Source organism: Pogoniulus pusillus, chromosome Z (assembly GCF_015220805.1).
Source record: "Pogoniulus pusillus isolate bPogPus1 chromosome Z, bPogPus1.pri, whole genome shotgun sequence".
Taxonomy (NCBI): Eukaryota; Metazoa; Chordata; class Aves; order Piciformes; family Lybiidae; genus Pogoniulus; species Pogoniulus pusillus.
This window is the reverse complement of record NC_087309.1, coordinates 83764910-83909088: the sequence shown is the minus strand read 5'-3', so window position 1 is coordinate 83909088 and position 144179 is coordinate 83764910. Positions and strand designations below refer to the sequence as shown.

The 144179-nt window shown below is 41.7% G+C and overlaps 1 protein-coding gene across 1 annotated transcript; it reads left to right on the top strand.

Annotated features, from left to right (window-relative positions):
- Positions 1 to 51275: 51275 nt before the first annotated feature.
- Positions 51276 to 91416, top strand: SPTLC1 (serine palmitoyltransferase long chain base subunit 1). The gene is made up of 15 exons (XM_064176597.1): positions 51276 to 51360; positions 52544 to 52651; positions 59854 to 59948; positions 73077 to 73170; positions 74544 to 74616; positions 78153 to 78285; positions 79947 to 80076; positions 81882 to 81971; positions 82706 to 82813; positions 84046 to 84141; positions 84458 to 84554; positions 85450 to 85504; positions 88283 to 88400; positions 89471 to 89544; positions 90017 to 91416. The coding sequence occupies exons 1-15, from the start codon at positions 51298 to 51300 to the stop codon at positions 90108 to 90110; spliced, it is 1428 nt and encodes a 475-aa protein (XP_064032667.1). The 5' UTR covers positions 51276 to 51297; the 3' UTR covers positions 90111 to 91416.
- Positions 91417 to 144179: the final 52763 nt, after the last annotated feature.

Genomic DNA, 144179 nt, shown 5'->3' with positions numbered 1-144179 from the left:
ACAGAGCCATTTTGTGGCTAAACTTTTCCGATTTTCTGATTCTCCTAAATGAATGAATTGCCCATGAGCATCCTTGTGAACATTTTCCTGACTGAATTAGAACCCAAATGTAACTGATTTACACAGATTTTGTGGGAGGGCCTTTCTTGAAAATAAAATAACCATGTGTTTTATAATTCCTGCCTCATTAATTGCCACAACCAATTCATGTCCACGCTTTCAGCTCCGTGCAGACTGATGCAGTGATGACAAGGGCTTTAACACAAAAATCCTAAAGGTGGAGCTCAAAAACACCTGGCTGCCAGGTTCAGCATAAACAGGAGGAGTTTAACACCTAGAGCTGCACTTGCGCTTGCGAATGGGACTCGCCATGGTTGCTCAGTTGGTTTGTCCTTGAGACAAATGGTGGAATTCACACACTGACTAGACAGACTTTGTTTAATTATACTTGCAGTAGACTCAACTGCAGCCACAAAAGCAGCTCCTGTCCCCCACAGTCAATACAGTTCCCTTCCCTCATGCTGGCTATGACCATAGAGAGGTTTCCTGGCAAAAACAATGAAGCAATCCCTGCCTCCTTGTCCTCAGGCTTCTTCCCCCTACCATGTTCTCCCCTGGATTTGTCGTTGCAAAGCTTGTGAGACTGCCTCTAAAGCCACAAGTTAACCAAACTATGGAACTGTCTGTAGTTAAAAAAAACTATTAAATAAGCAAACAAAAAGCTCCAGCTTTGCTCTGGGTCAACGGACCCACAGCTTCTATACCAAGGATGGCACATTATTTACAGCCCTACTGTTGCTTCCAGCTTGACATGCATAGATTGCTGTTGACCTTAACTCGTATTCTGAATTCAGGAATAAAAGGAGCAGATACAAGTCCTTGCTGACTGCTCCTAAAGTGCTGAGGACAACAGCCTCTGGCAAAGGCTGGGGAGAGGAAGAGAGAAATCAATCGCTAGAGCTGAAGTTCTTGTGACAGTGAGTCAGCATTCTGAGGCTTTAAGTAGCAGTGTGCATCTGGTTCAGTTTCTCACATACTTATTTTTCCTTTTCAGAAAAAGCAGTATTAAAATGAAAGTTCAAATCTTGAAGTGCAGTTCTGTGGTAAGAACTTATACAGAAAGCCACAGAGATTTTCTCAGTAAATTGGGTAGGAGTCTGTGGTTGTTTGCTTCTGCAAAGGTTTTACTTTCTATCATTTTAGAATAATTCTGGCTTGTTACTGCATGGCTGTCATCAGACTTTTTATTCCTTTAGAACAAGAGACTAAATTGATCTTAAGATTCACAGCAGTGGTGATTTATGCTCTGGTTCCACTACTACTACTGCTGCTACTACTACTAATAATAATGATGACATTATTCTTCCTTGCTGTTATGACTAATCTTGAATTTCTCATTTCCATATGGTTACTTTTGTTGTAGAGTTCAGTCATTTAAACATTGCCCAGGCATCTGGAGTTCCTGTCACTGACCAATAAATGTAAGTCAGCAGAACCCCCTTACATAGATACTATTGCATTAGTCTTTCTTGCCTCTGCAGAAGATGAACAATGAGGGGAAAAAAGGCTTCTACATAATCATTACCATTTATAGTTTTGCCAGTATGGCTGTGTCTATGCTGCAGTCATTTTCCTGGCACCGTTCCACTTATTACTGTAATGGACAAAACTTTCTGTTAAGCATCAGAAGAGTTTGCTTTGAGTAGCTTACATAGTTTTCAATAAATTCTGATGCTTTTAATATATTAAAACATGCCTTCTGTGTTTTTGTGAAGGTCTGTCAGCTACTTTTGACACACATAAAATATGTAAATAATAAGAAGAAAAAATCCAAATAGTATTATCTTACCTCTATCCAGATCTTGAAAGCTTACATAACTTATCAAACCTAACAGTTCTTACAGAAAAATAAGTATGTATTTGATGCCTCAGATCTTATTCTTGGGAGTACAGTTTAAAATCACATCTGTCATAACGCATACTAAGCAGTAATATCAGTCGATCATTGTCTGTAGCCTCATAGTTAAAAAGAAAGTCCTTCCTAAGTAATTCCTATATATTTATGACACCAAGCTGGTTTTATTTCTGTAAAACTAGGTCTGCTTTGACAACGTCTCCAGATTTCCCTCTGCTGGGTTAATGGGAACATTACTCACCAGAAACAAACCACTGCAATCTGTTTGTAGCTGTGTATTAAACACTGGGTTTAAGTTTGCAGACGCAAAGGAAGATGATCAGGTATTACAGTCTTGTCTCTGATGACATCTTAGCTGGTCACTTTAATCTTCGAGGTTGCACCTGGCTGTTTAGGGCTTGACAGCAGATGCAGCAGGGCAGGTGCTGGGAGTTATACCTCATGTTGCTATCTCTTTAGGAATTTTGGCTTTACGTTTTCATACAGGTGCAAGCTGCGTTCATACTACTTGGGGACTATTTCGATATTCAATGCACATGGCCCATATTATGTTCATACAACTAGACATTATTTTGCTTCAGATATCAGATATCATAAATTATTTAACATTTCTTTAGTTACTTACTGCTACAAATTTTTCTTCACGTTCTTGCAGTTACTCCTGAGTAACAGAGCTTGCCCGGTTAGAGTGTTTAATTCCAGGATACAGATCAACTTGTTCTTACCCGCGCTGCAGCCTGCTGCAAAACTGTACTACTCCAAGTAATTAATATAGGAACCATTATCTTCAGTTAATTCTTGTGATGGTTTGGGTGTTCTCTGCCCCCCTCACACCCCCACTCCCCCCACCTTCCCCTCGCCACACACATACACACTTAGGAAATCACTCATACTAGACTTAGCTGAGCTGGAAATTTGAATGGAGCTTATTATTTACAGCTTAGCTCAATATACAAGCAGATATTTACAGTATATACAGTTATATACAGAAATAGACAAGGTAAAAGGTAATAGAGAAACACAACTCCCCTCCCAGAAACCTGAGTCCCCAGGAGGGGCTTCCAACTGCCTTTCCACCTTCCCCCTACCCCTCTCAACTTTACCCCAGTCCCAAGGAAGAATGGAGGTTCGGCCAGGGGATTAGGAAGCAAAGTGGATTAATCAGAGAAATGGCAGAGAGGCTAGAGAGAGAAAAAATGCAGCTCTGAGCTCCCCAGCAGAAGAATAAGTGCCTTATCTGTGTTTGGATTCTTGTTCTTATACCTCTCAGCAAGCCTATGAGTGAAGTAGACATAATCCTGTTTCCCTTTCACAGCCTGTGATCTAATTCTTCTCACCAAAACATTTTAGCTAGCTTCAAACTAGCACAGTTCTTTATGTTAGTTTCCACACCATCTCCCTTACTTTTTCTTTAAACATGCATGAATTTTATGGGCTGAGATTAATTTTTGGGTTGTTCAAGAACAGAGTTTGGCTCAACTGTCTGGCAGAACTCATCTTTTACAGAACCAGGAGAGTGAAAATGAAAACAAAACTTATTAAAAAAAAAAAAACACAAAACAAACAACTTCCACAAACAAGTAAAAAAACCTCTCACCATCAACTCAGTACTGTATCATGCACAGCCATATACTGGGTCTGGCAGGGATTGAATCTGTCTGCCCTGTCTCTGGGCATCGCTGAAGAGTCTGGTCCCATCCCCTTGACACCTGCCTTTTGGAAACTCATAATCTTTGATAAGATCCCATCTCAGTCTTCTCCAGGCTAAACAGCCCCAGGTCTCTCAGCCTCTCCTAGTGAGAAAGACACTCCAGTCCCCTGATCACCTTTGTAACCCTCTGTTGGATCCTCTCCAGTAGTTCCCTGTCTTTCTTGACCTGGGGAGCCTAGAACTGGTCACATGACTCCAGATCTGGCCTTACCAAGGCAGAGCAGAGGGACAGGAGAACCTCTCTTGACCTGATGATCACAGTCTACTTAATGCACCCCAGGATACCACCGGCCTTCCTGGACACAAGAGCACACTGCTGGCTCATGCTGAGCTTGCTGTCTAACAGCACTACCAGGTCTTTCTCTGCACAGCTGCTCTCCTGAAGGTCAACCTCTAATCTGTACTCAGTGAATAACATCCCCAGGTGCAGAACTCTATGCTTACCTTTGTTGAACTTCATTAGGTTTCTCCCTGCCCAACTCTCCAGCCTGTCCAGGTCTCACTGAATGGTAGCACAGCCTTCTCATGTGGCAGTTCTTTGTCTTGAGTGCAGCCAAGAGGTTAGGGAGCAAGGTTAGTGGGAGCAAGGTTAATGAGACGTGACTAGGTCTGAAGACAAAGGCAGAAGGAAAGACAAAATGGAGAATGTTTACTTCTTCCCAGAGGTCTCACCATGACTGTGAGTGAAGAGACACAATTGTTTTTCATTTCACTGCCCACTATCTAGTTCTTTTACCAAAACATTCTAGCTTGCTTCAAACTAGCACACCATCTTTTTTATGACATCTCACCTCAGATCTCCAGATTTATCCTGTGAGATATATGTGGGTTGATCAGGTTATTTCTGAAGGGAGGGAAAGAGGGAGAGGGATTGGGGTTTGGGTCGGGAGCCCTCCTGGAGACTCTGATTGTTTCTGGAAGGGGAATTGTGTTTCTGTGTTGCCTTTAATTTGTATATAACTGTATATATGCTTGTATATTGTGCTAAGCAGTAAAAAATAGCTTAACAATTAATTTCCAGCCATCTGAGTCTAGTCTGGGTGATTTTCTTAAGTGTGGGGAGGGCAGGTAACTCCCAAGCCATTACAATCACCTTTCCAGGGATGAAGGTGAGGCTGACTGGCCTGTAATTTCCTAGGTTTTCCTTTTTGCCCCGTTTGAAGGCTGAAGTGACACTGGTGACACTCCAATCTCCAGGCATATCTCCCATTCTCCATGACCTTTCAAAAATTATGGAAAGTGTCTTAGCAATAATCTTAGCCAGTTTCCTCAGCACTTGTGGATACTTCCCATCACAGCCCATGAATTTCTGAGTGTCCAGATTGCCTAGGTGATCTTTAACCCAGTCCTCCTTGACTACGTGGGAGTCTTCCTTCATCTATACTTTCTTTTTTATGTCCAGGGACTGGGGTTCCTGAGGGCTGATCTTAGCAGTGAAGACTGAAGTAAAGAAGGCAATCAGTATCTCCACCTTCTCTGTATTCTCTGTCACCAGGGCACCCACCTCATTCAGCAGTAGGCCCACATTTTCCCTTGTCTTACTTTTCCTACAAATGCACTCAAAAAAGCCCTTCTTGTTGTCACTTTCTTTCCTAGATTTATTTCCAAGAGGCCCTTAACTCTCCTTGTTGCATCCCTACATACTCTGGTAACATTTCTATATTCCTCCTAGGCGCCCAGTCCCTTTTTCTACATACTGTAAAGTTCCTTCTTCTGTTCTGGACTTTTCTTGCTCATCATTGCAGGTCTCCTGCCTCTTTTTCTTGATTTATTGTTACAGGGATACACCCATCTTGAGCTTGGAGAAAATGGAGCTTGAATATTCATCAGCTTTCTTGGGCCATCCTACCTTCTAGAGTCCTAACCCACGTGCTTCCTCCAAGTAGGTCTCTTAAGAGTTCAAAGTTAACTACCCTGATGTCTAGTGTTGCAGTCCTACCTACTGCCCTCCTACTTTCTTGCATGATTCTGATTTCCACTTATTTACTCCCACTCTGCCCTGCTGAAGAAAGGAAACTGACAGAGCAGTTTTGTGGGCACATGGTGGCCACTCAAGATCAACCCACCACAACTGGTCAAAACCACATTTATTTCACATTTTATTATTGAGCTTGCATTGACTTTCAAGGCTTACCCAACCTTTCATCATTCTGCTCAGATCATTTGGAATGTAATGCCACCTGATTGTGGCTCAGAAATCTTGTTCAGGAGAACTGAACAAGATATTCAACTCGCATTGGTTCAAGGGTGATACCAAAAGTCAACACCTACCCGCCTAACCTCAGTTCATAGCAGTTTCTGATAAAGCAGTCAGATAACATCCATAAAATTCTCTGAACCGGCAATACATGCTTTGCTCTGGATGTAATTTGATCACCTTATCTAGGGCTGCTCCTTAAGATGAAATGCTATTGCTAAATATTTGCAGATAAGTTTGCTTGTACCTGCCTTGATTGTGGATTTTACAGTCCATTGTCCAAAAACACAGTATGCACAATGGCAGTGTGAAAAGAGCTAGCATCGTAATCACACTGTTAAAGAAACTGATTAAGGGAAGTAGAATCAAAGGCATGACCAAACATCATGCCATGTACTCAGAGATTTTTTATTCTCCTACAGCTGAAGGTTGAAGCATATTCACATGTCTCACATGTCTTTGGTTGGATTTTTCTGTAGCAACCTTTAATTAACAGTAATGTTTATAACAGTAAGTAAAAACAGCACTTGATTAAGCTTTTCATTGGCACCTTGCATACAACTCCAGACAGATTATATAGACCCTTACAGTGTATATGCCATGGTTTTAAAGAAGTTAAACATCTTAAATGAGCAATTAGGTTGCAGAATGATTCCACTATCAGACTGTAGTCTTCAGAGCTGCTTCCTGCCCAGTGGTACGTTATTAGCAGTTAGGGTGAAGTATGGCAACCTGTAACAGCACAGTGTGAGCTTGCATTCCAGCACCTGCTCTCACACAAATTGGAAAAAAACAGGTCTCATTTGGCTTCCTATTTAAAGCTATTGGTTAGAATATTGATTTTTTTTGTTACATCATGTTTTAGACACTGCCATGTGAAAAGGAGAAAATTATTCCTCCCACACATGGCTCGATAAAAGCAAAATAAACCTATAAATATCTGAGATGCTTAATTAAGCTTTTTCTCAAAACCACTCACACTTTCTGGGAAGAAATTTTCTCTGACATCCAACCTGAACCTCCCTAGGCTCAAGTGGATCCCATTTGCTCTTGACCTGTGATTAATAGTTTCCTCCAAACAGAAGTGTCTCAGGTCAGGCTTTAGAATCATAGAATCAACCAGGTTGGAAGAGACCTCCAAGATCATCCAGTCCAACCTAGCACCCAGCCCTGTCCAGTCCACTAGACCATGGCACTAAGTGCCTCATCCAGGCTTTTTTTGAACACCTCCAGGGACAGTGCCTCCACCACCTCCCTGGGAAGCCCATTCCAATGGCAAATCACTCTCTCTGTGAAAAACTTCCTCCTAACATTCAGCCTATACTTTCCCCGGCACAACTTGAGACTGTGTCCCCTTGTTCTCTTGCTGGTTGCCTGGGAGAAGAGACCAACCCCCACCTGGCTACAACCTCCCTTCAGGTAGTTGTAGACAGCAATGAGGTCATCCCCGAGCCTCCTCTTCTCCAGGCTTATTTCCATGAAAGTAGCTATGACTTGAGCGCCTCTCTCTCCTAAATTTTATATGTATATTTTTTAGATTTTGTCCACTAAAAGTAGTAATAATAATAGGAACATGTAAATAGATAGCTTGTATGTATAACCAGAAATACACAAGCCAACTTTCTGAACGAAACAGCCATTTTATGCTTTCCAATCTTATTTTAAGAAGGTTATTTTCTATGTATCCTTGGTTTTTTGTATTTATCCTACAATTTTTTAAAAGTGTTTTTAATTAAAGTAATACAGAAAAGGCAAAGGTATCAACATTGCATGTGGGGAAATGTTATGGACTAGGATTTATGTATGATGTTCAGTAAAAAAATCACATTTTCCTGTTTAGGGCAGATGTTGCCATATAAAATAACACTATATGGTGTTGTTTTAGAATGTCTAAAGATAGATTTTGTTGGATATAGTAATATTAAATGTAGTGATTTTACAGAATTGTCTGACTGTGGTACATCTGTTGGAAATTGAAGTAGTGGAACATAAGCCTTGGACAGGTGAGAGTGCACGAGCTCAGAGGTACTGATAGAAGGTTGGAATGACCTTAGAGAATGGTGCAACAAATGTAAACAAATGTAAGGCTGGAGTCTGTGGTTTACGCCTATCTCTGCTGACAGAATGCTGAGACACAATGTAGGTGTTGCTGAGAGAATATGAAGAATGTCTACGCCAATTAGTATGTAATTTAAGCCAATTAGTAGGCGATTTCCAGCGCAAGTACATGTAGCCAATTGCAGTTTAGTACAGTTTGTAGCCTTCAGATGAAAGGCATAAAAACACATGTTTGGAATGCAATAAATGGATTTGGATTTGGATTTGGATTTGGATTTGGATTTGGATTTGGATTTGGATTGGCTTGCATCAAGCTTCCTTCTCCCCATCTCTCCTTTTGATACCCATGGTATTGAGGCCTGTGTCGAGACTATTTTTTTTTTTTTTCATTTTAAGACAAGGAGTAGCCCCACTCTATTACAAATGAGACATTTAGCCTCATTTGAAGATGAAAAAATTGATTATTTTTTCAATTGTCTGTGCTTCAGGTTTCTAACCAAACCGAAACAGCAGTTTAGTTTTAAAAGCCAGCTCCCTGGCTTTGAAAATACAGTGAAGTATGCAGACTCAAGTCCTCAATTTGCAAGAACAAGCAGGCGTAAGGTCAGTAGTTGCACACAAATAGTAAGGTTCTTTAAAAAGTTATAACAATGGCTTGGACAAATTCACTCTGATATGGGTCAAGAACTGGCTGGAAGGCCGGGGCCAGAGAATGGTGGTGAATGGTGCCACATCCAGTTGGCAGCCAGTGACTAGTGGTGTTCCTCAAGGATCAGTGCTGGGCCCAGTCCTGTTCAATATCTTTACTGATGATCTGGAAGAGAGGATTAAGTCCAGCATCAGTAATTCTACAGATGACACTAAGCTAGGAACAAGTGTCAATCTGTTTTAGGGTAGGAGAGTACTGCAGAAGGACCTTGACAAGCTGTGCCCAGGTGGCCAAGAGAGCCAGTGGCATCCTGGCCTGCATCAGGAATGGTGTGGTCAGCAGGAGCAGGGAGGTCATTCTGCCCCTGTATGCTGCACTGGTTAGACCACACCTTGAGTACTGCGTTCAGTTCTGGGCCCCCCAGTTTAGGAGGGACATAGAAATGCTTGAGCGTGTCCAGAGAAGGGCGACGAGGCTGGTGAGAGGCATTGAGCACAAGCCCTATGAGAAGAGGCTGAGGGAGCTGGGATTGTTTAGCCTGGAGAAGAGGAGGCTCAGGGGGGACCTTACTGCTGTCTACAACTACCTGAAGGGTGGTTGTGGCCAGGGGGAGGTTGCTCTCTTCTCTCAGGTGGCCAGCACCAGAACGAGAGGACACAGCCTCAGGCTGCGCCAGGGGAAATTTAGGCTCAAGGTGAGCAGAAAGTTCTTCACTGAGAGAGTCATTGGCTACTGGAATGGGCTGCCTGGGGAGGTGGTGGAGTCGCTGTCCCTGGGGTTGTTCAAGGCAAGGTTGGACGTGGCACTTGGTGCCATGGTCTAGCCTTGGGCACTGTGGTAAAGGGTTGGACTTGATGATCTGTGAGGTCTCTTCCAATCCTGATAATACTGTGATACTGTGAATGGGTGGACAGAGGCCAGTGGGATGAGTTTTAACAAGGTCAAGTGCAGGGTTCTACACTTTGGCCACAACAACCCCAAGCAGCACTACAGGCTAGGGATAGAGTGGCTGGAGAGCAACCAGGAAGAAAGCAACCTGGGGGTACTGGTAGATAGTACCTGAAGATGAGGCAGCAGTGTGCCCAGGTGGCCAAGAGAGCCAATGGCATCCTGGCCTGTATCATGAACAGTGTGGCCAGTAGGACAAGGGAAGTTATTCTTCCCCTGTACTCAGCACTGGTCAGGCCACCTGGAACATGTCCAGAAAAGGCCAATGAAGCTGGTGAAGGGCCTGGAACACGAACTCTATAAAGACATGCTGAGGGAGCTGGGATTGTTTAGCCTGGAGAAGAGGAGGCTAACGGGAGACCTCACTGCTGTCTACAACTACCAGAAGGGAGGCTGTAGCCAGATGAGGTTCTGTCTCTTCTCCCAGGCAACCAGCAATAGAACAAGGGGACACAGTCTCAAGTTGTGCTGGGGAAGGCATAGGCTGGATGTTAGGAGGAAGTTCTTGCCAGAGAGAGTGATTTGCCATTGGAATGAGCTGCCCAGGGAGGTGGTGGAGTCACCATCCCTCGAGGTGTTCAAAAAAGCTTGGATGAGGCACTTAGTGCCATGGTGTAGTTGATTGGGCAGGCCTGGGTGGTAGGGTGGATGGGGTAATCTTGGAAGTCTCTTCCAATCTGGTTGATTCTATGATTCTATCAATGTACCACAAAAAGCCTGGGCCGGAGGTATGGGGCTGCAGGAGGTGGGGAAATCTAGGCAGGGGTGTGAGGGAAAAATGTATTTCAGTTTTCAAACAACCTTTGAATTTCAATGTTCTATTGTTTAAATCAGAGAAGATTCTTTATGTATTTTCTTTAGGAAAAATTAACAATTGTGGATTAAAATTACCCCCAAAAGTAAAATTAACAGACTAGTTCAGAAAGTTTGGAAGTAAGACAAAGCTATATATTTATGGCAAGCTAATGTCTCAAAGCATATAATACAATACATATGTACAAAACATATTTGCACGTATTTACAATTATTTACATTTGAGAAATAACAGAGAGATCCCTCCCTGGACAAACCCAGAAGGGGCTGATAGCCACCTTCTTCTCTCTCCAGAGAGAAAACCAGACCCCACTGTTGTCTACTCAGCCAAGGTTAGTGTAGCCATGCAAGATCCACCAGCACCGGGAGAAGAGGAGGAAGAGGCAGGAAGTGACAGAGCAAAGAACAGCCTTTTTCTTTAGGGCTACTTCTCAACCCACACTACACCCAGTCTGCATTTGTGCCTGGGTCTGGCCCAACCAAGATGGGGAACCTTGAACTTTAATGTATTGTACTCACCACTGGTGAGGCTGCACCTCAAATACTGTGCTCAGTTTGGGATCCTTCACTATAAGGGAAGTTGTCCAGAGAAGGCCACCAAATCTGGCTAAGGGTACAGAGAACAAGTCTTATGACTAGCAGCTGAAGAAGCTGGGTTGTGTCTGGAAGTCCTTTCCAATCTCTGAAGTTCTGTGATTCTGTTATAGTATGGAGAACAGGTGGGTGTGGTGAGACCTCAGGATGAAGAAATTGCTTGAAACTGGCCAGAGGAGGTTTAGGTTGGATGTTAGGAAAAATTTCTCCTGGAACAGGCTTCCCAAGGAGGTGGTGAATTGTCCCTGGAGATGTTCCAGAAAAGTGTGGACATGGCACTTTGGAATATGTTTTAATGGTCATGGTGGTCTTAGGTTGACAGTTGAACTCAATGATCTTAGAAGTGTTTTCCAACCAAAATAATTCCATAATTCTGTAAGCAGAGATATATTATTTTCAAGGCCAAATTGTCAAGACAAGGAAAGCATATCCAGATTCTTCATGACATATAATGCAAACTTAAAGCTGCCTGGTTTTTCTCTCACAATGTTAATGGCCAGAGCATTTTTCTGTATATGTTGTCTTGTGGGAGCCTGAAAAGACACTAACCCAGACTGCTCTTCATCTGCCTAAAGCTTACTCTGGTCCCATGCTGCTTTGGTGACTACGTGGAGTCCATGTGGGAACAGTGAGGTTGTGATACTGGGCCTATGTGAAGGATATCTGCCAACAAAACAATCTTTTGCTTTACCTTTGTCTCACCTCATGAAAAAAGCTACATTCATCAGCTCTTTCGTGTATCAAGAAGCAGCTACCAAGAAGGCAATTTTGGGCTCTTTTGAGTTAGAAATGAAACTCCAGCACTTTTGCACATGCACATGCTTTTTAGTGTTTAAAAATATCTAGTACCTATTTTGGAATTAAATCCCATTCAGTCACCAGTAAACTTGCTGATTCACAAGTTGGAGTAACACCTTACTCTGGAACAGAGGGGAGATGTTACAGATACTTGACTAGGAGATTTCTAGGAGATTTAACCAAGCCAGAAGTGCAACTCATATGTGCAGCTCATGTGTGCATTTGTCAGAGTTAAAGTAATAAATAAGAATGAATGAATAATAAGAAAATGCATTTGTACCTGTTGAAAGTCTATTTTCTTGGTCCTGAATTGAAACCAAGTCATTCATCAATATTTTTCAAGTCAGTAGTATTTTTCTCACCACTTCAAGTGAAGTACAATAGTTCTCTTTTGCATTTGCTTTCCAGTGTTTCTCCTTTTTTTTTTTTAACTACATCTTTTCAGACAGACAGTTCACAGACCACTTGCTTGGTTTGTTTTCTACCAATTTGATTATTACAGCTGCCACTTGAGCAGAGTATTCATCTATCAGACTCAGCCTTTTGACATATAGGAATTTCTTTGCAATTTCACAGTTCTGTTCTCCAACACTCTGAAGAAGTATATTCCCATTTCCCCCAAAACTCCTCTTTCAAATTGTGTCAAAGTGTTTATTGAAAGTAACCCACATTCCAGCAATAGGCAGTTTATTTCTGATTGCAAGGCCTAAGCTCATTCAAGGGGAATCCAAAGCCCTGTGCTCCATCACACTAAGTGGAAGAACTTCGCTGAGAGTGGAAATGTTTTAGATTTTTGTCATTGTATACCACATACAGTGTGAGAAACAAAATCCCTGGTCCAATGCCCACTCATACTGCTCAAATGTCAATACAAGCACAAAGTGCAGAGTTTTTTTATTTAGGGAAGATCTATTTTTTTTCCTTTTCAAAATGTACAACCAAAGCAACCACCTCTCCTGTTTCATCATTCACATGAGACTACCCAGTTTCTAAACTAGTGCTTGTGAGAGTTTGTAGTAACAAATCACTTCTTGTAAGGGATCTTTTTTATCCCACTCCTGATCGAACTGAGGAAGGTTTTGTTTTTTCCCCATTCCATGCTAAGTGATTTTCTTCTTTAGTAGAACACCACTCCTGAGAACTACATCTAAAATAAGTACTCTTGGCCAGAACTATAAAAAAAGATAGCATTAAGTTTCTTCTTGAAAGGGCCCTGCAATGGATGAGAAACTGCCTTTATTGTAAAATGAAAAGGGGGAATTGTGAGAATGCAATGTAAAAAGGAATGATATTGGGCAGTGTGAGCATTTGACTTTCACTTCCACAGCTTCAGGATGCCTCCCACAGAGGAGGAAAGATAGTGAGAAAAAACAAGGTGTGATGTATGTAAAAGACTGGGTTGTATTTGCCTAGATTATGCTAATGTGTAGGTGTGTGCTGTATGCTCTGGACTATGTAATGGACTCATAATGAACAATAAAGGTCTTCAGTGGGATTCACATTGAATTGTGTGGAGTCTGTGTATTGACCATCACTAACAATGGTTGGCATTAAAGATAACATGAAAGAGATGAAGGAGGAACTTAAAACCTCCATATCCAATCTGGCAAAGGGCACCATCCCTTCATCATCTGAATGAGTGAATGTTTCTTCCATCAGGAACAGATGCCCACCTCCTGCAAGGCAATTCCAGCCCAGAAAACAAATTCGTGAGAACACAAACAAGTGGGATGGTCAACCTACTTCAGTTCTTTTGAAGAGAGTCAGGGAACTGCATCCTATCAGAGGGAGTGAGAACAGCCTGTACCCCCACTCCTGACACCCAGCCCTCAGATATTTAAAATCATAGAGTCAGTCAGGGTTGGAAGGGACCACGAAGATCATCTAGTTCCAAACCCCCTGCCATGGCCAGGGACACCCTACCCTGAATCAGGCTGACCAGAGCCTCATCCAGCCTGGCCTTAAACACCTCCAGGGACGGGATCTCAACCACCTCCCTGGACAACCCATTCTAGGCTCTCACCACTCTCATGATGAAGAACTTCCTCCTCATGTCCAGCCTGAACTTACCCACCTAGTCCTGTCACTACCTGGTAGCCTGAAAAATTCTTCCCCAGCTTTTTTGTAGATCTCCTTCAGATGCTGAAAGGCCACAATAAGGTCGCTTTGAAGCCTTCTCTTCTCCAGACTGAACAGCCCCAACTCTTTCAGTCTGTCCTCGTAGCAGAGGTGCTCCAGCCCTTTGATCATCCCAGTGGCCCTTCTCTGGACATGCTGCAGCACATCCACATCCTTCTTGTAATGGGGGCTCCAGAACTGGATAAAGTACTCCACGTAGGGTCTCAGCAGAGCAGAGTAGAGGGAGAGAATCACCTCTCTGGTGATGGCCACACTTCTCCTGATGCAGCCCAGGATCTGGTTGGCCCTCCAGGCTGCAAGTGCACACTGCTGGATGACATTTATTAAATGCTCTCTCAGTCTTCTCTTCTCTGGACTAAAAAGCCCCAAGTCCCTCAGCTTCTCCTCATAAGGCAGTCCTCCAGTCCCCTAATCATCTTTGTAGTCCTCCACTGGACCTTCTCCAGCAGATCCCTGTCCCTCTTAAACTGGGGAGCCCAAAACTAAACACAGTACTCAAGGCAAGGTCTCACCAGGGCAGAGTAGAGGGGGAGGAACCTCCCTTAATTTACTGGACATACTCTTCTTAACACACCCCAGGATCCCATTGGCCTTCTTGGCCACAAGGGCACATTGCTGTGCCATGGGTAACTTGTTATCCACCAGCACTCCCAGGTCCCTCTCTGCAGGGCTGCTCTCCAGCAGATCTCCTTCCAGCCTGTACTGGTGCAGTTTATTATTCCTTCCCAGGTGCAGAACTCTGCAATTGTCCTTGTTGAACCTCATCTGGTTCCTGTGTGCCCAGTTCTCCAGTCTGTCCAGGTCTCACTGGATGGCCTCACAGCATTCAGCTGTATCAGCCAAGCCTCCCAGCTTGGTGTCACCAGCAAACTTGCTGAGCAGACACTCTGTGCCCTCATCAATGTCATTGACAGAGATGTTGAACAGCAGCAGAGCCAGCATGAATCCCTGGGGAACTCCACTGGTTACAGCTCTCCAGCTGGACCTAGCACCACTGATCACCACTCTTTGAACTCTATCTTATAACCAATTCCTAATCCACCTCACTGTCTGCTCTTCCATCTCACACTTCCTGAGCTTGCTCACTAGGATATCATGGGAGATGCTCTCAAGGGCCTTGCTAAGGTCAAGGCAGACTACATCCACTGGTCTCCCTGAATCTACCCATTTGCTTGTGGCATCATAGAATGCTATCAGGTTAGTCAAGCATGACTTCCCCTTGGTAAATCCATGCTGGCTACTCTTGATAACTTTTTTCTCTTCCAAGTGCCTTGAGATGCCCTCCAGAAGGAGCCTCTCCATCATTATTCCAGGCATGGAGGTGAGGCTGGCTGGTCTATAGTTCCCTGGAACCTCTTTCTTGCCCTTTTTGAAGACTGCAGTGCCATTTGCTCTCCTCCAGTCCTCAGGCACCTCTCCTGCCTGCCACGATTTGGCAAAAATGATGGCAAGTGGCGGAGTGATAACCTCAGTCGGTTCTCTCAGCACCCTTGGGTGCATCTCATCAGGGCCCATGGACTTGTGAATGTTCAATTTGTGTAACTGATCCCTAACCCAGTCTGCACTGACCAGTGAGGAGCATTCCCTCCTCTGGGCTTCCTCTCCTTCATGCAGGGTCTGGAGTACATAGGAGAGTTCAGCCTTAGGTGTAAGGACCGAAGCAAAGAAGGCATTCAGCAACCTCACCCCATTATCATCTTAGAGTTGCTTGCAGTAAGCCTTGCCTTCTCCTTCTCCCTCTTCCAAAGTAATTTAAAGCACAAGTAATGAGCCCAGCCAGCTCTTCCTATATAAACCTTCTTCCACTTTGAGAGAGCTGCAACCCATCTGCTGTCATTTGTAGTCAAAAAAGTCAAAGTCCTGCTGGAGGCATCAGGCTTGAAGCCAAGAGTTGAGCAGGTGAGTCCTCTTCATTCTTCCCGGGTTAGTCCCTTCAACAGGGACGATAGAAGAGAATACTACCCATGCTCCCACTCCCTTGACAAGCTGACACAAGGTCCTGAAGGAGACTTCAGACTTGATAACCTTCAATTTTCTTCTTCCAAGGTCATCATTGCCTGTCTGAAAGGTTAACAATGGATAATAATCTGTTGGCTATGCCAGGGAGGGAAGCCTTCTTATCACATCCTTGGCCTGGGCCCCGCATAGACAGTAGATCTCCCTTTGGAGGGGTCAGGTCTGCATATTGGGCCTTCTGTTCCCTTCAAAAGAGAGTCACCTTTAACAACGACTCCTCTCTTCATTTTGATGTAAGATGTTTGTATGGTGGGCTTCAGCTTCCTGAATTTTGGGAATACCTCCAAGCCAGATGATTTACTTTCCTCACTGGCCAGTTGTACCTGCAGGACATTGAACCTGTTCTGCAAGGGCACCTAGGAGACACTGTTAATGACTGAAAAAACACTCCCACCATGGTGGGTGGGAACTTGTTGACACAGCCCCACGTTGAGGGGCTAGGAGTCTGGGGAGTGGGAGATGGACAAGGCAGGAGTTTGTTTACTGCCTTGATATTGGGAAGAAGTTCTTTACAGTGAGGGTGTTGAAACACTGGAACAGGTCACCCAGGGAGGCTGTGGATGCTCCCTCCCTGGAGGTGTTCAAGGCTGGGTTGGATGAGGCCTTGAGTGACGTGTTCTAGTGGGAGGTGTCCCTGCCTGTGGTGGGGGGTGGGAGCGAGATCATTGTGGGAGAATTCTCCTGCTCGCAGGACATAAGCTGGTAAACCTGAGAACCTGTGCTTGGAGGTGTCCTTGAGCCCACTTCTGGCTCAGGAAGCTAAGCTATAAACAATGAGCAACCCACACACAGCTACAAGGGGCTGAGCCTGCCAGCACCCTGGGGTGGACACTGTAGGTTGTTTTGATACAGGGCAACCTATCTGTACCTTGCACATAACTCTGAGCCAATCTGTACTGTCAACTTGTGCCAGCCCCAAACTGATTGTGCACGCCTTTCCTGAGTAATATATAAGCTTTGCACTGCCCTGATAAAACATACTGTGTTGCTAGCAGCTGAGTCGAATCGTCAGTACCCCAATCTCACCTCCACCAGCTTGCTGCAGACAGCAGATGATCTTTGAGGTCACTTTCAACCTAAACCATTCCATGAGTCTATGATTCTATACGAAAATTAGACAAAATAAATCAGAGAGTAGTATGAAAACAACATTTCTTTAAGTGCTGTTTCTTGGTGAAAGTGGACAAATGAAAACATGTAACAGTTAAATAATCATATATTGAAAATTAAGATTTTTTTTAAAGGAACAAAGAACTATAAAGATCAAAATTCATTATAAATACAGTAATTCCAGATATAACAAAGGGGTGGGGAAAAAATCTATAAAGTGGCCAGCACCAGAACGAGAGGACACAGCCTCAACCTACACCAGGGGAAATTTAGGCTCGAGGTGAGCAGAAAGTTCTTCACTGAGAGAGTCATTGGCTACTGGAATGGGCTGCCTGGGGAGGTGGTGGAGTCGCCGTCCCTGGGGCTGTTCAAGGCAAGATTGGACGTGGCACTTGGTGCCATGGTCTAGCCTTGAGCTCTGTGGTAAAGGGTTGGACTTGATGATCTGTGAGGTCTCTTCCAACCCTGATGATACTGTGATACTGTGGTGCATGGGTGGAAGAAAGGATAGGGTGATATCCTTCAACTTCCAGTAGAGGCTTTTAATTGCTGTGTAATATTGTAAAGTAGTTATAAGGGGTGGGATTGTGTTTATCTTATGGGTTTTTTGTTGTTATTGTTTTTCTCAGTTTGGTTTGTTTTTTAAATCATGTATATAATTGTACTATTTGTACTTCAATGCTGGATTCAGGCTGACAGCATCATAGTTGTGATTTGTGTGGAAAATGACAACAGGACTCTACATATAAACCGGACATGTGCACAGAATGTACATAAATATTAAGCACTGAAGGTGAGCACCAGCAGTTCCTACACCATATTCTAGCAGTAGCTCCAGTTTCGTGCGAGGTATTTTCAGTGAACCTGCAGAAGTACTTTTAAGTCATTGCCTGAACAAATTATGCAGCTAACATGCTGCTAGATCAAGGAGATTTAGAGTGAAGATCTCCATTGCCCTTAAATGGAGAATTAGCTGACTTTGTAATAATGACTGATTCAGAAGACCTTTGTGGATATGTAATCTGATAGCTTTCTTAACCACAGGACATTAAACAACCTAGCATTTGGTTCTGCATTGAAAAAAACCTACTTTTGTATACTATGTTTTTAAAAAGGAAACACACAATCTTATTGTCACTTTCTGTTTCCACTTTCCACAAACACTAAAATAAAAAAAAATAATGCAGTATATAGGCTAGAGTCCCATTTTTAAAATATAATTTATCTGGAATAGCTGTGGCTGACAGAAACCTTCTCTGTTCATATACTTGTAACCAAGCTCAGCAGTTGGCTGTTGGCCTTAGAAATTTTGAGAAGACGGAGTCTGAGCTCACTGCAGTCAGTTTTGCATGCTAGCAAGTGAAATATCATTTTACCTAATAGAAGCATATTGGGAGATGGGGGAAAAACAAACTACACAAAAAAAACAAAACAAAACAAAAAAAAAAACCACCAAAACCAAGCCCACAAAAACCAGCAAACAAAACCAAACACACATACACACACAAAATAAATAAAATAAAAAACCCCAAAACAAACAAACAAAACCCCTAAACCAACAAAACTAACCCACACAAAGAAAAAGAGAAATATTTGGATGATGAGTGGTTGCACCACTCCTCTTTCCTCCTGCCTCTCATTGTAATTTTTGGGTAACCTATATCACTGCCTACAGCCAAATTACAATTTAGGAAATCATTCCACCATTAAAAATGCTGAGTCGTCTTTGCTGAAACAAGGCTATAATACAATAGCAACACAATCTGGGAATAACTTGATGTAGCATTTAACCCTACATTTTATGTGGCTTGTCTAGGATAAAAAGGCATAGACAAGCTAGTCTTCACAGTGTTTTAGGCTGTGGATTGAGTGTTAAACAGTTCTTACAATGCTGTGCATTGCCTAGTGGGAAAGGACATGTGTGGTTTAGCTAATAATCTTGACTTCACTGTGTGTAGGTGTGATGGTTTGGGTGTTACCTGCCTCCCCACACTTTGGAAATCACCTAGACTAGACTCAGTTGGCTCTGGAAATTGGATGAAGCTTATTATTTACAGCTTAACACAATACACAAGCAGATATTTACAGTATATACAGTTATATACAGAAATAGACAAGGTAAAAGGTAATAGAGAAACACAACAGCCCTCCCAGAAACATGAGTTTCCAGGAGGGGCTCCCAACCACCCCTTCACCTTCCCCCTACCCCTCTCACCCTTACCCCAGTCCCAAGGAAGAATGGATGTTCAGCCAGAGGGGTTAGGAAGCAAAGTGGGTTAATCAGAAAAATGGCAGAGAAACGGAGGGTGAGGTTAGAGAGAGAGAGATGCAGCTCAGAGGTCCCCAGCAGGAGAAGCTGAGTGCCTTTATGTTTTGATGATTCTTCTTGTATCTCTCAGTAACCCTATGAGTGAAGTAGACATCACCATTGGTTTCCTTTCACAGCCTGCAATCTAGTTCTTCTCACCAAAACATTCCAGCTAGCTTCAAACTAGCACAGTAGGAAAAAAGCGATTCATCAGTATGAGTTGACTGCAAGATGCTTTAAGAATGAGTTGTTATGGTTGTTTTATTAGTTACTGTCCCTGTAGACTCGCTAGGAATAATGAGTTTCTCATCAATTTCTATCAACATTCACAGTATTTTGATGGAGATTTCTTTTTCATTTCCAGGTAGGAACTGCTCAAGATAGATAACAAACTGAGACGCATAGGAGACTGAGAAAGAGAACAGACTTACTGACACAGTGTTTAATCTGTGTTTAACTGTGAAAGAATCTAAGTGAAGTCACTTTTTCACTTACACAACATTCAGAAGGAAGTGGTTCTAGATTTCAGTTATAACTATGTTTAAGTCTTACTTTAAATGCAATACAACATACAGTCACGGACTCAAAACTAAAACTGTTCAGTTTTCTGGGTCAGGTATGTTCAATGCTAAAAAAAATAAAGAGGTTTCTCTTTTTTTGCCAGTTTTCTGTAAATTAACAGTGACCATAAATCATTCACACTGCGTAGGTGCAGACCATTTCATTAGTAAAGAATGCTAACACTCATAAAGACCTTTTTAAAACCTTATTTACAGGCCTAGGCACAATTTTACAATGACTTTTCCAGAATTGTGTAGGAATTTGCCCTTTCTTGAAGGGCTCTTCAGGAACAATTGACTAAGGCAAGATAAAGCAGAACTGACCTTGTGACATGAGGAGAGATGTCTGGAAGAATCATTTTAAAAAAGAATTAAGACTTCTAAAGCTATGAATGAACCCAGTGGGCAGAAAGATTTTTTTTTTAAATTATTTCATGTAATTGTTCTCTTACTATGCTTTTAAAAAATCTAATGCATTATTTCAAAAGCACCATTATACAACACTAAACACTGTAAATCATAGAATCACAGAAAGGTTTGAGTTGGAAATGACTTTAAAGGTCATCTAGTCCAACCCCTCTGCAGTTGGCAGTTACATCCTCAACTAGATCAGGCTGCCCAGAGTCCTGTTGAGCCTCACTTTGAATATCTCCAGACATGGGTCCCCAGCCACCTCTCTGGGCAACCTGTTCCAGTGTTCCACCACCCTCAAGGGAAAAAAAGACTTGTTCCTAACATCCAATCTAAATCTACTCTTCTGTAGTTTGAAGCCATTGCTTCTCCTCCTATTGCTACAGGCCTTTGTAAACAGTCTCTCTCCATCCTTCTTGTAGCCCCTCTTCAGGTACTGGAAGGCCACTGTTAGGTCTTCTTGGAGCCTGCTCTTCTCCAGGCTGAACAATTCCAGCTTCTTTGTAGCAGAGGTGCCCTAATCCCCTGATCATTTTTTGTGGCACTCCTCTGGACCTACTCCAACATCTTTGTGTTCTTCTTATATTTAAGGCTCTAGAGCTGGATGCAGAACTCCAGGTAAGGTCTCACCAAAGTAGAACAAAGTTGCAGAACCACTTCTCTAAAGTCATGTGTGTTTAACAAGTGATAGGTTACACAGGCAAATTAAACTGGAATTGTTTGAAAGGAAGTTCACAGCATTTAGAAAGTATTTTGGTGGTTTAAAAATAATTCATTCATTAGCTTCAAAGGAAAAAGGCCATGACAGCTGAGAAAAATGTTAGCTCAACACAAAGCTTCAATACTATGCAGTTCTTTAAGTCTAAAGTACAGAACAAAACAATGGCCTAGATTTTATTTCTAGGGGGAAAAAAGGCTATGTAAGTTTAAGCTCATGCAAATCCAGTATATGGTAAAGTGAATGAATGAGTGCTAGGAATGTGACTGTTGGTAGTGGCAGATAACAGTACTCAGTTTAGCTGAAATTGGCCAGGGATGGAAATATTTTATAAATATTGCCCAGGAACCCTGATGTTCATCTTTGAAAAATGCTGTGAAAATATACTTGTATGTTAAATAAACAGCACTACAATTTTCTTTTTGCATGCTACTGAACACTAAGAAAATTTGCAGGAAAGATGTCATCTGTGAGGATTTTTCCTTTTACACTTAATATAGGAGGATTATTTCAATGCATTTAAACATGCACAAGGCAAAGAGAAGATAATGATCTTCCCCCTGCTAGCATTTTTGTGCAGAAATTTGAAGTGTGTTGTCAGTGTTAAATAGCTTTGCTGCTTCTTTAGTGAGTTCCCTAAAGTCATATGATGTATTTCCCTAGAGAAGTAAAATAATCTGCACTTCTCTGAGACTGAAATGAGATTGAGACACTTGCAAGTGTGCAGCTGAGATGCAGTATATTTGCAGTTTGGTGTTTCTGCAGTAGAAATATGTATAGGGTTAACACTCCTGGGGGAGTAACTCTGAACCTGAACCTAGGGGTCTTGGCCCCTCCCCAGGGGTGGGCCACACTCCAGGTGATGGTTAGCCCACTCCCCCCACTTCCTGTGGTATAAAAAAAGGATGGGTTTTGTCTTGTGCTGAGTCGACTTCTCCCCGGGGGGCACCTCGCCCAACCCGGGACATCAATTCTTGGTGCTTTTTTCATCAATTCTTGGTGCTTTTTTCCAAACGGAGACTTCTCTCCTTCTTGCCTCAGTGGTAGAATTCTCACCTGCCATGCAGGAGACTCAGGTTCAAATCCCGACCAATGCACCTAAGAAGAGGGAGCGAAGTGAGAGAGTGAGAGAAAAAAAGACCCAGAAGCAGGAAAGTGCCTGTCTCTTTTATACCACAGGAAGTGGGGGGAGTGGGCTAACCATCACCTGGAGTGTGGCCCACCCCTGGGGAGGGGCCAAGACCCCTAGGGTCAGGTTCAGGGTTACTCCCTCAGGAGTGTTAACCCTATACAAAATACTTCAAGATGTCTTGGGTTTAGTATCTTAGTATTAGTTACTGTTTGAATATACTCTTGAAGATGCCTACCCCCTGAAGAATGGCAGGGTTATATTTTTTAATTGCTGTTATTAGGAGGCCTCTAACACACTGTTTCACTTTGTGTAACTGCATGTGCTAAGACACAGAAGCACAAAGTCAATGTTATGACACGTTCCTAAAAAAATTCTTGTGTGTAATGAAAGTTGGGGTATTTATAATAATAAAAAATCCTTCTCCTCAGCTGGAACTAGGTCACTAGATGATAGCTCTTGGCTGGCATTCACAAGCTCAAAATAGCCTCTGCTATTTTTTCCCCCTGAATCTCAAAGATTATTCCCTACGATGAGTTGGAGCTTCTGACTAGTTACAGATCTATTTTTCAAAACTCTGTGGGTGGCTGAGCTCATAATTTCCATTCTAAGCCCTGCAGAAAAGGACTTTGGGGTACATGTGGATGAGAAACTGGGCATGAGCCAACAGTGTACGCTTGAAGCCCAGAAGGCAAGTTGCCTTCTAGGCTGCATCAGAAGATGTGTTGCCTGCATATCCAGAGTAGTGGTTCTGACACTTTGCTCTGGTGAGATCTCACCTGAAGTACTGTGTCCAGGTTTGAAGCCCTCAACACAGACAGGACATGGACCTGAGGGACTGGGCCCAGAGAAGGGCCAAAAAATGATCAGAAGGATAGAATACCTCTGCTACAATGACAAGCTGAGAAAGCTGAAGATATGCAACTGGAGAAAAGAAGGCTCACAGACTCCTAATATCTTCAGTCCAACACCTGAAGGAAACCTACAAGAAGCCTGGAGAGGGACTGTTCACAAAGGCCTGAAGTGATTGGAGAAGGGGCAATGGCTTCAAACTACAGAAAAGTAGATTCAGATTGGATGTTAGGAATAAGTTCTTTACCATGAGGGTAGTGGAACACTGGAACAGGTTTTTCAGAAAGTTAGCTGGGGTCCCATCCTTGGAGATACTCAAGGTGAGGCTGAACAACAGTCTGAGCAACCTGATCTAGTTGGTGATGCCCTTGCTCACAGCAGGGGGATGGGCATAATGACTTTTGGAGGTCCCTTCCAGCCCAAGCCATTCTTTAATTTTTGTGATGGTTTGGGTGTTACCCACCCCCCCTACTTTGAAAATCATCCAGACTAGACTCAGCAGCTCTGGAAATTGAATGAAGCTTATTATTTACAGCTTGGCACAATATACAAGCAGATATTTACAGTATATACAGAAATATACAAGTTAAAAGGTAATACAGAAACAACTCCCCTCCCAGAAACCCAAGTCCCCAGGACAGGCTCACAACTGCCTTTCCACCTTCTCCCACCCTGTCACAGAGGTGAGAAATTGATTTGAGGTGATATAAATTTTATATAAAAATATAATTTATTAAAAGTTAATATTCTGAACTCTCGCCACCCCCAACCACTGTGTTTCAAAACTTAGTTCTGTGCAAGATTATGAAAACAATTTAGGATAGGATATATACAGGGATTTGGTTAATAACTAGCAAAACACTCAAACTATACACAGAGAGGAATTTCCCTTTGGCTTAGTGCTGCTTGGTAGCTCATGCTATTTGCCCAGCAGAGGGGCTGAAACTCTTTCTGCTCTAAGGCAGAGACAACTTATATTACAGAGGTATTAAATCTTTACTTATAAGTGTTGCTATTAATTATTAATCACCCTCCCAGGGTTGTGTCACAGCCTGTGCCCAATGTCCAGACTTCAGAGGATCTTTGCCTGTGGACCCTTGGATGCTGGAATCTTCCCAGCTTGAGGGCAAATAGGTGAATTTTCCCAGTCTCTGGGGTCTTAGGCTTTCTAACCTTTTCTCCTGGTGTGGAATGATCTCTGCCTCGATGCTGCTGTCTTCCTCTGGATGCCATGTCCAGGGATTATCAGATTGGCAGGATTACAGGAACAGGAGAAGAATGTCCGTGCTGGCTCCGGCACGGTTCTCTTCACAGGTTCAGGCTGTGTGTGTGCAGACAATACAGATGTCTGCTTCCTGGTTATCTCAGCTGCAATGGCTATTACCAGGCAATAAGCAGCGGGCATGCAAAGTATGCTAAGCTGCTGGGACTTTGCGCTCCATAGACAAAGCAAGACAGCTTGCAAATGTGCACAGCTGATACTGGTTTAGGAGGCTATAGGCTCCTTATATATATATTATGTGCAGGCTTAAATGAGCTCTGCATCTAAGGTACGCAGACAGGTTAGCTGCGAATGAATCAAAGCATGAGGCATTGAAGCAATGCAATGGCATCCAAGCGTGTGGGTCAGGGCAGCAGGGCGCTGCAACGAGGGCGGAGCTGCGCTGCAGGCAGGGTCAGAGAGCTGAGCTGAACTGAGCTGAAATAAACAGAACACGTAGTTCTCCTGTGCACCCACCTTTATAGACTATGGGCTGAGATGAATGGACCCTTTGGCCACCAGAGTGACCAATCAGGTTGGCAGTAAGCCAAACCTTACCATAATAGGTAGAGGCTGTTTGCCTGGACTCTCCCAAATATGGGGATCATGTGGACTAGCCCCAGGGATACACGAGCTGGGTGTGTGTGAGATACACAACTTGTTTACAATCAGGGGTCCTGGCAGAAAAACATGTCCAGGCATGTAGGCATAAAGAAGCCTCTGTTCAGGCCTACAGGCCCTCCACGACACACCCTTCTCTACCTTACCCCAGAAGTTGCCTTCTGCCCAAGAAGAATTGTAGGGTCGGCTAGGGGGGGTTAGGATACAGGTGGGTTTAGTTGCAAAGACAGGAGGTTAGGTTAGAGAGAGAAGTGCAGCCCACAAAGCCCAGACAGCATCTGTTATCTATATTTGTGTTCTTGTTCTTACACATCTCAGCAAACCTATGAGTGAAGTAGAATTCACCACTGTTTCCCTTTCACAGCCTGTAATCTAGTTCTTCTCACCAAAACATTCCAGCTAGCTTCAAACTAGCACAATTTTATAAGCTCATCTTGAGACAAAACCTGCACAGACAGAAGTGGCAAATTCTAGCTTTCTTCAATAGTAACTGCACATGCTGGCTCACTTTCCATGAAACACTCCATCTTAGTTCCCAGCATTAATCTGTGAAACAGTGTCCTGGAGTCCTGTACCCCTAAATTCCTCTCCTGCCCGGACTTCGTGGGGAAAGGGGGAAAGCTGCCTGGTTTCCCTCCTCCCTCGCCTGCCCTGCAGCCGTGAAGGGGGGAGGACTGCCCTGTGAGTTCCCGCGCTGTAGCCAGGCTGGGATTGGCCGTGCGCTTTCGCGCCTAAGGTGTGGTAACTCTGCCCTTTGTCTAGTGAAGGTTATAACTATTGGGGGTCTTCCCGCCTTTGGGGTTCCCGCATTGGAGTTTGCCTGTGCCTGGACGTATGTGTCTGCCTGAGCTCACACACTCCCCTGTGCCTGGACTGCAGAGAGACCTTCAGGGATTTGCTTTCCTATTGACACCTTTGTGTGCCTAAGGACCCTTAACGACCTCTTAACGATTCACCTGCAGCCGCTGGAAAAGAAGAGGAAGACAGACCGCACGAGCCAGCCTGAGTGAGTTATTTGGCTTAGCTTAAGTTAGTAAGAAACCGCTATTAATTAATAGCTAAAGCCTTTTCCAACTTCTGACTTCCGAAATAGTCAGATTATTGATGGTATCCTTGTAGGTTAATTCTCATGCAACTGAATCTGCTTATTAAACTAAATTAACCTTTGTATATATAGTTCCGGGGGCGGGTTTTGGGAAAAATAAAAAATAACTATTTTTGATAAATTCCCGACTCGGCCACATATTAATTCCTGCTCTCCGCAACAAACAGTTTCCTTCATCAAAATTGTTAAGGTGAATACGTAAATAGTCAATCAATTTAAGACAACATTGCTCTATCAAATGGTCAAAGATATATTTCAACTTCTACCAGGCTTTCAAAAATTGCTGTATTATCATAGAATCATAGAATCACGAAATCAACCAGGTTGGAAGAGACCTCCAAGATCATCCAGTCCAACCTAGCACCCAGCCCTAGCCAGTCAACTAGACCATGGCACTAAGTGCCTCATCCAGGCTTTTCTTGAACAACTTCAGGGACAGTGACTCCACTACCTCCCTGGGCAGCCCATTCCAATGGCAAATCACTCTCTCTGGCAAGAACTTCCTCCTAACATCCAGCCTAGACTTCCCCCAGCACAACTTGAGACTGTGTCCCCTTGTTCTCTTGCTGGTTGCCTGGGAGAAGAGGCCACCCCCCACCTGGCTATAACGTCCCTTCAGGTAGTTGTAGACAGCAATGAGGTCAGCCCTGAGCCTCCTCTTCTCCAGGCTAAACAACCCCAGCTCCCTCAGCCTCTCCTCATAGGGTTTGTGTTCCAGGCCCCACAGCAGCTTTGTCACCCTTCTCTGGACACCTTCCAGCACCTCAATGTCTCTCCTGAATCGAGGAGCCCAGAACTGGACACAGTACTCAAGGTGTGGCCTGACCAGTGCTGAGTACAGGGGAAGAATAACCTCCATTGTCCTACTGGCCACACTGTTCATGATACAAGTCAGGATGCCATTGGCTCTCTTGGCCACCTGGGCACACTGCTGCCTCATCTTCAGCTACTATCTAGCAGTACCCCCAGGTCCCTTTCTTCCTGGCTGCTCTCCAGCCACTCTGTCCCCAGCCTGTAGTGCTGCTTGGGGTTGTTGTGGCCAAAGTGTAGAACCTTGCACTTGGCCTTGTTAAATCTCATCCCACTGGCCTCTGCCCACCCATCCAGCCTGTGCAGGTCCCTCTGCAGGACTCTCCTACCCTAAAACAATTCGACATTTGTTCCTAGCTTGGTGTCATCTGTAAACTCACTGATGCTGGACTCAATCCCTTTGTCCAGATCATTAATAAAGATATTGAACAGGACTGGGCCGAGCACTGATCCAGAAGTAGAAGATAAGGTTTAGCAAATTAGTACTTGCAAAGTCGCAAACATTGGAAAACTCAGCTGGCCAGTGTAAGACAGGAGGAAGATGTGCTTTGTTTCCTTTTCCTGTTGTAATACGAGAAATCAGAATTTCCCACTGTGCTGATGGCTGCAAATAGAATTACAATTATAGAGCTTCTATGAGAATGCTGCCCATCTTGGTCTCACTTGCTAATTAAACACGTTCATATAGTGCCTAATCATCACCATAGACCTGTTTGTATTGGTGCACATACAAACATTAATTTATTAAAGACTCATTTTGACCTAGACCAAGCATGCTTTCTAATGCACATACAAAGTATTTCATGGTAACAGTTGTTTTCTGAAGACTTGACTGTACTTAGGACAAGCCTGCTCAGCTGTGGCAGAACATTAATCCAAATTACTGGTCCCTTCTGCTATCCTCATATAAAGGGATGTGTACACAGTGAGTAACTGAAGTGATGATGATTCAACCCATCACCTACATCCAACTGAGAGTCCTAATATGGTTAAGTTACACATAATGAGCATAGTTTTTGCTGAAGCTTGTCTACTTCCTTTCTTAATGCTAACAATGACATAGTTGCCTCACAAGAATAAGAGCCACAACCATGCTGTATGAATCCTGCCACCAGCTGTTGAGCACACCAGTTCTCCCCTCGGTGAAGCCTAGCTGACATCAGCAAAGGTAATTGTTATGAGAGGCCACTGCTGGTTATAGAATAATCAGATCTCAGTCACAGATGGAGAAACTGCTAGAGAAGGACAGTGAGATAAGGTAGTCTATTTAAAACTCTAAGGTGTTTTACAAAGGGATGCAGTCCACAGGGACAAAGTTGATGGGTTAGGAAAAAGCAAATGAGATACCATCTCATTGCACCTCATCTGTCAAGAATGAGCCATATCTGATAAGCCTTTCTTGCTGCCTTTCTGAACTGTCAAAGAGAACTGCATCTCTCACCAGTCTGCTCTGTTCCTTAGCTCTGCTAAAATGCTCTTAAGATATCATGTAAACCATGATATTTAAACAGCTTTGATCTAATTGCTATTTATTGTACAGCAGCCAATAAACTGTACCTTCCTAGGCAGTAGAGGGATATACTCAGTCTTCTTGTTCTCCAGTAGCAAGTGGATATTCCAAAAGCAAGAATAGTGATGGTATGCCTGGGAATATGCACAAGGTGCAGCAGCACATTAGAGTACTGCATCCAATTATGGAGTCCTCAGCACAAGAAAGGCATGAATCAGTTAGAAGTGGGTCTAGAGGAGGGTCAGAAAATCATAGAATCATAGAATCATAGAATCAACCAGGTTGGAAGAGACCTCAAAGATCATCCAGTCCAACCTATCACCCAGCCCTAGCCAGTCAACTAGACCATGGCACTGAGTGCCTCATCCAGTCTTTTCTTGAAGACCCCCAGGGACGGTGCCTCCACCACCTCCCTGGGCAGCCCATTCCAATGGGAAATCACTCTCTCTGTGAAAAACTTCTTCCTAACATCCAGCCTATACCTACCCTGGCACAACTTGAGACTGTGTCCCCTTGTTCTATTGCTGGTTAACTGGGAGAAGAGGCCAACCCCCACCTGGCTACAATGCCCCTTCAGGTAGTTGTAGACAGTAATAAGATCACCCCTGAGCCTCCTCTTCTCCAGGCTAAACAGGCCCAGTTCTCTCAACCTCTCCTCATAGGATTTGTGTTCCAGGCCCCTCACCAGCTTTGTTGCCCTTCTCTGGACATGTTCCAGTACCTCAACATCTTTCTTGAATTGAGGGGCCCAGAACTGGACACAGTACTCAAGGTGTGGCCTGACCAGTGCTGAGTACAGGGGAAGAATAACCTCCCTTGTCCTGCTGGCCACACTGTTCCTGATGCAGGCCAGGATGCCATTGGCTCTCTTGGCCACCTGGGCACACTGCTGGCTCATCTTCAGCTTACTATCTATCAGTACCCCCAGGTCCCTTTCCTCCTGGCTGCTCTCCAGCCACTCAGTCCCCAGCCTATAGCGCTGCTTGGGGTTATTGTGGCCAAAGTGCAGAACCCTGCACTTGGCCTTGTTAAATCTCATCTCATTGGCCTCTGCCCACCCATCCAGCCTGTCCAGGTCCCTCTGCAGGGCTCTCCTACCTTCCAACAGATCAACACCTGCTCCTAGCTTGGTGTCATCTGCAAACTTACTGATGCTGGACTCAATGCCCTCGTCCAGATCATCAATAAAGATATTGAACAGGACTGGGCCCAGCACTGATCCTTGGGGAACACCACTTGTGACTGGCTGCCAACTGGACGTGGCACCATTCACCACCACTCTCTGAGCTCTGCCATCCAGCCAGTTCTTGATCCAGCACAGAGTGAATCTGTCCAAACCATGAGCTGCCAGCTTGGCTAGGAGCTTCTTGTGGCAGACAGTGTCAAAGGCTTTGCTGAAGTCCAAGTAGACTACATCCATAGCCTTCCCCACATTCACCAGGCGGGTAACCTGATCATAAAAGGAGATCAGGTTGGTGAGGCAGGACCTGCCCTTCCTAAACCCATGCTGGCTGGTTAGAGTCATTCTCTTATTAAGAAAGGCTGGGAGAGCTGGGGTTGTTCAGCATGGAAGAGGCTCTGGGAAGACATTGTTTCAGCCTCCCAGTTTATAAGGGGAGATTATAAGAAAGATAGGGAGAGTCTTTTTAGCAGGGCCTATTGTGACAGAACAAGGCATGATGATTTTAAACTAAAACAGAGTTGATTTAGGCTTGATATAAGGAGGAAATAGTTTACAATTAGGGTCGTGAAACAGTGGAACAGGTTTTCCAGAGAGGTCATACATGCTTCATTCCAGGAAACATTCATGGTCAGGTCAGACAGGGCTCAGAACAATCTGACTTAATTATGCTGCTGCTCACTGCAAGGGGTTTGGAATAGATGACCTTTAAAGGTCCCTTCCAACCCAAGCATTCTATGAGTCTATGATTTTATCACCACCTCTGGAGGCATTTAGAAGATGTGTAAATGTAGTGGTTAGGGACACAGATAAGTGTTGACATAGCAGTGTGTGCTAGTTAGAGGCAAACTGGAATACTTTAATGAGAGAGATTATAGGCTGTGAAAAGGAAACAATGGTGATGTCTACTTCACTGATGGGCTTGCTGAGATGTATAAAAACAAGGTCACAAAACACAGATAAGACAGTGTGTGTGTGTCTCTGTCTCTCAGAGTGTGTATTTCCCTTCTCCTTGGATCTGTGTAACTAATCTTTCTGCTTCTAACCTCCTCTTGTCGATTCTCCAAACTCACCTTGCATGTAAGGCATACTCTGGGATAAGGTAGAGAGGTGGAAAGAAGGTGGAAGTGTGGTTGGGAGCCTTTCCTGGGGACTCTGATTTCTGAGAGGGATATTGTGTTTCTGTATTACTTTTAACTTGCATATTTCTGTATAGAGATGTAAATATTGTAAATATCTGCTGTAAATATAAAGTTTCATTCCTTAATTTCCAGCCAGATGAGTCTAGTCTGGGTGATGTCATAAGAGTGGGGAGGTGGGAAACTCTCAAACCATCATACAGTGCTAGGCTAACAGTTGGACTTGATGATCTTATGTCTTCTTCAACCTAAATAACTCTATGTTTCTATGAATATCTGAGTAAACATAAGCTCTTATGGTTAAAGTTTTCTGAGGACATGCATATAAATTGTTTTTCTTAGTCATGTTTTACACAACTTCATGGAATGTCCAAACAGTGACACAGCAGTGAAACGTTTCACAGGAGTGACATATTTAAGAATTAGACATACATTCATACGAGCTGATCAGTTTCCATCACTTCATACAACATTTACCAGGGTAGTCTACTTAAATCTATGTTTGGTTCTTTCCTGAATTTTGGGTTAACATGAAGAAAATTTTAGAGCTTCAGTGATGTCCTTAAACAGAAGTTTTAACAGTTGCAGTTTCTGAAAGAAGTAATTTCTAATAATCAGGGAAGAGACTAAGGTTCATTTGAGAAGCAGGCAGTCATAGATTCACATAACCAGGTGATTCCATTAGGAAGTTTTATTTACAGAGTGCTGTTCTCAGCCGTTTGATATCTCTGGTGAAAATACGCTAGCATTTATGGTGAAAACCTGCTCTCTAGTGGCAAATAGTTACCACACCAACAGAAAAATGATGTAATGCAGTCAATTTGTCGTCGTTTTGGACGAGTGGGTGATAAGAAAAAGAATGAATAACAAAATAAAAATGTGAGTGATTGAAACTAAGAGTATGTAATTCTGATAATTCTAGTTCATTTCTCTGGCAGTACCAGATCAGTCTTGGGCAACATAGACTTGAAGTATATCTAAGGTAGGCTAGGAGATTAGAAGAAAGTTGTTTTGGTTTGGGTTGGGTTGGGGTTTTTTTGAGTTTTGGTGGGTTTTTTTTGGTTGTTGCTGGTTGGTTTGTTTGTTTGTTTGTTTTTCTGTGTGTGTGTATGTGTGTGTGCTTTTTTGGAGGTTGGTTGTTTGTTTTTGAAGAAAGAGCTAACTTACTGCCAGTGTCAACTGTGCAGCACTTTATCAGGTTTGAAACAGCAAGCTTGAAAGTTTGTAAGATTGGAAAGCCAGCTCTCAATGCAGATGCACGTTATTACTTGTCAGCAGTATTCATCTCCCTTTAAGCTAGGGAGGTAACCATGGAAACAGAGTCATAAAATCAGTCAGGGTTGCAAGGGACCACAAGGATCATCTAGTTACAATACTCCTGCCATGGGGAGGGACATCTCACACTAGATCAGGCTCTCTAGAGACTCATCCAGCCTGGCCTTAAACACCTAAAGGGATGGGGCCTCGACCATCTTCCTGAGCAACCAGTTCTAGGGTCTCACCACCCTCATGCTGAAGAATTTCCTCCAACATTCAGTCTGAATGTACCCATTTCTAGCTTTGTTCCATCCCCCCTAGTCCTATCACTGTCTAATGTCCCAAAACACCCCCTCCCAGATTTCTTGTAGGACCCCTTCAGATACTGAAAGGCCACAATAAGTTCACCTGGGAGCCTTCTCCTCTCCAGACTGAACAGCCCCAATTCCCTCAGTCTGTCCTCATAGGAGAGGTGCTCCAGACCTCTGATCATCCTTGTGGCCTTTATCTGGACACGTTTCAGCACATCCATGTCCCTCTTGTAATAGGAGCTCCAGAATTGGATGCAGTACTCCAGGTGGGGTCTCACCAGTGCAGAGGAGAGGGAAAGGATCACTTCCCTTGATCTGCTGGCCACAACTGCCTTGATGCAGCCCGAGATCTGGTTGGTTTTCTGGGTTGCAAGACTACATTGATGGCTCATATTAAGCTTCTTGTCCACCAGCACCACCAAGTCCCTCTCCTGAGAGCTTCTCTCTGGCTGGTCACTGCCCAGTCTATATTTGCTTGGGATTGCCTCGACCCAGATGCAGGACCTTGCACTTGGCTTTGTTGAAGTCCATGAGGTTGGCTTGTGCCTACCTCTCCAGTCTGTCAAGGTATCTCCATGTGGATCCCTACCCTTCAGCATGTCTGCTGTACGACACAGCTTGGTATTGTTGGCAAACTTGCTGAGAGTGCACTCAATGGTCCATGTCACCAACAAAGATGTTAAACAAGAGTGGTCCCAGGATTGATGCCTGAGAGACTCCACTTGTCACTGGCCTCCACTGGGACATGAAGCCATTCAGAGCCGCTCTTCAGGCGCAGCCATCAAGCCAGTTCTTTATCCTTCTAGTGGTCCATCCATTAAACTCATATAGAGGATAGCAATGTCATTTGATAATTTTAATAATTTCCCAGTTACATCTTTCCTTGCACAACTTTTCAAGAGAGACTTCAAGAAAGACAGAGTTGGATTTAGAGTCTACTCATCTAACTGTGGATACTTGTAAGCTTTATTATTAGCTCCTGAAATGATGACTGTGTTTAGATTAGGCTGAGTAACACAAACCTTTATAGTTTTTCAGAGTTCTTTGTGTTCATTATTCTCATGCAAATGGCTGTTCACTTATGAACACTAGTACATGAAACTATAGTAGACAGCTGAATTTGCCATGACTCCCACATGTTGGTACTCAGCTGAAATGCATACATAGGTTGAAGAATGAAATGCAAGTTTGCAGCTGAGGAATCATAGAATCATAGTATCAACCAGGTTGGAAGAGACTTCCAAGATCATCCAGTCCAACCTAGCACCCAGCCCTGTCCAGTCCACTAGACCATGGCACTAAGTGCCTCATCCAGTCTTTTCTTGAACACCTCCAGGGATGGCAACTCCACCACCTACCTGGGCAACCCATTCCAATGGCAAATCACTCTCTCTGTGAAAAACTTCCTCCTAACATCCAGCCTATACTTCCCCCGGCACAACTTGAGACTGTGTCCCCTTGTTCTGTTGCTGTTTGCCTGGGAGAAGAGATCAAGAAGTAAAAGCTACGCAGAATTGATCATTTTAATACAGAGAAGTCCAGCAGCAGCTAGGTGCATGTTTTCAACTGAGGGCACAGAGATGAAGATGATGATGGGTTCTGTAACAGCCTCTAAAATATCTGATAATTGAAAGCAAGTTGGCAGAATGAAATGTAAATTCTGTTAAGAACTAAGAAGACTTCAGTGACTTCAGAATTATTTAGAGTTCTCCTTATATCAATGTATTTATACAGTATTTAGTGGATTTCTCAGATGTTCAGCAAAAGAAAGATTAAGAAGTTAAGTGAAAAAAAAGTAAGTTAACAAACAAAATTGGGCTGCATTTCATGAAATCTGGAGCCTTCTCAGAGTACACCAACTTTCTTAATTGCCAGCCATTAAACCTAGGAAGATAAGGCAGACCAACAGCTTTCAGAAATGCTCTTCTTAGGCACTGCAGTGAAAGATTTATACCAATTGATGTCCCTAATGGATTTTTAAGACAGAAACTCATTCAGATGTGCAAATCCACAGGTTTCATAACCTTTTCACCTGCTGGTCAAACAGCTAATCCCTTAGAACTTTTCTCTGCTATGTTTTGCACTGCAGTGGCACACAACAGTTCCTTCTTGTGCATTGGCTCTTCTTATACTGTAGCTAGGCAACAATCCTATCTAAAAAACAGCTGATCCTTGACCCAAACAGCTAGCAATGTAAGGGACCAATGTGACAACAGCTGAATGTAATTAACAGTGTGGTAGACTGGCAGACTGTTCTGCATAATAGAAGCTGTCACAGGGTAGCAGATGCCTAACCAGCAAAAATGCTCTTTGCTGGCAGAGAAGGATCTGCTTGAGGATACAAAGAAGGCAACAAGATTGGTTTATGTTAGCAGGAAGCAAATTCCTGTCTGTACTTGCAGATTTCTGTAATGACCAGGCTGCTGTACAAAGTCAGTCAAAGTTCTGTGTGAAGCAGACACAGGTATTTTGGTTCATGTATACAAAAAAAAAGTACAAAAAAAAAAAAAAAAGTAGTTATAGGAAACTAGTGCCTTGGGGAAGTAAGATGTTCATTTCTGTAAGAACAGGACACCTTGTTGTTCTGTCCTAGACAAGCTTCTCTCAATATTTCTCCCCACAGCATTGTTCAACTGCATGAAAAGAAATCTGCAGTATAAATTCAAACCTAGCCTGTCTCAAAGTTATTCTACAATACCAGTGGGTACCTATCCAACTTAATTCAGCTTAAACCCTGAAATATTTATATCAGGACTGATGTCAAATTCAATGGCACAAGTATTTAGGAAAATGTGTGTAACAATTTTTTAAGAAAGAGTGAAGATCATTTGCTATGGAGTAAGTACTGCACACAGTTGAGACTAGTTACCTGAATTTTCCAACTGGGACTAGCCAGGGCAGTTAAAGTGGTAAGGAAACAGATGCACTCACTGATCCCTGGCTGATCTGTGAACATGCACACAATAAGTGTACACAGATATCTCATACTCTGCCCTCACAGGGCCACAATCTAGGTCAGTTCCAAATCACACACTTTTTTTTTCAAATAAGAATTGCCACTTCTGCTCACAGTGGGATGTTACCATTTTACATTATCCCTTTTACATGATGATGTTTACAAGCACTGCCATAAATCTAAAAGATTTGCATAAACATGATAGACTGCCCCTAGCTAAGCTAGCCCAAAGTGAATACATTTTTTTAAGTCACTGCTTCACAGACGTAGTTTCCAGTGATTTTTATATCAGTATTGCTATAATCTGAAGCTTTTAGGAAGCACTGGGTCATATATACTTGCATCACTTCTAAACAGAGAAAACAGAAGCAGATCAGTGTTGCTCACAGCATGACAAACCGCAGAAACTGCTTAAAACATCCATGGGTAGTGCTTTGCAGGAGGTCAAAGAGGAAAGTAATTAGGATGATGGAAGACACAGATTTGCAACCTAAGCTTTTATCTGGGCAGCATGCTGTCACAAGATATTGGTATTAAAACCAGGAGGGTGAGAGGTGATTGTCAAAAAGCAGAAACACCAAATACTGGAAAAGGGAGGGAAGGTCTCATAGTTAAGATAACAGCAGGACAGTAGGGAACTAATTACTAACCACAAGAAGAACGTAGGGCAGTATGTCAGTGTCCTGGAGGGCACATAGGCCCAAAAGAGGCTTATATATGCCTTGTTTTGCCTGGACATGTTTTTCTGCCCACATCAGGGGTAAGCACATTAAAGGGACACCATAGGCCTGGTGCCATAAAGTCTGGCCTGCCCAGGGCCCACGTTGTGCAAGGCGGTTGGGTAAGTGGTTGTATGAGCCCACACGCCCAGCTTACGGCTTCCTGGGTGCAAGGCCCGTGTGATTCCCACAGCTGGGGATCCAGGCCTGTGGCTCTTGCCTATTATGGTAAGGTTTGGCTAACTGCCAAGCTGATTGGTCATTTTGGCAGCCAAGGGGCCACTAATCTCGGCCCACATTTGATAAATAGGGGTAGACAGGTAAACAACCTGCTCTTCCTTTTGCTTCTGCCCACTTCTGCCTGCTTGCCTGCCAGCCTGCTCACCCGCAGTGCTCACCCTAATGCCTGCCTTTATCTACAGAGACAGAATCTCCTGTGAGCTCCCAGCCAGCCGTGCACACTTGCACACCACTGCGGTGAGTTACCAGGGCTAGAACCTGTATTGCCTGCCTCTACAGAGCTCAGTCTCCTGCGCAGCTGTGCACATTACTACATGACCGCTGCCTTATCACTGCCTGGTAAGCTCCACTGCCGCGAGTCACCAGGACTAGACTCTGGATGTCTGCACGCGATCAGCCCATACGGTCAGTGTGACACTGTGCTGGGAGCGTACAGCATCCTGCCTCTGCACCTGAAGGTCCTGCCTAAGAATCCCTGGACGTACAGATCACCCAGAAGAAGGCAGAAGAACAAGGTCAGAGACTGTCCTTCCCCTGGAAGCCGGGAAGATTCTCCTTTCACCCTGAAGCCAGGAGGATTCCAGCCTCAACATCTGAGGGCAGAGTTCCCCTGAAGATTGGGCATTTATATCACAGTATCACAGCATCATCAGGGTTGGAAGAGACCTTATAGATCATCAAGTCCAACCCTTTACCACAGAGCTCAAGGCTAGACCATGGCACCAAGTGCCACGTCCAATCTTGCCTTGAACAGCTCCAGGGACGGCGACTCCACCACCTCCCTGGGCAGCCCATTCCAGTGTCCAATGACTCTCTCAGTGAAGAACTTTCTGCTCACCTCCAGCCTAAATCTCCCCTGGCGTAGCCTGAGGCTGTGTCTTCTCGTTCTGGTGCTGGCCACCTGAGAGAAGAGAGCAACCTCCTCCTGGCCACAACCACCCCTCAGGTAGTTGTAGACAGCAATAAGGTCACCCCTGAGCCTCCTCTTCTCCAGGCTAAACAATCCCAGCTCCCTCAGCCTCTCCTCATATACAGGCTGTGACATAGCCCCAGAGGGTGATCGATAATTACCAAGAATTTGTGAGTAAATGCTTTAATGCCTCTGTAATTCTCTACTACCTTCTGCCGTAGAGCAGAAAGAGCTTGAGCCTATCTCCTGGGAAAGCAGCATATTGACCCCAAGTGGCATTTGGTCATGGGGAAATTCCTCTCTCTGTTTATAGTTTGAATGTTTGTCAGTTATTAACAAGTTACTGTTTGATGTTATTCCTAGAATGTCTTCCGTAACCGTGTAAGATCCAAAATAATATTAAAATTCAGTGGTTGGGGGTGGTGAGAGTTCAGAACATTGAAATTAAATTATGTGTTTTTATAGAATATCATCTCACACAAATTAATTTCTCACCTCCACCACAACTGGCATAGGCAGCAGAATACCCTCTGCAACAGTCAGATACAGGAATGATATTTCCCAGTGAAATGGCTTGATCTTCCTCCTTCAATTAGGTTGTTGTTTTTTTGTTTTGTTTTTTTTTCATTTTTAAAGTTTCACAAAAAAAATTGTTCTTGGCAATATAATATAATTGGTAGTTTGATCAATAATAAAAGATGATGGTTTAGGGCCATTCTTTGCTTTAGGACATTTGTGTTTACTGTCGTATAAGAAATGATAAAGCACAATTCATAAGAATGGAAAACTGTCCTGACACTGTAAAGCAAAAAACTGGGCCTGCAATTAGATAATATCTTGGTTTTCAGTCTGTTTCCTGCTCATTACCAACTGCTGTTATTTGAATAATTAAAAAACAAACAAACAAACATGCAGATGATACCAAAAACAGTGCAGATGTTGAAACTCCTCCTTGTCTTCACCTTCCAGGATGACTGAATGAGTGAGACAGCAAGAACCTTATGAAGTTCATTAGAGACTAATGCTAAGGTCATGCACCTGGGAACACATAATCAAGCACTGCAGCTCAGACTGTGATCTGCCTGGATGGAGAGCAGCCCTGTGGAAAGGGACCTTGGGATCTGGGTGAGTAACAAGCTCAGCATGAGTGAACAGTGTGCTGCAGCAGCAAAAAAAGCCTACAGGATGCTGGGTTGCATCAACAAAGAAATTACAGCAGTGGTAAAGAAGTCGTTGTCCCACTCTACTCAGCACTTCTCAGGCCACACTTGCAGAACTGAGTGCACTTTTTGTCCCTCCTCTATAAAAGAGAAGATGTGGACAGAGTGGAAAGAGTCTAGAGAAGGGCCACAAGAATAATCAGAGGACTAGAGGCCCTGCTGTATGAGGAAAGGCTGAGAGAACTGGGCTTGTTCAGGCTTGAGAAGGCTTGGACAAGACCTTACTTCTGGTTTGGGCAGAAAAACATGTTTGGGCAGAAAAACATGTCCAGGCAAGGCATATGTAAGCCTATTTGGGCCCATGTGGTGCTCCACTACAACCTCATGGGTAGGTGACAGTCTTATCTCCACCCTCAAGAGTGTCAGAGATCAGTCCCAAATAACCTGAGTTTCATGTGGAAATCAAGAGACTCACAACTATATCTATTTTTTCCTTTTTTTTTTTTTTTTAAATTTAATTACATATAGTTGGTGCAAGGCACCATGCAGCAACATAGAATAGAACAGAATCATATGAGCAGGATTAGGATTAAGATCTATGTATACTATTTATTATAGTATCATTTGATGGTGTATGAAACTTCTGTCATTAATGATGCCTCTTACTTTAAACAGGAAATACACTTGATGACATCTCCCATCTAATGAGATGAACATTCAGCAAAAAGGAGGTGTGTGGTGTTCTGATCCTTCTACACAGTTTTGTGCTTTGGGGGTTTTCTGGGGGGTTTTCTGATTTTAGTTTCGTTTTGTTTTAGGCTGGGGGAAGAGAGGTGTTAATTGGTCTTGCTTTTTGGTGTTTTTTTCTGTTTGGTTGGCTTTTTGTTCATTTTAAAACAACAACAAAACAGATCCAGACAACATAGTTCAGGCCATTCATATAATTTTAATTTCCATATTTTTTCTGATCTCAGTGATTATTTCATTTAGCTATCTCTGAAACAGCTTTTACTAGCTAAGCTTTAACTGCCACAATATTTAACTCACTAAGGCATATGAAATGTTATTACAATTATGACAGTGAATGACAGTGGCAACATGTTGCACTGAGAAGCCAAAAGATACCTGAAAATCCTCTAAGGCAGACATGACCAACAAGATTTTGTCACAAGCCTTAGTTTTGTCTTTCCAGTTTTTTTTTTTTTTTTTTTTTTTTGTCTCTTGACTTTTATGTTAAATCTCCTTATAAATAGAAATGCACTTATTGATAGGGGATGCACTTTCTTAGGTCCCTCAGATGTGGGAATTAAAAAAGGGAGTCAGCTAAATGTGATAAATGATGTCTCTCTGGAGCGCATCCCTGTGTAGCCTCGGTGCGGTAAGACTCAGGTTAGAAACATAGCAAACTGCCATTCTCACCTTGTGTAACTTCTGCATGGAAGCGACGTAACTTAGAACAAAGAACTGAAAGTAGTCTGTGTCAAGATAGCCAACACCTCACTACTACCTCACTGTTATCCAATAAGAACGTTAAAAACAATATTTTACCCAATCACTGTATTCCATAACTTGTAGAATTACCTCAACTTGTAGCATGGCATGTAAAAAGGCTGCTGTTACAGTAACAAACAGCTACAGCTTCAGCTTCAACTATCGTGTTTACATATTCTTGTGTCTGTTGGGAAGGGGTTCGTCTGGGTTTTGGGGGAATGAAATATGAGGCTGAATTTTAAAAGGGTTTAAATAATTTAATATTATATACACTAGGAATTCCCCCCTTCCCCAAACTTATTTACAGTTACCCCACACAAGTTCTTTGCATATGTTTCCGAGATTATGTTACAGAATGTCTATATACAGCAAATTGAGAATTTAGCAGAGGTTTGAAAGGATTTAGGGAGAGAGTCTATGGCATGAAAGTGCCACTGGTAAGTTATTGAGAGTTTATGCTGTCTTAGATCGAGTTTGCTCAGTTACTCACTGGCTGGAGTCAGTTTCGATGGTCCCAGATATCATGGGTTTGAATAGATTAGCTCAGGGGTTATTGGGGTGCGCTCTCTGGAGCTTCCATGGGCACAGACAAGCTGGGAACGGTGGGCTGGGGTGATGGCTGGCCAGGAGCGCCTTGGTCACTTTGCCTGGGCTGGCACCGTGGGCTGGAGTCATGCAGCTGTGGTGGTCCCCAAAAGCAGCTAGAGGCAGTAGGTGGAGGAGGGTGGCAGGAGCGGTGCAAGGAGCAAGGAGCAAGGTGGCAGAAGAACTGAATTGCCCCTTTTATAAGGTCTGATCCCGATTGATGGCCCTTAGACACAATTCTGTCCAACAGGGACCTGGCAACAGGCCAAAACATACCAAATAAGGTGAAGTCCAGGGGTCTGGTACCCCCAAATATGGAGAGGGCTCAGGTGGGTTCCCCACCCTAGGCGCATGAGCTTACACAACTTGTTTACTTCAACCTTCGAGGAGGCAACCCAGACTCGAAAGCACCAGTTCTATTGTCCCTCTGTCCCCCTTAACTTGTTTACCCCAAGTTTTGGCAGGGCAACACCCTTTGGGGGGACAACATGTCCGGGCATGAATAGATTTGTCATTTGAGGCCTGTGCAACCCTCCACCACAGTGTCACTGCTATTTTGTCCATCACTAATTAATATACACAGTGAAACTCAGAGAATAAACACTATTAAAAAATAGAACCTCATGTCTGAAAGAACTCACAGTAGCTGTCTGAAGATGGACACCATGCTACAGATTTTCCAAGTGGAAAACGAATAGAACTGTGCCACTGGAAAATTACATAATCACAAATAGATGAGCTGCCAGGAATAAATGGCAGATAATTTTTCCAGTGAAATGTCAGTGTGTCTCGATCTCAAATCCCCTTTGACGATTGCTCTGACAATGCCTTTTCCATGCAGAACAGATTTAAGACAAGTTTCTCAGTATTACTGCTACCTTTCACACACTGAGATGTTCCAGTGATAGAGACTGGCTCAAAACTGGTAAGCAATCCTTTGCAGGTTACATGCAACTAAAAAATAATTTAATTGTGTCAGGATCATTGTCAGGTCAGTCTTAAACTGGTAACTTCCTGGTCCTACTGTTCACTTACAGGTCACTGCTGTTCACTTACAGGTCTCAAGTGTTCCATGAGGAGCCTTCTGTGGTTAGGCTAGCACCTTGTTCGGCTGAATGAAAGAGCTTCAGGATTTTTACAGACTTCAAAACCATCACTTCAAACAGTTGCTGAAGTACCTGGGTGAGCAAGCCCTTCTTACAGCTCTGGATTAACCAAATTAACCAAACCTGGTTTTCCAGCCACCCCATCTTGCCTTCTTGCTACTTTTCTGACACACATAAACACCTACTGGTCTTTCCTGGAGTCTGGCATAAGTATGTAAGGTAGAGCATACTGATCTGTCCCATTTTTATTTTCCTACATTGCTATTATTGCATGAACTCAAGCATCGAGTGGCTTCGGTGCATTGCCTCTCACTGGCAGCAGATGTCCCCTTGTGCCTGTCATTTTGCATTTGTACAAAAGGCTGGAAGTTGCAAAATTACGTGAATACTTTTCATCTGCTGAACAGCACAACTTCTTAACTTATTTCCACAAAGGTCTGGGAATATGCAAAATAATGTTGCTTCTAAGTTTTTTGTAGATGCAGGACTGAGGATCAAGAGAAAATATCAAAATTTTGTGAATCTCAATTTGGATTATCCTTTATGCTTTTGAACACAGAAAATGAGGCTGATTATTCATAGTTAACATGGACAGTTTACAATAAAAATAACGAGTGAACACATAAAAAACACTCAATGAGATTTCTTGACTGGGATTTAGCTGTATTCTCCCCCCCTCCCCCCCCCCCCATTTTTTCCCCCTTTTTTAAAAATCCATTATCCATTGTCAAATCCTGGGTTTGTCAGAATAGAGATCTAGATCAGGACGCAAGTAAAGTAACTGGAAAATGTTGGATTTGATGTCTTACGCTTGACCCTGCATTTCTCAGGGTACCAGATTTAATTTCTGAGTAAATACCAAGCAAGCACAAGTTCACAGCTTTGGATCTTAAAACAGTATAGCTTTACTAATTTAGTGGGAGAGAACATAATCCTCTGAAGTCAGTTACAGTAGGTAGCCACTGTTAGCTGTCTGAGCTGCTTCAGTGCAGTTAATTACTTCACTCAGCAAGACTTGCTTTTGTGGCAGTCTCAGGATCTAGCCAATAATGATGTTCACTGCAACCCTGCCATGTACTTTTGCACTTTTACAGACGAAAAAAAAACCTGGTGCAGAAGTTTTGAACAGGCTTTGCTATGAGGCAATGGAAGTCTGGTTAAGAGGGAAAGAAAGGCCTTGTTTCTGTAGTTAGCCACACATGTCCATTTTTGGTTAAAACATTTAAAAGAAAAATCACTTGGAAAATGTACTGTAATTCTGCAAATGTTTTTTATACATGTTTTTCTCCATATGGAATAAAAAAATGTGTCTGGGAATGCTGGTACCACAACTCAAAATTCTTATTGTCTCACTCACTTCCTGATGAGATCCATACAGAAAAAGCCTTGAAATAAGAATTGACTGTAAAAACCTCCCATTTCATGACAGTTTAAGAATGCATGATTCTCATCTCACCAGCTGCACTTGGAGCAGAAGGAAATATAGGCAATATTACAGCATCACAAAACTGAACATAGAAATCCAAAGTACTACTGAAGGGAAAAAAATGCCACCAAATCTATCTAATGGCTTCCTTTTCTTTCGACATAAATACAGACACAGCTCAAAGAATTAGTCTTGAGACTTTTTACCTTCGTTTTATGGAAGGAACTAAGATCTGCTCAAAAGTACCTCTCAATATTCTCAAGGCTCTGGTTTTGATGCACAATAGATGTGTTATGATAAAACAAACAAATAAACAAAACCCCCAAAACTTATTAAACCTACCAAGATAGGAAGTGGTCAGATTACTTTGCTTTCTCATTTTGATTGCGACTTTTAGAGCTGATAATGTTGATCAGCTTCTTTGTCTAGAAGTATAGAAAAATATCTTTTTTTTTTTTTCAAGATGAAGAATTTATCAGACTTTTGTCCAGATTTCTTACTCTTCCTCAAAGAATCAAGTATTTGCATTTGCACCAATCAGTGGTTCCTGTTATTGACACTACTTGGAGAAAGTAAGCTATCATCTCACATTCTTCGCTGCTTGATAACTACCCAGATAATGAACATGTTTGCCCTTTCCTGTCCCCCTAGAAAAACAAATCAGAGTCTTTGGAATTGTTCCATTTCAGTATTATCTATAAACAGAGACCAAGCAATTTTAAGCTGCTTTATCATTTTACATTAAGACTAGTGTAATCTTTTAAAATAATCAATCAGAATATAAGCCAGGAGTACAGAAATAAAAGTTGTAAAGGAGAAACAGCAGCTGAAAACTGTCTTGCTTGGTTTCCAAACCAAAATGGCACAAGCTAGATAAGCTCCAGTCCGCTGAATTTCTCAGATGACTGTTCTAAGATATCATCTGCCCTATTTTTAATATGAATTCTAAAGTGAAACAATGGTATAGTTGGGAATTTGTATTTGAAATATCACAGTATCACAGCATCATCAGGGTTGGAAGAGACCTCACAGATCATCAAGTCCAACCCTTTACCACAGAGCTCAAGGCTAGACCATGGCACCAAGTGCCACGTCCAATCTTGCCTTGAACAGCTCCAGGGACGGCAACTCCACCACCTCCCCGGGCAGCCCATTCCAGTGTCCAATGACTCTCTCAGTGAAGAACTTTCTCCTCACCTCGAGCCTAAATTTCCCCTGGTGTAGGTTGAGGCTGTGTCCTCTCGTTCTGGTGCTGGCCACCTGAGAGAAGACAGCAACCTCCTCCTGGCCACAACCACCCTTCAGGTAGTTGTATGATTATAGAGACAAAATTGCTAATATTTTCTATTAAGAGAAGGGAAAAAAATATCAGGATATCCAGGAATAATTAGGAGAATATTCATATGGAGCAAAATCTGCGTTGTGCCAGGTTTTTCATTTGAACCTACACCCTAGCTTCAGCAGCTAACACAAATAATTGTGTGCACCAGGTTTATTGCAAACATCTTAGAGAAGCAAAACTACACTGTTTGCCACTCCTGAAGAGTGGACTGGAAAATTCTGTAAAACTTCAAAGAACAAATTTCTTTAATTCCAAGAGACTTTTATTTAGATTTTCAGGAGTGTTAAATCAGTATCTGCCTCATAAAGCCACCAACATCTACCCATCAAAAAGTACTGCATTGTCTCAGTTCCCTGTTCAACCCTACTGTTCAGGTCCTGCTGCAGGAAACATTTAAACAACTATTTTGAGTGAGAAAAGTGTGTGAAGGGGTTCTCAGTTACATTATCCCCTGACATTATAATTTTATTTTTCAGATGTCAACTGCTTACAGTTATTTATTTTGTGAAACATCTAGGGAGATAAAGGATGCTTGATGATGGAGAACACAGTTTGTATTCCATTGTTTATGACACAGCAGCTGAATGGGGAACTATGCTCTTACTCAGGTAAAATCACATGGTTTAAAAGCCATGTAAGAATTTCAGAGCTTGAAAGAGCATTGCTCTATCAATTAAAAAATGTTTTCAGCCACATCTGTTTCGAATTCATAGCAGTTAACAATGCACCTCTCTGGGTAGCAAGCATAGGCAAGGTGTTGCTTATCAGACTTGACGAGCTCTGCCAACACGTGAGCACATGTTTTACCTATAAACCTCAAAGAATTTCAGCTTGAGTTCTGGTAAGCATTACACGAATCTTTGGAAACACTTACAAGGCCTTTCTGTATTTCAGTAGATTGGCAAGAACAATGAATTGGCAAAGGATTGGTGTATGTTTTCCTAGCTGAAGTTCAATTGCTTCTTTTACATGCAATTTTACAAATATATCTGCAAGGGAGCAAACTGCGTGGTGAAAACTGTGTATTACAATGACAAAGTTACCACAACTTTTAAAACTCCTCTTTACTCTGATAACACTGTCTAAAGTCTCTTGCTCCTAAACCAAAGTATGCTAGTAAGGGTCTTAAAGTCACAAACTGAAGAGTACATGGTTAGAATTAAAATGCAGAACCACCAGAACTGCAAAGGAGTTGGACTGAAGAAAAAAACCCAAAGCTCCACCAGCATCTGCAGAAGGTGTTACAGAGGCAGGTATGCACAGAAAAGCACAGTGGAACTGCTGAAAGCACTGACTATTCTGGAGACCTAGTTAAAGAAATCCAGTCATTAAGAGAAAACAAAGATTATATTCTCATAGACAGCTCAGTCTGCCCTGAAAACTCCTGGAAATGGTTTGTGGAGATTTACAGCTTGCTTAAAACTTGAAATAAACATTCAACCTAAGGGTGTTAAGACAGCATGGGATATTAAAATACAATTTTATCTCAGTTTTGATCTGAGTTCTGCAATATTTCAGGCCTGAAAATGTTCGGTAGTTCTTTTACACTTTTAATCAGAAGTATTTGTTGGCACTTAGCTGCAGAAGATTAAGGAGTATAAATCTGCTGTTAATCTTTAAATATAACCTGCTGCCTACCTGGGTTTAATATGCATTCAAATTTAACACTAGGAACTGGGTTTGTAGTACTTGATTGAAAGCCAGTTCGTTAAGGCTGGTGCTGGAAGATAGGTATTTACTGCATTTCTTTGTGTCAATAGGACAAAAATGCAATCTTAAAAATGAAGCTTTAAATGCAGTATACACTGTTCCTATAAGGTTCACTGAACCTAGACCACACTCTATACCTGAACTTTTGGAGAACACAGTCACAGTTCAATGCATGAAAGAGTTTATCTCTGATATGGACACAGCCTTCCATAGGCTCTGCATAAGATGTCTATCAAAACTGAGTAGGGCACAGCCATCTACCTATAACATCATGACAATGTGATTGCCTATTCATCTATCTATTCATTGTAGGCAAATTAAATCCATAGTACTTACAACTCCATTTTCAAAAAATAGAATGAACTTTCACACTTCAAAATATTTTATACTTCAAAATATTCCAATATCTGCCTAGAATAAACAACCTCTGTCTAGGACTCAAAGAATACCAGTTCCATCAGAATTTTACATGGACAGCTTTATGCCCATTTACTTTTTCAATGGATCTTTTTTTTGAGGCTCCTAGGTTCAACTACATGAAATGAAGGCTGGGTATGCTAAACTTTTGCACTTCTCAGTAATGCCATGGTTAAAGCTCTGTGCATCAGAATAGCCTACAAATTATTATTCCATTGTTCTCATAAAAGCACTCATTAGAGACCCCATTTTTATGTAAGACAGCCAGTGGAAAACATTACTGTAAAAGTAGAGGGGTTTGTACAATTGGGGTGACCTTTATGTAACCCCAGAGAGGTTAAAGGGCTACTCAGGCAGGCTGCATTGGAAGACAGCCTTTTACCTAGTCAGAGCATCAGAAAATTAAGTTCTCCTATAAAACTTCTGCAGCAAAATAGCAATGTAAAACACTGCTGACACGAAAGTTTCTTAGACTTATTGTTTCAGGCTGAACTCCAGATCTTCAGGCAGATAAGGTGAACTGACTCAGGGATAGTATTCCTTTGCTCCTCTTCTGGTTTCATCCTTAAGAGAAGAGACCTCTATGATGGTTGTTAAAGAATATGTGGAATGTGAACCTTCCGAATTAAACCTCATGAGCTTTTAGTGGCCTTTTTACCAATGGGTGGAATTCATGACAACTGTGTTGATCTTTCTCATCTTATAGGTCACAAGCTCTGCCTTTCATTCAGTGCATACTATGTGTGTTACTCAAAATGCACGTCAGACTAGCCCATTAGAAAACCATTTAAAAATAACATATGAAACTTATGTTTCAGCCTTGAAAAATTCAATCTGATGCAGATAAATACCTCTACAGCATATCATTCTGCACACCCACTTGAATCTACTTAGTTTGGACAATTTGCATGTGAAGACAATACATCACAATATGATGTATTATTGTCAGACAACACTGTATTATTTATTTTGTTTGAAATTCTTCCTGAAGAGATCTTGACGTTATTGTGGTCAGCCTGCTTTAAGTTCATCAGAATGATTTTGGGTACAGGCCTGCAAATTGTGTTTCTAATCCAAATATGCTGGGAGAAAAAGCAATTAGTTAATTCTGTGTGAGCAAAAAGTGTGTCAGGAAGAAAAGAACACCTATTTCAAGCTGTCCCATTTAATACAGTGCTTGTGTTTCTTGAAGAAATTAAACAGAAATAATTTGGATTAAAGTTTTGAAGTAAAAGGTGGACATCAATCCAGCAGCACACTGAGGATGGGGAGAGAAACAGGTGAGCCACCCATGTACTTCCTTCTGCAATATGGCAGCCAGCTCATCAGAAATTCTAGGCTGTAAATCATCAACCTGAAAACATCTGAAGTCTTGAATCAGAGATAGGCAGTATTCAATTGCATAGGATACAAAATCCAGCTCTGCAACTGCAATCTTGCAACACTGCGTATGAGTAACTGTCTCTCTGCAAAGTGAACCTTCCCATTTAAACAGGCCTGCTCTTTTACCAGTCCCAGCAACCTGGCCGAGCAGCTCTTTAAAGTTTCTAATACAAGTTTTTATTAAACATCACAGAAATGGGCATATCTGTTGTCAATCTCATTTGAAGACACTTAGTTCTGTCTCATACTGGAAACCTAGGGTCTTAGCCCTGTGCTGCCAATCCCACCTGGGGAACAGACACTGAAAAGAAGTTAAGCAGGAGACAGACTGCTGTGCCTACCCTTTTTATTTCAAAGGACTATTTTATTCCAAAGGTCCACCTTTGGCTGAATATGCCTTAGAAAAAAGGACTCTAACCACTCCTACACAATTACAGTAGTCATCATCTTCAAGTAGTTAAGGTCAAATTTGTCCTCATTTTACACAGGAAAATACCATGACATTTCCACTTTACATTGCTTTGCCACTAACACGTATTCAGGCTTCCATGGTACAGTTTGAGATAGAATACACCAGTGCTCTGACCAGTAGGTATCCTTCCTCATACATGAACTTTGTGCCAAAGATTGTGATCTCCAGATGTTTTCCAAGCACATCTAAGACAGGTTTCTGCTGGTGATGTTAGGTCAGAATTAAGTTAATACATAACTAAAGCCAAGCACATTTCGAAGAGGCAATGGTGCATAGCTTGAGATAACAAGAAATTTATCCCATTCTCCCCTTACCCTGTGAACAATTACTCCTCTGCATATCAGGTAAAATACAGAACTTGATATTCAAGTTCCTCTTAGCACTTGCACAGTATTCTCACAACATCCTTCTACTTCCCACTAGGAGCTGGAACATGATTTTGGGGCTTATTACTTAATACTGAGTTTCCAAATGACTTTGGACATTTTCTGAGCTTGCTGCCAGCATCATCTTGGTTGAGAATCAGGTTTCAAGACAATAAAACATACAAAAGGACTAATTCATGCTATCCTGCTGTTCTCCTTACCAGAATTGGTCTCTCAGAAAGAGACTCTTTTCATCTCTTTTTTTAACAATCATACACTGCCATTGCAAAAGATTTCTCTCTTCAATTTCCCCTCCTTTTGGTGTCAGAAATATATCAGCCTTAATCATCAATTAGCAGCAGTTGTCTTGTGTTGAAACAATGAAACTGATGAACAATAAGCATAGAGTCATAGAGAGCTAGCCCTATAATCCAGAACAGGAACTTTGAGTTCACTGCCAGAAGGATCAATGGTTTGTATATCACTAGCTTCACCATATTTCAAGCTGGAAACAATTCATTCAGTGTTCCAAGAAATCAATTTCTTAGTCTCCCAATCACACACATATATGTCAAATGCTGAAAGGCAGAATCCAGTGCTAAGAGCAGGGATCTAACTTACTCTGAAGCCCAGCAAGACAACTAATGTGTCCCACTCTTCTGGGGGCAGTCTGGTACTGGGATGAACACCAGGCAGAGTCTTTGAGACGAGTAACAGCAGCCATCTCCTAAGAACCCAAGACTCCTCCTCCAGCATGATGCAAAGGACACAAAAATACCTAACAGTAAATAGAAAAATCTTCTTGCATCTAAAAACCAAAAGAGACATTATCAGATAGCTTGAAACCACATTTTTTTTCTCCATCGTTTAGAGCCAGGAATCTCACAAGTGCATTATTAAGTGCAGAAACTCGGGAAGAAGTTTAAATATTACCCAATTCACTTAGCATGAAAGTGAATTTAATCATCCACTCTTGTAACACTGTAGCCTACAGTTTGCTTGTAGTTAGCCACAGCACTCAAGGTTTTCACAATCATCTCTTTAATCAGCTGCTGCCTCAGCTTCCTCTCCTCTAACCATGGTGAAGAATAGTGAGTGCAGCCCCATAGAGTGCAGTTCCACAGTGCTCTCCCAAAAGACCACAGCTATTCATCTTCAGCTAAGTGTCCTCCTACCATCTCCTTTAGAAGTAATGTCCTTTGTTTCTTTTCCAAACGCTATCTCATTTCTTTTGATCTCTTTTTCCTCTCCAGTGCTGGGTTAGGCAGTTGCTCATGTCCTGTGCAACGATGCACAGAGACTGTTACCCCCTCAGACTCAGCTGCACCCGTGCTAGCTCTTCACCATTCATCTTCTTTTCTTTTTTAATATCTTCCCAGTAATGTCCATCTTTTATGGCTGTTTCACTTTAGAAAGACTCATAAGCCTGCAGTTTCTTGTTTTGTTCAAATTTACTGTTTATTTCCACCAAGATCTGGACAGAATCAAGAGCTAGGAAAGGGGAACCTAATGATGCACCTCGGTGGGGTGGAACAACACCATGCACCAGTACAGATTAAGGGTTGACCTGCTGGAAAGCAACTCCATGGAGAAGGACATGGAAGTCCTGATGGACAGTAAGTTATCCATGGGAAAGCAGTGTTTGCTTGTGGCCAAGACGACCAATGGTATTCTAGAGTGCATCAAGAAAATTGTGGCTAGCAGGTCAAGACATTCTATTTCCCATATGCTGTGCCCTAGTGAGACCATATCTGGGCTACTGTGTCCAGTTCTGGGCTCCCCAATATTAGAGGAACAAGAAAATGCTTGAAAGTGTCCAATGGAGGGCTATGACGATGCTTAAGGGATTGGAATTTCTGTTTTATGAGGGAAGGCGGAGAGACCTGGGGCTATTTAGTCCAGAAAAGAGAAGATGGAGAGATCTTATTAATGCTCAAGAAGAATATGTCTGTCTCTTCAATGCTGTCCTGTGATAGGACAAGGGACAATGGACACAAGGAACACAGGAAATTTCACTTCAACATGAAGAAAAATGTATTTACTGTAAGGATGACAGATCACTGGAACAGTGCTCAAAGAGGTTGTGAAGTCTCCTTCTCCAGAGACTTTCAAGACTGGCATGGACACATTCCTGTGTGATCTGCCCCAGGTGATTCTGCTTTCATGGGAGAGTTGGACTTCATCTCTGGAGGTCCCTTCCAAACCCTGTCATTCTATGATTCTATACTCTGGGTTTGATTTTCCTGTACCGCTCAAGTACCTAAACAACTAGTTGTTACCGCAGTAACGGCAGAGCCTACAGGCACAGAGGCAGCACGCGTAACTTGTGTTAAGGAGGCACCAAAGCCCTTTGACTGGTCCAACCTGGGACCATGTGGTGCCAAAGAACCCACAGGTGTGAAGGAAGTGACACCGAGATTACACCAACATGTTCAGCAGCCAAGACCAGGTTTGAAACGTAGCGAGAAAGCGCACACCAGGGCATCCACGGCCACCTTCCTCGGCAAGTTCCGCTCACAGGTGCCAAGGCACTGAGCACCGAAGCGCGCACCCTCGGTCCCGGGCTCGCTCCCGAGTCAGAGGTGACAGGGAACGGCAAGGCTGTCACGTACCCACGTCGGGGCGCGGGCGACCCCCCAGGCTTCCAGAAAAGAACTCTTTCTGTAAGCCACCATCGCCGAACGTAACGAAAGCGGCCCCAAACGCGCGACTCTCCCCGCGCTCCCCCGAGGGCTGCGAAGCCGCCCGCGGAGACCCTGCCCGCGGTAGGACCCGCTCCCGCCAGGCCGGAGGGGGCGCCCTCTGCCGCGGCCGTGGGCTGAGCCCTCCGCCTCTGACGTCAGAGCAGGGCGGTGGCGCTGGCGCCCTGTAAGGCGGAAGCGGGCAGGCACGGCTATGGCGGCGGCAGGCGTGGGGCAGCAGTGGGTGCTGGTGGAGATGGTGCAGGCCTTCTATGAGGTGCGATCGGGGGCGCGGGTCCTGGGTGCGCTCCGGCAGTCGGAGCAGGGTAGCTGGCACCTACTGCCAGTGGTGGGGGATGGTTGTGCCGAAGTGATCCCAGTACCGATTCTCCCCGAGCCAGACGGGGTTCCCGTGGTTTTCTGAGCGTATGTGATGTGTGTGAGGGGCTCCTTTCCCTAGACCGCTGGCTGCGAGTGCCGGGAGCAGGACAGTAGAGTGGGGCCTGTCCGGAGCTGGTAACTCGTGAGCCTGGCTCGGTGGCGGACTGGGGGCGGTGTCTGGGCGGGTGCTGTGTCTTGCCTGCTTGGAGCCGGGAGCTGGGTGTGGGTCAGTGTGAGACGGCACTCGCGGAATTGCAGGTGTGTGTATGTGCACCGTGTTTGTGTATTGAGTAATAGGTGCGCACGCTTTGCGGTTTTTTTTTTTTTTTTGTGTGTGTTTGTTTTTTGTTTGTTTGTTTGTTTGTTTTTAAGTTTAAAAAGCTAATTCCAATATGTGTAAAACAACATTAGTCTGTGATAACATTCACAGTGTTCTTTGACAATAAAGTCAGAGTTTGTAGGAGCAACTTCTGAATGCTTATGCTTGAGTTCTTTCCTGAAGGGGACCACCATGGCATGTTTGTATCCAGGATTTCTTTCAGAATACTAATAAAAGATGTCCTGATATTAGATGGTGATCTTGTCTCGAAGTCTGATTCCCTTTTGGACAAAGGCTGGTAACTTTTTAAGCATTTGCATCGGAATTTTCAGTACGTGCTTAGCTACTGAAGCTGGTAGCACAGTCTAGTGCACTGGATTCAGGATAATTGTAGACCCTGAAAAGCATGGGGAAGTAGTTTGTGTGGACCTGTATTTTTACTAGACTTCATGTTCTTTGGATGTCATGGTTTCTATATGTATTCTTAATGTGTTTGGTGAAATGAAAAGCACTCTCCAAAGGCTAAATTGTTATTTGCAGTTTGATAGGCCGTGGGACTCCTTACTGGTTTTAAGAATTTGTGCTGTTTCCTTTGCTTTCTCAATATGATATATTCCACTTCTGTTGTTGGGAGACATGAATCATATGATCAGCTTAGCAATTTTTTTTCTAAGTCTAGTAGTAAAGAGGCAGAAGGGTACAATGTCACATTGATTCAAATAGAATTCCACGTAGATTTATTTTTATGCTTTTATTTCAGGCTCCTACTTACCATCTAATTTTAGAAGGAATTCTAATTCTGTGGATAATCAGACTTCTTTTCTCCAAGACATACAAACTTCAAGAACGATCTGATCTAACACCTAAGGTATGGTGATAAAATACTTTTCTTTAAAGACATAGTTTATATTTGTTGATACATTTGGCTGTGGAACCACTGCTGCATCGCAGCTGTTGCTGTTTTTCTTACAGATTCAAAAGGTAAGCTTACTTTGGGCTTATAAACTGCTTTTTGCATAAGCACTTTGATTTGTGCTTTTAAAGCTGCAGAGTCTGAGAAATGTAAAAGACCTGATGTGGCTGTAACTGCTCAACTATGACAAGCCAGCATGCTGAAAAAAAACACCTAACAAAATTAATTATAAGAGTGTAGGAAAATGATTGGTCGGTACATGTGATACCCATAAGTAATAGAGGAGAGTTTATGGTCTTAAATGGCAGTTTTCTTCTTTTGCAATGCAGTTGTGTCGAGGAAAAAAAAAGCTGTAGTTGTTTGTGAACACTTGAATTTCTCCTAGACTTCTGGAATGCGTACTTTGTTTTGGAAATGGCCCTGAACTAGCTTGTCTGAGACATCGTCTCACTGTACTTCCTGTATAATATCAAATGATGGCTTTGGATGCATTCAAATAAGAATTGGGTACACTCTGTGTAAATGTTGAGGTGAGCAAGGCTGAATTATGGCAATGTATTGTAGTGCATTATGTAGTGAATTATGGCAATGTATTGTAGTGTATCTTGAACATTACTGTCCAGTTATAGGTCATCTCCTTCATTCACCAATAGATCATTTTGATGAGGCTCAGGTGCTTAAGGAAGTGCTTAGCCAAATCTGGAACAACAGTATGCAGGGAAGAAATTTATTCTGTGTCTTATCTGGAGCAGTGAGTAACTGGGAGCTGGCCTGTTGCAGCTCAGAGGAAAATGAGGTTTAGCTAGGAGTCAGAAGTGGGGAAGACAAATTAAAATGGCTCGTGCTTAATAACAGTCCCACTTCTGCAGGATGACAGCAGTGAAGTTCACTGGCAGGACAGCATTAACTAAAAAGATATCCACAGATAGTTGACACAGATCTGTGTAGTGGGTTAACTCCAGTAGGCAGCTAAGCATCATGCAGCTTCTTGCTCACTTTCTTCCTCACTCTTGTTGGTACAAGAGTAGAGAAAAGGAATGTTAAAAGCAAGAAAATTTGTGAGTGAAGATAAAATTGCTTTATGTGTGATGAAGTGAAAGAGGAGACTAATAGAACAAAGTTGGCAAGGCTGTCACCACCTTCCATGAGTGGACCAGTACCCAGGCAGTTCCCAAGCAAAAGAGGGCTGACTTCCATGAACACCCTCTTCTCTGTTTCACCGCCTACCATCATGATACCTGATATGGAATGATCTGCCTGGTTGCGTTCCTTCCAAACTTGTTTTGTGCCTCCTAATCTACTTACTATTGTGGCAGAGTGAGAAACAGAAGATCTCAGTACTGTGCAAACACTGTTCATTAATAGCTACATTAGTGTGCTGTTGGCCTTGTTTTGGTCGCAGATCTAAACCACAGTACTATGCAAGCTGCTATGAAGAAAATTAACACTATCCGTGGTCTGTTTCATACTATAAAGGATCTGACACAGACAGGCTTCTACAAGTTGAGCTGCATGTAGTAACATGCCAGCTGTTCAGCAAGGAGATTGCTGAGTTGCCTTTTGATTTTTTTTTTTTTTCTCCCTAGTTTGGTTAATGCTGTGATGTCCAGTCTTTACCACACCAGAAAGAAATACTGGGTTCCTTAAGTACAGGTGTTGGAGATAGGCCATCTTAGGCAGAGGAGCTCAGGCAACTTTTGTGTCAGCCACTCATGTAGTGATGCTGGAGTTTCTCTGTGAGTTACTGCTGGGCATGCTTCCAGAGCAGAGCTGGCTTTGCAATAAGGAGTATTACTGAGGAATATCACTATTGCACAAGCATCTTGATGTGATCTGTCAGGACCAGTCTGTCCTGGGAAACCAGAGGTGGATGGTGGATTGTGCAACCTAGTGCATTTAGGAGTCACACATCTAAAAGCAGTGAAGAAATCTACCCTGGAGATGGCTTCTGGGTTTAGTCAAATGTGTAGCAAGAGTACTAAGAAATCCAGTGCAAGAACCAGCTTTCAACTGGCTGTCATGCTTTAATAATAGTGTTTGTAGGATTTCTTACTGTTCTATTCCAAAATAATGAAAGTTCCCAAATCATTGACCAGAAAGGTGGAGTACTTCTCTGTGACTAGAAGTTCCTTATGGCTTGAGTTGTTTTGTTTGTTGTTGTTGGGTTTTTTTTGAGAGGTTGTTTTGTTTAGTTTTGGGGTTTTGATTGTTTATTTGGTGGTTTGTTTTTTGTTTTGTGGGGTTTGGGTTTGTTTGGTTTTGTGTTGGGTTTGGGTTTGTTTTTTTTGCGGTTTGGGTTTTGGTTGTTTTGGGTTTTTTTTTTTATTTTGTTTTGTTGATTGGTTGGTTTTTGCTGCTTGTAGCTAAATGATGCCATGGAATCTCCCCCCGCCCACTTCAGTGGCATATTGCCTCTTTTCAGTAAATTTTATGTGAAATGCTCACAAGAATCTCTTAAGTCTACCATTCTGTCTGGCCACAGACTACTTTGTTTCTCAGCCAAAAGCCATCGTGTGGAAGGAAGGTGCCATCCAGATATATGCACTTTAACTCTGCATTAAATGGTAAAGAGTTTTTCTTTCAAAATCTCTGAAGCCCTGCTAGGACCCATGTCTTAGCATTTAAGAGCAGAAGAATAGCTATTTTCCTTGGTTTTAGAATTTTCACTGCTGTAGTAGCATAGGAGTAGTTCTTTTACAGTGATAGTAGTCAGGAGGCTGGAAAGTTTTTATCAGAGGTAGATATTTAATGCATGGTTGAGAAATAGACCAGAAGAGCTCCTTCTTGCAAGTGCAACATGTGGAGATTTATCAGGTAATCTATAGGGAAGAGGGTTTGGATTTTTTTCTTGCAAAGACCACCAGTCACTATGCAGATAGAGATTCTGCTGAATACTAGCATAGTTTGAAAGGGAAATTTCTAACTATCATGCCTGGTTGTTTGTCCCAATTTATACTACGATGATACATGGTTCTATAAATACTGAGAAATTAAAGATCTGTTATTTGAGGACTATAAAGTGAAACATTACTAAACTTTGGACATTGATACAGATGCATGTATGACACTATTTCAGAGCACATGTGCTAGGTACAAACTGTCTTCATGAATGTAATTGATACATTTTCTTAAAAAACAGGGTCAACAGGGCAGCTTGCTTAAATAATTTGGGTTGGATGTATTTACACCAAGGTGTTTTTCTCACCCAAATTGTCTGGTGCTTAAAAAGTAAAACCCACAATCAGCAAAATATAGCCACCCCAAAGCATTATATGTCTGTGTATATAAACATGGGTGTATATTTAGATAAGTATGCAAAATATTTCTATATGTGCACATATGTGTAATTGTGTATATTGTAATTTGTAAAACACAAATAAATTTAATGTATATTATTAATAAAAAACATGTTTTTCTAACAATATATCTAGTTTATTTAATATTTATACAAATGAAAAATCATTACAGAAGAGGAAGAACTGGGAGATGAGCCTCAAAATTGGAAAGTCTTTTGATGCCAACTATTGTAGGAGCAGAGTGAAGGCTTCATGAGCGTACATCCTGCTTTTTGATTTTTCAGAAAAGATGTAAGATTCTAATGGGCAACTGTAATTCATTATATGATTTCCCTGTAGCATCACCCAGTCTGCTGTTTGATCTAGTTCAACTATATATTATCACAGAATTGTTTTGATTGTAAAAGACTTTGGAGATCATCCAGTTCAACTGTTACCTAACTGTCCCATGTCCCATCTGTGTGTCTTTTAAACCACCTTCTTGGAAAGCCTGTTCCAGTGTTTGACAACCTTTCAGTGAAGAATTTTCTTCTAATACTCATTCTAAACCTCTGCTGGTGCAACTTGAAGCCATTTCTTCTTATCCAATTGCTTCTTAATAGAGAAAGAGATCAACGTCCACCTTACTACAGTGTTCTTTCAGATAGAGTGTTAAGGTCTCCTTAAGCCTCCTTTTTCTCCAGATTAAACAACCCTGGTTCCCTCAGCCAGTCCTCAGAAGGCGCTTTCTCCAGACTCTCAACTGGCTTTGTTGCCTTTCGATGGATGCACTCCAGGTCCTCAGCATCTTTCTTGCCGTGCCTGCTCCAAAATTGAACTTGGTACACAAGGTGTGACCTCAGCAGTACTGAACATAGGGGCATGATAACTTTCCTACTCCTGTGCCCACACTGTTCTTGATGCAGGCCAGGATGCTGTTGGCCTTCTTGGTCACTGAGCACACTGCTGGCTCATGTTCAGCTGACTGTCAGCCAGTATCCTCATGTGCTTTTCTGCCAGGCAGAATCTTTCCAGCTGCTCTGCCCCAAACCTGTAGAAATGCATGGGGTTGTTGTGACTGAAGTGCAGGACACAGCATATGGCCTTGTTGGTTCTCATACAGTCGGCCAAAACCATTCAGTCCAGCCTATTCAGCTCCCTCTGCAGAACCTTCCTACCTCAAGCAGACGATCACTCCCTCCCATCTCAGTGTCTTCTGTCAACTTAGTGAGCACTCAATTCCTTCAGCCATATAGATATTAAAGAGAACTGGCCCCGAGACTGTCCCCTCAGAAATACAACTAGTGACTGGCAGCCAAATTGATTTAACTGCATTCAGTCTTTGAGCCTAGACATCTAGACATTTTTTTACTCAGCAAAGCTTCCACTCATCTAAGCCATGCACATCCAGTTTCTCCAGGAGGATGCTGTGGGAGACAGTGTCAGATGCTTTGAAGTGCAAGTAAACAACATCCATTCATCTTCTGGGCAAGTCATCTTCTTGTAGGAGATCAGGTTTGTCAAGCAGAACCTGCCTTTCATGAACCCATACTGACTGAGCCTGATCATCTAGATGCTCTGTGCGTGCTGCAATATGGCACTCAAATGATCTGCTCCGTGACCTTCCCTGGTGCTGTAGTCAGACTGAGAGGTCTGTAGTTTTCTCAGTCCTCCTTCCAATTGCTCTGTAGATGGGCATCGCGTTTGCTAATCTTTAGTCCTGGGTAGACAGGACTGCTGGTTTATGATGGAAAGTAGCTTGGTGAGCACTTCTACCAGCTCACTTGGTACCCTGGGGTTTATATATCCATCTTGCTTTTGCTGAATTTTTCATCAGAGTCACATTTCTGAACAAGGTTGTCTTGTTTTGTAACTGCCTACACCAAGACAAGGAACAGGTGTGTGCTGTGCCCAGGAGAGGACTGTGCAGAAGCAGCTACTGGCTTGCAGTTGTGTGGGTCAGCACATTCAGTGATGAATTAAGTAATTGGTATTTTTTTTTCAGGTAGCAATGTGACATGGAGGTGCACACTAGTACCTGTTCTGAGACAAGGTTGGAAATGCCACTGTATCGTGGATCAGTGCATGTTTCCATACAAGTTTATAGGGTTGTGGTTCATGCTGACGTTAAACTGAATTTGGGTACTGCTTTTTCACTATTTTAGCTATCTGTTGCATGTTAACCTTTATAGAGTGTGTCATATGGTGGTCTTCTGTAGAAATCTTGGAGTATTTTCTGAGTCATATCAAACATGAGGTTTGGTAACAGAAAGTGGTAACAAGGAGTAGTCAATAGTGTTTACACAAAGATTAATATATCATTTTTCTGTTAGCTGGTGCTTAATTGGATGTTTCTGATTGAAATACTTAAATTGCTATTTGATATGCTGTGAATGGCACCTAGTACAGCATGAATTGATAACCCCCTACTTTAATTCTTTCCTCACTATGTGTAACAGCATTTCAGTACATGCCAACTCTAGCTAGAGTCTTTCCTATGATTACTGAAGATACTAAGCACTTTTTTAAATGTAAGTGTAGCCACCTCAAAGTACTGAATATATTTGCTTTTGTTACATATATTAATGTCACTTTATTTCCTTTAAAATATATGCCATATAAGTTAAATTCCTTTTAGGAATCTAGCATGACAGAGTTAAATAGAATGGTATTTGAAGTACATCTGCAGTACTGTAGAAACACAACTGACTATGTTTACATAAACTGGGGGTCTTTTATGAAATGTAGGGCTATTGAAATTTGCATTTGTGCTTTGAAGTAGATGTCTGTAGGGCTCCTGGAATAATAATTAATACTCTGGAAATAATGAGGAGTGAAGTTACTTGTTATCTCATTAAAAGGAAAGTGATGAAAATGCCAGAGACTAATTGTATTGTTGCGTGTAGTTTTCATTTAGTTGTTTCATATCTGAATTTGGTTCCGTGCTTTGAAAAGTGTGTTTTATTTGGAGAAAATTAAAATGGAAAAAGATATTGCTGTAGCATTTTCAAAAATTGCTTGCAGAATTTGTATTTTTGTATTGGAATAAGTAGCCTTAGATATTTTAGGACTTTTTAAAATGATGGAAAAATATAAACCTGCTATAGTCACAACGCTCAAAGTTACTGTGTTAACAAATAAATGATTGGATGTGTTTTACTGTACTAGTAGATAGTTTCTTTCTCTGAGAAAGTTCTGCTTTTGTACTGTGAAGGATGATTTGGGTGTTTTCCTGGGTGAGGCACCTGCTGCCTGTCCTTGGGCAGATCATCTATCTGAGGTTTTCTAAATAGGTTAAAGCACTTTGAAAGTGAGTGTGTGTACAGTATTCCTACATGGGTGGGTAGATGTTACATGTTTAATAGTTGTTTTTAATGTTTCTTGAGCATTTGATGATGTTTTCCCATTATGTCTTCCTCATGCATGTGTTGCTTTCCTAAATATTTTGATGCCAGAGTTGCTCAAACAACATTGCTGAGGACTAGAGAGTGCAAAGTGAGACAATTTATTTTCAATATGTATGTGTAATGTGTGTGTTCAGTTATGTAAAACATAGAGGAGGACTTCCATAATAAATAGATTGAATGAAACAGTATTGATTAAAATTTGGCAGACTCACAAGTTAATATTTCTTCTCTCAATTATCGTAGCATGAGATCTTTAATGCATGGGCACAATTGGGCTCTTTTCTTTACATCTTCCATTTAAATAATTCAGAGCCTCTCAGTGGAACACACTGAGTTTGTATTAATTCTGAGCTCTTAGAAAGCATACATTTGAGCATACCTCATTTCACATACATTTGTTAGCAACAGTTCATTAGCAACATAGTGTCTTTTCTAATGGAAATCTTTGAGCAGTATTTCTTTTTCTCCTGTTCAGGAAAAAGAAGAGTTGATTGAAGAATGGCAGCCAGAGCCCCTTGTACCTCCTGTGCCAAAAGATCACCCAGCTCTCAACTACAACATTGTTTCAGGGTAAATGTAACCAAAACATTCTGTGTTTTTTTATTTCAACCCAGGTACTTCATGTCTGTACTTTAAGCATGTTTCTTACTAAGTGTCTTGGGTTCAAATGCAAGTTCCCAGAGACTCTTATAAATTTGGTAGACCCAATGACAATTTATAGGATTTATAGAGTTTATAGAGTGCCCTCCCCTCCTCCCCCTCCTTTCCCCAAAAGACAGGGAGAGAGATAAAAGGTAGGGACACCCCAATAAATCAATCTCACTCGATTTGGAAGTTAAAAAGGAAAAGTTTAACAATAACTTAGAAAAAGGGATTGGAGGTAGGGGAGTTTACAAAGGATAAGGAAGGGAAAACAGCAAAATACAAAACAGGGATGGATACAACCCGAGTAGTGTGATGGTGTCTCTGCCTCGTGGCTGGTATGCAGTATCAGTGTGTGTGTGTGCGGTCATGAACGCAGGTAGGGAGAAAGAGGGCGAAAAGAGCCAGAGACAGGAGAACTCCTGTCTTTTATACCACAGGAAAGTGGGGGAGTGGGCTAACCATCACCTGGAGTGTGGCCCACCCCTGAGGAGGGGCCAAGACCCCTAGGGTCAGGTTCAGGGTCACTCCCCCAGGAGTGTTAACCCTATACATTCCACCCCTTGGTTAGACCACTTCCACCTTCCTAAGAACAGTCTTCTTCTCCAAAGATGGGAAAAAGTGTCCATGGGTTAAGAGTTCGTGAAGTCCTTCTTGGTCCCCGGCTGTATCCCAAGGCGATGTGTTCCTCTGGTCCGGTGCAGGTTGCTGAGATGTGAGCAGGACAGGAACGGAAGAAAAGTCAGTGAATCAGGAACAGTTCTTGTTGGAACTCAGGAAAGTCTTTTCCCTCTGTGAAGAAAAAACATCAGGAACAGTCTCTTCATGTCTGGCATCAGGGGAACAGGTGTGGATGAGATGGCTGTAGACATCCTCTGGAGGGAAATCAGGAACAGTCTCTCACTGCAGGGCATCAGTGACGAATCAGATGCAGGGTTCTGGTTGGACGCCGTGGTGTGATGCGATGTTGTAGGACTCTGGATAGCTGCTGCTGTCATGTAGGTTCTGTTGGACGCCGTGTAGTGGTGAGGGTATAACTACAAAAACAACTTGTAACCCCTTATGAACTATAATACAAGTATTGCACAACTATGATACAAGTATTGCACAACTATGATACAACTATAATACAAGATAACCTGAAAGTATCTGGAACACATGGAATCAACTCTGAGATTTCAAAACCTTTTCAGCTAAAGAGAGGTTTCTCTGAGGGACACACTCGATAACACCAGTTTCCATCATCACCCAGTATGTGTGACCAGGACCCTCTGCAGATACCACCCCTTTGATAGGTTTTCCCCCACCAGAGGCAGGAGCCACCCACACGGTCTTTCCCAGTAGATTCCTTTCACAGACTACAGGAACTCCATCTCCCTCAACTATGGGCAGTAGGGCAGACTGAGCAGGACCAGCTCTGTTAACTGATCCCCTGCTGTTCACCAGCCAAGTGGCTTCTGCAAGGTGCTTCTCCCAGTTTCTGAGAGTTCCACCTCCCATAGCCTTCAGGGTGGTTTTCAGCAGGCCATTGTGTCGCTCAATCTTTCCTGCAGCCTGTGGGTAGTATGGGATGTGATAAACCCATTCTATCCCATGCTCTTTTGCCCAGTTGCTTACAAGGTGGTTCTTGAAATGGGTCCCATTGTCTGACTCTATTCTCTCTGGGGTACCGTGTCTCCACAGGATGTGGCTCTGCAGGCCCAGAATGGTGTTACGGGCAGTAGCATGAGGTACTGGGTAGGTTTCCAGCCACCCCGTGCTTCCCTCCACCATGGTTAACACATACTGCTTGCCACTACGAGACCGAGGCAGAGTGATGTAATCAATCTGCCAGGCCTCCCCATACCTGTACTTTGACCACCTTCCCCCGTACCACAAAGGCTTCATGCGCTTGGCTTGCTTTATGGTGGCACAGATGTCACATTCATGGATAACCTGAGTTATGGCCTCCATGGATATGTCCACGGACCTGTCTCGGGCCCATTGGTATGTGGCATCTCTTCCTTGGTGACCAGAAGAGTCATGTGCCCACCGAGCTAAGAACAGTTCACCTTTGTGCTTCCAGTCCAGGTCAATCTGGCAGATGTGGGCAGCCTGGTCAGCTTGGTGGTTATGCTGCTGTTCTTCAGTGGCTCTGCTCTTTGGGATGTGAGCACTGATGTGTCGGATTTTAACTGGCAGTTTGTCCAGGCGTGCAGAAATGTCTTGCCAGAGATCAGCAGCCCAAATAGGCTTCCCTTTTCTCTGCCAATCATTTCTCTTCCACTCCTTCAGCCACCCCCATAAGGCATTTGCTACCATCCATGAGTCGGTGTAGATGTATAGCATTGGCCACTGCTCTCGTTCTGCAATGTCCAGGGCCAGCTGGATGGCTTTCACCTCAGCATACTGGCTGGATTCACCTTCTCCATCTCTTGCCTCTGCAACCCTGCGTGTGGGGTTCCAGACGGCAGCCTTCCATCTCCGCTTGCTGCCTACCAGGCGGCAGGATCCATCTGTGAAGAGAGCATATGCCTTTCCCTCCTCAGGGAGGTCACTGTATGGAGGGGCTTCCTCGGCACGGGTCACTGCCTTCTCTTCTGCTGGCTTTCCAAAGTCAGTGCCCTCTGGCCAGTTGGTGATGACCTCTACAATGCCTGGACGCTCGAGAGTCCCCATCCTAGCCCTCTGAGTTATCAGAGCCATCCACTTACTCCAAGTGGCATCTGTGGCATGGTGCGGAGTCGAACCCTTCCCTTTAAACATCCAAGTCAGGACCGGAAGCCTTGGAGCTAAAAGGAGTGGTGACTCCGTCCCAATCACCTCAGAGGCAGCTCTGACTCCCTCATAGGCAGCTAGGATTTCTTTCTCTGTGGGGGTATACTTGGTCTCTGAGCCTTTGTACGCCTTGCTCCAGAACCCGAGTGGGCGGCCTCTTGTCTCATCAGGAGCTTTCTGCCATAGGCTCCAGCTAGGGCCATTCTCACCGGCTGCTGTGTAGAGAATGTTCTTAATCTCTGGGCCGGTTCGAACTGGTCCCAAGGCCATGGCATGGACCACCTCTCGTTTGATCTGGTCAAATGCCACCTGCTGCTCAGGTCCCCACTCAAAGTTATTTCTCTTTCTTGTAACGTCAAAGAGGGGTTTCACAATTTGACTGTACCCGGGAATGTGCATCTTCCAAAAGCCCACAAACCCCAGGAAGGATTGTGTCTCCTTCCGGTTAGTGGGTTCCACCATAGTGGCCACTTTATTCACCACATCCATAGGGATGTGGCGTCGGCCATCCTGCCATCGAACTCCCAGGAACTGGATCTCTCTGGCAGGCCCTTTCACTTTGCTTCTCTTAATGGCAAAACCAGCATCCAACAGGATATTAATGATCTTCTCACCCTTCTGGGAGACCTCCTCTGCTGTCTCACCCCATACAATGATGTCATCGATGTACTGTAGATGTTCCGGAGCTCCACCCTTCTCCAGTGCAGTCTGGATGATGCTGTGGCAGATTGTAGGGCTGTGCTTCCACCCTTGAGGCAGTCTGTTCCAGTGGTACTGGACTCCTCTCCAGGTGAAGGCAAACTGCGGCCTACATTCTTCTGCAATGGGGATGGAGAAGAAAGCATTAGCAATGTCAATTGTGGCATACCATTTGGCCTCCTTCGTTTCCAGTTCATACTGCAGCTCCAACATATCAGGCACGGCTGCGCTGATTGGAGGAGTCACTTCATTCAGGCCTCGGAAATCCACCGTGAGTCTCCACTCCCCTGTCTCCTTTCGCACTGGCCATATCGGGCTGTTGAAGGGCGAGTGGCTCTTGCTGATGACAAGCTGCTGCTCCAGGCGGCGAATCAGCTGCTGTATGGGTAGCAGGGAGTCTCTGTTGGTGCGGTATTGCCTGCGATGAACTACACGAGAAGCAATAGGTAACTTAACATCTTCCACCTTATGGGTACCAACCACGGAAGGGTCATCTGACAAGCCAGGCATGATAGACAGCTGCTCTTTGTCTGCAGTCTCTACAGCTGCTATGCCAAAAGCCCACTTGTTTCCCTTCGGATCTTTAAAGTACCCTTCCCGGAGAAAGTCGATCCCCAGGATGCAAGGTGCATCAGGGCCAGTTACTATGGAGTGCTTCTCCCACACATTCCCGGTGAGGCTTATCTCAGCCTGCAGCACAGTCAACTCCCGAGACCCCCCTGTGACTCCTGCAATTGTAACAGTATCTGTCCCCCTGTGGCTGGAGGGGATCAGAGTGCATTGGGCACCGGTGTCTACCAACGCTCTGTACTTCTCGGCTTCAGAAGTGCCAGGCCATTTCACAAACACGTCCCAATATACTCTGTTATCCCTGGCCTCCGCCTGGCTGGAGACAGGGCACCTCTAATTCTGAGCAGTGTGACTGCATGAGGCACATGGACCTGAGTTACTGGCTTCACCACCCCTTGAGCGAGAGCGCTGCCTGCGGGACACTGGGGCAACCCCTCTTCTGGAGGAGTTATTCCCTGTGTTTGTCCCCTGCAGTTCCCTTACCCTGGCCGATAGAGCTGAGGTGGGCTGGCCATGCCATCTATCCATGTTTTCCCCATGGTCACACAGTGTTCTCCAGAGTGACCCCCTGTGTGTACCCTGTCTGCTCTGGGCTGGTCTCCTGCGGGGAGGAGGAGGAGCACGGCGGCGTGTGTTCCTTATAGCTGAGACTTGCACCCATTCTGAAGGTGAAGAGCAGTTATCCTCTGCCTTCTGCATTTCAGAGAAAGAGGCTTTTAGCTCGTTCATTTCTTGGGTGAGGGTCTCTACAGTGGCAATTAAGGTTTTCCTCGACAAACTGTCTTCAAACTGTCTTAGGTCATTCACAAACTCCCTGATTGTGGGAAGGTTGTTGGGGTCTCTGCCCAGCAGCAGTGCTCCCAATGTGGGGGCATATGTGGAAGGGGCACACTGAGTCAGTTTCTTTAAGAGGGCTGGCTTCATGCGGACATCATCAGGGTCCGAGGGCCTCTGGTCGGCTCCATAAATTATCTCTTGAACCGCCATTTGCCTCAGGTATGAGATCCCCTGTTCCATATCTGTCCATCTAAGGGGATGGAAAATCATGTCATCCTTAGTCGGGTACCTGTACCTCACAGCTATCAGAAGCCTGGCCCAAAGTGAGTGGGTACCATCGAGCCTTCCCAGCTCCTTATCCACACCTCCATCCCTCGACAAGGATCCCAGCTGCTTCGCCTCCCTGTGATCTAGGTCCACTGTTTCTGCTCCTGCATCCCAGCATTTCAAAAGCCAGGCTAAAAGGGACTGTCCGTTTGCCCTTGCATACTCCTGCCTTATGTGCCTGATTTCCTTTCTGGGCGTGGAGCTGATAAGGATCACTCCATTATCAGGTCCATTTCCAGCTGGTTGCTGTTGCTGGGGGGTGCTGGTTCCCGAAGAGGTCCCTTGCCCTGGATCGGCATCTGCGGGAGGGTTTTGATTTGATCTTGCTGGCCGCGTCGTAATTGGCGCTAGGTGAAGGGGGCTGGGCTGAGGGGGCAGGGTCCGGGGGGCTGCCCTGGGCGGGACCGGAGGCGGAGTTCGGGGCGGAGCCGCGCTAGGGGCGGTGCCTGCGCTGGGGGCGGCCGGAACGGCCTGACCTGTCGCCCAACCCCCGCAACTGCAGCTCGGGCAGTGAGGACCACCCCTCCCCCTAAGCACCCTAATGGCGGCGCCCACTCGATATTTCCACGTGTCCCAGTTCACCGCTATCTTATTAATTCCCAAACCCAAATTTACACACAGTGAAATAACAGCTATCCAGTACCATTTCTCGCCCAAAATATCTGGAGCTTCTGTGCTCCAATGCATATACTCAGATTGATTCCATGTTCCAGAAACATTTCTAAACACAGTGATATTACTAACAGAATTCAGGAAATAGGCATAGACTCGGGCAGGCAAATGCTTAGAATATTCCCAGAGCATATCAATGACAATCCAGAAGACATGGTAACTTATAAACTTTAACAGCCAGCCCCAAAACAGACATCCAAAAGCGTTAATGATTAAGACTGTCAGAATATCCATTTTTTTAACTTCCAAATCTTCTCTGAAAGAATTCTTTCTACCTAGCCCCACGTTGAGACGCCAAATAAATTGTCTTGGGTTCAAATGCAGGTTCCCAGAGACTCTTATAAATTTGGTAGACCCAATGACAATTTATAGGATTTATAGAGTTTATAGAGTGCCCTCCCCTCCTCCCCCTCCTTTCCCCAAAAGACAGGGAGAGAGATAAAAGGTAGGGACACCCCAATAAATCAATCTCACTCGATTTGGAAGTTAAAAAGGAAAAGTTTAACAATAACTTAGAAAAAGGGATTGGAGGTAGGGGAGTTTACAAAGGATAAGGAAGGGAAAACAGCAAAATACAAAACAGGGATGGATACAACCCGAGTAGTGTGATGGTGTCTCTGCCTCGTGGCTGGTATGCAGTATCAGTGTGTGTGTGTGCGGTCATGAACGCAGGTAGGGAGAAAGAGGGCGAAAAGAGCCAGAGACAGGAGAACTCCTGTCTTTTATACCACAGGAAAGTGGGGGAGTGGGCTAACCATCACCTGGAGTGTGGCCCACCCCTGAGGAGGGGCCAAGACCCCTAGGGTCAGGTTCAGGGTCACTCCCCCAGGAGTGTTAACCCTATACACTAAGATTTTCATATCCTGAAAACCTTTCATAAAGGAGTTACATTTTTAGATAACAAGACTGAATTTTCCACTGAAGACAGGTTCTTGGTTTTGCAACGTTGTCAAGACTATCTTTCTAAGAAAACCTTTCTTAGGTTTCTTAAATACTGCAGTTATTTTTCTTTCAGGAAGGCGTTATTGGTGCTAATGAAGTAGACTTCTTTTAATGATTCTCATGTGTTAGTGTGTACCATGAATAGTGATTTATGTAAACCTTGATTATCTTAGTATGTGGTAGTTTAATACTGCATATTTACAGTACTGTGTAGATAGGGCTTTTATAGGCTGTGCTAGTTTGAGTCAAAGTGGAATATTTTAGTGAGAGAAATTAGATTGTAGGCTGTGAAAAGGAAACAGTGGTGATGACTACTTAACTCATAGGCTTGCTGAGATGTATGAAAACAAGAACACAAAACATATATAAAACAGGGTGGGAGAGTCAGTGTGCATGTGTCTCTGTTGAAGTTGATTCCCTGGGCTGCTTCTGTGTAATCCTTCTGCTTTCTGACCTGCCCCCGGCAATCCTCCAAACTCACCTTGCACATGAGGCGAACTCTGGGATAAGGTAGAGGGGTGGAAGGGTGGTTGGGAGCCCCTTCTGGGGACTGATTTCTGGGAGGGGTGTTTTGTTTCTTTTAACTCGTATGTTACTTTTAACTTGTATATTTCTGTATATAGCTGTAAATATTATAAGTATCTATTTGTATATTGTGCTAAGCTGTAAGTATAAAGCTTCTTTCTGTAGCTTCCAGCTGGCTCAGTCTAGTCTGGGTGATTTCACAAGAGTGAGAGGGCAGGTAACTCCAAAACCATCACAGCAGGCTCATAACCACTGTAAATATGAACAGTAAAATTTTGACCCACAGTATGGAGGAGGCAAATTTCTTCCTGAGTTAGTGGGAAAGGCAGCTTGTGCTTTATTTTAGTGTGCTTCTTCCAATTGAATGCTTGCATAATCCCAGTAAAGCTGCTAAATAAGCAAAGTCAGTAATGCAAGAGTCCAAACTAAAAAGTGACCAGTCTTGAATTAGTGACAGCTTGGTCACAGGCTAGAAATTATGTACTTCCTGTGGTAGGCTTTCTGTGAACTGATCTATGCAAGTTATACAAGATGTCATTTAGAAAATGTAAATCTACTTCCTAAAATGGGATGTCTGCAAAACTGAGAGAGCTGGCAGCTGAGCTAGCCAAGCCAGTGTCCATCATTTATCAACAGTCCTGGTTCACTGGAGAGGTTCCTGAAGACTGGAAGCTGGCCAATGTGATACCCATCCCCAAGAAGGTTCGTAAGGAGGAGCCAGAAAACTACAGACCTGTCAGCCTGACCTCAGTGCCAGGCAAGGTGATGTTTCAGGTCATCTTGAGTGCCATCACAAAGCACCTAGAGGATGGCCAAGGGATCAGGCTCAGCCAGCATGGGTTTAGGAAGGGCAGGTCCTGTCTCACTAACCTGATCTCCTTTTATGATCAGGTTACCTGCCTGGGGAATATGGGGAAGGCTGTGGATGTAGTCTACTTGGACTTCAGCAAAGCCTTTGACACTGGCAGTCACAACAAGCTTCTAGCAAGGTGGCAGCTCATGGCTTGGACAGAATCACTCTGCGCCGGATCAAGAACTGGCTGGATGGCAGAGCAAAGAGAGTAGTGGTGAATGGTGTCACATCCAGTTGGCAACTGTCACTAGTGGTGTTCCCCAAGGATCAGTGCTGGACCCAGTCCTGTTCAATTTCGTTATTGATGATCTGGATGAGGGGATTGAGTCCAGCAGCAGTAAGTTTGCAGATGACACCAAGCTAGGAGCAGGTGTTGATCTGTTAGAAGGTAGGAGAGCCCTGCAGAGGGACCTGGACAGGCTGGATAGGTGGGCAGAGGCCAGCGGGATGAGATATAACAAGGCCAAGTGCAGGGTTCTGCATTTTGGCCACAACAACCCCAAGCAGTGCTACAGACTGGGGACAAAGTGGCTGGAAAGCAGCCAGGAAGAAAGGGACCTGAGGGGTACTGCTAGATAGTAGCTGAAGATGAGGCAGCAGTGTGGCCAGGTGGCCAAGAGAGCCAATGGCATCCTGGCCTGCATCAGGAACAGTGTGGCCAGTAGGACAAGGGAGGTTATTCTTCCCCTGTACTCAACACTGATCAGGCCACACCTTGAGTACTGTGTCCAGTTCTGGGCCCCTCAATTCAAGAGAGACGTTGAGGTGCTGGAACGTGCCCAGAGAAGGGTGACAAAGCTGGTGAGGGGCCTGGAACACAAACCCTATGAGGAGAGGCTAAGGGAGCTGGGGTTGTTTAGCCTGGAGAAGAGGAGGCCCAGGGGTGACCTCATTGCTGTCTGCAACTACCTGAAAGGAGGTTGTAGTGAGGTGGGGCTGTCCTTTTTTCCCAAGTAACCACCAATAGAAAAAGGGGGGACAATCTCAAGTTGTGCTGGGGGAAGTATAGGTTAGGAGGAAGTTCTTCCCAGAGAGAGTGATTTGCCATTGGAATGGGCTGCCCAGGGAGGTGGTGGAGGCACCGTCCCTGAAGGTGTTCAAGAAAAGACTGGATGAGGCACTTAGTGCCATGGTCTAGTTGACTGGCTAGGGCTGGGTGCTAGGTTGGACTGGATAATCTTGGAGTTCTCTTTCAACCTGGTTGATTCTATGATTCTCTTTTTGCTTTAAAGTATAAGAAGGCACTAATAGATGGCTTTCAAGTTTTATCATCTTTAGTGACTGATTTTGCAAAGTGTGTCACCACTCAAGAAATAATTAGAGTGGCTAAATAAAAATTGAGTGTTTTCAGTCTATTAAAGAAACAATTTCTGGACAACTTGTTTGAAAGTTCTTTCAATATAGCTTTAAATTATATGTATTTACAGTTTCAGGTGGGTCATTCAGTGTCATAGAATCAACCATGTTGGAAGAGAGCTCCAAGATCATCACTGAGTTAGACTGTTGCCTTTAGTCATGATAGCCACTAGAGGATGGAATATAGGTGAAGCTGTAGAGGATGAAATACAGGTGAAACTCTAAAGAATTTTAATGTTCACTTCTTTTAATTTTGTGAAGCCTTGTCAATTTTGGTATTGCAAGGAAGGTTTTATGATGCTCATAGCATCCAGATTTTGGATATAATTGTTCATGGAACTAAGTTGTTTTTTTTGTTTGTTTGTTTTTTTTTTTACATTAGTGTTTCCTATCTAACCATGGGCATTTCCTTAGCAAGTTGGGTAAAATTGTGATAGCCAAGTGAAGCAATATTTCATGAGGACGGCAGGTTTGTTGGGGCAGTTTGCTGGTGAATGTTCTTGCATTTTCTAGGATTTTGAGTGATGAAGCTGTATGGGTACATTTGTTGTAAGTTTACCAGGTTTAACAACATCCTGGGAATATAATGAATTGTTAGTGCCAAAATGCATAGGTATAGGTCTGTTTTTATGAATAGCTGCAAACCTGAGTAGTTGTTTAATTTCACAGGACTTCCAGCATTTGGTACAGCTTGCTGATGAGCAAGAGAGAGGAACAGATCTAGGTACCTTTTGAGGGCAGTCAAGTCCCCAGGACTGTTTGTTCCACATCTGTATGTACTGCATTAATGCAGAACTGTTCTTTAATAGGATCAGGGTGAGGTTCAGCTTATGTCAGTGTGATGTCATGGAATGTCAGTGGTGAAGAAGCATGGCATGTGCACTCTGTTAGTAGAAATCTGTCAATAGAAGCTGTTTTGTGAGCTTTGTGATTGCTTGGTTGAAGCAGCACATGCTTAAGTTTTGAAGTGAACAGATAAAAAAACCCCATGAATTTGTGGGTTTTTTTTTAAGTGATGTTCAGCCATTTCAGAGTTTTTCTTGTAGTGGATAACCTGGATGTAAAGGTTGTTTGCTTTGCACACTAAATGTACCTATTAAAATGCTGCCAGCAACCAGATTTGGTGCAGCAGTGCACAGGCATTTGATATTTGAGTAGCACTATTTAATACTGATGGTGAAATTGCCTAGTGCTGGTGTTCTTGTGGGAAAAGCTTGTTGGAACTATTGTGTTTGAGGAATAGTATAGGGTCTCAACTGTAATATTTGATGATGCATACTCAAATGAACAGACGGAAGGTTTTGTATTTGGCTTTGTGTCGTGGAGGGGATTTCTCTATTCCTCCCCTGTTAGGGGGAGGTGAGAAATTAATTTGAGGTGGTTTTTGATTTTTTTATAAAATTATTTATTAAAATTAACATTTACAAATTTGTACCACCCCCAACCACTATGAAATCCAAGTTCATTTGCAAGTTTATGAAAATAGCTTTGAGATATATTTACAGGGATTGATTATTAAATGGAAATATCAAATTATTAACAATTATTGACAGAGAGAAAGATTCCTTAGGCTTAATGCCTCTTAACAACTCTAGTGTCTGCCCAGCAAGGGCTGAAACTGTGTGTACTCTTCAGATAGAGATAACTTATATTACAAAGGAATTGAAGCTTGCTTAGGATGTGTTGCTCTCGAGTATTAATCATTAATCACCCTCCCGGGAATCATCTGTCTCAGCGTGTGCCCAGTATTGGGGTCTTGGTGAGCTGGGGTCTTGGTGAGCTGGAGTCTGTCCCGGCTTGCAAGGGATGATAAAGCTTTTCCCAGTCTCTGGGGTAAATTGAGTTTTCCCTTACCTTCACTCCTGGGGTGATTTCTGCCTCGGTGCTGCTTCTTCTTCTGGATGCTGTGCATGTCCAGGGATGATCAGCTGGCAGGAATTTCCCGATGCAGAAGAAGGATTTGTCCGTGTTGCTTCTGACACTGTCTGGCAGCTAGCAAGCTGCATTTGCAGGTTTGCAGACTGTCTGAGGGTCTGCTGAGCTCTGGGTCTTTCCAGAGTTACAGGATAACTGGCAAGTAGCATTTATGCCGTGCTGCAGGGAGATTTAACTCCGCAGATGAATCAAGATAGCTCTAGACTTTAGGCACGGGATCTCGGCTCCCCATATATGTATGGTGCAGGCATGAATGTGCTCTGCTTCTCAGAGGGCTTGCAGATAGCTTGGCTGTGCCTTGAGATCAATGCATGAGGCCTAAGCCTCTGTAATGCTTGCAAGTGAGCAAGTCCTGATCCTGTGTCTAGGCCAATGCAAGCAGGTCAGGGCAGCAAGATGCTGCTGTGGATCAGAGCTGAGTCTAAAATGCTCTAAGCTTGTGAACTGGTAAACAGTCTGGATCGTCTGATCGGACTGAACAGGACTGACCACGTGGTGCTGCTGTGCACCCCTCTTTAAAGGCTCTGGGGCCGAGATTCGTGGCTCGTTGGACATCTAAAATGACCAATTAGGCTGGCCGTAAGCCAAACCTTGCCCCAATAGGCAATAGAGATATGCCTGGACCCTCCCAATAGGGGATTACCTGCCCAGACCTCAGGGGTACACAGGCTGGGCGTGTGTGTTACACAATTTGTTTGCTGCCTCGTGGGTCCTGGCAGAAGAACATGTCTGGGCATGTAGAGGCATAGAAAAGCCTCAGTTTTGGGGCTACTGCCCCTCCACCACACTTTGCTTTGAGACTTCTCAACACTTTGAGTAACTGAGACTGCATTTTATACTACTGATGTATGCAATTGTCAGAAAAGGAGTGCCTTTAGAATACAGCACACAGATGTGATGCTTCTGTTTAAAGGATTAACAACTAATTTTATCTTCATTTTTTCTGGTAGCTGTTTAAACCAGCTTTTAGGGTAGAAAATTTCTCTGCCCTTTGCGTCATGTGTCGTGCTCTTGCTTGTTTGTTAATACTGAGTGTTTTCATACTTTGTCTCCAGATCACAAAAATTACACAAACCTTCAAGGGTTAAACAGAATTGAAAATTTTAGATGACAATACAATACTACTGTTTGTTTGCAGCTAGTACCTGTATTTCAGGAGCTCTCTTCAGTATGGGATTGTTACTGTGATTTTGCTGTATGACAGAAACATTGGTTCTAAATTTTTGTCATGGAATTAAGTAGCAATGAAATTTACTTTTTATTTGTAGCTTTGTTTCTGTGAAATAGATAACACTTTTGCTTTTAAAGGAAAAGCTTCATTTGTCTTTTCAGGACTCGTCTTTGAGTTAAGTTTTCAATAAGCAATCATTAAATATCCCAGGAAGGTATTTTTTATTTCTTTAATAAACAACTGGAATACTAATTTGGATAGGTACAGTAATGTATTTGTGACTTGACATTGAACTAAAGTATTGGTTGACAGCTGCAAAGGAAGAAATGGAAAGAAAGAATCTTTAAAAAGTTGTGTGCCTTTTACTGTGGGAAAACAAAACTCCTGTACTGTTTGACTCTTTATGAAAGCGGTAACTGTTTTGTTAGTAACAACTTTGGGGTTGGTTGTTTTTTTTTTGTTTGTTTTTCAGTCCTCCCACCCATATAATCACTGTTAATGGCAAGGAATGTATAAACTTTTCATCTTTTAACTTTCTTGGGCTTTTGGATAATGAAAAGGTCAAGGTGAGTTCTTGCACCTATTGTATTTGTGTGATTATTCACCTTTTACTTTAGATGTAATAATGACATAATAAAGCATAGACTTTGTCAAGTATACTTTTAAAGCAGCAGGGAAAATGATAAACTTTGTATTTTTGTCCTATTTGTCTTTTTACTGAAGTTTAAATTGCATTCTAGCAGATTATCAAGTCAGATTAGTATCTGATGTCCTTAATCACTAGAATCCAATTATGCTTAAACACTGTCTGAAGTAGCTTTTCTTTGAAATTAATTTATAGAATTCAGGATGTTATTGTACCTTCTATGAAGCAGAACGTGTTACATGATGCAAGAACTGGTCTTTTGATTTAGTTGGGGCAATTAACAAGGCAGGAATTGTAAAAATACAGTTGTTTTTATTTTTCCAAAAAGCCCTGCCCCCAAACTGTGTACAAAACTAGTAAAATTTTATTTATAGGTTCTAATTCGCTCAGGAATCTTTACAAGGATGCTTATGAGCAATTGTAGTAATTCAGGAAAGTCAGAAAAAATTAAGCCATGAAATAGCTTTAGCTCACTTGTAAGTAAGAGGCAGTCCAGAGCCCTGGGGACAGTCTGATTTACTAACACATGTGGAGTAGAAATTTAGAGATAGTCCCTGGACCTTCGTTGTGGCAGTCTCTGGAACTGCAAGTTACAATCCAGTTGTGGATCCATGCAGCATTAAGTCCAAGTAAATAAACTTGCTGAAGTCCAAAGACACAGCTTCCACAAGGCAAAAATCATGTAGAGACACTGCCTTAGCAGTGCAGGGAAAAAAGCCAACTTGCTGGTGTGTTCAGCAGCAGTTTACAGCAGAGGCAGGGTGCTTCCGGCAGGAAGCCAGGATGCAGTGGTCCAAGGAGATGCCAGATCAGAGTGCCACCAGCAGCTCTCTCTTAAATGGACCTAATGACTTGCTGGACTTGCAGACTTGTGAAGTGAACTGCACAGAACAGAGCAGAAGTGGGGACTGTGTGCACTTCTTTCATCACTCTAATTCAAACGTCTTCTTAGACACTGTGTCCAATGACATATATATACTGGGTGCAAAGAATCCAGCCAATCACCAGCCCAGATTTTGTCATGAGCTTTGTCATGGGTGAGTACACATGTGAGAAAGGGGCACATTTTGCTGTTCCCTGTTGAAGCACACAGGGGTGGGGGAAAACAGTTTCACACCTACTTCTTCTGCCATTCAAACCTCTGGAGTTGGAGAGGTGAAGAAGAGACTTTGGAGTGCCCTGCCACACCTGTAGATGTGTAACTGGCCTGGTATAGATTGTCAGTGTGAAGTATATGGAAGAGTTAGAACTAGTGTAGAAAGAAGTGTTTAACGTAATTTTGTTTTGTTAAAGAGTGCAGCCCAGGCATCTCTCAAGAAATATGGTGTGGGCACTTGTGGACCTCGGGGATTCTATGGTACTTTTGGTGAGTAATTTTTTTTTTTTATCTACCTTTAAAGGTGTTCAGACTGGTTTGGTAAATTGGCCAGAACAGTCCTGCATATGAGCAGCAGATTATTTCTATCACTATGAAGAACAGTTTTACTGTCGTTGTTAAAATAGTGATAACATTTGTTGTTTGTAGCTTTGTATCTTACTCATTTTATGTACTTGCTTACTCTTTCTAATGCTGGTCTTGCAGGAGAGTCACGAAGATAAATATAGTCTGGTTTAGTTCTGGTCGACATGTTAGAAAGAGAAAATAAACATACCACAATTTAATCATGCAGGGTGAATTTAAGAGTAAATTAACAATAAACTGCCCACAAGAGGGCAGTCTGATTCCTATGATAACGCTGTTAGATAAATATGTCTGGTCTGTTAGTGAAGTTTTTTCCCTTACTGGTAACTTCAGTATTGTAATTAAGAAATTTTGTCGTGCAAGCATGTGTTACTAAGGATTTTTTTTTTTTTGCTCTTTCTAAGAAGTAAATGTCAGGTATTGGTATTTTGAAATACTTCATGGAAGACAGAAATACATAAATTGATGCACAGTTGCAGGCTAAAACCGTCTACTCCTGGACTTGTAAACTTTCCTGTCTCTGTTTGGAGGTGATGGTATTCACAATGTCTTCGTACTCAGATTTTCATAGTTAGCTTCCTGTAGGCTTGACCTAAATTCAAGACTAACATGAACTTTTCTTTGTTTATCAAACTACATAGTTTCATCATACTGAACTCTACCAGATTTGTCACGCAGAATTATCCTCTTAGAGACTGATTCTCATGTCAATATTAGAGATATCTTTGTTTGTAAATGTACTAAATAATATGTAATTTCTTTTGAATGGTGACTTGATTCTTCGTATCTCCACCTATTTGATTTCCTAGATTTAGTGAATATTTACTAAGATGTTTTTGCATTGTACTAAGTTCCTGAAAACTGTATCTGTGCTTTTAGCCTATGATAACTTTGAAATAGTGCATTCACACCTAACAGAACCTTTGTGGTTATTTTCTCCGTAATGACAGCTGAGGTATTTGGTGCTAGAATTTTTTTAAAGGCTATTCTTGATTGCCAGGGATCCACAATTTCTCTGCTGCTGTGAAAATTAGTACTGGCTACCTGACTGAAATACATAAAAGGAATTTTGTCTCAGTTCTGCTTTTGACTTGCATGCAGACATGTGCTAGGCACTGATGTGGCACTTTGTAGCTGTTGTTTTCAATCTCACCATTTTACAAAGCATTAATTTCCTTATGATATATCAAATTTGTGTATGCCATATGCCATCCCAAGCTTAAATCTCCTTACCCGTGGCAAAATTAACTAGGCTTGTAAAATTATTTTCATTAATGCAAATCAGATCATATTCATTAGCTCAATACTGCTGACAGTATTTCTTCCACACAGTTTTCACCTAGCCCTTGCTCAGTATAGTGGTGATTGTTGCTGAGTGAATCTCAGTCAGAAGTGTGTGCATTGCAATTTTTAACTGTCATGGTCTCCTTCTCACTTTCTTTAGTTAAAAGATATAGATGGTGTTTTACATAAAATGTTTTTTCATGTGTATGGTTATCTGGACACTCAAAGTATTAGTTCAGTCCTTGTTTCCTCTAATTTTTTATGCTACTGACAGAGCTTCAAGAACCATTTTTGGCTAAATATTGTGTATCGTGCATGTTTTAAGTGTGATGTGGCCAGCCTTTTCTTTTTCTTTGGTTTTTTTGGAGGGGAGAGGTGGTTTTTGTTTGGGTAGTGAGGGTGGTTTTTTTTTTTTGTTTCTTTGGCGGGGGCATGGAGGTTATTGTTTGATGGTTTGGGGTTTTGTTTGGTTGGATTTTTTTTGTTTGTTTGCTTTTTGTTTGGTGGTTTTTATAGTGCTTGCTGTCACAAAATTTTCTGTCTTGAGCATTTTGTTCAATAATTGAATCAAAGCTTGTCTGTCCTGTTTTGAAGACTCTGTGGAGACTGTTTCATTGTCCATGCAACAATAATCAAACAAAAAAAAAACCCCAAACCTAAACAAACAAAAAAAACACCCACAGATTTTGAAAAAGGGCACTTAAAAATCTATATCAGAAGTTAGATTGATTAGATTGGATAATTACAATCAGTATCCTTCCTTGCAGAGACTTAAGAGAAGAAAATCTCTTCTAGGTTTCTCTGAATGGTCATTATGTCTAATAGATCTGGATCACAGTGATAGATAACATAACTTAGAAATACTGAGTTGTTTTGTTGTTTATTGCTTTCCCCACCCCTCACCTAAAGCCATCAGAAAGTAAAATAAAATAATTCTTATATACTGATTTTCTTTTTGGTATTCAAGTGAACATTAGGAAAGGATTGCCGAAGATCTGTAGTTTGTAGTCTATGGATATAGTTGCTGTTGACTATGATTTAGGAGGCTGTTGTTTGAAGACGTACCTTTTGCTTTTATTACATAAATATATTAATCAGATGGATGTGCCCTTCTGGAAAGTGATTATGTCCAGTGTGGCAAAGTTAATATTTTTACTGACATTTTTCTCCCTAAACTGTTGCTGTTGGTACTTGGCTTAGAAAGAGCAACACTGACATAACCATGTCTCAGGCTGTTGGAGGATCTGTATTTTTAACTGATGTTGCCTCATTTGGTTTGTTTCAAAGAACTTTCAATAACTGCAAAAAGGTAATGTTTGCCCAGTGGTGTCTTTCAAGTCATACACTAAGGACCTCTAGCTGCCTTTTAATTTCACTCATTTCCAGTCAATGAAAGTCATAATAGTTGTACATTTGCTAGGAGAAGCAGGGAGTGGCAAAAGAATTGCACAAACAAAATAACAGTTTGTATGATACAGGTTATTTGCTTAGGCAGAATACTTAACCCTATGGTCACTTTTATGCAACAATGGTCCACTCACCATGTGGTATTATCCTTCTTAATCTGATGTGGATCACTTCAACACAACTGTTTTGGAAATTCTTGCCTGTGTAATTGTGTCAGTTTATTTTAAGGGTGAGTAATCTCAGGCACGGAGATTCAATTGGCTGAATTGTGTTCAGGAGGTTTTATGTGATTGCAGCTTGACAAGCAGTATTCCGTTACAGTGATAGCTGTGGTGTATGCAGTGGAAACATCAGCTTGGAAGAACTGACAGTCTGCCAACAGGACCTTACAATTGCTATAATTAAATAGTTATTTCTTGTCTGACTTTAGTAGCTGTGCTCCCAAGTCACAGTCCAGGAACGCAGTATTATTCACTTGCAGTCTAATTCCTATTGCATAAGAACATGAGAGATCTACATTATATAAATATTTTCAGATCTGTCAGCGTTTCTGACTAATACTGAGTTACTTGTCAGTTTGAGTCTGGATTGGTTACGACTGGATTTTTTTGGGAATTGATTCGTTGTAACGTATTCCCTACAAACAGGGATTCTGTCTGCTTCAGTTAAAGGCAAAAAGCAATGGTAGACTGTTTAATTATTTTTTGTGGCAGAAAGTCTAAGCTATCTTCAGTTTTTCTCTCAAATAGATGTGCACTTGGAATTAGAAGAACGGCTAGCAAAATTCATGAGGACAGAGGAAGCTATTATTTACTCATATGGATTTGCAACAATTGCTAGTGCTATTCCTGCATATTCAAAAAGAGGGGACATTGTGTTTGTGTGAGTATTGTTACTTACTTCGGAAAAAACAGAGTTCTTCTATGAATTTTTCTTTTTTATTATTGGTGATGATATTAAGTTAACCACATAGAAAACAGTGCTGGTGTTCATCAAGTATTTTGTTGCATAAAGCTCAAATATCTTTGCCAAATACTCCAAATCAGTTACTGCTTTTATCATGGAAGAAAAGACTTGAACACTCAGCTAAAAGAAACAAAACCAAACAACCAGCCGAAGTCATGCACGCAAGAACTAACAGTAGTCTAATACCTTCTTTTATTCTTAAGAGTGTGCACAGTCCTATTTGTTTTTTTTTCCTGTTTAATGCTGACTTTTCACCTTTCTTGCAGGACAGTTGTTCTCATGCATATTTGCAGTAGATTAGATGAATAAATATTATTACATATTAAAATAACACAAGAGCTATGCAGGGTTGAATTACATATTCATCAAGCCCAATATCAGGTCCCAGAGCATATTCTGTCATAATCTGTCTAGGGAAGACTGGGGAAAAAAGATAAGTTAAAAACCAAGAAACAAACCCAACAAACAAGAGAAACAATGTAACGATATTCAAAACGTTCTGAGCCAAAGGGAAGGGTTTGGATTTAGTAGATTAATGTGTTTTTCTCAAGCTTTCCTATTCTTTTAGTACCATTGTGCATCTTTGATATACCAAATGCTTCTATGGAATGTAATTTCAGTTTAACTTGGACCAGTATGAAGACATACCTGTTTTGAAAATAATACCTACTAGTTAATACATCTGTTTTGGTTTTTTTTAGACTGAACTAATGCATCTTCTCCATGAGAGGAGTGAGTGGGTAGCAATGCGGGGCTCAGAGGCCTGCTGAGGTTGAGTTACAGCACACTGATAACTTTGTATTGGTCTGTTAAAATCTCTTTTCAGTGAATTCTTTTCAAAGTGTAGGGCTTGTCACTCGTTTGACTTATTTTACAGAAGTGTCCTCGTAACTTTGATCATGTTTTTGGTCATATTTGAACATTTTGCAGATCAGTCTTTTTGTGACAGCCAACCAGGATTTTTGCACAGTCTTCAAGATTCTCCTCACTTAGAGAAGATCTCACCATTTAAGAGCATTTTGGATAAAATTACAACACTTAGCATTTGCAAAAAGTTTCATTTACTTGCCATTTTTAAAAGATTAGGTGACTTAAAACAGCTGTGAGATTGGCTTTTCCAACTCAAAACCAGTGGATAGGTCTTCGAGCACTGAACTAATATTTCCCAAAGGATATTAAAGCTGGTTTTGAGTTCTTGGAGGACCACTCTAAATGTTGCATCAATATCTCTCCACAATTTTTCTAAGACCCAGAGGAAATGGAGTGAGAAATTTCTGGGGTGATTACCATGGGCTTGTACCTGTTTCTTGGAATGTTGTGCTCGAATAAACCGTCACATACAAAAGAGAAAAGGGACTGATGTTCACTTTAAAAGGAAAAACTGTTGAGTTGCTTTTAGTAGCTACAGTGCTTACGGTTGAGAAGCTTTGAAAGCAAGTTTTCAGAATGCTGCTTTAAATCTGATCTTACCTACACGTAAATACAGATATCTTCTCAGAAGAACATTCCTACTAGCCAACTTTCTTTGAATATTGTTAAACCAAGTGCAAACCTAGAAGGCCTTGCTGTATTTACAGAGATGAAGCTGCCTGCTTTGCTATTCAGAAGGGATTACAAGCATCTCGCAGTAACATAAAATTATTTAAGCATAATGATATGGCTGACCTTGAACGACTATTGAAAGAACAAGAAATTGAAGATCAAAAGGTACCATACCTTTGAAGTAATATTTGTACTTTTTTGTTCCACCCCCACATTTTTTGCAGGGTTTTATAATTGAATGCAATGCTTTTAGGCAGTTGTTTGATTTTCATAAATCTCTGAGCAGTTAATATTTTTATGTCATTAAGATGATATTTTATTTTAAAGGCATATTTATTTGCTTGCATTTGTCTAACAGAACACTAGAAACAAGCTCACAGGCATTAGTTCTTTGGGAGTGTCTTTATGGGCAGATGACTGAAGTGTGAGATTACGGTGTTTTTTTTTTTTTTAAATACTGTGCAGAGTTTTTTTAAAGCCTTCTAGGAATTTTTGTAATTATATTTGTCTAATAAATTATACCAGTTATTATCCATTCAAATGCCACACCATAAAATCAACACAAGTCCAAAGCCTTTAATTTTTGGAATCAACATGATTCTGTTTTTCTTTCCTCTCTTAGACTCCTGCCCGGTCTTGCATTCAACTCTTAAAATGTCCTCATTTGAAAAATTCTGCTTAGCTTGATGGCACATTTATCATATTGATAGCAACACAAAAGGGCATCCAAAAGCATCTACTAAAATCAGCATCAGCAAGTAAAGATAACTGGGTTAACTTAATTTCAAAAGAATTGGCTGAAGAGCTATCAGCATTATGTGGCTTATTCACAGCATGCTGAACAGTTGCAGACAATTGCGAGAAAGCTGATTTTATGATAACACACAGAAAAAGTAAGGTAGATAAACTGCTTCATTTTAAGCCAGTCATCTTTACACCAGTCTAAATCAGTAATGGATCTGATTAAAGGCAAATTTACAGCCAATATACTAGCTAACAACTAGTTAATATACCTTCATGGAAAATACATTGTCATATAGTCTTCACATGAGTTTTTCTATGCAGTTGAAGTGATGCAGTTTCCTTAATGTGTGTTGCAGAGTGCTCTGATTTAGGTACATGATTAAAGCTTCTGAATGTAATTGGCTGAATGTGAACAGAGTTGCTGGGCAATGTCTTTATCACATATCATAAACCATGTATGCATAACTAAGACGTACTGACTAGCAAGGGGTAGATCTTGGCACTAGAGTTGGTCCAAGTAGTTGAGGAGCTATGCCTGCCACTTAGAAAAGTCAAATAGATGTTCTCTAATTTTTTTCACAAGAACTGGAAAAAGTACAAAGCATGACTTTTAATATTCTTGACCAGAATATACCAATAAGATTTAAAGTAAATATTAAAATAGCATTTTAAAAACACAAACCTCAAATTATGCTGTTGAAATTTAAACAGAAACCAGTGATGGATATTCTTATGATCTATATTGTCCAAAGGTCTGACAAGGGGATTGTAACCGGAATATTACAAATACCTTGGGACTGTATTTTCTAAGTACAGTTCTTGTGAGAAGTCTGTGCTGCACTGAGGAACTCTGTGCATAAACAACTTGTTGAAAAGCTGAAATTAATGATGAGTCCAAGACTCCAAGTACTTTTCATGTAGTTGTATTGTTTGCATTTTATTCATGAAGTTCAGATGGATTGGTTATGATTTTTTGCAAAACAAGGCATCTTAAATCTTCCATAACAGTTAAAAGCTTTAAAAAAGTGATAAAGTAAAAGGTAATCCAATGAGGCATTTCAGCTTTTTTTTTAACAAATGGTAGATGCTGTTCAAATCAAAGTAAAGCCTGCTTGAAAAAGAGACACTCTCTTCCTCCCTGTTACTGTCTTTTCCTATTAAAAAAATCATCAGTTTTGCTTGCTAATAATGATGGATATTAACTGAAATCTTATCTTTCTCTGAAGAATCCTCGCAAGGCTCGTGTAACTCGAAGATTTATTGTAGTGGAAGGATTGTATATGAACACAGGAGATGTTTGCCCTCTTCCAGAACTGGTGAGTGGTCTAATTTTTTTTGTTAAACTTGGCATATGAAAACTTCTGGCTAATGGACCTGTAGTATCATATAATTAAGCTTACACAGAAAAGCTCTACCATGCAGATTTTTTTTATTTACCTTTCTGTTTCTCAAATGTTCTGTAAGTGCACTCAGAAATCTTTGTTGTTTCGACACTTCTGATCAGGATTAGTGTTCTGAAGCTATATATAATGAGACTTGTAAGTGAGTATCTAATTATAGTATATTTTTCAGGTTAAGCTGAGACCTTAATTTCAGTGGTATCATATAATACCAAATTGTTAAAAGTAAATGATATCTTAAAAAAAAGGAAAAGAAGTTTTAAATAAATACTCATATTATAAACAGTGACTCAGAAGAAAACATTTCCTGTTCAGTATAATTTAGCTTTTTGTGCAGACTGTGTTCTGGTAGGTAATGGGAGAAATGCCATGGAAATGCATTATCTGGAAAGCAACAGATAGCCTATTAAAAAAAAAGAACACCAGGTATTTTTATTACATAAACATATATGAATTTTAATATTACATGATGGCATATTTTTGTAGACTTTTACAATATTTTTAATAGCAGAACACAACTCTAGAGCTAACACTGTTGCAGTATTCAACATACTGTACTTATCTGTCTTTACCTTATCTTCCTTGCCCATTTTATTGCTAAGTTCTGATGGACTTGACTTGTGTCCTGTGTAATTTGCTCCATTTCCCAGATAAAATTGAAATATAAATACAAAGTTAGAATATTTTTGGAGGAGAGCCTTTCCTTTGGAGTTCTTGGAGAACATGGAAGAGGAATTACTGAACACTTTGGAATAAATGTAAGTGCTTTTTTTGTGGGTGCTCTTGCAAACAAGAGACTTGAACAGAGAGAAGTCAGGCAACTCATTTCTTGTACTAGTGGCATTAACGATATATGTCAGTGTGCAACAGAAGTCTAAATATACTTTTATAAGTCTCAAATCATTCAGGTCTTGGCATTGTTCTTTCACTTACTTATCTGTAGTGAATAAGATAACAATTTGTTTATGATGCATAATTTATCTTTTGTTTTGACACTCAAAGCAGTATTTTCCAGCCACATGTATTTAGATGCCATACTTACATGGAAGTATTTTTGAGCTAAGGATGAGTTAGCAAAATCTTCAGTGCATAGCCAGCCTACTTTGCTATGTCTTTGACTCCGGTGGGGAAGAATTGTGTAAAGTTTTTGATGTGGCGTCTATGCAGCTGAGGAGTATTCTGAAACTCAAAAAATGTTATCCTTGCTGTTGTTTGTTACCATGGCCACCTGAACTGGGAAGGAAGAAGTTACCTTTTGGTTTTCTGCAGTGTCTGAGTTCAAGTCGGAAGTGAAATACCAGCTTCTGAGAATTCATTCTGTTGTCTTCTATCTCCTGTTGTTTTTACTTTGTGTCTTAAGAGAAGATGAATGTTAAACTACTTCAGAAAAGGAAACAAAGTACTGCTGTGATGCTTCCCAAGTACACCCTGTTTAATTGTTTTCTATGTTATGTTCAGTTACAAATTTAATCTTTAAGTTTGTCTGCTCAGAACAGGAATTTGTGGCAGTAGTCAATATGTGTTACAGAGCCTGGAAAAAAGTATTTGTAACTAACCAATGAAATAAGGCGATTGTCTCTAAGGTTCAAGCTCTGATTTAAATAGACCTATGCTCAGTTTTGATCACATTCTAACCCCTATTGACTGCAGTGGAACTACTTGTATTCTTAAAAAACACTGTCATACTGTGCTTTGAAGATTGTCATCAGTATCTCTGTAATGTTTTTTCTGTTGGTGTTCTTCATGTTGCAGTGCCTGCAGAAGAATGATCCTATGTAAATTATCTACGGATTCATAAATGACAGTTTCAAAAGTCTCATTTTAAATTGTTGTTTTTGAATGTAGCTTCATTTTAATATGTGATCAGTTTAGTGGATATATTCTGATATTTGTAATAGGAAACAAGATATATCTTTAATAGATGTATTTTATAAATAGTCTTCAAAATCATCACAAACATCTCTTAACAACTTGTTAATTTAACTGGCAGATGGATGACATAGATCTTATTAGTGCAAACATGGAAAATTCACTGGCTTCTATTGGAGGATTTTGCTGTGGGAGATCTTTTATTATTGACCATCAGGTAAGCCAGGAATCATTTTTATGTGGTGTGGCAGGATTTGATACTCAGAAATTAGAACTAGTAATTAATATCAGTTTGCAAGGAGTGTTATTAAATAAGTAATTATTCAGCAGTTGATTCCAAATAGAAACTGTCTGATTCTGTGAAATATTGTAGATGACCTGGAGACTTAAAAGTAAGTCCTTAAATGAATCAGTAAGTGTGGAGAAAAGATTGTTTAAATGTGTCTGAACTGACTTTTTTGTTTACAGAAGTATAGACAGTATTAAAAGGTTGCTGGATTTTTTTTGTTTTTTGTGGTTTTCTTTCTCCACAGCGATTGTCTGGTCAAGGCTACTGCTTTTCTGCATCCCTACCTCCTTTGTTAGCTGCTGCTGCTATTGAGGCTCTGAATATTATGGAAGATAATCCAGGTACTTAATTCAGGAAAATATTTTTTTCCAGCCTTTCTTAACCCAAAACTAATAACTCACACTTATCCGTTCTTTAATCCCTCACTCTTTTACTGTTTTAAATCCTCTTTTCTTTTTCAGCTAGCTTCACGTGATTTTTTCTTCCTATAATTTCCCATCCTGCCTTAGTCCTTCCATGTTTCCTCCCCTTCTTCCAGCTGAAATGAGTAAATTAGGTGAGACTAGGAGAGACAGTTACTCTAAGTAAATATTGTGCTTTACAGACTATTGATATGCTGCATTTTTTAAAACAAAATCCTTCAGGACAAATGGAGGAAGGGAAAATTAACAAGAAACAAATGGGAATACATTTCCTCAGGATTGCACAACCCCTTCCCTTCCACTTGCACTACTTAATTATTTTTTTCTTCTCCAAGTAAGAATCCAGTTGAGAATCTTAGGAATGATCATGGTGCAAACGGTTGCAATTTTGATAGAATCAAGTTCATGGCCTTTGGATAAAGTTGGCAGGGAGGAGTTTCTGCTCCAAGTATCAGAGAATTATGCTTTTGTCTAGAACCTAGCCATAAATTGGACTTGCCACTTCAATCTTGTTATCAAGTGTTTGTGTCATCTGGACACATGTGCAGCTGGAATGATGAGATTAAGGAAAGTTACGTATTTGTCAGATCTTAAAAGCCTGTCATTTCCTGTCAGAAATGGGAAACTGGGAACATTATGAAGATTAGTTAAGAGACTTAGTACTTTGATAGATAGTTATATATTCATTTTCCTTCAAAATTTTTAAAAGGCTTAAACTTAGAGAAATCTAAAGTATAAGCAGGATATCTAAGCCTTTTTTTGTGTGTGTGTTTTTTCTTTATTTGTGTGTGGTTTTTGTTTGTTGTGTATGTAGATATTTTTCAGACTCTCCGGGCTAAATGTGAACGAATTCACAAAGCTTTACAAGGGTGAGTGTTTTGGGGGTTTTTTTGTTGATTTGACCACGCCTTTATAATGACAACTTTAAAGATGTCCATGCTGAAATCTATTTCTGGTTTTACAGTTGCTTAGACCTAAGTCTTGAACACTGCATTATGTATTAAAGGAAAAACTCGTCCTTTTCTAACATGTTATGCTACTAAAATAATCCAAATTTTAAAGATCCCTTTACAAGTATTGAAATGAGGTTATCCCTTAATAGTAATGAGCATGTTTGCAAGCCCTTACCCATCCGAGTCTCTGTGAGACTGATAGCTTTGAGTGGCATAAAGCCTTGATAAGCATTTTGAAAAATATATCTGCATAAAATAATTTGGGGCCTAGCTTGCCAGTTACTTCCAGACAAACTCAATGCACCTTGCAATCCAATGCACTTCTAATACAGTATTGTCCTCACATACGAGACTTGAATATTAAGTGCTAACAGAAGTATTCATTACTCTTTAGGCATGTAGAAAATGGCTAGAATTTATCTGAAAAACAAGTGTTCTGCTTAAAATCTCTTGGCACTGTCTTGTTTTAAAAGATGACTATCCTGAGTAATTGCCATTTTTCCTGGCAGATTTCAGTACTGAAATACAATATAAATTACTGTGACTAGTCAATGATTGTTTACTACACAGACTACATATGTTAACTAGTATTTTACAGTTAATTTTCTTCAACAATTCTCTAGTGTTTTAACAGGAATAAACAACATCTAAATACACACAATCTATAATGCATAATTACACTAGCTGATTTTTTTGTAGTATTAGTCACTTCATTATTCAGCATGAGCTGCTTGTAATTTCAAGTAATGTGTTTCCTGCTCACCTGGTGTTTCATGTTAAAACTTTAGCTACTTTGAACTTCTGTGGAATAGTCTTACCACAAAATAATCCTTGTCTTTTTCAGCTGTGCTCCATTTCAGTACGGGTTTAAAATGTGTAGACTTTCAACTGAAAGATACCCAGATGCTTCTACACTTAAAATTTTAGAGTAACTTTAAAGCTGATAGCGTCAATTCTTTGCTAGTAACACAGTGTTATGATTGAGCCAAAAAGTTGTTAAATCTAATTTGGCAGAGGCATCAGAAAAACATAGTTAATACTTCACATGAAAGTTAATTGCTATCAGAATACCATATGTTATACTTCTTCAAATAGATGAGCAAGATGAATTCTGTAGTTCAATTTACTACACTGTCAATAATAGAAAAAAGTTAAGAATAAAATCAGTTTTAAAACATGAGCAGCTCATTCAGTAACTGTATAGCAAATACAGAGCATGTTGTTCAGGCTAAGATTCAGTTTGAATGGAAGGTAACTACTCCATGGAGGGGGGCAGTCTAATGATTACCTATTTCAATTAAAAAAATATGTCTACTTTATAACTAGAAGCTAATACTATGTTTCTCTAAACAAAATCTAATTATTTTAATAGCTTGTCTTGGACTGTTCTCCAGCAGGTAAATTTAAATTACAGGGAAACGTTATCTGCCATCTCATTTCATTTCCTTACTTATAGGACACTTTTTAGAAGGTTGCTCCTAGGGGTCATGTGTGTTATACTGTGTATTGTCTTTCTACTTTGTAACTGGACTTTGAACTGCTTTTCCTTTCGCTTTGCTACCAGATCCTTAGATGTGAATGCAGTAGTACCACAAATGCAGTGTGTGTGGTTGCTTACTAAAGAAATCATATTTGGTTAGTTTGCAAGTTTAGGTGGACAACACCTGGATGTTGGCAGTTTTGTGGTTGAAGAAGAATATCAGTTTGATCCATCTTTCTAGAATGTACTGCAGAAATAATGCAAGATGCTTTCCATGATAGCATATATTTTTATTTTTTCATGTTTATAATTGATGCAGTGTATTTGGAGGGCAAATTCTCTCTCCTTACAGGCTTCAGTTCTGGTGTTTATGGATTTAACATCTCTTCTGCCCTGATTGGGTCTTGAACTTACTTGAAAATGAGGGTATAAACCTACAGAGACACCGTCCCTGGAGGTGTTCAAGAGAAGACTGGATGAGGCACTCGGTGCCATGGTCTAGTTGACTGAATAGGGCTGGGGACTAGGTTGGACTGGATGATCTTGGAGGTCTCTTCCAACCTGGTTGATTCTATGAGGCAAGCTCATTCATTCAATCAAATTCTATGAACTCGATTTAACAACTGTCCCTAAGTACAGATACAGGAGCAATTCTAGTAATATAACTAGTTTTAGCGGGGCTTCTGAGTAAATCACAGATGATGTAGCAAAGACTTCCTACAGGAAATAATTTAACACCAGAACTCTTGGTGAAAAAAAAAACCACACTTTCTTCTTTTTATTACATAAGTGTTTAAAAAATTCTTATTATCATCTGTTTCCTTAGTACAGTCTCCAAAGACTTGACTTTAGCTGTCTGTGTTTACCAGTAACATAGAGGCCTAACGTTAACCTTTCTCCTAAGTCCTCCTAAGGATCCTTTAAAAATTTTGGAATCATTAATGACTCCTGCTTTTGCAGACTGGAGTATTGTTACACAAACTTGCTGAAACTGCAATTTGTAAACTCCTTAGGAAAGATACTCAATTGATACATTTTGCTGTCTTTACATATTGCAAGCTGAAATGTACCTATATATTTTTTTTCTCTGCATCAGTATTAGTGAAATGAAATGTTCCTCTGTTCTCAGTTGCTGCCTAGAAAGGGGAAATGCTTTTTGGAACTTCTAACATGTGAAGTAAAATTGTGCATTAAAGGCTTTTTATTTGGTTTAGAATTTCAGGCCTAAAGGTAGTGGGAGAATCTTTTTCTCCAGCATTGCACCTACAGCTGAAAGAGAGCTGTGGATCTCGAGAAGATGATGTGAAGAGACTCAAAAGAGTTGTAGATTATGTAAGTGTCATAATAGTTAAAATACAATGTCACCATTGAATGTGAATGATGGATACTCTTATGGACTTGCTGAGTAACTTGCAGCATTTCATTGCAAATTATTCAAGCAAGAAACTCAGTTTCTTTGTTGACTGTATGGTTGTATTAGAGAATATCTTCTAACCGTGTCTTGTGGCTGTATGTTTAGGTCTTGCAGCACTGGATAAAAATATATATTAGATCTTTTACTTCAGAAAACAATTACTTTCTGCTATGTACTCTGTAACTCAAGTTGAATTTGCATGTAAAATAATTGGTTAGAAATTTTTTTATGATGATTGTAGGAATAAAAGCTATCATTTGAACATTTCTGTTGGTGTATGTTAAGCATTTGAGATTTAGATTTGTGTAAACTTTTTGTGTAACTTAGATTTGTGTAATTTTGCTTGAGTCCATGAACTTGCTTTTTTGTGTGGAGTCTCTTTTTTTGTCTGTAGTATTTCTTTCCATCTTCAATGCACATTGGTTCTTTCTCCCACATGAATGTTGAGAGTGATTTGCCATTGGAATGGGCTGCCCAGGGAGGTGGTGGAGTCCCTGTCACTGCAGGTGTTCAGGAAAAGACTGGCTGAGGCACTTAGTGCTGCGGTCTAGATGACTGGATAGGGCTGGGTGCTAAGTTGGACTGGATGATCTTGGAGGTCTCTTCCAACCTGGTTGATTTTATGATTCTATTTCAGGCAGAGGTAAAAAAGAAATAATAAATAGATAATAAATAATAAGTAGAAATTCTGAAAGTCAATTTCCTTGAAAATTGGTTTAAATATGATTTAGTAACCTACATAATACTGATTTTTTTTCCCCCTGATTGCTTGGACATGAAAGCCAGAGAAGCTACTCTCCGTAGAACCTGTTCTATGTGTGTATGCTGCATTAAAATGAGAGATGATATTGCACAACCTCCATTTGGCAAAGAACAGTTATCCTAACACCAAACTCATAAAAGTTATTTATATATATATGATGATCAAAAAAATAGATAATCAGAAGTTCCCAGATTGACAGCTGGTGGATTTTGTTTTTATTTGTAGTGCATGAACAGTGGTATTGCATTAACTCAAGCTCGCTATCTGGAAAAAGAAGAAAAATGTCTTCCTCCACCCAGGTTAGCAGAAAGTTAATACATTATTTGGTATTTTTTGGCTACGGTTCTCTTTTCCTATAATGCTGGAGTTCAGTTCTGTAGACTGGAGTTAATATTTTGTCCTGTAAAAATGGGAAAGTCTCAGGTTTTAGGTATGTCTTCAGTGACTGTTACAGGGTGCTGATACCTGAAAATAACCATATCAAAACTACTTAAATCTCAGTGATCAGTGTGTTGCCTGGTACCAGGCTCATTTCCATAAGCTGCACAGCTGCAGGTAAAAAAAAGATTATAATCAAATTTCTGTGGTGTGTATAGTGGGGGGAAAAAAAATGTATTCCGACCATTTCTTTTTAGTCATATCTTGCTTCTGGTTGAATTGCATTAATAATAATTTCTCAAAGAGTAGTGATTTTAAATCAGAACAAAATAAGTCGAAAGCTGAAGGCAAGGTGTAAAATTTACCATGTGTGTTCTTGTTTTCTTTTTCTAGTATTCGAGTAGTAGTAACAGTGGAACAAACAGAAAAAGAACTGGACAAGGCTGCATCACTAATAAAGGAAGCTGCACAGTCTGTATTGAATTAGGCTGCTATTTCGCATTTTTCTTTCTTTAAGTTATCAGGTTAAATGTTTCACACTGTATAGTGACCTTGGTTCTGATATTCAAGTTCTTCCACTGATGACATTGAAACCAAATGACAATTTTTTTCCAGAAGGGTGGAAATGCAGTGAGGAGAAGAATGGTGAATTCTGGAACTGGTTAATGACGAGGTGCACTTGCAACTCAGACTCTGCCATATATTAGAATTCCTTAAAATTGCATACAGAGGTCTTTCATAAGTTGCACCTTAAAGTTTTAAGTGTATTTCTTCAAATGCTGAAACATTGTCAAAAACCTACTTGAACATTCTGGTTTCCCAAAAAAAACAAAACATCTAAAATTTGTAATTTTCTCTGCATATCCTCAGAATCCAAGGAATTGCCCCTCAAATGAAGACAGACTGTTCCTAATAGTGCCAAAAGGGAGAGAGTAACACATTAAGAAAAAAATTTGTGCTATGTTACATTTATTAGGAACTTAAAGAAGCATTTGAAATTCTTTTTTGTTGTATATTTCTCTAACCATTTTTGGAAGCCAGTTTTTAAGAATGCCTGGCCAGAGAATTCAGTATCTAAGTGGTAAATTTGTTATTAAATACTATTTGCTTCCTATATTTCTTATGCGTGTTTGATATTATGGGTAAGGTTTTTCATATTATTAACCTGAAGACATCTAAGCTGAAACCTGAATTGTTACACTGCTGTTAATTCCATTACAGTATGCTCAGTCAGGGGCACTTCACATTGCTAATGACTCCTCTTCGACACTGGTGTTAAGAGTGAACCAAGGGTTTTGAAACAGCAGCTAACTTCAGTCAGACTACTCTGAAGCACTAAAATTGTGTGTGCTAAGTTTTCTGTCTAAACTGTGATACATTAAAGGGGAAGATTCACAGATGGCTAATAAGGGTTTTGATTATGTAAATACTACTGAAACACAACTCAATATGTGCATATAAAATCCCCACGTAAATGGATATTTGGAGCTTATGCTGCAAAGATTTTCAGTAAGCACAGATGGACATTACACAGATGGACATGTTACATCAAGCAGAGGAAACTGCAGTTTGTAAGGAAGAACAACAGTATGCTATACCTTTTTATAAATAAAAGCTGTGTCTGTGTGTTTCAGGATTTTGCTCTAAGAATGTCTGTTTATAATTTTTATATTCTTCCTGGCATATATTCTGGGTTGTTTGTACTTAGGTGTTGTTTTGGTTGCTGCTATGTGGACTACAAGGACTATTTCTGAGAAGCATCTTTGTTTAATTAAAAAATTAATCAGGTTTGATTCAGATTTTCATTTATTTTTATAGCATGCTCAACAATGTCTTGTTAAATATTCTGTGCAACAGAACTGTAGAATTGTTTCAGTTGGAAAAGACCTTTAGAGTCCAAGAATTATCTAACTCTACCAAGACTGGTGCTAAACCATGTCTCTTAGCACCGTATGCATTCACCAGATGAGCATAGTCTGTTGCACCCTTCGGTTCACAGGCACTATCTGCTCTGGTGTTCAAAACTTCTCACTTGCATACATTCAGACGAAGTTGTGTCAGAGCACTTTAGTGGTTGTTGCTTGTCTATTTGAAAGAGTAAAGTCATTGTCTGTGCAATGTAGAAAAACTTTGACCTGGGTGTGGAAAAAGTATTTCTGTTTCACTGTTTGTTTTCCTCTATTAACTGTGTATAAAAAGCCTCTTAGAAGCAAAACAATTAAAAGAGTGAAAATGTGAGGAAGGAAGCCAATTTCCATTGTACAGGTTGCAACCAAAGCGCAGAACAATCAACCTTCTTAAGACCCTCAGAAACTACCAAAAAAAAAGTGGAAATTAGAACTTTTCACTCAACTTTGAGCTTGTGAGCTGTTTTAGCTTGATAATTGAAATGGGAATACTCAAAGTTTTGATGTAGAAGCTGGGAATGAATGAGATATTTGGATTCCAGTGCAGCTGAATTAATAGTTTCTGAGCTCAGGGTAAACTTGTGAAGGTAAGCAGATCACCAATTAGTGCTGAAATACTAGAGGCTGCAGAATTTAAATTTACTTGTTGCGTCTTGTTTTAGGTTGTCTGCAAATCGGAAGAACTTCTTGCACTGAGAGAACTAGCAACAATTTTTAGATGTATAGGTTATTTTGTTGGGTTTCTTTGGCTTCAAAATGAAGCACTAACACCTAAATTAGCATTGAGCAGATGGTCACAACTCTGACACTGCCAGAGGTTCCAAAGTGGTTCTAGTGAAACAGAAGTTTAACGTGTTGCTGCGAGATGCTGTCGTCTAATTCGACAAACACATATCCAGAATTAAAGCTGGTAAAACTGCCTCTACCTGAATTTCAGCAAAGCCTTTGACACCATCTGCCACAACAAGCTCCTGGCAAAGCTGTCAGCTTGTGGCTTGGACAGATTCACTTTGATGTGGGTCAAGAAGTGGCTGGTTGGCCTGGCCCAGAGACTGGTGGTGAATGGTGCCATATCCACTAGTGGTGTCCCCTCAGGGATCAGGGCAGGGCCCAGTCCTGTTCAATATTTTTATTGATCTAGACCAGGAGATTGAGTCCCTCATCATTATGTTTGCAGATGACACCAAACTAGGAGCGGGTGTTAATCTGTTGAAGGGTAGGAGAGCCCTGCAGAGAGACCTAGACAGGCTGGATAGGTGGGCAGAGGCCACTGGGATGAGATTAACAAGGCCAAGTGCAGGGTTCTGCACTTTGGCCACAACAATTCCAAGCAGCATTACAGGCTGGGGCCAGTGGCTAGAGAGCAGAAAGGGACCTGGGAGTGCTGGTTGATAGTAGGCTGAACATCAGCCAGCAGTGGGGCCAAAAGAGCCAGTGGCATCCTGGCCTGCATCAGGAACAGTGTGGCCAGTAGGACAAGGGAGGTTATTCTTCTCCTCTACTCAGCACTGGTCAGGCTGCACCTTGAGTACTGTGTCCAGTTCTGGGCTCCTCAATTCAAGAGAGATGTTGAGGTACTGGAACGGTGATGAAGCTGCTGCGGGGCCTGGAACACAAAGCCTATGAGGAGAGGCTGAGGGAGCTGGGGTTGTTCAGCCTGGAAAAGAGGAGGCCCAGGGGTGACCTCATTGCTGTCTACAAGTACCTGAAAGGAAGTTGTAGCCAGGTGGGTGCCAGTCTCTTCTGCCTGGTAACCAGCAACAGAACAAGGGGACACAGTCTCAAGTTGTGCCAGGGGAGGTATAGGCTGGATGTTAGGAGGAAGTTCTTCACAGAGAGAGTGATTTCCCATTGGAATGGGCTGCCCAGGGAGGTGGTGGAGTCGCTGTCCCTGGAGGTGTTCAAGAAAAGACTGGATGTGGCACTTAGTGCTATGGTGTAGTTGATTGGACAGGGCGAGGTGGTAGGGTTGGACTGGATGATCTCTTCCAACATGGTAGATTTATATCATTCTATGAAACATTTGGATCACACTGAAGTGAACATCCTATGTCTGATAGGTGTTGAAGTTCTGTTATTTTACTGACAGGTTGTATACACGGTCTCAGTGAGATGCAGGTGGTGGAGTGAGTTAGCTTAAGCATGTCTGGCCTTCTTCATTTCATTTTTTGGTCATAATTATCTCTGACATGGCAAGCAGATGAAGGGAAGGATGACTCTGGGGAAAAACACTGGTTGGAGTTAGAGGGACAGCAGATGATTCTGGTTAAACTTTTGACATGTAGAAATCAGAAGCCTGTTAAGATGCTTGAGTTCCAGTAGTCTAGGCTGATATATATACATATGTGTATGTGTGTGTGTATATATATGAATAAGCCTGGGTTTAGTTGCTTTATGGTTGTCTTTGCTTGAGGTGGTGCTCTTTCATCCACTCCTTTAGATGTGGGAGTGAGGCTGGGGTCTTAGTAAATAAATGCAAAGCTATTCAGTATGATACTGGGAGGTGAATTAGGCATATAAGACCCTTGTCCAAAACCTCAACATTTCTATTGAAAATAAATATTTGGGTTACAAATCTTAATCCATCTAATTCATGTCTTTTGTCCTGCCATGTATTTGAACAGTTTCAGCTATGTGGAAGCATCAGGTTAATAAAACTCATAAAAAAATCACTGTTATTTCTTGTTTCTACTCAAGACTAATAGCTGGGAGTTGAGAAGGAATGTGTTTTAATTGTAATGAGGTGGCTGTTTATTGAAATTGTCCTAATGAAGGCAATTGCTTGTAACGTGGGAAACTGGGATGGGCTGGAAAGAATTTATAATTGGAAGGTATTTTGGCTTAAAGAAAACATGTCTGCATGCCATGTATTTTTGAATAGATATATTTTCCCTGAATATGTAAAAAGTGTTTCCTATTTCTGTAGCATCATTGCTTTTATAGATGCCTTTTCTGTTTATTACAGTAATAATTTGTCTTGGATAGGAGGTGAAATGCATAAGGAGAGTATTAAGAAAGAGAGAGATATGCCTGAATAACTTGGATTTAAAAAAAAATGTAACTCACTTTTGAAATATGATCCCATTCACTGCACAGAATGGTGCACTGTCTCCTTTCTGTCACTCCATCTGGACTTTATTATTTTGAACAGTGTTTGGGGGTGTTGGCAGTCACTGATCCTATGCAGTTGCTACTGCACGTGTCTCTCATCTTAAGGTGACTCAAGAAATGTACCTGAGCTGTAAATACTCCTTAAAAAGAAGAAATATTTACAACTAACACAAAGCACTTGTATGTTGCACTGCTCCACTGTCCTAATAAAAGGTAATGTCTGGATAACATTTCTTGTGTTTTTATGGGTTTTTGGCAATTTTAATGCTAGTAAGATAACAAATTTACTCTATCTTGCTGTTGATGGATTTTTCAGATTTTAGTTTCCTACCTAGCATGTGCTAGGTCACTGCAAAATAGAAGTTATAGGAGTCATATAAATAATTATTCATCTGAGCTGCAAATTGCTGCAAGAATCTGTCAGGGAAGGACAGTTCTCTGTGTGACAAATTTCAAACAGGTAATAGATACTTACAGAAAATTGCTGTTGGAAACTAAACACTGGGCCAGATAAAATTTTGCTGTGACTCAGTATTGAATTTATGATGTATCAGTAAACTCTTAAGTCCAGATGAAATATGCCCAACTTTAAAAGACTTTGTTCTCCATAACAGACATTTACAGAGGAAATACAGCAGTTTTGCCTAACATAGTATATAGCTAAGATTTCTCTATTTACCCCTGCTATATTTCTCTCTTTACCCCTGTTACCACTTGAGCTCACATGCTCTTTGGATTGCAGCTGCATTTTCCACCAGGGGATCCAGTGTTGGCCAAAACCACTGGATTCAGAAGAAATATTTAAGTAGAACTGGAAATACATAATCTGTGGTTAATTTACATTTGATGCAAACCAAAAATTACTAATGAAGATGTGATCATCCCACTCCACTTAACAGTTGTGAGACTGTGCTTGTAGTACTGTGTTCAGTTCTGATCCTCACAATTTGAGAAGAACAAAGTCAGACTGGAAATAGTTGAAAAGAGCATTGCAAAGATGACTAGAGAGCTGGAGAACCACCCCTGTGTGGAAAGACAAGTATTCAGGTTGCTTCTCCCTATTGAAAACAAGGTTCATGTGGACTGCATCGTGGTTTTCTAGTACTTAAAGGGCACTTATGAAGAGGACAGAGCTGTTTCTTCACAAGGAGCCACTTGGAGAAGAGAAGAGGCACTATATGCAAGTTGTACTGGGAAATGTTTCATCTTGACACATCTTTTTTTATGGTGAGAACAACAGTCACTGCAAAAAAACCTCCCCAGGGATGTGGTGGAGACCTCATCATGGGAAGTTTTCAAAACATGACTGGACAGGTCAGTGAGTAAATCTCATAAAAGACACCTTCCCATGGACAGTTGGACCAGATGATCTTCAAGGTTCCTTCCAAAATGGGATGTTCTGGGACTCTGTTATTCTTTGATTGTAACTTATGAAGTGGCGATAATTTTTGCCACTTGCACTATTCAAAATATGGTTTCTTCTGGAGGAAGCCATTTGTTGGTTGCCAAAGAATGTCGCAGTAGGTATTGGGAAGCATCCAAGAGAAAATTCAAACTCAGCTGTTACAATGAGTATGTGTTAGACTGATGCAGAGAGGATAAATTGATGATGTGACATGATCACTTCGTAAGAGGTATGTTTGACTTCATTATTTTTCAGACATTTCCTGTTCTTTCATGTCAGATAATGAAATGGCTGCTAATTGCTGAAAGATCAAATAGTAACTTTTTTGGTTTAGGTTTGTCCAGGATAAATTTTTTTTCTTTTATAATAAGCTAACCTCGGTTGTGTTTATCATGTACTAAGTGAAGTTTTGCCCTTGGTGTCAGTGGTTGTGCTGGTTTGGCGCTAATTGGAATATTTTAAGGAGAAAACATAGGTTATAGGCTGTGAAAAGAAAACAATGATGATGTCTATTTCATGCATAGGTTTGCTGAGATGTATAAAAACAAGGACACAAACATAGATGAGGCATTCAATGCCTCTTCACAGCTTCTGCTGTATTAACTGCTTCTGCTTGACCCTGCAGATAACCTAACTAATCATTTTGTTTCTGTGATGGTTTGGGAGTTGTTCCCCGCCGCCACCACCACCCCACCCCCCCCCCCACCCCCTCCACACCTTTTGGAAATCACCCAGACTAGACTCATCCAGCTCTGGAAATTGAATGAAGCTTATATTTACATCTTAGCAGAATATACAAGCAGATATTTACAGTATACACAGTTATATACAGAAATATACAAGGTAAAAGGTAATACAGGAACACAACATCCCTCCCAGAAACCTGAGTCACCAGGTGGGGCTCCCAACTGTCCCTTCACCTTCCCCCTACCCTACTCAACCTTGCCTCAGTCCCAAGGAAGAATGGAGGTTCAGCCAGGGGGTTAGGAAGCAAAGTGGATTAGTCAAAGAGACTAGAGAGAGATTCAGCTCAGCCAGTTCCCCAGCAGAGGAAGTTGTGCCTTATTTTGATTCTTTTTTTTAAACATCTCAGCAAGCCAATGAGTAAAGTTCACCACTGTTTTCCTTTCACAGCCTGTAATCTAGTTCTTCTCACCAAAACATTCTAGCTAGTTTCAGATTAGCAGTTTCTAATCCCCTTTGCCAATTCTTCCAACTCACTTTGCATGTAAGGCAGACTCTGAGATAAGAGTAGGGGGTAGAAAGAAGGTGGAAGGGGGGTTGGGAGCCCATCCTGGGCACTCTGGCTCGGTGGGAGGGGTATTGTGTTTCTATATTATGTTTAACTTTTATACGTCTGTATATAGCTGTAAATATCTGTAATATATTGTAATTATCTGCTTGTATATTATGCTAAGCTGTGAATGTAAAGCTTCATTCTTTAACTTCCAGCTGGCTGAGTCTAATCTGGGTGAAATCATTGTGTGGGGGGCAACGGGTGAAGCCCAGAACCACTTGAGTGGTGAATCTGAACTTTAGTTACAGGATCTAAGCAGTCTGTGATGCCCCATGCCTTTTCTGTGTAACCTTTAGGTTTAAAATCTTTGAGTGTCTAAGTGGCCTTTAAAGTAGCTGATACTATGGAGTAATGGGTGGTAGCAACATTCCTATTTGTGACTGGTTAGATGGAATGTTTTACTGATGAAAGTCTGTCAATACAATTTTGATCTGTTCTTAGATTTTTCATGGTCTGGCTACGCACAAAGGTTTGCTGGCAAGCAGTATTTGGTGTTTGCAATAATAAATGTTCTGACTATTTCATATCTGAAGAACTCACTCGGAAGAAGCCATGGACATGACTGGGTGCAGACTGTTTTACTGAAATGTTCTGATTTTCAAGATATGTTTGTAAGCAAATTGTAAATACTTTGTTTATAACTAGATCTTGAGAATAGGACTTTTTATGTCTTTAAGGATTGGAAATACCAGAATTTATAAATAATTTGCTTTCATCTTTCTTTAAGATTTTGGTACTTTCTGCACCTTTGTTTTCCAGTCATCTTCCTGCTTTTTTCTCCCCCTTCATTTTCCAGGGTAGCAAATAAAAGCAAATCTATTGTTAATTGCATAAAAAATTATTAAGTAGTGAAAGTGTTTGTTCTACAGTAGACCTTGGTTTAGTGATTGTGTCCACATTTGCTAAATGCAGAGGCATATTACCGTTGTCTGGCTGATGGAAGGCAGGGGGTGTGCAGAAAGCTCTAATAAATTGAGGGATTTGTATGATTGCACAAATGAACTGGATTTATAGGAGATTATGCCAGTAAAATGTAAAGGCTCAGTTTCAGTCTAGTTCCAGTGCTCATCTGTTCCTTGGTGCATAGTAAATGCTGTTCATAATGCACACATATTTGAGGTTTGAAGTGTAAGTTGTAATCCATAGAAATGCACCATGCCCATGTCAATGATCACCTCTAAGTACAGAAGGCTCTTTAACATTTTACTATTTGAAAGCATAGAACTGAGTGTGGGTAAGAAGTCACATCTGCAGTATTGAACATGATGGAGTTGCAGGTCAAAAATGGAAACATTTTTTGAATACTAGGATAGTCCAGATACTGATGCTTTTTACAAAGGTGGAACTTGGGAGTATTTGAGGCAGCCTCACCTGAACATGAAACAAATTGTTTATTAAGTAGTGGTTAGGAGTAGCAAGGTAAAAGTATGCAAAGTGCTACAGTGGAAAAAATAAACTACAGGACACTGTTGTTAGCAACGTTGCAGAATCATCACTAGCAGAGTTGCTCGCCTCTTGGTCCACCCATGTTTACAGCGTGACTATGCACGTTGAGGAACAGAGAGCTTTGCTCTGAGTACCTGAAATTGCTTTCTATCAGAAATTGTTTGCTTGCAAAAAACCCAACAAATTATCTCACAGCAAAATTAAATTCCACTGCAAAATCATACAGAAGCTAGCAAATGAATGAAGTTATATATACCATTTGCAAGCTGAGGGAAGAATTCGATGTGTGGTAACAAAAGGAATTTATTATGTATACACACATCTTTCTATGGATATATTTGATACTGCAGGGCTAAGGAAAAAGTTGAAAACAGGTAGGTGATGAAAAAACCCCACCCAGATTTCTCAGCTGAAGTGGAGGTAAGAGATGGTATCAAATCGCAAGGCTTGAATACATTTTGACTGCTTCAACCCTTCAAAACGAAAGTTCATCATGCATGTACTTCTTTGGCCACAGAATCTTTGTGCAGCCAGCAGGGCAGAAGAAAGATGTTTGTAGTAAGCTAATTCATGAGTGAAGGAGTTCTTTTCATAGGTGGGAAAATGGCAGCAGCATTTGCCTTTGGGGTTGTTTACTGTGGAACTGTTGACGGGTGGCATGAAACTTGCACAATGCTCAGTCTGTTTAGCATTTGAGTATCTGTTTAGCATTGAGCCCTTTACTTCCAGAGATCAAGAGTAACCTCAAAAGAGACATGAGATGCTAATGCATACCTTTGTTTGTTTATCATCCATTAAGGTACTATTGATGATTTGAGGAGACAAGTAGGAAAGCATCATCATGTTCATCTCAGTATAGCTTTTGCCAGACAGTAGTGATAAAAATGTTTGAAACATCTGTGTTGTAGATGGCAACTGAAACAGCAACCTCTAGACTCAAGGATAACTCCCAAGTGCCTGTTTGTTTATCCCAATAACCCAGCAGTGAAAGGGTGTTAATTTTCAGGTATTCTTGAAAGATGCAAGTCCTGTCTTCTGTTCATCACTTTCCGTGAAATTATCCACTGCCTTGGCATGAAATAATGCCTGATGTTCACGCAAGAGTAAGGCTTGGTTTTGTAGATGGTGTAGGACCATCATGCTGTGTTTCACAGCAGTACAACCTCAGGATGTATAATGCCCTTATTACTTGTGCCTCTCTATTTGTTTTTGTAAAATGTTTTCCATATGGATTTTTTTTTTCCCCAGTAACTCTGTGAAGCTATGAGATGCTCCTGAGCAGAGACATAATATACACTTGGAGACAGGTTACATGAATTCACATAGGAATACTTTAATAAACTTGTTTTCTTGCCTATAATTATGTTGATGGTATTTCCCACTTACAGGCGCTCAAAATTTCTAAGCACTGTGCTTGGCAGCTAGTATAAATATTTTGGTGTGGTCTAAGATTACTCATTTTCATAAATCCACTTGAAACATCTCAGCTATTCAGAGATGACTGGAATGGGAATATGTCTCATTACATTGATGTGGTGTTTGTTATACTTCCCATAGTACAGGTGGCTAAGAAAAGTGCTCTGCAACAGAAGGAATGTTTCCTTTATTAAAGGAAATATTTTCACTGCTTCTGGTAAAAAAAAAAAAGAAATGTCCATTTTTTTGGTGCAGATGTGGGAGAAAGTACACTTTTTTTTTTTTTCACTTTCTTGTATCTTGATTTTTTTTCCTATGTTTTTGCAGAGAGATTATTGATATTATGTTTATCATTGAAGGAAGTGCAGTTAAAACTTCTCCTGCCTTGAATATGCAGCTGCTTTCTGATCTTGTATAGAGATCTGCAAAAGGAAGTGCATGATCTTGCATGTTAGCAACAGCTTCCTTTTCTAATTTTGAAGTTTTGCCTCAGTTATGTGGATTTATCAGAGAAATACGTGGTGAAGTTAACTGCAGAGATCTATCAGGCTATCAGTTCAGGAATACAGGAAAAGATAAGTTCTTAAAGCTAGTAACAACAGGTTGTTTTCTTTATAGTTGTGTGATTTAATTGGGAATTATTTGACAAGGCAGGAATTAAAAAAATACAGTTATTTTCTCAAAAAATCCTGCCCCAAAACTATATACAAACCCAGTTAAATTTAATTTAGAGGTTCTGATTCGGTTGAGAATTTCCACAAGGATGCTTATGGGCAATCTTGGTAATTCAGGAGAGTCATAAAATGGAAAAGGCTAAGTGACAAGATAGCTTTACCACACTTAGATTTCAGGTACAGAGCAGAGAGCCCTCAGGAAATGCCAAGAGAGCACCAGTTTACTCATGATGGCAGAGTAGGAATTTGGAGACAGTCCCTGGATCTCCTTTGCTGTAGCCTCTGGAAACTGCAAGTTGTGCCACATGGTTCCACAATTGGGCTATGTGAATGGTCCAGTGTGAATGGAACCCACCAAAGTGTTCTGCAGACACAGCTTCCACAATCAAATCTGGTTGAACAGCACTGCCTTAGAGCAGCGCAGGGGCAGCCGCACTGCTGGTGTGTTCCTGCCAACAGTGGAAGGTTACGGCAGAAACAGAACCCTTCCAGCTAGGGAACAGGAAGCCAGGGTACACTAGTCCAAGGAGAAGCCAGGCCCAGGTACCACAGGCAACCCTCTTGAATGGACCTGTTGCAGGTTTTTTTTGTTTCAGAGTGCAATGTACTGAGATTATTCTACTTTATTCTTTTTAATGAAAAAAGGCAGTAAAATAACACTCTTGCTGAATTGGAGAAGAATACAGAAAGGTTGCAGTTCAAAGCTGTGCAGGAAAAGATATGGAATACTTAAGTCCTTAACACCTAATACAGATAGAGGATATGTAAGAATTCCCTCAAGACCTTCCCCCAAGCAAGCCAAAACCCACCAAAACGCCATTGCTCATTTCTTCCCATCTCCGACTGTCTCCCAGTTAGGCCCCAAGAAGGCCAGATTCACTGTGGATGCAGCCTTGAAGGCCACAGCTCACAGGGTATTCCTGCATGGTTACCTAGATAGGAATCTCTCCAGGGAGCTGAAAAGGAAGGGAGAAAAGAGAGCGAACTGACCTTGCTGCCTACTTATCAAGTGCTGGGTTGAATAACAAAATTGCAGTATCTGAAGGCATCCAGTTCCTCTCCTGGGATGGATCTTGGTCTCTGTAGTTTTTTAGGAAATCTGGAATAACCTGGAATGCCTCAAACCACCACAGGATATAATGGACTTAGTGGACTTGCAGACTTGTGCATTTTCTGATGGCTCTATTTAAGTCTTTCCTAGATAATGTGCCCAGTGCCAATATTTACTGGGCGTGAAGAATCCAGCCAATCTCAGTCCTGGATTCCAGCACAGGCTTCCCCATGAGTCAGTACATATGTGGGAGCAGGAGGACAGGGCACCTTTTGCCATTCCCTGTTCAAGTCCGCACGGCAGGGGAAAGGAGTTTCATGCCCTCATCTTCCCCCGTTGAAGCCTCCACCGACAGAGCTGGGGAGGGAGGAGCCTGAAGGGCAAAGTTTTTGCTTAAATTTTGAAAACAAAACAATCTAAGATCAGCTTTAAACTTGTGTTAAAGCCTGAAGTACCAATAAATAAGGAGGTTTTCATTGGCAGGGAAGAATCACAGGATGTCAGGGGTTGGAAGTGACCCAAAGACATCATTCAGTCCAATCCCCTGCCAGAACGGGACCACACAATCTAGCTCAGGTCACAAAGGGACACATCCAGACAGGCCTTGAAAGTCTCCAGGGAAGGAGACTCCACAAACTCTCTGGGAAGCCTGTTCCAGTGCTTTGTGTCTCTTCCAGTAAAGAAGTTCCCCCTTGTGTTGAGGTGGAACCTCTTGTGTGGCAGCTTACATCCATGGTTCTTTGTCCTATCACATGGAGCAAGTGAGAAGAGCCTGTGTCGTTCCTCCTGACACCCCGCCCTCAGATATTTATAAACATTCATCAAATCCCCTCTCAGTCTTCTCTTTTCCAGACTAAAAAGCCTCAGGTCTCTCAGCCTCTCCTCATAAGGCGGTCCTCCAGTCCCCTATCATCCTTGTAGCCCTCTGCTGGACCTTCTCCAGCAGATGCCTGTCCCTCTAAAATTGGGGAGCCCAAAACTGAATGCGGTATTCAAGGTGAGGTCTCTCCAGGGCAGATTAGAGGGGGAATCCATAAAACAAAATATAGAGGAACATTTTTTGAAAGAGTTTGTCTTCACTGGATTTATATATGAGCATCTAAAACGTGATAATGGAAAGCATTTGTCTCATACCTGTATCATCTTCAAAATTCAGATCCTAGACTACTGCTTCTGTCTGGCATAGGAGTCTGCTATCCAGTGTTTGCAAAGAGTAGCAGGATGCTTAATTGTGTGAAACTGTGGTAATTTGCATGGGTATTTTTATCATATAGAAACTTGCTGAGCCTTTCTCCATCACTTTTGAAAAGCCATGGAGAACAGAAGAGGTGCCTGAAGACTGGAAGAAAGGGAATGTCATTTCAGTCTTCAAAAAAGGCAAGAAGTAAGACTCAGGCAACCACAGACCTGTCAGCCTCACCTCCATACATGGAAAGGTGACAGAGCAGCTCATTCTGGAGGTCATATCTAACCACATGGAAGAAAAGAGTGTCATCAGGAGTAGCCAACAGGGATTTACCAAGGGGAGATCTTGCTTGACTAACTTGATAGCCTACTATGATACCATGACCAAATGGATAGACAAAGGAAGAGCTGTGGATGTCATACACCTTGATTTCATCAAGGCTTTTGCTACTGTCTCCCATAACATCCTCATAGAAAGGCTCAGGAGATGTGGCATAGGCAGTTGATGTGTGAGGTGGAATGAGAACTGGCTCCAGAACAGAGTTCAGAGTTGTCATCAGTAGTACAGAGTCAAGTTGGAGGCCTGTAGCCAGTAGTGTTCCCCAGGAATCAGTATTGGTCCAATTTTGTTCAATATCTTTATCAACGATCTGGATGAGGGCAAGTTCACTAATGATACAAAACTGGGGAGGAGGGGAGTGGCTGACAGCCTGTCAGGTTATGCTGCCATCCAATGAGATCTGGACAGGCTGGAGAGCTGGGTGAAGGCAAGCCTCATAAAGTTCAACAAGAACAAGTACAGACTTCTGCACCTGGGGAGGAGTAACAACAGGCATCATTACAAGTTGGGGGCTGACCTGCAGGAAAGCAGCTCTGTGGAGAAAGATCTTGGATTCCTGGTGGACAGTTAAGTTCACCATGGGCCAGCAATGTGCCCTTGTGTTGCCGAGGGGGATTCTCAGTGCCTACACCTATTTGGCAGAGGAGAGAAATTAATTTGGGGCGATATAAATTTTATATAAAAATATATTTATTAAATTCAATATTCTGAACTCTCGCCACCCCCAACCACTGTATATTAATGTTAAAGGTCAGTACACGGTTATGAAAACAATCTAGGATAAAATATGTAGAGGAATTTGTTAATTAACTAGCAAACAGTCAAACTATAAACAGAGAGAGGAGTTTTCTCTGGGGCTTAATGCCACTTGGGGTCTTTTACACCATTTGCCCAGTACAGCAGGCTGAAAATCATTCTGCTCTATGGCAGGGGCAACTTATATTTACAGAGGTATTAAAGCTTTTATTCACAATTCTTATTAATTATTAATCACCCTCCGGGGCTGCGTCACAGCCTATGTCTAGTGTCCAGACTTCAGGGGATCTCTACCTGTGGACATTGAAGACTGGAAACCTCCTGGCTTGAGGGGAAAAGATGAATCTTCCCAGTCTCTGGGGAAATAGGTTTTCTCTGACCTTTTCTCCTGGTGAAGAGACGATCTCTGCCTTTGGTGCTGCTGGCTCCTTCTGGATGCTGTGTCCAGGAATTCTCATCTGGCAGGATCCGAGGAGAATGTTGTGCTGTCCCTGGCATGGTTGTCACGGCTAGCAGGCCGTGTGTGTGTGCAGACAATCCAGAGTCTGCTTCCTGGTTATCTCAGCAGCAGTGGCTTTTACCAGGCAATGATGAGCAGCGGGGATGCAAAGTGTGCGCGGCTGCTGGGAGTCTGAGCTCCGTAGGTAAAGACAATGCAGGATCTGGTCCTGATGACACGATAGCGTGCAGATGTGCACAGCTGGCTTAGGAGACTATAGGCTCTGCATATATATATATATATATATATATATATATATATATATATGTGCAGGCTTAAATGAGCTCTGCAAGAAAGATACACAGGCAGGTGAGCTGCGAATGAGTCAAAGCATGAGGTCTGGGCCTCTGAGCATCGGAGCTATGCAATAGCATCCAAGCGTGGGGGTCTGAGCAGCTGAGCACTGCAAATGAGGGTCAGAGTATGTGTCTGAGCCGTGCAGGTGAGTCAGAGCTGAACTGAGCTGAGCACGTTGTTTACCTGTGCACTCCTATTTATTGAATGTGGGCTGAGATTAATGGCCTCTTTGGCCATTAGAATCATCAATCAGGTTGGCAGTTAGCCAAACCTTACCATAATAGGCAGAAAGCTCTTGCCTGGACTCTCCCAAATATGGGGATCACATGGGTTTACCCCAGGGAGACGTGAGCTGGGGGTGTGTGTGTTACACAACCTGTTTACAACCAGGGGTCCTGGCAGAAAAAATATGTCCAGTCATGCATAGGCGTAAATAAGCCTCCTTTCGGGCCTACAGGCCCTCCGCAACACCTGTGGCCAAGACAGCAAATAGCATCCTGAGGTGCATTAAGGAAAGCATGTCCAGCAGGTCTAGGGAGGTTCTTCTTCCCCTCTACTCTGCCCTAGTGAGACCACACCTGGAATACTGTGTCCAATTGTGGGCTCCCCAGTTCAAGAGAGACAGGGATCTGATGGAGTGTCCAATGGAGAGCCACAAGGATGATTGAGGGACCTGAGCATCTCCCCTATAAAGAGATACTGAAAGACCTGAGGCTCTTTAGTCTTGAGAAGACAGAAAGGATATGTCATCAATGTCTATAAATAACTGAAGGGAGGGTATCAAGTGGATGTGGCCAATCTCATTTTGGTGGTCTGGAACAATAAGACAAGGAACTTGAACATAGAAGGTCTCACCTCAGCACGAGGAGAAACTTCTTTACAGTGAGAGTGATGAAGCACTGGAACAGGCTGCCCAGACAAGTCGCAGAGTCTCCTTCTCTGGAGACTTTCAAAGCCTACATGGATGCATTCCTGTGAGGACTAGCCTAGGTGATTCTGCTTTTGGCAGGGGGGTTGGACTCGATGATCTCTGGAAGTTCCTTCCAACATCTAGTGTTCTGTGATTCTGTGATTTTACTTGCTTCAGGTGTTAGCCAAGTGAGCATTCTGGCATCAGTACAGGAGAGAGCACCTAAACCATAATATATCCTAGACAAGTACATTGTAGCACATAATGGCAGTACTAAGAGTGCAGAAAATTCCTGCCTCGTGGCAGTGCTCATTTCCACTGAAGTCACGGTTTCACTGACTTAGGGCAATAATTACTGCTAATACTCGCTCTATAAGGGAAGTAAACTGGTGGCCATACATTACTGGTTGTGACCTGCCTGTGTTCCCCCTAGTAGCCAATAAACCACATACAACCCAAATATTTTAGAATTAGAGCATTTTTGTTGATATTCTGATCCTAATCCAGAAAACATAGCTAAGACCATCTGTATGGAGTATTAATGTTGTTTTTTATTGTCAGAATGCCAAAGTCTCTAATTCTGACTGAAAGTTGTGAACCATTTTGAACAACTGAGCAAGACTGAATCTCTAAATATGTGCCCGCCATACTTGTTCTCTTTTCCTTTGGAATTTGGCCTCACACAATTATTTATCAGTCTGAGTTAGAATAGCTGTTCAGTCAATCAAAACTAAACTTTTTTTTCTTTATGAGATTCATCAAAAGCTACTGAGAGTCTTGAAAAGTATGAACAGATTGGTGTTGAATATTTTGTTGAATGCTGTTGGTATTAAATACTGCATTACTAGCCTTGAGAACTGTAATATGGGAGGCAACTGCAGTATAACAACTAGATCAAGAAAGCAGTACCTTTACCCTCAGGCAGGTGGTTGTGGTTTTGACCCAATATAGCTTCTTTAATCATTTAGCTACACAGCAGATCTGAGAAGGTTCCAGATGGAGGTTGAACCTATGACCCCATGATATAAAAACATCTATGATACCAATTACAACATCTGTTGGTCATAAACCCACATTCTCCATCTTTTCTTGGCTCTTGTGTTATACAAAAGCTGAAGAGTGATATTTGGAACTGTTCTAGTTTATCCATGCAATTTAATGCAGAACACATTTCCACAGAGAAGGAGAACAAAGCACAATAGTACTAAAGTTCAATTTACATTCTCAGTCAGTGAAAACAAAAATGAAAATAAAAACCAGTTGTCTGAGTCATTATTTATATCCAAAGTATGGCATCAATTGTAGCTTTTTCCCAGTGTTTGTGATATATATATATATATATATATATAAAACCCCCAAAAAATAAAACCAAAATGTAAAAAAAAAAAAAAAAAAAAAAAAAAAGAAAAGAACAACTTTTACCATCACAACTCTGCATTCTGAGAGCCATGAACTGAAAGAGGATCTGTAATGGTAAAAAGAAAGTCATAGCAGCATTGAGGTACACACAAATCACAGTAGTAGACAACATATGCCCAATAGAAATTTGTCTGATGGTACTTTTTAGGAATGTAAGATACCTGAGCGTGGAGTATTGTTAAGCTGGAGGTTCAACCAGTCCGTCTATGTAGCCTCATAATCCTGCTGGATATAAGTCTCTCCATTCTGAACTCCCTGCTCAGGCTCATCAAAACAGTATTCTGAAATACTTAACAGACTTGGAAATTGTATCTCAAATTTTGTCCACTGCTATCCTTACTGATTCAGTGAGGCCATCAGAAATGACAATGGAATACTGGGGGCTTGGGATGTAAGGAATGATGCACTGAAATAAAAAGCGTCATGTGCTATGGACAAAACTGATGACATGGGTCCGCCAAAGCAAGGAAGTGAGATAAAGTGTTACTGGTGCAGAGTGGATGACAGATGAGGTAAGTTAGACATATTTTTATGAATATTCTGTTCATATGATACAGATTTTCTTTGTAGTGTTTGACTGGATTTTAGTTCTAGGTAGTAATGGATGCTTACAATGTATCATTAAATTCAGTGACTGCTTTTGCACATACTATCTGGAGCAATAAGACAAGGAACTTGAATATAGAAGATTTCACCTCAACCTGAGGAGAAACTTCTTTACAGTGAGAGTGATGAAGCACTGGAACAGGCTGCAAGAACAGTTTGGACATATTTCTTACCATATAGTGTTGTGTTGATCACTAGTCAAAACAATCAGAAAGCTGTCTGATGATCAGTTCTGTAATCAGCTTTGTAATCAATAAAGCCAGCAGCATTGGGTTTTCTAAAATAAACTTTGTGCTGTGGGGCCAATGTTTATCTGTCTAACAGAAGAATAAATATCTGCTATCTTATGTAAGTGTTCTCCATGTCTTAGGTGAGAGGACTCCACAATAAGTGGAGAAAGGATTTCTTAAGAGGAAGCCTCAAATCCCTACATCTTGCTAGTCTTTTTGTGGTTTGAAAGCTAGCTTCCTAAGTTCCTAAGAGAATGAAACATCAAATAAAGTACAGTTGAGCTTACTGTTCATACATCACTGTTTTCTTATTCTTATGCCATCATTACTGCTTAACAAACCATCTTTTCCTTAACAAATTTCCTTAACAAATAAGAGAAAGTATTGAAATCTGAAGTTGAAAAGTTTCTCTAGGATCTTTGTCATTGCTTAAGCTAATGTTCTAGTTTGGAGCTTCCTGGAGATGCAAAGCCCACAGAACAACTTTAAATATAGGATGCCTCCCCTTCCCTCCCTTTTTGGAAAGAATTAGGTAGAAATAGTGAAAGGGGGTAAAAGACCCACAGAAAACAGGCTAGCACTGATTTTGGAAGTTAAAAAAAAAACAAAACAACTTTAACAATAAAGGATATTTATTGTAAGGGAGTTTACATAAGAGAAAGAAAACAGGCAGAAAAAAATATGTATAGAACCAGGTGGATGACAATGGAGTGTCCTGCGTGGAGATAGATTCAAGAAATAGCTGGTCAGCCACATGGTGGGCTGGCTCACCTGGCTAAGCCAGAGCAGTTGTAGCAGTGAGGATATTGCTCCTCAGGTGAGACAGAGAGAGAGAGAAGAGCAGGAAGTTCATTTGCCTCTTACAGGGCTGCAGACAGGAGGTCAGAGTGGGATAATCTTTGTACCTGAAAGGATCTCCCACGAGGAGGGACCAGGAACATCTCAGGTTCCAGCCCACACCTACCAGGAGAGGCCAGGAGGACTGGGGGTTTGGATTCCAGACCACTCCCTCCAGGAGGGGTTAACTCTTAACAGCTGAGGAATATGTTTGAGTGTTTTATTTCACAGTATTCCTTTTCTATACACCTACATAGGGTCATACATGTCAGTTAAAAGCACTTTTCTGCTGGGGAGGAATGCAACATTTCATTGTGGTCATGGATTTTTTCTTTTATTATTTTTAAGAATAATAGCTATATTTCTGTTCCTTAAGGAAAAAAAATATATTGGAAAGGACCCCAAAAGTCTCTGTAATCTGTTCTGAAGAAGAATTAAGTATGTATCAATAGTTGGTGGTAGAGTGAAGTCTTGCTGACACAAGAAAGCTTCTGCTGAATACAGTTAATAAAAGACTGACTTTACTGGATCAGGATCTGCCCAGGAACTTGTTATCAGGTTGCTCTCTACAGCAGGCTAGAGAACACCTGAAAATATATTCAAAGAGAAGTGGCTTTAGCTCAGTTAGGAGTATCTTTTACAATAGTGATGATATTAAACATGCAGAAAGATTCAATGCCAGACAACTTCAATAATTAAATGTTATAATGCTGTGTTGTGGAGGGCCTGCAGGCCCAAAAGCAGGTTTACTTATGCCTCCTCTGCCTGGACATGTCTCTCTGCCTGCACCAGGGGTAAACGAGCACAAAGGGACACAACAGACTGGGGCCATAAAGTCAGCTGCCCAGGACACCTGATTGTGTAAGTCCCCACATGCCCAGCTCGTGCCTGCCTGGTGCTGGGCCCACCTGATTCCCATATTTGGAGTCCAGGCCTGTGGGTTTTGTCTAGTATGGTAAGGTTTGGCTGACTGCCAACCTGGTTGGTCATTCGAGTGGCCAAAGAGGTCATTGACTCTCAGCCCACATTTCATAAATAGGGGTGCAGGGGCTCAGGAGCAGCCTTCCCCACGTTACTTGCGGCTCCACCACATGCTTGCCTGCCTGCCTGCATACTTCCTTGCAGCTTTATGCCTGCCTTTAGTCAGAGTTAGACCCATGCTCAGACTGCACAGAGTCCTGCCTGCGTACCCCTGGAGAGAGCAGCCAGCAGGATCCAGCAGCAGTAAGGCCAGGGACTGCCATTTCCCCTGAAACTGGAGGATTCCATCCTCAAAGTCCACAGGCAGAGACCCTGAAGAATTGGACACTAGGCACAGACTGATGCAGCCCCAGAAGATGATTGATAAGGATTGTGAGTAGATGCCTCTGTAATTTCTATTACCTCTGTCATAAAACAGAGAGCAGCTTTCAGCTCAGCTTTGCTGGGCAAATGGTATAAGACCCCAAGCGGCATTGAGCCGTGGAGAAAACTCTCTCTCTGTATATAGTTTGAATGTTTGCTAGTTATTAATAAGTTTCTGTAGATATATATTCCCATAATGTCTTCATAATTGTGTAAAGAACAATTTAATATTGATGTTCAGTGGTTGGGGGTGGCAAGAGTTGAAAATATTGGAGTTTAATAAATAGATATATTTTTATAAATATCTTCTCACCTTAATTAATTTCTCCCCTCCACCACAACCAGCATAGGTACTGAGAATCCCCCTCCACCACATGCTGGTTTAATTTTCTTTGTTAAATGTCCCTGCAAACAATGCAAAATACATTTTTTGCCATTTGAAATGGCCTTCTATTAATTCCCTTCTCTGTTTGGAAACAGTGTGTCTTGTATGTCAGGGTGTTCTTTCAGACTTCCACATCACATCTTACAAAGCAATCCAAGTAGAGTTTGGCAGAGAAGACTTCACTGCATGAGTAGAAAAGGAAGATTTTTTTTCATGTAGGAGGAAAAAGAAAGAATTTTTTTCAGTCTTCTGAAACACACATTTAAAGTGAAAGTGTTGTGAGTTGTCATAGCCTGCTCTGAGATCTAGGTTTTATTCCTCATACAATTTCTGTAAAATTGTGATCCATCTCATCTCCTCCTTTTTTATTTGTTGGTTTTTTTGTTTGACTGTTGTTTAGTTTTGTTACTTTGCCTCTAAGAGTTGTTGGCACGGATTGTTTAGATACCATACATTCATGTTGCCATAAGAATTTGAAAACCTCAGAACCAGTAAGCTCTGTAGTACGAAGTATTTGTGAGGTTAAACTCAGGTCTTGCATCTTCCACCTCTGTACTGTGTAATTTACAGGAAAGATTTAGGTCTCCTTGGGAACTCTTTCATAACTTCTCCCAGATTTGTCTAAATACCAACTGTTAGCAACACTAATAGTAAATCTTTAAATAAGTGTAACTGTGTCAGGTTGTGAGGGTTATGGTGTATGTGTTTTGGGCAGAAAAAAAATTCACCTTAACTTTATATAAGAAAAAAGCTGCCTGGAATAAAGCTGGTAGAATTACATTGTCTAGCATTTAATGCAAATATAGCCTTCACAGAGGAATATAGTGAAAGATGACATGATAAAGAGATGATATGATAAAGATATGACACAAGAACTCTTACAGTCTTATGGAGATGTGTCACACAGATCATGCAATAAGAAATCAACATATGCAGAACTCACTGCTAGATTGGTGGCCATAGCAGCGGTGGGGAATAATCAGACTGCAAGAGTGAAAGCCAGTAGATTAACTCCTTCCCTTAAATGCTTATACGCCAATACATGGAGTAGGGGGAGTAAGCAGAAGGAGTTGGAGATCTGTGTTAGGTTGAATAACTATGATATAGTTGCCATCACTGAAACATGGTGGGACAGCTCCCACGATTGGAATGTGTGATGGTTTGGGTGTTACCCACCCCCACACACTTTAGAAATCATCCAGACTAGACTCAGCCAGCTCTAGAAATTGAAGGAAGCTTTTCTATTTACAACTTAGCAGAATATACAAGCAGATATTTACGTTATATACAGTTATATACAGAAATACACAAGGTAAAAGACAATACAGAAACACAACTCCCTCCCAAAAACCTGAGTCCCCAGGAGGGGCACCCAACCATCCTTTCACCTTCTTCCACCCCTCTCTACCTTACCCCAGATGTTGCCTTGTGCCCAAGGAAGAATGGAGGGTTGGCCAGGGGGGCTAGGAAGCAGGTGGATTAATCGAGTTTAGTTAGAGAGAAAAATGCAGCCCACAGCCCGGACAGAGAGCGACTACCTTATCTGTGTTTAGATTCTTACTCTTATGCCTCTCAGCAAGTCTATGAGTGAAACAGACATCACTATTGTTTCCCTTTCACATTCTGTAGTTTAGTTCTTCTCACCAAAGCATTCTAGCTAGCTTCAAACTAGCACAGAATGTTGTCATGGTTGACTATGTACTGTTCAGAAAGGATAGACCAGCAAGATGAGGTGGGGGAGTTGCTCTCTACGTGTGAGAGCAACAGAAATGTGATGAGTTCTATCCAAAGGGGAAAGCAAAACAGGCTGAAAGCTGGTGGGTGAGAACAGATGGGGAAAGACGGTGAAATTGTATGTGTGTCTGCTATAAATCACAAAAACCAAGAGGAAAATGTGGATAAGACCTTCTACAGTCAACTAGAGATAGCCTCTAGAGCAAAATCCTTGGTACTGGTGGCTGACTTCTATCACCCTGTTATTTGCTGGGAAGATCACACAGTTGGGCACAGTCAGTCCAAAAGACATTTGCAGTGTTCCAGTGATAGCTTCTTGATGCAGGCAGCAAAGGAATCAAAAAGGAGAGGTACACTGCTGGACCTTGTATTAACTAATAAGAAGGACTGGTTGAGCACATCAAGGTTGGAAACAGCCTTAGGGACAGTGATCATGACACGGTGGCATTTAGCATGCTACAGGCTAGAAGCAGAGCAACAAGTAGAATTACAACCCTGGACTTCTGCAGAGCTAACTTTGTGCTCTTCAGGGACATGCTTGCAGAAATCCCATGGGCTAAGGCTCTGGAGGGTAAAGGAGCCCAAGAAAGTTGGCTAATCTTTAAAGACCACTTCCTCCAAGCCCAAGACAGGTGTGTGCCCCTGAGTAAAAACTCAGGTAGATGTGCTAGGAGACCTGCATGGCTGAGCAAGGCGCTCCTGAAGGAAATCTCAGGGAAGAAGGAACATTACAGTTCATGGAAGAAGGGATTGGTCACTTGGGAGAACTAAAGAGAAGTTGTCAAGGCATGTAGGAAGCCCACAAAGCCCTCTTAGAACTGAAAGTGGCAGAGGAAGTAAAGGAGAACAAGAAAGGCTTCTTCAAATATATCATTAGGAAAAGGCAGAACAGGGAAGGTGTGAGGGGGCACTGATGAACGAGGAGGCAGCCTTGATAACTGAGGATGCAGGGAAGGCAGAGTTGTTGAGTGCCTTCTTTGCTTCAATCCTTACACCTAAGGCTGAACTATGTAGTATGTACTCCAGACCCTGGATGAAGGAGAGGAAGCCCAGAGGAGGGAATGCTCCCCACTGGTCAGTGCAGACTGGGTTAGGGATCAGTTACACAAATTGAACATTCACAAGTCCATGGGCCCTGATGAGATGCACCCAAGGGTGCTGAGAGAACCAACTGAGGTTATCACTCTGCTACTCTCCATCATTTTTGCCAAGTCGTGGCAGACAGGAGAGATGCCTGAGGACTGGAGGAGAGCCAATGGCACTGCAGTCTTCAAAAAGGGCAAGAAAGAGGTTCCAGGAAACTATAGACCAGCCAGCCTCACCTCCATCCCTGGAAAAATGATAGACCAGCCCCTTCTGGAGAGCATCTCAAGGCTCTTGGAAGAGAAGAAGGTTATCAGGAGTAGTCAGCATGGATTTACCAAGGGGAAGTCATTCTTGACTAACCTAATAGCAGTCTATGATGCCACAAGTGAATGGGTAGATTCAGGGAGACCAGTGTATGTAGTCTGCCTTGGCCTTAGCAAGGCCCTTGAGAGCATCTCCCATGATATCCTAGTGAGTAAGCTCAGGAAGTGTGGGATGGAAGAGCTGACAGTGAGGTGGATTAGGGATTGGTTATAAGATAAGAGTTCAAAGAATGGTGATCAGTGGTGCTAGGTCCAGCTGGAAAGCTGTAACCAGTGGAGTTCCCCAGGGATTCATGCTGGCTCTGCTGCTGTTCAACATCTTCATCAATGACATTGATGAGGGCACAGAGTGTCTGCTCAGCAAGTTTGCTGATGACACTAAGCTGGGAGGCTGGGCTGATACAACTGAGGCTGTGCTGCCATCCAGGGTGATCTGCTGGAGAGCAGCCCTGCAGAGAGGGATCTGGGAGTGCTGGTGGATAACAAATTACCCATGACACAGCAATATGCCCTTGTGGCCAAGAAGGCCAATGGGATCCTGGGGTGTATTAAGAACAGTGTGTCCAGCAGATCAAGAAAGGTTCTCCTCCCCCTCTGCTCTGCCCTGGGGAGACCTCATCTTGAATTCTGCATTCAGTTTTAGGCTCTCCAATTTAAGGACAGGGATCTGCTGGAGAGGGTCCAGTGGAGGGATACAAGGACGATTAGGGGACTGGAGGACTGCCTTAAGAGGAGAGGCTGAGGGACCTGGGGCTTTTTAGTCTGGAGAGGAGAAGACTGAGAGAGGATTTAACAAATGTTTATAAATATCTGAGGGCTGGGTGTCAGGAGGGAGAGGATTGACACAGACCATTCTCATTTGCTCGGAGCAATGGATGTCAACTGCTGTGCAAGAGTTTTCACCTCAACCCAAGGGGGAACTTCTTTACTGCAAGGGTCCCAGAGCACTCGAACAGGCTCCCCAGAGAGGTTGTGGAATCTTCTTCTCTGGAGACTTTCTAGGCTCATCTGGATGCATTCCTCTGTGACCTGAGCTAGATCGGGTGGTCCTGCTCTGGCAGGAGGGTTGAACTTGATTATCTCCTTGGGTCCCTTCCAACCCCTAACATCCTGTGTTCCTGTGATCCCATCTCTTCTGTGCAGTTATGTTGTTTAAATTCTACAAAGTTGAGTGAGTTTATTTAAATATATTTTTTCATTTCAAGATCATACTATCCCATTTACACTTCATGTCCTTTATATAAAGAGCACAGCAAGACTGGAGACTAGCATTTCCACACTTGCATGACTCCTACTTCGACGTGAAGGAAAAATACAGTAGATAACTTTGCTTTTGAAAGGGAAGGAAAGTAATCAGGAAGCTTTTATGTAGTGACTTAGAGTGTACAGGGCTGCTTGTACTGAAAGGGACCTGAATAGAGCAGGCTGCTTCTGAGACACGTGTGACATTAGACATAAAAACAGCTAAGTAAACACATCTAAGCGGAAGGAACCATGAGATTTTTTTTTTTTTGCCACTGCAAAACAGAGGAGAAAACTGGAACACATTTTAGCAGAACTGTTCTTGGTAGAGCTGAATGTGAAAACTACACCTTCCCATGGATGCTAGCTGCATTGACGAGATTCCTTTGTGAACCTGAGTTCCTAAAACATGGAGATTCAATAGTGGGTATCTAGAACCATACAATGGCTTGATTTGGCAGGGAACTCCAGAGGTCATTTAGTCCAAGCCCCATATCACAGACATGGGTTTTGTGCTAGTTTGAAGCTAGCTAGAATGTTTTGGTGAGAAGGACTAGATTACAGGCTGTGAAAGAAAAACAGGGTGATGTCTGCTTCCCTCATTGGCTCACTGAGATGTATAAGAACAAAAATCCAAACATAGATAAAGGAGTCCCTCTTCTGCTGGGGAGCTCCGAGATGCATTCTCTCTCTCTCTATCCTCTCTGCCATTTCTTTAATTGATCCGCTTTGCTTTCTAACCCCCTGGCTGAACCTCCATTCTTCCTTGGGACTGGGGTAAGGTTGAGAGGAATAGGGGGGAAGGTGAAGAGGTGGTTGGGAGCCCCTCCTGGGGAGTTATGTTTCTGGGAGGGGAGTTGTGTTTCTGTATCACCTTTTACCTTGTGTATTTCTGTATATAACTGTACATACTGTAAATATCTGCTTGTATATTGAACTAAGCTGTAAATATAAGCTTCATTCAATTTCCAGAGCTGGCTGAGTCTAGTCTGGGTGATTTCCATAATGTGGGGGCGGGGGGGGCAGGTGACATCCAAACCATCACAGTTTTATATTGTCGTGTTAGAGATCTCACAAGATTTTCTAATGCAACTACCAGTACCTCAAACCCACATTTCTTTTCCTCTTAAATTCTTAGAAAACAATGCCATTAAAATAAAATTAAGAAGACAGATTTAACAGTACAGTAAGGAGAAGATAACTTAAGGCATATATTCCTTCTGCTTCCAGTTTCTGTTCACATTTGAAATGTCATTATGTGTTGTTATAGCATTTGCAAGCAATGAAGTGCCAACGAAAATTTAGCCAAAACACAAATATGTATCTATCTATCTAGATATATTCCTCACAGGCAACACGAGTTAACACTAGTACTACTTTTGCTGTCAACATTTAGTTTACACCTTCAAAGTTTTAAATAGCTCCCAAGAATTCCAAGCTAAAGCCCAGCCAAAGAAACCTTTTTTTTTACCATTGCTAACACTACCAAAGGACTTTGCTGTTAAAGACCTTCCTATTACCTACAATAAACTCCATGAGGTTCATTTAATTTATTTAGTGGTACGTAAGGTTGAGATGACTTCTAGTTCTTCTTGAATCTGATCTGTAGCTTTCTCAACTTAGTTCATTAACAACAGAGGGAATTCAAATGCATGCATCAGTGGCAGGGTGGATGGTAAAAGAATATCTTTTTCTTTTTTAATTAAAAAGCAGATTTGAAGACACCTTTCTATCAGTGCATTTTACATGACTCTGCAAGATTTTGATTTGCTCAACACTCAGCAGGAGTTCCTGTTATTCAAACCATGTGCTTGCTATCCACTTAGTATACAGGATATAATACTGCTGTTGTCAGCATTTGCTTTAAAATCTGATGCAACATATTACGAAGAAAATTTGAACAACCATAACAAACAAACAAACAAAAAAAAAAACAACAGAAAAAAAGCCCACCAAACATAAAACAAATGTTGGGAAGGTTTGAAACAAAAGGTTGAATTAAGTAAAAAAAAATTATGGAAGCAAAATCCAAAAAATTATAATAAGAAACTTAGTATCCACGTGGGAACCATTCCATAACCTTCTTGGCAAGTTTTAATCAGACATGCCTAACAAAAGTAATACAACTAAATTCTACATGAGCAAAACCATGCATACTCTACCAAAAGGATTAAACATTACAGTTAATTTTTTAGGACTACATGGGAATACTTGCTGCAATCCAATGGCACTGAACTTAAGAGGAGAAAAAAATGTATAGCAAATTAGCAAAATAATTTCCAATACATCACAGGATTATGGGATGTTAGGGGTTGGAAAAGACCCAAGGAGGTCATGCAGTCCAACCCTCCTGCCAAACAGGACCATACAATCTAGCTCAGGTCACAGAGGAACACATCCAGACAGGCCTTCAAAGTCTCCAGAGAAGGAGACTCCACGACCTGTCTGGGGAGCCTGTTCCAGTGCTCTGGGTTCCCCCTTGGGTTGAGGTGAAAACTCTTGTGCTGCAACTTACATCTGTTGCTCCTTGTCCTATCACATGGAGCAAGTGAAGAGGCTGGTCTATCATTTTTCCAGGGATGGAGGTGAGGCTGGCTGGTCTATAGTTTCCTGGAACCTCTTTCTTGCCCTTTTTGAAGACTGCAGTGCCATTGGCTCTCCTCCAGTCCTCAGGCATCTCTCCTGTCTGCCACGACTTGGCAAAAATGATGGAGAGTAGCAGAGTGATAACCTCAGTTGGTTCTCTCAGCACCCTTGGGTGCATCTCATCAGGGCCCATGGACTTGTGAATGTTCAATTTGTGTAACTGATCCCTAACCCAGTCTGCACTGACCAGTGGGGAGCATTCCCTCCTCTGGGCTTCCTCTCCTTCATCCAGGGTCTGGAGTACATACTACATAGTTCAGCCTTAGGTGTAAGGATCGAAGCAAAGAAGGCACTCAACAACTCTGCCTTCCCTGCATCCTCAGTTATCAAGGCTGCCTCCTCGTTCATCAGTGCCCCCTCACACCTTCCCTGTTCTGCCTTTTCCTAATGATATATTTGAAGAAGCCTTTCTTGTTCTCCTTTACTTCCTCTGCCACTTTCAGTTCTAAGAGGGCTTTGTGGGCTTCCTACATGCCTTGACAACTTCTCTTTAGTTCTCCCAAGTGACCAATCCCTTCTTCCATGAACTGTAACGTTCCTTCTTCCCTGAGATTTCCTTCAGGAGCGCCTTGCTCAGCCATGCAGGTCTCCTAGCACATCTACCTGAGTTTTTACTCAGGGGCACACACCTGTCTTGGGCTTGGAGGAAGTGGTCTTTAAAGATTAGCCAACTTTCTTGGGCTCCTTTACCCTCCAGAGCCTTAGCCCATGGGATTTCTGCAAGCATGTCCCTGAAGAGCACAAAGTTAGCTCTGCAGAAGTCCAGGGTTGTAATTCTACTTGTTGCTCTGCTTCTAGCTTGTAGCATGCTAAACGCCACCGTGTCATGATCACTGTCCCCAAGGCTGTTTCCAACCTTGATGTGCTCAACCAGTCCTTCTTATTAGTTAATACAAGGTCCAGCAGTGTACCTCTCCTTTTTGATTCCTTTGCCGCTTGCATCATGAAGTTGTTACTGATACACTGCAAGAATGTGTATACTATAATTATAAGAATAACAGATATAATAATAATAATTAGGTGTTTTAAAATCCACAAATAAGTTCTAGAAAAGGAGCAAAAATGGTGCAGATTGCTTTTTGTAGTTGTGTAGTCAATAACTGTTCACATTGTTACGATTCCAGTAAAGGCAATAAGAAGAGGTAGAGACCATCTTTTAGTGATTAGGAGTATCTCAGTTTTCTGTTTATTGTAAAGTATGGGAGCAGCACACAGACAGAGAAGGTGAAACAAAGAAGGAAAAAGTACTATGCAAGTATTATACTGCAAGATCAAAACCATCTGACAGCTTTTTCAGACACAATGCAACCTTGAAATTGTATATAGCAAAAAAAAAAAAAATCTATTTTAATATATTTTTACTAGCTAGCACTATGCTGCTTTTAATAAAGAAGAACCTCAATGATCCATGGAGGAGATGGAGGCCTAGTGTTTTTTTCTCTCTTTCAGATGATCAGTTTTGCAAATCTTTCTGGAGAAGAAAGGGCTCATGCAGTTTTAGAAATGTTTCAAAAGTGCAATCCACAGTAATCACATCTTCAGTGTACTTCAACATAAAGTCTGTTTCTATACTGCTGACTAGTTTTTGGTTTGTGCTGGTAAACAGTTTTATTCCTTCTGAGCCTGATTCACTCAGTTCTCATTCTCTAAGCACAATGGTCTGTCAATTAAATACATACGTTATTATCTTCTTATGTCACAAACACTTTAATATTCATCAATATGCTGAATTTTCATCAGGCTTGAAGTTTGTACTGTGAGTGAGAGAAGAGGAAAAATGTGCCTGGTGGGCTTTCTCAGTGCTTTGAAAGAAAGGGAAAGCACTGGGGAACATACACTGAGAGCCAACAGTGCTCATCTGCTGCTCCACACCACAGAAGACAACAGCATCAAGTGGATTTTAGTTCTACCTATGTTGTCTTAAAATTTCTTCCCATAGTTGCTCCTGATCTGTTGTGTGTATGCCATGTTTGGAGAGAGAAGAGGGAAGAAGGATTTTATTTTACCACAACTGATGTCTAGTGCAGAATAGCAATATGTTTAGCCTGCTTCAGCAGACTGAACTTGTCCATTTAGGGTCTGCTTTGTGCCTGCAATGGCAGAGAAATTGCAGGGAACCTTCACGTTTGTGGTATTAAGAGATGATAGCTCGTGCTGATTGCTTCTAGTTTTTGCCCAGATTTTACCTCTTTCTCAAGTATATCCATTTCCCCTCCCTCCTCTTCAAATCAAAGGCATTCTTTGCTGTACTTTTGACAAGCTTGTAATGAGATGTCTGCCATCTGGAGTACCACTAAGTGCCCTTGGGAACAGAGTATGCAACTTCTGAGTCCTGTTTGTGACCATAAACCCCTGTGTGCCAGTGTTGAAGTCTTTCTGTTCTCTAGCCTAAGGCTAGGTTTAAAGAAAACCAAACCAAACAAAAACAAACAAACAAACAAAAAATCCCAAATCCAGTCCACACTCCCAAAAAAACCCAAAACAAAAACCAACCCCAGGACACTAAAACCTCAGTCTAAACTAAACCAACTAAACAAAAAACACCCCAAAAAAAGCCCAACCAAAAATCCACACCTCCTCATCCTTTGTAGTCAGTGCCCAGCAGGTGCTGACTTTTAAGCTCTTGGTTCAGTTCAGTGTCTGTCTGACACCTTCATGTCCAGATGATGTCCTTTCAAAATAAAACAACATACCAGCTTGTGGTTATTTCCAAAGATCTGAAGCATTTTGAAATTGAACTGCATTTTTATCCTTCACAAAGTACCATTTTCTGGTGCCTAGATCCACTGTGTCTGCATACCTGAGGGACTGTTGTATTTTTGGTGTTACCTTGTAAACTGATGTGCTTAATCTAGTGTCCTAGTATTGAGAACTCTAGTTCTGCATGAACTCAGCAAGTAACTTTAACACATAGACTTTCTCTTTTTTTTTTTTTTTACTTTGAAGTCTGTCAGATGTCTGAGTGCTGGTGCTACAGCTTCATAGCTAGAACTCGTTTTGGAATTTAAATAGTTACAGTTTTAATTGTTCACGCTTTGTTACAAAGCCATAGCATTGTAGTGCCAAGACAATGTCTCACATAAGTAAAATAAATAAAGGTATTTGACTACAAGTATCAACAAAGTAATTATTTAATTGTTTTATTGATAGAGAAAAAGAGAAGCAGCTTTCTCCTCCAGAGAGGACTGAGAAGCCATCAATCTGAAGACAATAACTTTTGTTCAGACCATTTGTTGAGTAAACATGTGAAGCATACAGGTAATATTTGCAGTAATGCTTCCTGCACCACATTAATGATAGGAATAAAAAGATCAGGTATGGAATGAGTTTGTTTTTTTAGTAAAGATGGGACACTAACTAAAATTCATGGAAGCTGCTAGAATGATTAAAGAAACACAAAGACCTTTAAGTTTGTACCATGTCTGTTCTTTAAAGTTACTCTTGTTGTGTTTATTATGAAAGTAGACATGTACAGCAATAGGAATCCATCCAAATTCTGTCAGAGACTTTCTAGCAAGTCCAGGCTGAATTCCAGCTTTGGTGGCTGCTCTCCATTGCTCCCGTCAGGCACGTACCATATGGTCATGCAAACAAATACACACACAGCTTTTTCTTTGTCAAATAGTGACAAAACAGTTTGGGACCATATGCTGCAGAGCACACATGAGTACACTAATGGCTTAGATGAGTAAAGTGAACCAACTTGGGAGATGTGCAGTTGTCCATCCTTCTTTGCTGGCTGTACACATTTTTCTACAGTACAGAACAAGAAATTTTACTGTGCTTTTTACCCCATAGTGACTTCACCTAGATCTCACCAAGTGACTCTCCCTGCAGATGTGAAATATGAAATGACTGTTTGTGATCAGTGACAAAATAATTTGTGGCCACAAAGGAGACTTAAAATTTTCGATAGCTAACTCAGTTTAGTCATTCAACATTGATGATGTAACCAGTTTCTCCTGCTAAGTTGGAAACATAATTCACAACTGAAATTTCTATCTTCAATTCACATCCTAATTGTTTTATGAGGTGTTTCAAGAGTATCAGAGAAAAAAAAAGAAAGCAAAATAGTGCTTCTTGGGAGGATATGCAAAATATTGACTAATGTATGTGAGCAATTTTATCTGTCACTACATTTGGAAGGTAAGATACTCATCTAAACAATCACAAGCTCCAAAGGAGTATTGACTTGGAGATTGTAAGGTCTTAGGCAGTAACTGCTACAGGTTTTTACTAATTAAACTTTCTTGCAGAAGTCGCAGCACCGTCTCTGCTTTAGTTTCTTGGGCACAGTTCTCTACACTGAGTTAATCTTTTGCCCTGCTTTGGAAAACTAGTTCCATCACCTAATAAGAAGTGTATTTATAATCACAACCAAACAGCAGATACTGCCATAATTGAGTCATAAAATATAAATGGGGAAAAGAAGGTAGACATCCAATTACAGGCCTAGTTACATGGGCTATTTTTCCCTTTAATCATCCCTCCCATGTAATCTACTGAAGGAGGTGCACTATCACATAGCTGGGAAGTAACAAACACACTGTTTTCTTACAGCCACTGGTAACAGCTTCATTTTGGAAAGGAATGCACACTTACACAGACTTCTGTTATCTTCAGCTCATGTGCTGTTATATGCTTCCTGTGTCACCTTATGCAGCTACACGATCTTGCCCATTTCCCCAGAGATCGAGGTTCTGTTCAGCTCTGCAGATGATATTTGTGAAGAGATATAAAAAGTCATCCAGATATCTACATGCCTATTAGATGGCCTCAGAAATTTACAAAGCTCTAGCATAGAGTTTAGAAGGGAAAAAAAAGCCATCATAGATGTTACTCACTGAAAAGATATCATCAGGCGACCTCAACAGCTTACTTTCAGTGATCTTCAAAATGAAGGGTGTAGGAGGTCTCATGTACCTGTATTTGAGCAGAATATTTGCTATAACTCCATGTGGGAAGTTATGGCTAGGATGGAGCTTATGAAGATTCTCTGACAGATTATTAGGTGGTTGAGTAGCTGGCAGAAGAGAGGAAAATGATAAATTCTGACGTACAGGCTATTAGATGGAGGGGTGCTCCTCACTATTGATTTCTGATAGTTAATATAGATTAATGTATTCACAGAAGCCTTTGCACACATCAATGTGAATCCAAAATATTTTGTAGATGTGTAGCCAAGAGGCATTTTTGATAAAAGATGGAGCAGAATTTCTTGCAGAAAATACAATTTTTAAATACAAAAAGAGACCAGACATGCAGAATTCTGATGCAGTTCTCTGCTGTTAGGTGCACACTGGAAAGTATAAAGGAAGAAAGGATGTGTTTCTAACACGTCATAGAATATCTGTAACTGTACAGGTGCTGCAATCACCAGGATGTATCAGTTAGTCTTTTCAGCACAGAAAGGAAATTACAAGAGTTCTGGTAGAGAAAGAGTCTCCAATACTAGCCAAGCTTGAGCCTCTCATCGTCAGACAGATTAAGTCAGACTGCAACATCTACTGGGAGGGTGGAGACTAAGGCAGCATGGCAGGAGAAAGGATTAGAACAATTGGGGAATATAGAACTGATTATTTCAGAGGAAGTAAAAAAATGTAAGCTTTTAAAAACCTAAAATAATCTTAAAGACTGAGATGTGACTGTGATAATTTTGCACCCTAGAGAGGGAGAGCGAGAAGCTGTGTGAAAGCATAGTAGTAGTGCAAGAGATAAGGAATATAAATGAGCTATGAATAGAGATCAGTTGGAAATTAAGGGTAGGTTTCTAGACATCAAAGACATAAAGTCTAGAGCAGCCTTTAATCTAAACAGTGAAACTTAAAAAAAAAAAAAAAAAAAAAACCAAAAAACTCCTTGTGACTTTTACATTAAGTTTCATGTTTATGAAAGGGATTATGCCATGTGTTGTTGTGATGGCAAGGGACTGAATTCAGCTAGTCCTACATTCCTGTCAAGGAGGGAGCAGGACCTCCTTTTGTCATCCTTAAGTGCCAGAAGAATTTTCAAGATGGAACTGGAGACCTGAAAGGAAAGAAACTGGGTGTAAAAACAGAAAGAAAAGGTTATATAATTTGTCTTCGCAATGCGAAGTAGAATGAAAAACTAAATTTGCTGAAGCAGTTAATTTAGAGTTTGATTTGGGGAAGGACTTAGATTTTCATCTATTCAGCACTACTAATTATCATATCTTTAGAAATTAAGTATAAACAATAAATCTATTCAGGGAAAAGCCATCTAACTAAATTTGCTGTTAAACTATAACACTTTTTAAATGACAAATAGTCAGATATTACAGCATTGTTGGAGTTTCTAGGACCTACTTAACAGATTATCTGTTCGCAGTTATGCATCATCTTATTTGAAGTTCTTAATTAAACAACTTAGTATCTTTGAATTGAAAAAAAAAGCAACAAACAAACAACAAGCAAAAGGGGATTTAAAAAATTTATTTAAATTGTGTTCAGAATACCTTTATCTCTGGTAGCAGATAACTGAACTGTTTAGAAGCTTTGCTAGAAGCAGGATAATTTTCTGCCTGTAAAAGACAGAAAGTAAAAATTACTTTTCACTCCCTAACACAGGAGAGCAGAACGTGTATAGGAAGATCCTAGTCATGGTGGTCCTTGCCTCTTGGAGTACGTGCTGCGGGTTTGACAACTCCGTACGTTTCAGGGGCAGAAGTAACTGTCCCCATCATTATCTGATAAAGGCGTCAATTGTGCAGGGAGGAGGAAGTAGGGAAAGCAGAGAGACACTGACGGTTTTGGCCGATGTACCCCAGCCCGTTTATTTTTGTTTCGTTGGGGCGTTTCTGAGAAGGCTTAAAGGCTCCCGGGGACAGGACTCGTCCTTCAGAGGGAGCCCAAGCCCTGCCGACTCTTGGGGTAGTCGAGGATCCTTCGCCTCTCTGTGCAGGGAAAAGCGGGCGTGAGCTCCCCCGAGGAGAGGGCTGCCCCCGGCAGGGGGGGCCGGAGCGCAGGGACAATCCTTCTCCTGTCCGCCCCTCGGTGCCTCTCCCCTTCCCTGTGTCGGATTTATCCCGGGTGACGTTGGGATGCTGGGGAAGGAGCGGGAGGAGGAGGCAGAGGAGGGGACAGAAGTACGGCTTCCTGTGCCCCCAGTCGGGGCCGGTCGGCTAGCGGGAGCGCAGGGAGGGGGCGGCGGTGTCGAGGAGAACTTTGCGGCAGCTCCGAGTCCCCGGGCAGCGGACCCTGCTCCGACCCCAGGCACCGCTACCTCAAGGGTCGGCTGGCCGGGCAGCATGGTCCCCGCGGCGGTGGGCCGGCTCCTGGCCCTGCTGACTGCCGCTTCACTCCTCCGCGTCCGCGCGGCAGGTAAGGAGCGGGACCCTCGACTGGTGAGGAGAGGGCTGATGCTATTCTGGAGTGGGTGTCCGGAGATGGGGCCAAGAGGGAGCAGGGAAAGCTGCACCTCTTACTATGAGAACTGCGAGAGTCCGTTCGGGACCGGCGGAGCCTCTCGCATCGCCTATGGGTCGCTGATGTTCTTTCTTTTTTCTCTTTCTTTCTTTCTTTCTTTCTTTCTTTCTTTCTTTCTTTCTTTCTTTCTTTCTTTCTTTCTTTCTTTCTTTCTTTCTTTCTTTCTTTCTTTCTTTCTTTCTTTCTTTCTTTCTTTCTTTCTTTCTTTCTTTCTTTCTTTCTTTCTTTCTTTCTTTCTTTCTTTCTTTCTTTCTTTCTTTCTTTCTTTCTTTCTCTCTTTCTCTCTTTCTCTCTTTCTCTCTTTCTCTCTTTCTCTCTTTCTCTCTTTCTCTCTTTCTCTCTTTCTCTCTTTCTCTCTTTCTCTCTTTCTCTCTTTCTCTCTTTCTCTCTTTCTCTCTTTCTCTCTTTCTCTCTTTCTCTCTTTCTCTCTTTCTCTCTTTCTCTCTTTCTCTCTTTCTCTCTTTCTCTCTTTCTCTCTTTCTCTCTTTCTCTCTTTCTCTCTTTCTCTCTTTCTCTCTTTCTCTCTTTCTCTCTCTCTTTCTCTCTCTCTTTCTCTCTCTCTTTCTCTCTCTCTTTCTCTCTCTCTTTCTCTCTCTCTTTCTCTCTCTCTTTCTCTCTCTCTTTCTCTCTCTCTTTCTCTCTCTCTTTCTCTCTCTCTTTCTCTCTCTCTTTCTCTCTCTCTTTCTCTCTCTCTTTCTCTCTCTCTTTCTCTCTCTCTTTCTCTCTCTCTTTCTCTCCCTCTCTCTCTTATTTTTTTAATCACCACCTTTCTTTAAAAAGAAGCAACAAAAAACTTCTCCATGGGAAAATGGAAACCTGATGTTGCGCGGTTCTTTGACCATGGGGCGGGGGCTAGCAGGAGCCGAGAGCAGTGGCGGCTGCCGAGGAGTGCCCCGTAGGGCGCATCACGGCCCCTCGACACCGCACGGGCTCTTCTGCCTCTTCTCGACCAGTTCAGTGCACGGGGGCTGGTTGGTGGTGACTGGGGGAGGGAGGATGAAAGAGAAAACAAAGGAAAAGTTCGGGGGGTTGTTGTTGTCGAGGGTGGATAGCAAGTAGCCTCCTCCTTCACTTGCCCTCCTTGCTCTCCCCTCGGAGTGGCTTTAATAATGTGTTATTTGCGCCACCGAGTGTTGCCAGAATCTCAGCGGGAACCAGGAGGAAGATGAGGGGGATTAAAATTGAGTGTGCGAGGGGGCAGCCACCGTGCTTGCAGCTGATGAAGGCTCGTCGGGGTCTCTTTTTGTGTGTTTTTGAGCTTTAAAGAGTCACATTTCTTACGTGTACCTGGCCAGCCCCCGGGGACTGAAGTCAGCCTTTGGGCTCGGGAAACACTAGGGCTCGGTTCAGCGAGCTCCGAGATTGTTTTTAGGGCTGAATAAACTTATTAACATCTGACCTTGTGCCGTGGCAGCGGCAGCGCGACTGCTGAGCAGTTGCCAGTTTGTCTGGCATCTCCGAGGCGAGCACTGTGATTTATAGAGACCATAGGGAGCCTGAGGTTGGAAAACTGCGGTGGTGTAAGAATTACAGTTCCCGCTCAAGAAGCGGCATGAGCTCTTTCCCCCCCCCCCCCACCTTTTTTTTTTTTTTTCCTTTCCCCACACGCCTAAGACGCATGTTGCTTACAGAGCAGGGGAAAAAAAAATATATGTAACGTTTCGTTTTCCTTGGGATGTGAAATGCACTGAGGAGGTAGGAGCTGCTGGATTCAGCTCTTTGATCTTTCGTGAAACCATTCTCTGGAAAATTGCCTTCTCCCTCTTACTCACAAACTTCTTCCTGGGGCGCTTTGCCCAGGGACTGGGGGAGGAGATGACAGACGGCAACATTTCCATGCCAGGTTTGTAGCCCTCCCTGTGCTGTCCTCGATGGGCAGCGGAGGAGTTCGGTGGGCAGGCAGCGCCTTCTGCTCCTGCTCTTCCTGGCTTTAACTTAATTGCACTTCAGTGCAGGAGACCAATGATGTGTTTAAGGAAAAACAGTGATGCTGCAGATTAGAGGGGACTTGTTAATCAATTGCACGTTTGAAAGGGCTTTTCTTCCCTTTGTTGCTTTCGCTAATCCATTTACCTCTCCCCGGGAGGTGACAGATGCCGATATTTCCTGTTATTCAGCTCCGAGGTCCTAGGTCTTGCCATTTGTTGCACTGCCGCGAAGGAAGAGGGTCAGCGGAAAGCGAGAGGTCTGGGTTTTTTCCGGGGTGGGAGCAAGAGGAGACCGTGTTACAGCTCGCGGGTTTGGTGTCAGTCCCAATCGCGTTTATTTTTTTAAAGACCTTTATTGCTCCCTTTGAAGGGGGGGTTGGGGGGGTGGGAAACACGCTGACAAATTGGGCGGCCTTCCCTGTCGCCCTAGCCTTCCCTCCAGTGGGGTGCCTGGTTCCGGGGGTCTCCCGGCAGGGCGGGACGGGGGAAGGGGGAGGTATGGAAGAGTCTGTGCTGTTTTCCCGGCACTGCAAGGAAGATGTCTCAACTCCCGCCGAACCTCCCCACCCCCAGCGGTGGGTGTAAGACGAGATGTCGAACTTTCCGTTTTCTTTACTTTTGCCTGAGCAGATGGATCTGTTTTTCAGGCGCAGCGGGAGGGAGGCGGGCAGGGTGTCCTGGGAGCTTCTTTCTCTCCTTCCTTCTTTCCCTTGCCCCCCCGCAGCCTCTGAACGTCACTGCTTCTGCATCAGCATCTAGCAGAACCCTTTCTGCCCTCCCAGAGCCCCACCGGGCTCCCCGGCGGGTATGCGGGCCCCGCGCCCCTCCCGGCCAAGCGCAGAGCTGCGGCGAAGGGAGGCTTACTGGCACCGTGCGAAGCGGCCTGAACGGGAACCGGGCGGCTCAGGCTCGAAGCGCGGTCGTGCATCTGCCTCGTCCTGTGGGTAGTGGCGCTGCTCGCTGGTACTCCCGCGCATGTCACAGGACATCGGTCCAGCTTGAAATGAGAGAGCGTCTCAGCCTCCTCAGATGCGGTATAAAATCACAGACTACCAATAAAAGAGGATTTGGAGGATTTTAATGTGCCCGGGGCCCCCTTCCTTCCTTCCTTCCTTCCTTCCTTCCTTCCTTCCTTCCTTCCTTCCTTCCTTCCTTCCTTCCTTCCTTCCTTCCTTCCTTCCTTCCTTCCTTCCTTCCTTCCTTCCTTCCTTCCTTCCTTCCTTCCTTCCTTCCTTCCCTCCTTCCCTCCTTCCCTCCTTCCCTCCTTCCCTCCTTCCCTCCTTCCCTCCTTCCCTCCTTCCCTCCTTCCCTCCTTCCCTCCTTCCCTCCTTCCCTCCTTCCCTCCTTCCCTCCTTCCCTCCTTCCCTCCTTCCCTCCTTCCCTCCTTCCCTCCTTCCCTCAGTCGCTCCTTCCATCCTTGACTCCTTCCCTCCTTCCCTCCTTCACTCCTTCACTCCTTACCTCCTTCCCTCCTTCCCTCCTTCCCTCCTTCCCTCCTTCCCTCCTTCCCTCCTTCCTTCCTTTGTAAACGGCTTTGTGATGGTCTTCACAACCCACCTACCTGTGGGAAGTATGGATTTGCTGTACGTCGATGGGTATGAAGTTTGGGGCTCCATTTTCTTCACCGAATGTGCAGCACAGTGGTTGAGAGTCCATAATCACGGCACTAAATACTTGCGTACTTCTATTGTTAAGCGGTATTATTCTGTCTAATTAGATTTGCTTAATAGTAAACAGAATCTTTGTTAAACTACGTTTCATTTAAACATTTATTTTTGAAAACGTTGTTTAAACCTTTTCATTGCTCACCTTGCGATGTGATGTGAAACTGGGGATGCACACTCTGCTCGACTCTTAGACTTTTGCCCCCCTGTTCTTAAGTAGGAAACGCCATTTAATCTGCCTGAAGTTAATATCCATGTGACTTGCAAAGTATGCAGAGTATTGTGTTTAAAAAAGCCCCACAATAATTCTGTCAACAGAACGTCTGGGAATGAAAACATAATGGTAACTTTGTGCTATGATTTTGCAAGTCCTGAAGTTTGTAAACTTCTACCTAATTTTATAAAGAACAAGCCCTTCCCCCCTCCCATTTCTTAAAGTGCAGTGTTAGTGGAGAAATTAATACAAGTATGAATTAATTATCAGTGCCTTTAAATGCTTACCTACAAAAAGTCGTAAAATGCTTGGATATTTAACGTTTCTTGAGATTTAACTGTAGCTCCTTCATGACTTTAGTAAATGATATTCAGCTCTGGAAACTGTTAATTGTTACGTTGTTTAGTAATGAAGTTTATTCTTGAGTGAAGGTTTGCCACTAAATGGTGGAGTTTTGTGGTTTTGGTGTTGTTTTTTCCCCTCACATCTTAATTGTATCAAGTATTTGTAATGGAATTGCAGTTCTGTCCTTAATTTCTTTTCTGTTGTAAACAGCATAAAAATGCAAGATGCAGGAAGAAAAGGATCAGTTGACAGGCAAAGCAAATTAGTCCTGTCTAGTGAGTTTCCAGTTGCTTGCTGGAAAGCAAATCTTTTTTCTAAACTTGCTGGACTTGGTGTAAGGTGTGAACAGCTTTTAGAACTGTCACTGGCATGGAAATACATTTGACCACTAATTAGAGAACTGACAGTCTTGGAGTGAGAATGAAATGTAGAAGGAAACAATGGTAATAAGTAGTGTGTTTTGTTTAATACTCACCAGATCCAGAATCCTTTATATAAAATTTTAGAGTCTTAATTCACAGCTTATCTTCAGAACCTGAAATGCACATTTTATATTCAATAAAAATATCAGCTAGAAGCAGCCAGCATCTGAAGTTTCAAATCATACTTCTGACTGAGGTAATTTATTTTGAACAGCCTCTTTGTGTTATTCTGAACACTGCAGACAGATTTAAAAAAAAAAAAAATCAAACTTCCTTTGCTTTTTGTACATAAATCCTTCTATGGATATTTTGTGTTCTGTTGCTCAGAGGGAAGAAATGCTGCCTACAGTATTCTATCTAATTTATACTTACAGTATTCCATCTAATTTGCAGCATCTGTCACTATGTTCTCTTGTGCAAAGGATGGCTTCCTGTTTAAGTTTGTTTATTCATGTGAAGCTGTTGCTTTGTAATGAAGTTGTCATTAGGCTCAGCTCCTCTGGAAAGTATGCAAGTCCTTAAGTCTTCTAATCCAGTGACTACAAAGTAGCTAAAGCATCAAAGAAAAGGAATGACGGGATTTTGCTGCACTGAAAGAAGATGCATTGTTTGTTAATCCTGCTTCTAATTGTTACACATACTGCAGACCGCTGCAGCATTGCTAGTGAGCGTTCAGGACAAACAACAGTTTAACTTAAATGATTGGTTTTCATCTCGATTTTCTCTAAACTTGTATGTAGTTTGAATTTAAATGCCCCTTCCCAATTTTTTGCATTTACTGTGCCACGCACCAGTGTTCATTTGCAGACATCCTGCTAGAAGAGTTTTCTGATGTTCTCTGCAAACTTCACTCACAATCAGCTTTTTCCATCTTTACATCTGTTTGTCCTCTTCAGCTTCTTTTCCAAGTGATGCCAGATGGTGACCCTTCTTGAAAGTAAAAATGGCTGCATGTCACTTTTCTGGTGACAGTAAAAGACACCTTTCAAAAAAGTAATCCATTAGTTACAGATTATGACTTTGTCTTTTGTCTGGCAGTGGACAAAAGCTTTAGTTTAAAAATGCGAAGAAATCTGCATTGTAATTTCAGTGAAAACAAGAAATCACAGTAGGAGTTCCTTTCACTGTTATTGTTAACAGGATGGGGGAAGTGGATGTATTCCACCTACTTTAGGCTTAGCAAGCTCACAGAGTGGTAGCACTGGTATTGATCAGTTAGCAATGACTGTTGAAGAACCAGCGTGGGATCCAGTAGACAGTTCCTTGCTTAGGAGCTGGTTTAAAATTAGCTTGTATGACTCTGCATGACTTGTTGTGCACCAGTACTGATAGCGTGCACTACCTCTGAAGAGGGTGTCTTGCTGGCTTCTGGTTGAATTAATCTTCATTTATATCGATGCCTTCAGGTTTTGCTATACATAGTGTCCCAAATCGTGCCTTTCTCTGTGATGATGAAATGTGATATACAATAGCTGATAGAAGAGGAAGGATTTCACTAAGTGGAGGGCATTTGAAGAGCGAACACGGTTTTACATACCTGCTTCCTCTGAGTCTAGAACTGAGCCAACTGATATGCCCTAACGGTTGTGTGGTTGTGAGGGAGGAGTTTCAGGGGCGTTTGAAGCTCTTCATTTAGTTAAATCAACAAGCTTACTCGCCTGGAAAGTAATCGTAGGGGGAAAGGATTTTGGAGAGTAAAAGAAGATGTGGGCAGAAGTGGAGAATTAGCACAATGGAATGAGATATGACATTTTGTTTTCCCACTATGTTGATTTTAATGCAGCAACAAGAGGGTACTGCTTGTATGAACAACAATGTAAAATCAATGGGGGAACTGTTTTGGACCCTAATTTGGCCAGTGCCTAGTTTCCAAATATGAATAGTCCAAAATCAGGACAAAAGTTTGGTCCCTGTATGCATTATGTCACTGAGTTCTCCTTTGGTTTCACATGGGAGATTATGTGTTCAATATCCTTTCTTTTCATTGACAAATTTCTGTGTGTATATTGCTGTATCTATGAAACCTCTATTGAATTTACATTTGTCTTCCAGTTGCTCCATTTGTGCAGTGCCTTTTATATAAACAGCATAAACATTTAGTAAGTATTACTGCGAGTCTGGCCTCTATAAATTATTTTTCTTGCTTTTGGTAGTTTAATGCCTTAACATTATTTTTTTTTCCATGATACTGCCTATATAAGTAAAATTACTTAGCTGGTTGTATAATGAGAGGATAAATTCTGTTAAGAGTTCTTTTTAAATGGTGAAGTCATACTTCTCAAAACAACATACACAACTGTCTGATTGAATAATAAATCAAACTATCCATAGACTAATTCCTTAACAAAGTCACATACTCAATTATAGAGCAGGTAGAAGGCAGATAATGTACTTCAGAAAGACAGGAAGAACTTTATCCATATTTATTTAGAAAATAAAAGTATAAAATCTCAGATGATACTAGTCAGACTCACTGTCTTCTATATCACATGAACTAGAAGCAAAAATAAATTCATCCTATGTGAGTCTAAAAGAGAACTGTAATGCAAACTGATGAAACTTTCAGGCTTCTGCACGAGCAGAGGGGCTTTCTTTACTCCCTACCTGCAACAGGATCAGTAGATGTTATCCCTCTAATTTGCATATAAAAGAGGCACAAAAGATTTTTTTCTATAATCAAGTTCAGAAACAGAAGTAATCAGCACAGAAGAATCCTAGGATTAGGTTAACCAAGAGCACAGCTCAGGCATTTGAGCTATGTTTCACAGGAAGTACTTAAAATTACTCTTTACATAGATTTCTATTTGTAAGACGCTGATCTTTCACTTCTAAGGGCATCAACAAGCTGCAACCGTTTTACCTTTTTTTTTTTTTTTCCCCTTACATCATCCATATTGAAAAGTACTATTAAAGGAAGGTATAGGTATATAAGGAAATAATAATCTCTTACTAGTACAGCTAAATCCATGTAAGAGTGCTAAAACTAATCAGTTATTGTATGAGTCCTGTAGAAGGGTATGCACACTGAAGGACAGAAGGTCTGAGTCACAGCAATGCCATATTAGATCAGATGGAGATGTTATGGGACCTCACTCATTTGTTCTTTTGGATGTAGAACAAATGAAGGTCTGATTCTAGAAGAATAAAGACATCTCTGAAATGAAAACAAATGAACAAACAAAACAACAGTTCTGGAAACACCCATGAGATTTGTCTGGATTTGTGTGAGCAACTGCACTTAGGAGTGTTTCAAAAGTCTTCCTGAATAGAACAAGATAAGGAATTCAGAAAAGGAAGGGGGGAGGGGGATATTATTTGACAGCCAAGGGCTATAGCAGCTAAGTTACTTTAAAATAGGTTCTGTGAATCTCTTGTATGAACCAATAATAAACAAAACTTCTTGAAAGCTTAAGAGGCCCCAGCAACGTATAAAATTTTCTGCATGCTTGATCACAGTAAAGTTTTAGCAACCAGTTATAGCAACCAGTTATACAATTTAAAAGGAATGCTGAGATTTCATAGCATTTAAAATGAGAGTGCATGTTTTGGGAGGTGAGTTAAACGGTTTTACTGGGGTTGTTTCTAGCTGAGAAATGCGGAATGTCAGAATTGTGTTGCATAAAATAAACCAACAATAGTTGAGCTAATAATGTGGCAGCAATGTTTGTGTATATAGTAAATTTTATTTCTTCTTAAAACCCATAAAGTATAAAAAGGCAAACAAAGGCCATGCAGACACATTTTAGATAACCTGTATACAATACTGTATACTCTTAATACGGCAGTAGCAGTTCTACTCTGATTCTATATGTGTGTTGGTTTCCACACTTCGCTAATATGTTACAGGAGCATTTCTGTTCATTAAAAATTGACTTGAGGTGCACCTACTCTGAGATGGGATTGTCTCAAGAAGTGCAAAACTACCCAAACGTTATGCTGACTGGGCAAACTAATCCTGAAAAAATCAGCTCTGTGCTGACTGGGCTGCCTGAATTCTCTTATCTCCTGTCCCCAGGCGAGCACCGATGCCGGCATGGGTATGAGGCCACACTGGCTGGGGAGCTGAGAGGGAAAGCATGTGACAACCCTAGCACGGAGTGTCTTAAATTACTGTGAGACTGTATGTACTCTCAGAGATAGAAAATGTGATACGCACAAGTCTTAACATAATTGTGTGGGGTAGACATTTTAGGGGAAATTTCACATTGTCATTATAACTGGTGGCTGTCTAGGATTTGGGTTCTGCAGAGCTGAGCCAGATCTATGTGGTTTTAAATATGAAAATTCTCACCTGCCTTGAAAGTCTAGTCTGCAAACAAGTGTTTGCTCAGTTATTCTCACCGTAGAAGTCCTCATCATTGGTCTTTGTGTTTGAGCAGTTCACTCTCCAGCAGTTGCTGCTGAAGCTGAATTTTAGAATTCCAGTGAGTTTTGTATTCCATTGTACTGAATAAGAATGAATGACCCTTTGAAATTAAATGTCTTTGTTTTTTTGTTTTTTTTTTTTTTACTTTTTTTTTTTTTTTACAAAAAAAATTAAAAGGACAAGAGGAGAGTTTTGTGAAGGCTCTGAAGATCTATTAAAGCTTTATTTGCGTTACTTCAATATTTTAATATTCTAAGTTCAAAGTAACATGGAGCAACCTCTACCCATGATTGCATCCTTAAAATCACGTGGCTTGCTAGTGAGAAATGCAAATCACACTTCTTTGGAACACACATGAAACTTTTTTTTCTTTTTTGTAAAGCTGAACAGACTGAAGGGGGAGGAGTCTACAAGAGAAGCCAGAGAATTGTATTCATGTAAGAAATTTCTTTACTGGGGACTGGGAAATAAAAATAGTTTTTGATGCCCTAGGAATTCAAATGTTAAAGGGAAAGTTTAAACGGTAAAAAAAAATTTAAATTGCAGTTATATATTGGTGGTTAATGATGTCTTCTTTCATGATAAACCAGAATTCCCTACAAAGGGGAAAATGGTATTATGTAGATAAAATTACAGGCTTGAACAGGATTTGAACCAAACCGACATGAGGGAAATATATCTGCTGTTGCTTTAAAAATAACTGTGCTTCCTAGGTCTGCCTGGAAGCAATTTAATGTAACAAATTGATTTATTTTATTAAAAACAAAACAAAACAAAACAACCCCCCCCACAAAATAATAATTAAAAAAAAAAAACAAAAAAAAACCAAACCAAACAAAAAAAGAAAAACAACCCAAAACTATTTCCAGCCAGACCAGAAGCAGTAGTTAATAAATATCTTAAGAGGATGAGTCTGGTCTTTATGCTTGGTTTTGCAAACTCGGTTGATTTGGATATTGATGTCTGAAATTGTAGATAGTGATTCAACCTGTTTTTCTAAAGCTTAGCTGACATATATCTTGTTGTTTCTATCAGTATAGGAAAAGAATTCAGAAATCTGTTCCCTAACAGAAGTAACAGAGAATCTGTTGCAAAGTTCATGATATTGTGGATTTTGAAGCATCAGGAATTCCTACCTACTGCCTCTGCCTCAAACTTCTTTCAAATTTTGTCTCTAGAGAGCTTTTCAGATTAGAAAAGCTCTGTAGATACAATGATTGATCTTGGGCGGGTGTTGGGGAGAAAGGTACGATTTTGTCACTGTGTTACTTAAAAGCACACCAAGTGTAGAAAATGCTTTGAAGAGGGTCATGCCAGTTAGGGAGAAGAGCATATGGATTTAAGAAAGGCAGATTTCAGAAGTTACCTTGCTTTGTAACAGAAAGGTCAAATTTAAAGCTAAGAGCAGATTTTGTTCTGGGTCCCAACGAGGATGCCTTTTCACAGGAAAGGGTTGCAAAAAGCAGAGATATCAATTTATAGCACATTTTCAAAATTTCAAAAAGTGGAAGGTGTTACCTCACATACTGTGCCTACAGGGTTAAGTTATGCGAAAGTGCTAGTTCACTGTGAAACCACAGAGTAAATTAGATGTAGTAAATTCTTCAGACAAGTCTTCAGTGATCAGCAGAAAACTTGAAATGTCATCTTTGCGCTGGCCATTGGCAACCGATTTATCGCTTCTAGAAATGCACAGAGAAAACTCAAAGCTCAGTAACTGTGGTGTTAGACTCTCTAGATCTACTTGAAATCTCTTTACATTATCTGCAAAGGTTGAGATCTTCTATAACAACAGTATGATTGGGGGGAAAAGGATTGCAACGAAGTTTGGCAGGTCACATTATCTGTTCTTCAAAACAGAACCATCTGTAGCTGGCATAATCTGTTCTCAAGAGGTAACAGCAACAGACATTCAGTGATTTCCACAGGCAAGCATGCAGGTCTAGGTTTGGTTGTAACTTAAGTGCATTACTTGCTGTTACAGTTCTTTCCTCTAATCCTTCTAGTTGTTTGGGCTTGTGGTGGTTTTTGTTTGTGTGGGGGTTTTGTTTGTTTGTTTGTTTGTTTATTTGTTTTTGGTTGTTGTTGGTTTTGTTTTTTGGTTTTTTTTTTTCTTTCTCCCTGCTGAAATGTCTTCTTCAAGCTTTGAAACAAACACTGTTCAAAAATTGTCTTGTTTCCTTGTAGATATTTCTCAGGCATTTCTCCTTGAACACCTCCTTTCCCTTCTTGTCTTTCCAGCCTTTCCTATTGCATCATATTTTCTGAATCTTAAAGCTGTGCTCATTTCTCTAAGCTGGACTTGTTCTAAACCATCTTTCTGTAAGTATGCTAACCAAAACTGGCATATTCCAGTTCAGGCTGTACCAGCACTGGCTAAATGAAGAGGATTATTTCCTATATTTACCAGATGACGTTGGTTTCATTTTCCAGAGCGATGCCTGACTGTTTCGTGGCAGGATGACATTGCTCAAGTTCTGATCTACTCCAGATCTTCTATGCAGAGCTCTTGCCAAGTCTCCATTTGGTACCAGCACAAAATCTTCTGCCTGTCTTCACTCAGCTGTGTGTCTTTGTTCCCACTTGCTCTGTGCCACTGTTTCCTGATACTTTATTTAATTTGCCAAGATCAGAATATTGTCAATACCTAACACCTTGGTGTTGCCTGTGAAGTTCAGTAAGAGGAGCATCCGTAGCACTGAAACTGGTGAAACTGTAACATCAGTTAGCCACTGAGACTTAACTCTAATTAAGGTTTTCCAATGAGTTGACATTCACTTGTATGTATTTTTTTCATATTTCATCTATGAGAACGCCATGTGGGACAGTTCCTCCTCAAACTAATTATTACTTTAATTTCCCACAGGCACCTCAGCTTTATGCTACCGTTCAGTGCAGAGTAGAAGCTCACATATCATGGTCTTTGGGAACTAAGCTCCCCTCAGCTGAAACACTTAGGTCATAGAATCAGTCAGGGTTGGAAGGGACCACAAGGATCATCTAGTTCCAACCCCCTTGCCATGGGAAGGAACACCCTACCCTAGAGCAGGCTGGTCACAGCCTCATCCAGCCTGGCCTTACCTCCAGGGATGGGGCCTCCATCACCTCCTTGGGCAACCCATTCCAGGCTCTCACCACTCTCATGGTGAAGAACTTCCTCCTCACATCCAGTCTGAATCTCCCCACCTCCAGCTTTGCTCCATTCTCCCTAGTCCTGTCACTCCCTGATATCCTAAAAAGTCCCTCCCCAGCTTTTTTTGTAGGCCCTCTACAGATACTGAAGAGCCTCCTCTTCTCCAGACTGAACAGCCCTAACTCTTTCAGTCTGTCCTCATAGTGTAGGTGCTCCAGCCCTCTGATCATCCTCCTGGCCCTTTTCTGGGCACGCTCCAGCATGTCCCCATCCCTCTTGTAATAGCAGCTCCAGAACTGGATGCAGTGCTCCAGGTGGGGGTCTCTCCAGAGCAGAGAGGGAGAATCACCTCCCTCGACCTGCTGGCCACACTTCTCCTGATGCAGCCCAGGATCTTGCAGCTCACGTTGGCTTTCTGGGCTGCAAGGGCACTCTTCTGACTCATATTAAGCTTCTCGTTCACCAGTACCCCCAAGTCCCTCTCCTCAGAGTTGATCTCCATCCAGTCACTGCCCAGCCTGTATTTGCGCTTGGGATTGAGAGTTTCTCTTCTTAAATAACTTGTGTTTCTGCAACTCAGCTTCCTGTAACTCTGGCAAGATACTTTGTTATACTGCACCAGAGAATGTATCAGATTCATCAGTTTGAAAAAAAGGGTTCAGACCAGATTGTTTCCAAGAATTTGGGTTTGGGGATGTTTTTTTGAGTTCAAACAAAGTTCATAGAAAACGTTTTGCAAATGATGATTTATCTCATAATATAATGTCAATTTAATGGATTAAAATGTTACCCTTTAACCTTGTGCTGGTTAATGTATTTCTGATTATTTTGCTCTTTTAAGTCCCATATTGTGTATGTGGTTGTATGATGCAGCATATATAATTTCATTTTAAAGAATTAATATTAATCTGAAATAGATTATGGCTATAGAAATATCAAAATCATAGCATCATAGAATCAAACAGGTTGGAAGAGACTTCCAAGATCATCCAGTCCAACCCACCACCCGGCCCTGTCCAGTCAACTAGACCATGGCACTAAGCACCTCATCCAGGCTTTTCTTGAACACCTCCAGGGATGGTGACTCCACCACCTCCCTGGGCAGCCCATTCCAATGGGAAATCACTCTCTCTGGAAAGAACTTCCTCCTAACATCCAACCTATACTTCCCCCAGCACAACTTGAGACTGTGTCCCCTTGTTCTATTGCTGGTTGTCTGGGAGAAGAGACCAACCCCTACCTCACTACAACCTCCCTTCAGGTAGTTGTAGACAGCAATGAGGTCACGCCTGAGCCTCCTCTTCTCCAGGCTAAACAACTCCAGCTCCCTCAGCCTCTCCTCATAGGTAGGGTTTGTGTTCCAGGCCCCTCACCAGCTTTGTCGCCCTTCTCTGGACACATTCCAGCACCTCAACATCTCTCTTGAATTGAGGAGCCCAGAACTGGACACAGTGCTCAAGGTGTGTAAATGTAAGGGTATGTACACATGCCATTGTGTCTAAAGGATTGGTTCTGGTAACTCTATTCATCCTGTCCTTATCTTTAATTTTGCTTTATGGTTCCTATGATTTATTTCCCTACAGATTTTTTTTCCTCTCTCCCTTTCTTTTTTATTCTGACTTTGGTTTTATTTTGTTTTGTTTTCATTACCTGGTATAGCAATGAGACATTCAGACACGGACTCTGCAATAAGTTCCAAGTGAAGACCTTTATTTTGGCAGAGAGCACTGCCTTATATATACTTCTAAACTGATCACATGACCCTAGCATTATGATCTAATTGGCTGCATTTCTGTTCACTCTCACTTAAGCTAAATGTTCCATTGGCTAATGTTAACAAAAAACTACTCAGAAAGAGACCCTCTGCCTACAACCTAGCAATTTAGATCTTAGAAATTCACAGTTATGCTGTGTATGCCAACCAGTAGTGGGACACAGTTCGAAGTGATCCACAGTTGATGTCTGGGAAAAAAACCAAACAGACACACCCAAAAAACCCCCGAATGACGGGTAGGAAAAATACATCCAAACAGATACTTTTCTGTAACAGCCACCTCCATGCTTCTTCATAACTTCTGCTGCCTGAAAAACTCTTGATATCAGCACCTGCACTTTTCTCTTGGATGGAATGTAGGAGTAAAGGGTGAAATTAGGAGCACAGCTCTGGTGAGGTAGGAGCACACTGAGTGGGCTTCTCTGAGCAGATGAGCTGGACTTTCATCCAGTTTATGCAGGAAATATATCTATGGGGTATGGATATGGGATTAGGGTTCTGAGAATGCCTCTTAGCAAATGTAGAGGAGGTTAACATGCTCATGAGTGTGGACTGGCAGGGAAGCTCCTGTTGCTCTGTCAAAATGTATGATGATAGGTGTTCAAGAAAAGATTGGATGAGGCACTTGGTGCCATAGTCTAGATGACTGGATAGGGCTGGGTTCTAGGTTGGACTGGATGATCTTGGAGGTCTCTTCCAACCTGCTTGATTCTACGATTCTATGATTCTATGATACATACAGAACACAGAACCAACACTGCACTTGGGGAAGTTCTGCCTGAAACTGTGGTTACTCCTTTTCTTTTTCAGGACTTACACCGTAAACATAATGTCTTTCACCATGGGTTGTAGAGCAAGTTTTATGTTAGAAAAAGGAGGGAGGTTGAAGTTGCATCTGTTGCAAAGACTGGCTATTTCAAATATCTTGCCCAGCTTGAAATGCTCTTAGTATCATAGTATCATAGTATCATAGTATCATAGTATCATCAGGGTTGGAAGAGACCTCACAGATCATCAAGTCCAACCCTTTACCACAGAGCTCAAGGCGAGACCATGGCACCAAGTGCCACGTCCAACCTTGCCTTGAACAGCCCCAGGGACGGCGACTCCACCACCTCCCCGGGCAGCCCATTCCAGTGTCCAATGACTCTCTCAGGGAAGAACTTTCTCCTCACCTCGAGCCTAAACCTCCCCTGGCTCAGCTTGAGGCTGTGTCCTCTTGTTCTGGTGCTGGCCACCTGAGAGAAGAGAGCAACCTCCTCCTGGCCACAACCACCCGTCAGGTAGTTGTAGACAACAATAAGGTCACCCCTGAGCCTCCTCTTCTCCAGGCTAAACAACCCCAGCTCCCTCAGCCTCTCCTCATAGGGCTTGTGCTCAAGGCCTCTCAACAGCCTCGTCGCCCTTCTCTGGACAAGAAGGATAGTGACAAGATGGAAATCATTGGTAACTCTGCCATCTACAAATCTTGCCACCTTCAGACTCATAATAGTGTAAGTATTAATTAAGAAGTAATAGTGAACTTCTGGGAAAGATACAGATTTTTTTTTTTTTCCCCTTGGGTCAAAACCACAGTTAGGAAATACTGAAAATTATGACCTCTTTTATCTTTGAACATGTCTGAAATATGAAGGCCCTTTGTGGGGACACATGTTTTTTTTCCTAGTGTATTGGTTGGTGGGGTTGGTTTGTTGTCTTTCTCTTTTTTTTTTTTTTTTTTTTCATTTTAAAATCCTTTGAACTAATGAAGCCACTCTCTGTGGTAATTCTGAGTCAGTAAGGTCAGTCCTGAGATTTTCTGTGCGGCAACTGCCATTTTTTCTCTAAAATACATGGTAGTTTAGGGATTTAGACGAATGTCCAAAAGGGAGCAAGACTTGAGACCTCCAAATGGTTTTAATTTAAAATCTTGATTTGGAAAGGATGTGTCCTGAGTCCCAAGAGGAAAAAAAAAAGAAAAAGAAACTCAGTACTTTAATTTATACTGGTAGTTATTCTCTCCAGCATTGGGGTTCTCCACCCTTCTGAAAAAGCTGATTTGTTTTGCTGCTTTGACAAAATGAGTTTAGTTGATTTAATGTTCTGTTTTGTGACATGTCATACCTAGGTTATAGTTTAGCTGTTAGCAAGATATTTATGAAGTGGTAAGAGTTCTCTGCTCTGTGTTGAATTTATTCTCTGGTGCAGAGCAAAATGCTATTTAACTAGCAAATAAAGTACTTCAGTTTTGAATTATATATGAAGTTAAATGCAACAATTTTAGTCTTTTAGTAACCTCCCCTAAATAAGTAGAGTATCTGGAACCACTAAAAACTTCTGTAATTTGACCTCTGCTCTAGGAAAAGCATTTCAGATAGATTAACATTGCAAGTGGCTATCTTAGGGAGGAAGATTTTTTTATTTAGGAACCATATTCAGTGTGTATTCTATGTGCAGATAATAAAATGCAGTTGAAAACTAGGAACTTATTCCTGAGCTCATTTATTCAGCACTCAAGACTCATTTGACTGATTTTTCAAATACTGCACTAAATAATTTCCAGTTTTTGAAGCTGGCATGTGTGATACTCAGTTGGGAGTGAGTGTGTTGTCTGCAATGTACCAAGAGTGTTATCAGCAGATTTTTTTTCTCATTTTGTGCATAGTTTTTGTTGATGTTTAACACAGGTTACAACTGTAGTAGTTAAGAGTCAACCAGTACAAGCCTTTATGCTCTAGGAGCTCTGCAGATATGTAGTGCAATGCAAATATGGTCATTTTAAAACAAATTCTGTACTAACTTCTGAGTCACTATCAACAGTCTCAAAAAAAAAACCCCAAAAACCATCATTTGGGATTTCAGTTGCATCTGTGAACCAGCAGTGGTTTACCTCTAACCCTTCTGTGTACAAAAAATATGTGAAGGTTGTATATGTGGCCTTTATCTCCTCAGCTGTGTATCACCAGATTTTATCTACCATTTCCCTCCAGCAGCCATCCACCAAGATGAGCTTTAAAAGACCCATTTTCATAAGCACCTTTTGCATTTTATTTAGCTTGTAAACCAGTTATTTTAATTGATTAAACTCTTCTAAATGTATCTGTCATAATTACAGAAACAAATAAACCATTTTGGTCATTTATGCACACGTACAGGTTAGAGGCTTCTCTGTCTAAGAGTTCAGCAGTTAACAAAGCAGTACTGTGTCAGAGTGGGGTGAATATTCACCTGTCTCTTATGTGCTGGAATTCTGAATTGCATGAGAAGTAGTGCTGTTCAGAGGCAGTCTCCATTTCTTGTGTAAAGGTAGTGAAAGTTTATGGATTCATTTAGCATTTATACCTCTGATGATGGTAATTAAGAGTTTTCGACTGTGTAAGTGATTCTCCCAGTGAACATACAAAGTTTTTTGTACCTGACTAGAGATGTATTAAAAAAAAAAAATCAGGCTTATATAATTACAGTGTAACTTTATAAAGTTGGGACTGAAAAGCATTTCCTTTGCTAAATGTGAAATTGGATTGCTTCGGCAACCATTAGTGTTTAACAACTGAAAAAGAGCAGGTAATTACAATTTGTTGATGCATTTGTAGGTGTTAGCCCTATATTGTTTTGTGGAGTCAGTAGCACCTCCTGAAAATCCTGCTGCAAAGAGAAGGATCTTTACAAATGCTAATTAATTGTCAAATTGCACAAGAAAGTGTTCTATAAGAGGGCAGACTGAGCCAGAAGGAAGGTAGTTATGTGAAGTGTGGTGAAAACTGCAAGGTTTTCGTGCGATCAAGAGTTTCTCTATAGTGAGTCCATGTGGCAGCAGGTATGATTATGTGTCTATATAACAAGATGTTTAATGGAGAACTTGGTAGAAGTCTAATAATAGTTACAAAAAGAAAATCAGAATGGTAAAATAAAACTCTTATGTCAGAAATTCCTGATGCTGATTTGGATTCAAGCAGAAGCAAAGCAACAAGCTTGTCTACAGTTTTATCCAATGAAACATGAAATTTAAGCTCTTGTTACTACATTTAAGCATCTTTGTATATGTGTACCCTACTGCATGTGAGTAGGTTTGACCTGTTGCTGTGGTTCATTCTTAATGATTGGTGGATAAAAGAAAAGGGACAGACCCTATATCATAAATGGCATTTCCAGAGCAATGTCAGGAGCAAGTGGCAGAATTGTGGATACATGCAAAAAGACTATTTGCAGTAGATTTAGACTAGGTATTAGGAAGAAATTATTTGCATCAAGGGTGGAGAGACACTGGGACAGGTTGCCCAGGGAGGTTGTGAATACCCCCTCCCTGGAGATGTTCAGTGCCAGGTTGAATGAGGCCTTGAGTGACTTGGTCTAGTGGAAGGTGTCCCTGCCCATGTCAGGGGGAGGTGGGGTTTGCAACTATGTGATCTTTAAGGGCCCAATCAACCTTAACTATTCTACAAATCTATGGGAAAATAAACATGTCATAACTAAATAAATGTAACAATTGTTCTAAAATAGCTGGCTCTTAAATATTTTGTTAAAATGGTTTTATTATAAAAAAGGAAGGTATATATGTGCAATTGGAGAACCATTGTCGTGGTTGCTTGGAGAAAATGAATATTTTTCAGATTGTTATATGTAGTGATAACAGGAAAAAGCAAATTTGGCAAGGCTTTTTTTTTCTTTTTCCTCCTCCCCAGTGGCAGTTGCAGCTTCCATCCTCCAAACTGAAGTTAAAGTGCTTAACCTACTTGATTCCCATTGGCCATAATTTCCATGTGATATCACTCAGTATATAGGAAACTTTTGAAGTCATTCTGTGGATGACAGAAAGAGAAGAAGCTGAGGATTGGGAAGAAGTTGAAATTTTTATGGGCGTAGGAGCAGGGAAATAGGAGACTGAATGGTGAGAGTTTTGCTGGGACCAGAAAGCTAAGATGTCATCCAGGCCTTCATCCTGCTGCTATTTAAAGAAAGCAGCACTGCACCAGAAATTCAGAGAAGTAGTTTCAATAGCTGTGTAGGATACCTTCATAGGTGTGCAAGCATTGGCTTGCCTTGAAGAGTTTGCTTACAATAAGTGCAAATCTTTTAAGGAAGTGGCTGGACAGTTCTTTTCCTTCAAGTGGGGTTTTGCATGCTGCTGACTGAAAAAGGA

What these genes read in the sequence shown, in the direction of transcription:
- SPTLC1 (XM_064176597.1), top strand. Translation starts at nt 51,298, where the DNA reads ATGGCGGCGGCAGGCGTGGGGCAGCAGTGGGTGCTGGTGGAGATGGTG. An exon ending in TGGTGCAGGCCTTCTATGAG is followed by an intron (nt 51,361 to 52,543) that starts GTGCGATCGGGG and finishes CTTTTATTTCAG; the next exon opens with GCTCCTACTTACCATCTAAT. An exon ending in TATTATGGAAGATAATCCAG is followed by an intron (nt 84,555 to 85,449) that starts GTACTTAATTCA and finishes TTGTGTATGTAG; the next exon opens with ATATTTTTCAGACTCTCCGG.